This window comes from Pinus tabuliformis, chromosome Q, assembly GCF_031772625.1.
Source record: "Pinus tabuliformis cultivar Carrire ecotype Pingquan chromosome Q, CPIR1, whole genome shotgun sequence".
Lineage (NCBI taxonomy): Eukaryota > Viridiplantae > Streptophyta > Pinopsida > Pinales > Pinaceae > Pinus > Pinus tabuliformis.
Window position 1 is genome coordinate 1,056,800,502 of NC_142296.1, and position 144,179 is coordinate 1,056,944,680.

At 35.4% G+C, this 144,179-nt stretch overlaps 2 protein-coding genes and 1 pseudogene across 2 annotated transcripts; 1 reads left to right on the forward strand and 2 right to left on the reverse strand.

Moving 5' to 3' along the window:
* Nucleotides 1-8,700: 8,700 nt before the first annotated feature.
* Nucleotides 8,701-9,925, reverse strand: LOC149223150 (UDP-glycosyltransferase 72E1-like). The gene is made up of 3 exons (XM_089387798.1): nt 9,832-9,925; nt 9,495-9,663; nt 8,701-9,388 (listed from the first exon to the last, which is right to left on the reverse strand). The coding sequence occupies exons 1-3, from the start codon at nt 9,923-9,925 to the stop codon at nt 8,701-8,703; spliced, it is 951 nt and encodes a 316-aa protein (XP_089243924.1).
* A 22,590-nt stretch (nt 9,926-32,515) lies between these two features.
* LOC149223151 (cationic peroxidase 1-like) lies at nt 32,516-116,948 on the forward strand. The gene is made up of 3 exons (XM_089387799.1): nt 32,516-32,617; nt 33,461-33,530; nt 116,698-116,948. The coding sequence occupies exons 1-3, from the start codon at nt 32,516-32,518 to the stop codon at nt 116,946-116,948; spliced, it is 423 nt and encodes a 140-aa protein (XP_089243925.1).
* Nucleotides 116,949-131,144: 14,196 nt separating this feature from the next.
* On the reverse strand, nt 131,145-131,708 carry LOC149223152 (putative leucine-rich repeat receptor-like serine/threonine-protein kinase At2g24130 pseudogene; annotated as a pseudogene).
* Nucleotides 131,709-144,179: the final 12,471 nt, after the last annotated feature.

Sequence of the window (144,179 nt, forward strand, 5' to 3'; positions counted from 1 at the left end):
GGTGGGCAGGTAGGGTGGGTAGGGTGAGGGCCGGGTAAGGTGGGGGGGCGTAAGGGGATGGGTGGGGGGGTTTGGGGGACGGTGGGGAGCGGTGGGGGAGGGGCGTGAAAGGGAGGGGGCGGGTAGGGTAGAGGAGTGTGGGGAGGGGGCGGATAGGGTGGGGAGTGGGGGGAAGGGGCGGGTGGCCGGCCGATTGCGGGTGGGGGGAGTTACCCTAAAAAAAAAATTGACCCTAAAAAAAATCATCGTTCTAGTATCATCACTTTTTCGTTTTCAAGCTGTATTTTGCACGAAAATTTCGTTTTCACTACCATTTTTAAAACATGTTCAAAATTGTCCCTAAAAAAAAAACCATCGTTCTAGTATACACACTTTTCGTTTTTAGCACTGTTTTTGATGTTTTTTTGGCGTTTTTTGGCCAGAGTTCCCGTTTTGAGTTTATAGTTCTCGTTTCAAAGTTTACATTGTTAAGAGACTAACTAATAATAATAATAATAATTAAGGAAGATAGATATAGGTTATTTATCTTTTGAGGATTATAGGGAAATGTCAGCTCCCACTTGATCTTATCCCTCATCCTCATCATTAGCAGATGTCATTCCTTCCATGCAAAAGCTAAGGATTCTTCTTTCAACAGAAACATGGATCTAGGTCTAACTCTAACGGTTTTATATACAACCCTAGGGATTTATTATCAAGCCTTGTAGATTTCTAGGGTTTACAAACCATAGACTTTCAATATTATCTAAACATTTATCATATGCAAGTTTTCTTTCCAAAATCAAAATGCCCAAAATCCCTTTACATATGTGATGAAGTCCATTATAGCTTTTGTAGGGTCGTATATGTAACGAATCTTTCAAGGTTCATGGCGTCAATAAAACATCCTGCTTCTGAACACATTCTAAAATGTAATGCAACATTTCCAAGGGAAACATAGGTCTATAAAACTTCAATTCAATATATATCCAAATATTCTCAACACAGGTATAATAATTTCATCCCTTATATAAGTGACATACTTGAATGTCTTCTTGTGCAATTACCCAAGATATATTTTTAGAGAGGCTTCCTTCAAGCCTTATCGAGTTATGGATTAGCCACAATTCCAAAGATTTCAAATAATCATCTGTCAACATATCTCATTCAATACAATCACACTCACAACAATGCAGTGAAAGACATATCATTGTAGTATAAGGTATATGGCATTCTAGACTTTGCAACTTTAGGGCAACATTTCATCTATGTCATTGTTTCTTGCAATACCAAGATGGCTTACGTGCTAAATATACATAGATGTATATAAAATTGCACAAGCACTTTGAAGATCATATATCAGTTGAGGATTTCATCACTAAAATTGTTGTGTATAAGTAGGTGAAGAGACTCTTTATACATAATTGTGCGTAATGGTTTCGTCAAGGAATCCTTCACAACTTCATATAATGCATATATTTCCAGAACATCGATACAATCCTTTGATGATACATTTTGCATAAATGAATTTTTACCCCTCAAGGAATACTAAGATCAGCCTTAACAACTTTAAAGAAAATTTGTTACGAGTCTTAATACAAACTAATTCAACTAGGCCTATGGTTGGTCCTCATATACTCTACAAGTGTATTTCCAAAAGAACTTTGATCTGAAACAAAAAAAAAATTGAGAGCAATGTTACATACCATTCAATCTAATGCAAAAAATATTCAATAGATATTTTGAAATGAAGATCCTTTCTTGACTTTGTCACTGATTAAGGCATTTAGGATTACTTTAGATCATCTTTTGATATTATTTGGTCTTTGTATCTTTCATCTGAGGTATTTTGGCCTTACTATAGCGTACCAAATACCCTTGGTTTTTATCCTTCTTTCATAGTTGCTGACTAGAGCTTCTAGAGGCATGAACTGAGACAAGTAACATAGATTTTGTTTAGTAATAAATAGTTAATAATAATGAGAGGCAATATTTCTTTTGCAATGGTCATTAGCAACTTCTGTCTAGATTGATGAGGCGTCTTAAAATTGTTTGAAAACACAATAACAAGAAGAACAATTCAGGATTTCTAGCTTTGAGATCCTCTTCAAAACAATTAAGGTTTTGGTCTTCGATCTCTAAAGTGTAACACAGTGAAAACCTTTCATCCTATAGACTGTTCCATCGATGGCATCACATAATGAGAACACCAATTATCTCAAAACCATAAAATGTATCCAATGGTGATTTTGTTTCAACAGGTGACTTTCATGATCTCCTTCAAACTCAAATTGATATCATGAACATCTACAACCTTCTCTAAAGCTAACTTCCAATTTTTTCTCAAGGTTTTCAAAACCACTGTTAAGGTCTCCTTCAGATTACTAAATTGAATGAATTAGGGTCCAATTTTCTAGGCTTCTCATCTTCTTAATAACTCTCAGACTTTCACTATATGAAGCTCCTTTTTTTGGTCTCATGTGGTTTGCGTTGAGGCCTTTCGGCCCTCTAAGGTTCAGAATGAGGCCTTTCGGCCTTCTAAGGTTCAGACTAAGACTTTACCTCAGATATATTTGAACCTATTTGATAATGACTTGAGATTTGTTGGTTCTCTCTCTAGGACCTTCGGTCCTTCTTCAGGAATCAATGGAGGCTTGAATTTACTTTGTCCAACTGACATGTAGCTTTATTACTTCTGGGGATAACTTCCTTAGATGACTATGGATTCCCATTAAGGATCTTGGGTTTTCTTCAAGACTTGACAAGGTTTCTTTTTTACCCCTTTGATACCATGTTGATTTTTCAAAAGGTCTTATATCTTATAATTACTTCTAATGATATTTACTTAAAATTATTTCATATTCACATTAATCATTAATAAATTACACAAAATATATTCAACAATAGATAGTAGGATCATAAAGAGTCATCGAGACAAGAAACATAAGATATTTTACCATGGGAAAACCCACATGAGGAAAAATTCTAACAACCCTTTCCTTAGAGAAATTGTTTAGATAAACATGAGATACATCTAATATTTCAAGTCAAAATAGAAGTCAAACTAACCATGAATAGGCATAGGTCAAACCATGCCAATAATAAGTAGCCTCATAAACTCGTTCTAATTTACCTCAAAAATTTCAGCGTTCCACAAAGAATTAGGTGCTCAAAATTTCGTTTTGCTCCAAAATTCGACCTCATACTAAAAATATACCTTCTAAATATGATATTATTTTATTCTTCTTAGAAGATGATATGTCCATAAGCTCAGTTTGTTCATCTTCTTAAGTATGTCCAGAACTTGTCTTGTAGAGAAGATCATTCGATGTATTACAAGAGAGATTTGATATGCCTTAGAAAGTCTTTGTTTGCTACTTTAGAGGAGTCCCATGAGTGAATAAAAGAGATCTGAATTTCTTTCCTTTTGGATGAAGATGAGTAGTGTATTTATAGTAGATAAGAGGACCCAAGGTTCACCTCTCTAGGGCCGAGGCGACTTGAAGTCGAACTTACTTTTGGAAGAAAGAATACATAGTTTGAAAATTCAAATTTCCCTCTTTTTGAAGTCGACATGAATAACATGTCTTGAATACATTATTACATTTATTTGGAGGGATAAAATAACAATTATGAATACCGACCATAGCTACAAAAATTCAAGACCAAATACTATAAAAGATGGGAAGAAATGCTTATAGACTCAGTGTATCCCCATGCATGTGCATTTACCAGTGGTGAATGTAGAGAAACTAAAAATATATGAGCCTTCCATTCTAGATTAGGAAGAAGAAGAGAAGTTCTTACCTTTTGTAGAGGATTTGGCACTTGATGCTCAAGCATAGTTGATAGAGGATACAATTTTGGAGAAAATGTCTAGAAATAGTAGATAGGGGCAACATCACCTTTGGCAAATTGTGATCAAGGAGGATATTGGTGGCTACCCGCCTATTCCACTTGGACCCCCAACACCATTTCCTTTCAGTTTCCTTAATTCTAGCACAACTTTCTATTTTTGGCAGTTTTTCCATTACTAAACTTCTGAAGTTGTTTTGAGGTCCTAAACGACGTTTTCTAGGAAAATGACGAGACTGGAGAAATGTCAGAATATGTTTCACACATTTTTTATTACCTCCTCATGGGGATCTTCGAAACAAGGTAGTATGATAGCCAAACGAAGATCGTATGCGAAAGATATGACCCCGGAAGTTAGGGGTCCAATTTACCCCAACGAGGCCCAAAATTGTTGGCATTTCATCTCCTAGGGTTAAGGTTTCACACTTCTTCTTTATGGTAAAAAGGCCTCTGAGACTCATTGTAACACGGTTCAGAAGGCATGTAGCCGTCGCATCTCTTCTCAGAGATAAACTACCATCGTCCAAGCTAGTTTGTTCTATTCTGCATGTAAACAATTTTCAGTACTTGTTATTAATTAATTAAATTTATGTTCTTTCGTTGTATCTCTAAGTTCTGTTTAAATTTGTATTTCATTTTGTTCCTTCATGAATTCAGATCAAATTGATTTGAAAGGACAACTTCCAGGCAAGGCTAAATGGTGCTCTCGAGAGAAGGGGAAGGAAAAATGTCTTGCCCTTATTTAATAAAATCTTTTAGGGACAAAAGGCCTCCCAAAATGGGAGCCATCATCCGAATTGAATCATTATGTATTTTTTCATCCATCTCAAATTCTATTGGAGTGGAAAAATTGAGGAATAAGCTCACAAAACCATTATTATTGGCAACACCGAGTTTGGAAAATTGAGGTCTGAAACCTTTCAGGAGTAATTTGAGGCATCACGATGAAATTTTTTGGGGTAAAACTTTTCAATGTAAGTGCCACACCTTTTTTTGTTATTCTACACATAGATACCTTTCCAACGACAAAAGAATCGCTTGAATCAGAGTTTGTATGCAAAATTTATGCCACTTGAAATTTGACCTTCTTATTTGGACCACCATAATTCAAGAGTATGTCGCATTAGCGCCCATTGCTCATGGAAAGGGAGCTAGCCACTTAATCATGATGATCATGACTCTATAAGAGTCCATTTTGTAACTCTAGCTAAGAGTTGAGGGAGTCGAACTTAACCATTAGTACGCTATCGGGTTGTGTTATAACTGAGCCACTGGGAGGAAAAGGGGTTCCATTATATTCGAGTGCATTTTGTTTCATAGATGAGAAAAGTAGCCAAGAGGGAAAGGGAGTGAGCAAATAGAGAGGATTTGTGCGCTATAGAAACCCATAGGCTGCAAGCCTCACTACTTTGTACTTGCATCCCTTTTCCATTCGAAGAAAAAGACTAGAGCAACCTCATCTTCCAAGATATACCTTTTGTCACCTTATAGTTTGTGAGCTTTTATTTTGTTGTTCCCTATTTTTTGCATAATTATAATTTGCATGCATATACAATAAACAATAAATCCAAAAAGATAAGGAGAAATAAAGCCTCATAAGATAGATTTTGGATTTTATGTATAATTTTATCAAATTTATTATGATGAACTATCTAATAAAATATCTTTACAAATCACTTAACCAATCTTAAAACCTATAATTCATTCTCACTCAATAAAAATGTTGTCCTCTTTTGTATCTCTATGAATTTAATGCTTTGTTCTTTAAATAATAATAATTATTATTCATTATTCCCCTTTTCACTATTAAAAAAAGGAAAAGAAAAATGCTCCCACTTTTTCCCTTTTCCAAAAGTTTATTATTGTTATTTTATATTTGGGTTCAATTATTTTATTGCGCCAGAGGCACTCTACAACCTAGTATGGGGATAGATCTCACCTAAACATTGAATGTAAATGTAAATGTAAACGTAAACATTTAACATTAGGTGAGAACATGTAATGTTTAACATTTAACATTAGTTAGATCTCACGTAAACATGTAAACGTAAACGTAACTCTAAATGTAAACTAAACGTAAACATTTAACATGTAATGTTTAATATTTAACATTCTTAATCTAATGTCGGCCCTATTTAGAAATCAATCTAATTATTATGATCTATAAACACAATATAAATTTAAAATATAAGGAGGTTTATGAACACTTAAAAAATGGGTATGGTAAATAAATAAAAATATAAATAAATTGGAGCTATGGTATGGTAAATAAAACCTCGTTTTATACTTACTCCAAAGGTATAGTAAATAAATAAAAATATAAATAAACTAGACGGATGGTAATAAATAAAACCTCTTTTTATATTTACTCCATAAACCTCTAATTATTTATGAATACTAAAAAAAAAGGGTTTTTCTTAGGTGAAGTTTATGGGCCAATTACCATATTTATAAGAGGTGTATGGTAAATTAATAAAAATATAAATAAACGAGAGGTATGGTAAATAAATAAAACATTTTTTATATTTATTCCATTTTTTCACTTTATATTTAAACACTCAAAAAAGAGGTTTTATTTAGGTGAAACCTATGGGCCAAATTATTATTAATATCATGCAAAAAAAATATTAACCCTAATATTAATATTAATAAAAATAAAGATAGCACATGGTATTGACCTATGGTATTGAGAACCAAAGGTATTGACCCATGGTATTCAAGTGGAATGTAGCCTATTTAAAGGGGCGAATTAAACAGTATAGATCCATCTTTACTTTGGATCTACTAAGGGCCGAGAGGGATCAAATATCTTGATATGCCAACTAGCATAGACTGAAAGAAGATTTGATCCTCAAATATCTTGATATGCCAACTAGCATAGAGTGAAAAAAGATTTGATCTCTCTCCGTGTAGATCTAGAGTAAAGATGGATCTATTTTGGTTTACTTCATCGAGTTGTCTTTAGTGCGACTTTTTGGAAGCTTTTCCGGTCTAATTTCTCTAAAATCCGTAGGAATTCATTGAAATCACAAGCTTGATGGGTAAACCCCGCACAATAGAAATGCCCTCTGGATTCATATATAAAATAAAAAAACTAGTTTAAATAATACAAATCAAGATTTCACCTCATTTTTTTCCACAAGATTCTAGCATCCGGAAACTCCAAAAAATCGCACTAAAGACAACTCCTTACTTAATAGCTAATCATTTATTTTCTTATTATTTTATGATTGTCTTCTCACATTTATTTTCTTATTGTTATTTTATGATTGTTTAAATTTGGACATTTCCTAACTCAAAATTTGTAATTTTATTATTATTTTTATTTTTATCATCATGACAAGTAGAGTGTACCGATTCCTCACCAATAAAATAAAATTAACACTTTTATTCTTATAGTGGAAAGAAAAAGGAAAAAAAAATAATTAGGTTAACTATAGTTTATGGGATAGTGCTTTGATACCAACTTAAATTTTGATAGTGCCAACTATATTCTATATTATAATATTACATATAAATATATCTAATGTTGTCTTAAGATAAATAAACTAATTTTAGATATACAATCACTTGAAAAAACTGATGGAAAAACAAACATTCACGTTTATTGAAAAGACTGATGGACAAATAGGAGTTGTTGATGTTCTCCTCACCTTTATTGAAAAACTAATGGACAAATAAGGAGTTGTTGACGTTCCCCTTACAAGATCCACTCCCATACAGCCTAGAAACTCACTGAACATAGTAGCAATCCAAACCAAGAACCATATCATTTTACCTCCCACCAACTACATTGACTTAACATGAACAAACTTAATTACGGCACTAGTATGCATGCATGAAGGGTGACCCGTCACCTCTATAAATTGTCATGTAAGAGGAAGGTGGTGAGGTGGTGATCCCCTCATTAATTCCAAGGTTCCTCAAGTCCATCATCCCCACAAGGGAATGTTATCTATTTCAAAAATATATGTTATGACTTTTTCTTTTAAATGATTTTGTATTCATATAAGAATATATGAAAACATGAAATTCCAAGAAGAGGGAAAAAAATATATATTAATTTAATAATATATTCTCAATAATATATATTAATTCATATATCTTATATTAATTAATTCAATAATATTAATGAGTTAAAAATATTAACATAATTATAATGTTAATGTTAAGAAATTAATAAATTGTGTTTTTTTTAAATAAAAAGTTATAATAAGAGATTTGGGCTTTTAATTTCGTGATTTACATATTACTTGATAATATAGTAATAGTCAATTAAATTATCCCTTTTTTATAAATATTTAAATGAAATATTCACTATTTTTCTTATTAATTAGAATATATATTCTCTAACTTTGGCTTTATATATTCTCTAATTTTGGCTTTATATAAAATATTTAAATAAAAATCATATTATTTTTATCCATTATTATTATAATAAAAAGTTGAATATTATTATTTTTCTAATAATAAAATTTTAAACAATTAATAGTAATTAAAAAATTCAAGCGAACTAAATAAACGAAATTAACAATGTTAATGCTATCTACCATGTGTAAAAGATGGAAACAACCATATTAGATGGAGGATTATGAAAAGCATAGTAAAATTATAACTACCAATTCTAAAATAACATATTAATAAAATAATTCATTTTCTTAAATTGAAGAACACCATTTACGACTTTTAATTTTTTCTCTCCGTTGGAATACCACTGATAAAAGACACTTAAATCAACCCTTCCAGAAGAAGGCACCTGTTGATAAAAACTTCAAAAATTTTCTTCTCGTGGCGGACCATCGATAAAGCTTCCAAATCTTTCCTTCTCGTGGAGGGCCACTGACAAAGACTTTCTTATAATTTTCGTTATCTTGGAAGACCATCGATAAAAACAAAAGTTTTTTCTACTCGTGACATAAAAGAATCCAGATTTTGCCAAGCTGCCCCTCCTGCTTCCGAAACTGCCGCAACCGCAGCTTCACTCAATGCCTTCACCCTCCGCTTCATTTCTTCCGCCGCCATTAAATATCGCACAGCCCTCTCTACCTCCTCCTTTTCAGCGACACCGTTGCTCGTCTTCATCTCCACCGCCACTTTCGCTTCCCTTGCCAGAAGCAGAGCGTTGCCAGGTTGGTCCGATTGCAGCGGCAACGCAATCATCGGAACGCCCGCGACCACGCTCTCCAGAGCCGAATTCCATCCGCAGTGGGTAATAAAAGCCCCTGTCGCTTCGTGTGCCAAAATCGCTACCTGCGGTGCCCACCATGTTTCTATCAGGTACCGCCCCTCCACCCGTTTCTCGGAGCCTTCTGGCAGTAGCTCCGCTTTCCAGTCCTCCACTGACGCAGCCGTCCTTTCGTCGGCGAGTCTCGAGTCCGGCGGCCGCAGTAACCACAGGAAGAGCTGCCGGCTCACCTCCAGACCCAGAGCTAGTTCTGTTACCGGCGACCGCAGTACCCACAGGAAGAGCTGCCGGCTCGCCTCCAGACCCAGAGCTAGTTCTGTTACCTGCCCTGGAGAAATATATGACTGCGCTTGAGAGCACCATCTCGTCCTTATTCAACAAGCTGTTGCAGAAATTTTCCGTCCAATTCTTAAATTTGAAATCCTTGATCCAAAGCCGAGCCTTGAATGCTTTAAATGCAGGTCTTATCTACCACCTGCATCGCTGGTGAGCCAGAGGGAGGCCGGAGATCTTCTGCAGCCGGTCGCCGGAAAGGTTGGTGGATGGTTGCATTACTGAGAGTCGAATGGTTGGATGGATGCCCATGCGAATGTAGAGATGTACTTTAGGCTGACCACCCTGTACTCTTACCGGTATTAAATACCCTATAGCATAGCAAATATTGCTTGCCGTTCAGGCAAGCAATATTTGCTATGCTATAGGGTATTTAATACCGGTAAGAGTACAGGGTGTTCAGCCTAAAGTACATCTCTACATTCGCATGGGCATCCATCCAACCATTCGACTCTCAGTAATGCAACCATCCATCCAACCTTTCCGGCGACGGGCTGCCGAAGATCTCCGGCCTCCCTTTGGCTCACCAGCGAAATTGTTGTGTATAAGTAGCTGAAGAGACTCTTTATACATAATTGTGCCTAATGGTTTCTTCAAGGAATCCTTCACAACTTCATATAATGCATATATTTCCAGAACATCGACACAATCCTTTGATGATACATTTTGCATAAATGAATTTTTACCCCTCAAGGAATACTAAGATCATCCTTAACAACTTTAAAGAAAATTTGTTACAAGTCTTAATACAAACTAATTCAACTAGGCCTATGGTTGGTCCTCATATACTCTACAAGTGTATTTCCAAAAGAACTTTGATCTGAAACAAAAAAATTTAAGAGCAATGTTACATACCATTCAATTTAATGCAAACAATCTTCAATAAAAATTTTGAAACGAAGATACCTTTCTTGACTTTGTCACTGATTAAGGCATTTAGGATTACTTTAGATCATCTTCTGATATTATTTGGCCTTTGTAACTTTCATCTGAGGTATTTTGGCCTTACTATAGCGTACCAAATACCCTTGGTTTTTATCCTTCTTTCATAGTTGCTGACTAGAGCTTCTAGAGGCATGAACGGAGACAAGTAACATAGAATTTGTTCAGTAATAAATAGTTAATAATAATGAGAGGCAATATTTCTTTTGCAATGGTCATTAGCAACTTCTTTCTAGATTGATGAGGCATCTTAAAATTGTTTGAAAACACAATAACAAGAAGAACAATTCAGGCTTTCTAGCTTTGAGATCCTCTTCAAAACAATTAAGGTTTTGGTCTTCAATATCTAAAGTGTAACACAGTGAAACCCTTTCATCCTATAGATCGTTCCACCGATGGCATAACACAATGAGAAAACCAATTATCTCAAAACCATAAAATGTATCCAATGTCGATTTTGTTTCAACAGGTGACTTTCATGATCTCCTTCAAATTCAAATTGATATCATGAACATCTACAACCTTCTCTAAAGCTAACTTCCAATTTTTTCTCAAGGTTCTCAAAACCACTGTTAAGGTCTCCTTCGGATTACTAAATTGAATGAATTAGGGTCCAATTTTCTAGGCTTCTCAGCTTCTTAATCACTCTCAGACTTTCACTATATGAAGCTCCTTTTTTTGGTCTCATGTGGTTTGCGTTGAGGCCTTTCGGCCCTCTAAGGTTCAGAATGAGGCCTTTCAGCCTTCTAAGGTTCAGACTAAGACTTTACCTCAGATATATTTGAACCTATTTGAGAATGACTTGAGATTTGTTGGTTCTCTCCCTAGGATCTTCAGTCCTTCTTCAGGAATCAATGGAGGATTGGATTTACTTTGTCCAACAGACATGTAGCTTTATAACTTGTGGGGATAACTTCCTTAGATGACTATGGATTCCCATTGAGGATCTTGGTTTTTCTTCAAGACTTGACAAGGTTGCTCTTTTACCCCTCTAATACCATGTTGATTTTTCAAAAGGTCTTCTATCTTATAATTACTTCTAATGATATTTACTTCAAACTATTTCATTTTCACATTACTAATTAATAAATTACACAAAATATATTCAGCAATAGATAGTAGGATCATAAAGAGTCATCGAGACAAGAAACATAAGATATTTTACCATGGGAAAACCCACATGAGGAAAAAATCTAACAACCTTTTCCTTAGAGAAATTGTTCAAATAAACATGAGATACATCTAATATTTCAAGTCAAAATAGAAGTCAAACTGACCATTAATAGGCATAGGTCAAACCATGCCAATAAAAAGTAGCCTCATAAACTCATTCTAATGTACCTCAAAAATTTCAGTGTTCCACAAAGAATTAGGTTTGCTTAAAATTTCCTTTTGCTCCAAAATTTGACCTCATACTAAAAATTTACCTTCCAAATATGATATTCTTTTATTCTTCTTAGAAGGTGATATGTCCATAAGCTCAGTCTGTTCATCTTCTTAAGTATGTCCAGAACTTGTCTTGTAGAGAGGAGCATTTGATGTATTACAAGAGAGATTTGATATGCCTTAGAAAGTCTTTTATTGCTACTTTAGAGGAGTCCCATAAGTGAACAAAAGAGATCTGAATTTCTTTCCTTTTGGATGAAGATGAGTAGTGTATTTATAGTGGATAAGAGAACCCAAGGTTCACCTCTCTAGGGCCGAGGCGACTTGAAGTCGACCTTACTTTTGGAAGAAAGAATACATAGTTTGAAAATTCAAATTTCCCTCTTTTTGAAGTCGACATGAATAACATGTCTTGAATACATTATTACATTTATTTGGAGGGATAAATTAACAATTATGAATATTGACCATAGGTACAAAAATTCAACACCAAATACTATAAAAGATGGGAAGAAATGCTTATAGACTCAGTCTATCCCCATGCATGTGCATTTACCAGTGGTGAATGTAGAGAAACTAAAAATCTACGAGCCTTCCATTCTAGATTAGGAAGAAGAAGAGAAGTTCCTACCTTCTGTAGAGGATTTGGCACTTGATGCTCAAGCATAGTTGATAGAGGATACAATTTTGGAGAAAATGTCTAGAACTAGTAGATAGGGGCAATATCGCCTTTGGAAAATTGTGATCAAGGAGGATATTGGTGGCTACCCGCCTATTCCACTTGGACCCCCAACACCATTTCCTTTCAGTTTCCTTAATTCTAGCACAACTTTCTATTTTTGGCAGTTTTTCCATTACTAAACTTCTGAAGTTGTTTTGAGGTCCTAAACGACGTTTTCTAGGAAAACGACGAGATTGGAAAAATGTCAGAATATGTTTCACACATTTTTTATTACCTCCTCATGGAGATCTTCGAAACAAGGTACTGTGATAGCCAAACGAAGATCGTATGCCAAAGTTATGACCCCGGGAAGTTAGGGGTCCAATTTACCCCAACGAGGCCCAAAGTTGTTGGCATTTCATCTCCTAGGGTTAAGGTTTCACACTTCTTTTTTATGGTAAAAAGGCCTCTGAGACTCATTGTAACACGGTTCAGAAGGCATGTAGCCATCGCATCTCTTCTCAGAGATAAACTACCATCGTCCAAGCTAGTTTGTTCTATTCTGCATGTAAACAATTTTCAGTACTTATTATTAATTAATTAAATTTATGTTCTTTCGTTGTATCTCTAAGTTCTGTTTAAATGTGTATTTCATTTTGTTCCTTCATGAATTCAGATCAAATTGATTTGAAAGGACAGCTTCCAGGCAAGGCTAAATGGTGCTCCCGAGAGAAGGGGAAGGAAAAATGTCTTGCCCTTATTTAATAAAATCTTTTAGGGACAAAAAGCCTCCCAAAATGGGAGCTATCATCTGAATTGAATCATTATGTATTTTTTCATCCATCTCAATTCTATTGGAGTGGAAAAATGGAGGAATAAGCTCACAAAACCATTATTATTGGCAATACTGAGTTTCGAAAATTGAGGTCTGAAACCTTCCAGGGGCAATTTGAGGCATCATGGCGACATTTTTTTGGGGGTAAAACTTTTCAGCGTAAGTGCCACACCTTTTTATGTTATTCTACACATAGATACCTTTCCAACGACAAAAGAATCACTTGAATCAGAGTTTGTATGAAAAATTTATGCCACTTGAAATTTGACCTTCTTATTTGGACCACCATAATTCAAGAGTATGTCGCATTAGCGCCCATTGCTCATGGAAAGGGAGCTAGCCACTTAATCATGATGATCATGACTCTAGAAGAGTCCATATTGTAACTCTAGCTAAGAGTTGAGGGAGTCAAACTTAACCATTAGTACGCTATCGGGTTGTGTTATAACCGAGCCACTGGGAGGAAAAGGGGTTCCATTATATTCGAGTGCATTTTGTTTCATAGATGAGCAAAGTAGCCAAGAGGGAAAGGGAGTGAGCAAACAAAGAGGATTTGTGCGCTATAGAAACACATAGGCCGCAAGCCTCACTACTTTGTACTTGCATCCCTTTTCCATTCAGAGAAAAAGACTAGAGCAACCTCATCTTCCAAGATATACCTTATGTCACCTTATAGTTTGTGAGTTTTTATTTTGTTGTTCCCTATTTTTTACATAATTATAATTTGCATGCATATACAATAAACAATAATTTACAAATCCAAAAAGATAAGGAGAAATAAAGCCTCATAAGATAGATTTTGGATTTTATGTATAATTTTATCAAATTTATTATGATGAACTATCTAATAAAATATCTTTACAAATCACTTAACCAATCTTAAATCCTATAATTCATTGTCTCACTCAATAAAAATGTTGTCCTCTTTTGTATCTCTACTAATTTAATGCTTCTTTCTTTAAATAATAATTATTATTACTCATTATTCCCCTGGTCACTATTAAAAAAACGAAAAGAAAAATGCTTCCACTTTTTCCCTTTTCCCAAAGTTTATTAATATTATTTTATATTTGGGTTCAATTCTTTTATTGTCCCAGAGAGGCATCACGTAAACATGTAAACGTAACTGTAAATCTGTAACGGTAAATGTAAATGTAAATGTAAACATTTAAGATGTAATGTTTAACATTTAACATTAGTTAGATCTCACGTAAACATGTAAATGTAAACGTAAACATTTAAATTGGAGCTATGGTATGGTAAATAAAACCTCTTTTATACTTACTCCAAAGGTATAGTAAATAAATAAAAATACAAATAAACTAAAGGTATGGTAATAAATAAAACCTCTCTTTTATATTTGCTCCATAAACCTCTAATTATTTATGAATACTCAAAAAAGGGGTTTTATTTAGGTGAAGTTTATGGGCCAAATACCATATTTATAAAAGGTGTATGGTAAATTAATAAAAATATAAATAAATGAGAGATATGGTAAATAAATAAAACATTTTTTTATATTTACTCCAGAATTCACTTTATATTTACCAACACTCAAAAAAGAGGTTTTATTTAGGTGAAACCTATGGGCCAAATTATTATTAATATCATGCAAAAAAAATATTAACCTTAGTATTAATATTAATAAGAATAAAGATAGCACATGGTATTGACCTATGGTATTGAGAACCAATGGTATTGACCCATGATATTCAAGTGGAATGTAGCCTATTTAAATGGGAGAATTAATCAGTATAGATCGATCTTTACTCTGGATCTACTAAGCATCGAGAGGGATCAAATATCTTGATATGCCAACTAGCATAGAGTGAAAAAGATTTGATCTTCAAATATCTTGATATGCCAACTAGCATAGAGTGAAAAAAGATTTGATCTCTCTCCGCCCAGAGTTACTTAATCAAGTTGTTTTTAGTGCGACTTTTTGGAAGATTTTCCGATCTAATTTCTCTAAAATCCGTAGGAATTCATTGAAATCACAAGCTTGATGGGTAAACCCGGCACAATAGAAATGCCCAGGTGCTGAATTCATATATACAGTAAAAAAACTAGTTTAAATAACACAAATCAAGATTTCACCTCATTTTTTTTCCACGAGATTCTAGCACCGGAAACTCCAAAAAGTCGCACTAAAGACAACTCCTTACTTAATAGTTAATCATTTATTTTCTTATTATTTTATGATTGTCTTCTCACATTTATTTTCTTATTGTTATTTTATGATTGTCTTATCACAATTATTTTCTTATTGTTATTTTATGATTGTTTAAATTTGGACATTTCCTAACTCAAAATTTCTAATTTTATTATTATTATCATTTTTATCATCATGACAAGTAGAGTGTACCGATTCCTCACCAATAAAATAAAATTAACACTTTTATTCTTATAGTGGAAACAAAAAGGAAAAAAAAATAATTAGGTTAACTATAGTTTATGGGATAGTGCTTTGATACCAACTTAAATTTTGATAGTGCCAACTATATTCTATATTCACATTAAATAATATTACATATAAATACATCTAATGTTGTCTTAAGATAAATAAACTAATTTTAGATATACAATCACTTGAAAAAACTGATGGAAAAACAAACATTCACATTTATTGAAAAGACTGATGGACAAATCAGGAATTGTTGACATTCTCCTTACAATATCCACTCTCATACAGCCTAGAAACTCACTGAACATAGTAACAATCAAACCAAGAACCATATCATTTTACCTCCCACCAACTACATTGACTTAACATGAACAAACTTAATTACAGCACTAGTATGCGTGCATGAAGGGTGACCCGTCACCTCTATAAATTGTCATATAGGAGGTAGGTGGTGATACCATCACTAATTCAAAGGCTCCTCAAGTCCATCATCCCCAAAGGGAATGTTATCTATTTCAAAAATATATGTTATGACTTTTTCTTTTAAATGATTATGTATTATATAAGAATATATGAAAACATGAAATTTCAAGAAGAGGGGAAAAAATATAAATTTAATAATATATTCTCAATAATATATATTAATTCATATATCTTATATTAATTAATTAAAAATATAAATTTAATAATATATTCTCAATAATATATATTAATTCATATATCTTATATTAATTAATTCAATAATATTAATGAGTTAAAAATATTAACATAATTATAATGTTAACGTTAAGAAAATTGATTTAATTATTAGTTTATTAAAAGTAATTAATATAATTAATAAATTGAGTTTTTTTTAATAAATAGTTATAATAAGAGATTTGGGCTTTTAATTTCGTGATTTACATATTACTTGATAATATAGTAATAGTCAATTAAATTATCCCTAAAAATATTAATATAATTATAATGTTAATGTTAGGAAAATTGATTTAATTATTAGTTTATTAAAGTAATTAATATAATTAATAAATTGTGTTTTTTTATTATTTAAAAAAAATGCTTTTGTATTTCACTTTTTTAAAAATTTTATTTTTTATTATTTATAAAAAATATTAATAAATTTACTCATTATCCTATTTTTTATAAATATTTAAATGAAATATTCACTATTTTTGTTCATTAATTAGAATATATATTCTCTTAACTTTATCTTTATATAAGATATTTAAATAAAAATTATATTATTTTTATCTATTTTATTATTATAATAAAAAGTTGAATATTATTATTTTTCTAATAATAAAATTTTAAACAATTAATAGTAATTAAAAAATTCAAGCGAACTAAATAAACGAAATTAACAATGTTAATGCTATCTACCATGTGTAAAACCTATATATATTTTTTAATATAATTTGGAAACAACCATATTAGATGGAGGATTATGAAAAGCATAGTAAAATTATAACTACCAATTCTAAAATAACATATTAATAAAATAATTCAGTTTCTTAAATTGAAGAACACCATTTGCGACTTTTAATTTTTTCTCTTCCTTGGAATACCGCCCCCTGTTGATAAAAACTTTTCTTCTGGTGGCGGACCATCGATTAAGCTTCCAAATCTTTCCTTCTCGTGGAGGGCCACTGACGAAGACTTTCTTATAATTTTCCTTATCTTGGAAGACCATCCATAAAAACAAAAGTTTTTTCTACTCGTGACATAAAAGAATCCAGATTTTGCCAAGCTGCCCCTCCTGCTTCCGAAACTGTCGTGACATAAAAGAATCCAGATTTTGCCAAGCTGCCCCTCCTGCTTTCGAAACTGTCGTGACATAAAAGAATCCAGATTTTGCCAAGCTGCCCCTCCTGCTTCCGAAACTGTCGTGACATAAAAGAATCCAGATTTTGCCAAGCTGCCCGTCCTGCTTCCGAAACTGTCGTGACATAAAAGAATCCAGATTTTGCCAAGCTGCCCATCCTGCTTCCGAAACTGTCGTGACATAAAAGAATCCAGATTTTGCCAAGCTGCCCCTCCTGCTTCCGAAACTGTCTTGACATAAAAGAATCCAGATTTTGCCAAGCTGCCCCTCCTGCTTCCGAAACTGTCGTGACATAAAAGAATCCAGATTTTGCCAAGCTGCCCCTCCTGCTTCCGAAACTGTCGTGACATAAAAGAATCCAGATTTTGCCAAGCTGCCCGTCCTGCTTCCGAAACTGTCGTGACATAAAAGAATCCAGATTTTGCCAAGCTGCCCCTCCTGCTTCCGAAACTGCCGCAACCGCAGCTTCACTCAACGCCTTCACCCTCCGCTTCATTTCTTCCGACTTCATTAAATATCGCACAGCCCTCTCTACCTCCTTTTCAGCAACACCGTTGCTCGTCTTCATCTCCACCGCCACTTTCGCTTCCCTTGCCAGAAGCAGAGCGTTGCCAGGTTGGTCCGATTGCAGCGGCAACGCCATCATCGGAACGCCCGCGACCACGCTCTCCACAGCCGAATTCCATCCGCAGTGGGTAATAAAAGCCCCTGTCACTTCGTGTGCCAAAATCGCCGCCTGCGGTGCCCACCCTGTTTCTATCAGGTACCGCCCCTCCACCCGTTTCTCGGAGCCTTCCGGCAGTAGCTCCGCTTTCCAGTCCTCGGCGAGTCGGCTGCGTCAGTGGAGGACTAGAAAGCGGAGCTACTGCCGGAAGGCTCCGAGAAACGGGTGGAGGGGCGGTACCTGATAGAAACAGGGTGGGCACCGCAGGCGGCGATTTTGGCACACGAAGCGACAGGGGCTTTTATTACCCACTGCGGATGGAATTCAGTTGTGGAGAGCGTGGTCGCGGGCGTTCCGATGATGGCGTTGCCGCTGCAATCGGACCAACCTGGCAACGCTCTGCTTCTGGCAAGGGAAGCGAAAGTGGCGGTGGAGATGAAGACGAGCAACGGTGTTGCTGAAAAGGAGGTAGAGAGGGCTGTGCGATATTTAATGAAGTCGGAAGAAATGAAGCGGAGGGTGAAGGCGTTGAGTGAAGCTGCGGTTGCGGCAGTTTCGGAAGCAGGAGGGGCAGCTTGGCAAAATCTGGATTCTTTTATGTCACGACAGTTTCGGAAGCAGGACGGGCAGCTTGGCAAAATCTGGATTCTTTTATGTCACGACAGTTTCGGAAGTAGGAGGGGCAGCTTGGCAAAATCTGGATTCTTTTATGTCACGACAGTTTCGGAAGCAGGAGGGGCAGCTTGGCAAAATCTGGATTCTTTTATGTCAAGACAGTTTCGGAAGCAGGAGGGGCAGCTTGGCAAAATCTGGATTCTTTTATGTCACGACAGTTTCGGAAGCAGGACGGGCAGCTTGGCAAAATCTGGATTCTTTTATGTCACGACAGTTTCGGAAGCAGGACGGGCAGCTTGGCAAAATCTGGATTCTTTTATGTCACGACAGTTTCGGAAGCAGGAGGGGCAGCTTGGCAAAATCTGGATTCTTTTATGTCACGACAGTTTCGGAAGCAGGAGGGGCAGCTTGGCAAAATCTGGATTCTTTTATGTCACGACAGTTTCGGAAGCAGGAGGGGCAGCTTGGCAAAATCTGGATTCTTTTATGTCACGAGTAGAAAAAACTTTTGTTTTTATGGATGGTCTTCCAAGATATGGAAAATTATAAGAAAGTCTTCGTCAGTGGCCCTCCACGAGAAGGAAAGATTTGGAAGCTTAATCGATGGTCCGCCACCAGAAGAAAAGTTTTTATCAACAGGGGGCGGTATTCCAAGGAAGAGAAAAAATTAAAAGTCGCAAATGGTGTTCTTCAATTTAAGAAACTGAATTATTTTATTAATATGTTATTTTAGAATTGGTAGTTATAATTTTACTATGCTTTTCATAATCCTCCATCTAATATGGTTGTTTCCAAATTATATTAAAAAATATATATAGGTTTTACACATGGTAGATAGCATTAACATTGTTAATTTCGTTTATTTAGTTCGCTTGAATTTTTTAATTACTATTAATTGTTTAAAATTTTATTATTAGAAAAATAATAATATTCAACTTTTTATTATAATAATAAAATAGATAAAAATAATATAATTTTTATTTAAATATCTTATATAAAGATAAAGTTAAGAGAATATATATTCTAATTAATGAACAAAAATAGTGAATATTTCATTTAAATATTTATAAAAAATAGGATAATGAGTAAATTTATTAATATTTTTTATAAATAATAAAAAATAAAAATTTTAAAAAGTGAAATACAAAAGCATTTTTTTTAAATAATAAAAAAACACAATTTATTAATTATATTAATTACTTTTAATAAACTAATAATTAAATCAATTTTCCTAACATTAACATTATAATTATATTAATATTTTTAGGGATAATTTAATTGACTATTACTATATTATCAAGTAATATGTAAATCACGAAATTAAAAGCCCAAATCTCTTATTAGAACTATTTATTAAAAAAAACTCAATTTATTAATTATATTAATTACTTTTAATAAACTAATAATTAAATCAATTTTCTTAACGTTAACATTATAATTATGTTAATATTTTTAACTCATTAATATTATTGAATTAATTAATATAAGATATATGAATTAATATATATTATTGAGAATATATTATTAAATTTATATTTTTTTCCCCTCTTCTTGGAATTTCATGTTTTCATATATTCTTATATGAATACAAAATCATTTAAAAGATAAAGTCATAACATATATTTTTGAAATAGATAACATTCCCTTTGGGGATGATGGACTTGAGGAGCCTTTGAATTAGTGAGGGTATCACCACCTACCTCCTATATGACAATTTATAGAGGTGACTGGTCACCCTTCATGCACGCATACTAGTGCTGTAATTAAGTTTGTTCATGTTAAGTCAATGTAGTTGGTGGGAGGTAAAATGATATGGTTCTTGGTTTGGATTGTTACTATGTTCAGTGAGTTTCTAGGCTGTATGAGAGTGGATATTGTAAGGAGAATGTCAACAATTCCTGATTTGTCCATCAGTCTTTTCAATAAATATGAATGTTTGTTTTTCCATCAGTTTTTTCAAGTGATTGTATATCTAAAATTAGTTTATTTATCTTAAGACAACATTAGATGTATTTATATGTAATATTATTTAATGTGAATATAGAATATAGTTGGCACTATCAAAATTTAAGTTGGTATCAAAGCACTATCCCATAAACTATAGTTAACCTAATTATTTTTTTTTCCTGTTTGTTTCCACTATAAGAATAAAAGTGTTAATTTTATTTTATTGGTGAGGAATCGTTACACTCTACTTGTCATGATGATAAAAATGATAATAATAATAAAATTACAAATTTTGAGTTAGGAAATGTCCAAATTTAAACAATCATAAAATAACAATAAGAAAATAATTGTGATAAGACAATCATAAAATAACAATAAGAAAATAAATGTGAGAAGACAATCATAAAATAATAAGAAAATAAATGATTAGCTATTAAGTAAGGAGTTGTCTTTAGTGCGACTTTTTGGAGTTTCCGGTGCTAGAATCTCGTGGAAAAAAAATGAGGTGAAATCTTGATTTGTGTTATTTAAACTAGTTTTTTTACTGTATATATGAATTCAGCACCTGGGCATTTCTATTGTGCCGGGTTTACCCATCAAGCTAATTTATTTAAACTTTTTAAAAAGCGGATAAGCTATTTTTTAGGTGAGTATATATGTAATTTATTTAATCTTTTTGAATATTCTAATGATTTTATTTTTTTTCAAATAAGTCAAAATTTTTAAAAGCAAAATTTCCATCAATTATAACTACGTTGTAAAATAATTGTTTGCAAATCTCCTCTCAAAGTTGAGAAGATAATTATCAACATTTCTATCAAAGATGACAAAAAAAATTATGTGAATTTTATTTTTTTAATTAATTATTTTTCCTTTATGATAGAAGGAATGCCCACTCAAAATGTTAGCCTTTCACAACCATTTGCCCAAAATTTATATGAATTCTACTTTTTAATTAATTATTTGTCCTTGATAATGGGTAGAGTGCCCATTGCAAAAACCACCTGCCAAATATATTTCTAAAAAGCCTTTCAACAACTTACTAAATATTTATTTAATAATATTAATCTTTTATTTGAAAATAGAGTTAAAAGTGGAAGCTCTTAATTAAAAATCTCAAAAGCTCAATATTTCTTACAAAACTCCTCATAAGGTGAGGGAAGAAATATCAACATCCCGTGAAGAAAAGATTATATATATTTTAATTAATTATAAATGTTAGATCATTGAAAGCTAGCTACTCAAAAGTAAAAATTATATATATTTTAATTAATTATAAATGTTAGACTATTCAAAACCAACTACTCAAATGTCTTATCCAATTTGAGAAGAACAAATTACATAAATTTTACAATTTAATCAATTATTTACCCTTAACAATTGATAGTGTCCACACAAAAACTATCTATGCAATGTATTTCAAGAAGATCTTTTGACAATAAACTCTTTAATTCAATAATAATAAAATTTCACTTCAAAAGTGAATTAAAAGCAAAAATTAAAAGAGAACTATTTTATTTTATTGCACAAAGTAAGTTATATTTAATTTGCTTATTTGTTATAGAATGTTTATTATATTTATTTTATTCCCTACATATACATACATACATACATACATACATACATACATACATACATACATACATACATACATACATACATACATACATACATACATACATACATATATATATATATATATTATTCCCCAAATAAACATACCTATATACCATAAGTCTGACATACTTAGTAAAACCTCAAGTCTAAAAGGAACGATAATATTTATAAATGAAGATCTCATTCCAGAAGATCAAGCAGAATTGAGAAAGGAGGTTCAAAAGGTAAATGAAGCTAGGAAGGAAGGAAAATTGGCAATAATCAGAAATAGAAAAGCCGTTATTCGAGATAGAAACCAAAAAGATAATAATAAATAGCAATTCAACATGCTCCAGATTCTTTCTTGGAACTATCAGGGCTTTCCATGGAACAAAGGCCCCAAGCTAAGTTGGGTCTCGAATGATGTTGATATTATTTTGCTTGTTGAAACTTGGGAGCACGAAGAATCTAAGGTCCCTAACATAGATGGATTTACATTATGGTCTACCTCGCATAATCGATCCTCCCGTAGAGGCATTGGGCGTATAGCTTGTTGCATTAAAAAGAACATCTCTCCCCATGCTAGGATTTATAAAAACAACCCTTACAACCAATATAGTTGGATAGAAACTACTGACATTTATGAGAAAAAGACCTACATAGCAATTTGTTATTCCCCCACATCAATTCTGACTTCTATAAGAAAAAGAATCTAGATAAAAATAGTCCTTACAATGGTTTAGAGAATGATATTTCTAGCCTATGGAATGAAGGCAATATCCTTTTAATGTGTAACCTTAATGCTCGAACTTTAAGCAACCAAGCTATTCTTCTAATAAATCATTCCAACCCTAATCCTCTTTGGTTAGATGAAGACCTTCCTCTAGCTATCAAGTACAAAAGGAGCTTTGAAGACCTCGGTTAGAATTTGTTTGGGCCGGAGCTAGTCAAGCTCTGTAGTGCTCAAGATCTCATAATTTGCAACGATCTAATGAAGTGGCCCAATTCTAGCCAGATGACCTACATCCATGGGCTTGGTACTAGCGTGGTAGACTATGTTATCTCTGATCTCCCTCTATACAATAAAATAACAAATTTTGACATCTTAAACGACCACGAGCCTAACTCTGATCATAGGCCTTTACTTATAACTCTCAATTTTGTCATGCATAGAGATCCCATAGAAGATAATCCTTGTAGCCAAAAGAAGTTAATCATTGATAGAAATAAAAAAATCTCTTTCTAAATGAATTGAAAAAAAAAAATTGCTTCCTTTATCTAGTATAGACAACATAGAAGGTCTCTATCATAATTTTACTACAACCCTCTCATATTCTATGAACAAGTTCTCTATCGAAGTTTCAAGTAATAAAAGATATCTATATTTGTTGGCATTGATACACTCAAAAATCTATTGAAAAATCCTACTTAGCAATCTACTTGCACTTTATGATCATTCTACGAGCAATTAGTCACCCTTTTCATTGATCAACGCTATGAGTACATTAAAAATGACTAAAAATATATAAGAAAAAGTGTGAAAACCATGTGCTCTTAAGAGAGGATTATAGGGAAACCACTTTTGTAACTCACAGAATCCCATGGAAAACAATATTAACCATATTGAAATGGTATAAAAGAGGCCTACATTAAGGAGAATGTTACAATATATATTGCTACATAAATGTTATATTCTGGATAAAAGTAATCATAACCATTATATCATATGGCTTTTTTATCGTAATCTCTTTAGAAATCCTCGGTTTTAGAAATTTTCATCTCCCCTTTCCTGCGATTGATGTCTAATACATCTTGGTATTCCTCTTCCTTGCATGGAACAGAACAGAGGAGATGAAGTATTCCTAAGTGTCATGAGCATGGAGGGATCTAGACGATGGTCATAGATAGCATGGATAGTAAATTTGTGTATACTTTTATTAGTTCATTATTTGTTTTAATAAAAATGGAGATATATCTTCTCTCGCCCCCCTAAATTTGGAGTTATTTGTATCTATCTAATATCTATTTTAGCATTTAGTAGTAGTCCTAACTGTCCTAATAGAAGATAATTAGAGTAGTTATTTTATTGTTTCTTATTATTTGAGGAAGGTTGTTTACTTCATTATGTTCAAATCTACAAATTTGAGTAGGAGCAAACATAATTTCTGAAGATTGTCTCCAACCTACTATCCAGCAAGGTGAGTGCGTCATAACCAACTAGTAGTTATTTTGAAATTCTCATAAGCTACTCTAGAGAATGATTAACATTGTTCTTTGAATTTTTAATATGTTATGTTAAATATTAACCATGGGAAACATAAGTTTTATTTGCAATAATTTCTTTACTTTATAAAATGTTTATGATATTTATTTTATTCCATATATATATATTATTCCCAAAATAATCATACCTATAGACCATAAGTATGAAATACTTAGTAAAACCTCAAGTCTAAAAGGAACGATCATTTATAAATGAAGATCTCATTCCAGAAGAACAAGCATAATTGAGAAAGGGGGTTCAAAAGGTAAAGGAAGCTAGGAAGGAAAATGGGTAATAATCAGAAATAGAAAAGTTGTTATTCAAGATAGAAACCAAAAATATAATAATAAATAACAATTCAACATGCTCCAGATTCTTTCTTAGAACTGTAAGGGCTTTCCATGGAACAAAGGCCCCAAGCTAAGTTGGGTCTCGAATGATGTTGATATTATTTTTCTTGTTGAGACTTGGGAGCATGAAGATTAAACAGTCCCTAACATAGATGGATTTACATTATGGACTACCTGGAATAAGCGATCCTCTCATAGAGGCATTGGGGGTATAACTTGTTACATTAAGAAGAAAATCTCTCCCGATGCTAGGATTTATAAAAACAACCCTTACAACCAATATAGTTGGATAGAAATTACTGAAATTTATGATAAAAAGACCTACATAGAAATTTGTTATTCCCCCCCCCCCCCGCCCCCCCCACCCCGCCCCCCACATCAGTTCTAACTTCTGTAGGAGAAAAGAATCTAGATAAAAATAGTCCTTACAATGGTTTAGAGAATGATATTTCTAGACTAAGGAATGAAGACAATATCTTCTTAATGGGTAACTTTAATGCTAAAACTTCAAGCATCCAAGCTATTCTTCTAAGAAATCATTCCAACCCTAATCCTCTTTGGTCAGATGAAGACCTTCCTCTAGCTATCCAGTACAAAAGGAGCTCTAAAGACCTTGGGGAGAATTTGTTTGGGTCGAAGGTAGTCAAGCTCTGTAGTGCTCAAGATCTCGTAATTTGCAACGGCCTAAAGAAGTGGCCTGCATCCATGGGCTTGGTAGTAGCATGGTAGACTATGTTATCTCTGATCTCCCTCTATACAATGAAATAACAAATTTTGACATCTTAAAAGACCACGAGCCTGATTCTGATCATAGGCCTTTACTTATAACTCTCAATTTTGTCATGCATAGAGATCCCATAGAAGATAATCGTTGTAGCCAAAAGAATTTAATCATTGATAGAAATAAAAAAGATCTCTTTCTAAATGAATTAAAAACTAATTTTCTTCCTTTATCTAGTATAGACAACATAGAAGATCTCTATCATAATTTTACTACAAACTTCTCATATTCTATGAATAAGTTCTCAATTGAAGTTTCAAGTAATAAAAGATATCTATATTTTTTGGCATTGATACACTCAAAACTCTATTGAAAATTTCTACTTAGCAATCTACTTGCACTTTATGATCATTCTACGAGCAATTACTCACCCTTTTCATTGATAACGCTATGAGTACATTAAAAATGACTAAAAATATATAAAAAAAAGTGTGAAAACCATGTGCTCTTAAGAGAGGATTATAGGGAAGCCAATTTGGTAACTCACAGAATCCCATGGAAAACTATATTAACCATAGTGAAATGGTATAAAAGTGGCCTACATTAAGGAGAATGTTACAATATATATTGCTACATAAATGTTATATTCTGGCTAAAAGTAATCATGACCATTATATCCTATGGTTTTTTTTATCGTAATCTCCTTAGAAATCCTCGTTTTTAGCAATTTTCATCTCCCTTTTCTTGTGATTGAGGTCTAATACATCTTGGTATTCCTCTTCCTTGCATGGATTAGAATGGCGGAGATGAAGTAGTCTTAAGTGTCACAAGGATGGAGGGATCTAGACAATGGTCATAGATAGCGTGGATAGTAAATTTGTGTATACATTTGTTAGTTTGTTATTAATTTTAATAAAAATTAAGATATATCTTCTCTCACCCCCCCAAATTTGGAGTTATTTGTATCTATCTAATATCTATTTTAGCATTTATTAGTAGTCCTAACTGTCCTAATAGAAGATAATTAGAGTAGGTATTTTATTGTTGTTTATTATTTGAGGAAGGTTGTTTGCTTCATTATGTTCAAATCTACAAATTTGAGTAGGAGGAAACATAATTTCTGAAGCTTGCGTCCAACCTACTATCCAACTAGGTGAGTGCATCATAACCAACTAGTAGTTATTTTGAAATTCTCATAAGCTACTCTACAGAAAGATTAACATTGTTCTTTGAATTTTTAATATGTTATGTTAAATATTAACCATAGGAAACATAAGTTTTATTTTCAATAATTTCTTTACATTATAAAATGTTTATGATATTTATTTTATTTCATATATATATATATATATATATATATTATTCCCAAAATAAACATACCTATATACCATAAGTATGACATACTTAGTAAAACCTCAACTCTAAAAGGAACGATAATATTTATAAATGAAGATTTCATTCCAGAAGATCAAGCAGAATTGAGAAAGGAGGTTCAAAAGGTAAAGGAAGCTAGGAAGGAAGGAAAATGGGCAATAATCAGAAATAGAAAATCCGTTATTCGAGATAGAAACCAAAAAGATAATAATAAATAGCAATTCAACATGCTCCACATTCTTTCTTGGAACTGTCAGGGCTTTCCATGGAACAAAGGCCCCAAGCTAAGTTGGGCCTCTAATGATGTTGATATTATTTTGCTTGTTGAAACTTGGGAGCATGAAGAAGCTAAGGTCCCTAACATAGATGGATTTACATTATGGTCTACCTGGAATAAGCGATCCTCCCGTAGAGGTATTGGGGGTATAACTTGTTACATTAAGAAGAACATCTCTCCCCATGTTAGGATTTATAAAAACGACCCTTACAACCAATATAGTTGGATAGAAATTACTGACATTTATGATAAAAAGACCTACATAGCAATCTGTTATCCCCCCATCAATTCTAACTTCTATAAGAAAAAAAACCTAGATAAAAATAGTCCTTACAATGGTTTAGAGAATGATATTTCTAGCCTAAGGAATGAAGACAATATCCTTTTAATGGGTAACTTTAATGCTTGAACTTCAAGCAACCAAGCTATTCTTCTAAGCAATCATTCTAGCCCTAATCCTCTTTGGTTAGATGAAGACTTTCCTCTAGTTAGCTAGTACAAAAGGAGCTCTGACGACCTTGGGGAGAATTTATTTGGGTCAGAGCTAGTCAAGCTCCATAGTGCTCAGGATCTCGTAATTTGCAATGGTCTAAAGAAGTGGCCCAATTCTAGCTAGATGGCCTGCATCCATGGGCTTGGTAGTAGCGTGGTAGGCTATGTTATCTCTGATCTCCCTCTATACAATGAAATAATAAATTTTGACATCTTAAATGACCACGAGCCTGACTTTGATCATAGGCCTTTACATATAACTCTCAATTTTGTCATGCATAGAGATCCCATAGAAGATAATCCTTATATCCAAAAGAAGTTAATCATTGATATAAATAAAAAAGATCTCTTTCTAAATGAATTAAAACCTGATTTGCTTCCTTTATCTAGTATAGACAACATAGAAGATCTCTATCATCATTTTACTACAACCCTCTCATATTCTATGAACAAGTTCTCAATTAAAGTTTCAAGTAATAAAAGAAATAAGAAAACCAACCCATGGTATGACAAACATTGTTAAAGTGCGACGAGAGCAATTAAGGAAGTTGTTGATGAATCTCTTAAAATTGGCGAGATAAAAATATACAAAGCCCTGACAAAGCCCTAACTAAAAGGAAAAAAAGGCAGTATATTCGTAAAAGACAAGAGAATCTCTTACACCTCTCTTTTTTATAAAATAAAAATGAAACTACTTTAAATTTTTTTTCCAATTCCAATAATAAAAAGAATAAATTTAAAATTATTAAAGTTTAATGATTAATAATAAATTTTACGATATTTAATGGATAATAAGTTAAAGTTTTCATCACATTTAAGAACCCTTATCATGTAAAGCCAATTATCGACTCGAGTCCTTTAATATGGGAAGTGGTATATCTACATGAGAAGACCAACAAACTTGAAAGGATGTGACATTAAAACTAGATTTTAACATTTAATTTTTTTTATTGACTATATCAATTTAGTTGAATTTTAAATAAAAATAAGTTCAAGAGAATGTAAATAATTTTTTTTGTGAGTTTTTTACTTCATTGATATGAATATTGATTATGGAGATAAATTGAAAAGCTTCATGAGCTTAACAAAACGTTTCTAAAACATTAAATTTAGACATTAATATTAATTAAAAATATATAATAAGTACCAATAAAAACTTGTTTAAACAATTAAAAGTAATACCAACAAATTAATTAAATTTCAATATAGTTCACAAAATCAATTCATTAAGCTAAAATATGTGTTTATAAGTGACAATCTATTTTTTTTAATCATATCTTTTCCTTTTCTATAAAAACATAAAAAGAATAAATATGATTTTAAGGCAATTAAAAACATTAAGATTATGAGTGGATAATAAATTAAACCAACCATTCACATGATATGGTGTTACAAAAAATGTTTATTTTTTATTTTGACACTAATGAAAAATAGATATAAAAAATAAAAGAAGCTTAGTTGAACAACTATAAGTTGAAAAGAAGTTGTCATAATACAAATAATGACAAGTCTACTGAAATCTTCTAGTATTGCAATTTTCACAAACTAAAATGTAGAAGAACCGTGGGCATTTGATGAAAGCATATCATTCCATGTTTCATTTGCATTGCTAAGCAAATTGAACATGCTTTGTCTCATCCTCCTAGAAGTGAATGCATTTCCTCCCAAATCATTTCTGAGACTTTCCAATACCATTACCACATCTCTCATAGTTGGTCGTTCACTAGGTGAAACTTTTGAATAAATAAAACCAACTTGTAGCAAAGAAAGTAGGCATTTGTATGCATTATTTTTCTCAAATTCATCTCGATTCTCCATCCTCCTCATTTAAAAGTTGGTGGTCAATTACCTCCTTCACTCTGTTTGGAAAGGCTAGGTTCACCCACTTGTGAATGTTAAGGTTTCTGGAAAACATGTCACTAGTTGGTCGTTTCCTTGTAAGTATTTCCAATAACAAAATGCCATAGTTTTAAATATCTCCTTTGGTAGACACTAACTCACCTAATCCACACCTTGCATTAAGGATAACCTTCATCAAATTTTACTCAACCAATCCATACAAAAATGTTGATGAGAAAAGACAAGTACAAATCTAGCATTCTAAAATGACATACCTGGTGAAACATAGGCTACAATGCCTTTTAAAGAATGTGTTGAAGTAAGTGGCTCGGTAGCGCCTTCATTGATCAATCTTGCAATACCAAAATAAGCTACATGCCCTGACATGTTTTCATCTAGAAGCACATTGTTGGGGTTTGAGTCACAATGCACTACTTGCACAATAGAATCATGATGAAGATATGCAAATGCATGGGACACATCTATTGAAATATTCAATTGTGTTGTTAGTCCCATCTGACACACATATACACCATTTTTATCATCTTTATAAGGATACAAATGCTCCTCCAAGCTTCCATTAGACATAAATTCGAGCACCAATGCTTTGAAATCAAGGTTGGAACACGAGGTTATGATCCTCACCAGATTTTGATGTTGAACCTTTTGTAAGACACTACAATCTACTGTAAAACCATTTTCAACCATGTCATTTTGCAAATGGAAAACTTTCACAGGAATAACGGTGCCATCTCTAAGAGTCCCTTTATAGACCGAACCTAAATTCCCCGCTCCCAACAAGTTTGCCTCAACAAATCCATTACTTTCTATTTGAAGCTCTTGATACAAGATCCTTTTGTGCTCTAGCTTTTGTAAAATGGAATGTAAGGAATCAAATCCTTGCATAGAGATATTCCCTTTCCAAAGGAATCTCAAAAGTAGATAACATAGCATAAAAGTAATTGCTCCACTCATTGGCAAAAATATTATTTTGACAAGTGCAGAATGACCTATTGGAGTTTTGCATGCAGGTAATTCGAATGCTTGTGGTCCACAAAGGCTATGATTTCCAATTAAAGACACAACAATGTTTCTGTTTGTAAAAATCCCTCCTTTTGGAACTTCCCCTATGAGACTATTGAAAGAAAAATTCAAACTTTGAAGCATTTGAAACTTCTGGAGAGTGAGAAATGGTATTGGACCTGAAGGAGTTGGAAGAGAGATCTAGGTTTGCAAGACTTTGTAAATTTCTGAGTGACTCTGGAATTGGCCCTTGGAACACATTTTGAGACAGGTTCAAATAATTGCAGTTCACTACAACCTCCAATTGCAGGGGGGATTGTCCTGCTTAGTTGATTGATAGAAATGTGTATAGCTTGAGCCACTGTAATTTTACCGACTGATCTCCATGGATAAGGAACCTTCTAATAAACTCAATGAAAAATTCAAATAGAATTGTAGATGATAATTTTTTGTAATTTCATGCGGTGGTATACTTCCTGTGAGCCTATTGTGAGACAAATCGAGCAATTCCAAATTTATACAATCTAATAAGTTGGAGGGTATGCTCCTCGATAAATTGTTATGATGAAGACAGAGTCTTCTCAGTTTTTTAAGGGGTGTAAGGGAATTCAGAATCCTTTCACAACCATTTGCTCAAAATTTATATGAATTAGACTTTTTGATTAATTATTTGTCCTTGATTATAGGAAGTGTAATTAAAAAATAATTACTCAACTATTAAATTTAATCAAAGTGAAGACTAAGAGATATATACTTATCATATCATTAAATTAAAATAATTCTAGAAATACCATTTGTGGAAACTTTAAAGAAAATTACAATTTATAGATAATCTCCAATATTAAAACATTATTAAGTATCACCTATCTTATGTTATTATGAAAAGAGCATATATATATATATATATATATATATATATATATATATATATATATATAATTATATATAGTTGTAGTTACATGTAGTTATACTATGTCATATGTGTGTTAATGTAATATACCCACGAATTAAACTTACCAGATAATTTTTTATTTTTTATTTTTAAGTCATACCCTAATATACCTCATACGTGCATATTTACTAATATGTGTTAATCCTTATTAATTTCGAATACACATACATCATTCTGGAAATATCAAAGGGTATTGTTTTTCTTTGTTTTTTGTGTAATCGGAAAATCTCTCTGGTGGACGGTATATTAGTTGTCGGATTTAATGCTGGCACTGCTGGCTCTTTACACCTGGCTTTGGTATTTACTATCCACTGGCTCTGTCACGTGATGGGTATGGTTCGAGTACCCTCTGCCTTCGTGCCCTCAGGCTTCTCCCCTCATCGATGGTGTGGGTGTATGGATGCCCATCCGAGGGCGGTGCTGGACCGATATGCTCCACCCATGTTTATCTTGTAGCGTGGAGATTACCCAAAACATTTGCATCAGGCCTTGCTTCAGCTCTGTCTTCCTTCCTGGCGACGAATTCGTCCAGAACTCCTTCTCGTCGAATGAATGGAGATGGTTCTTGTACACTGCCGAGCTCCGGACTGAATTTGACCTGGTTATTACAGTATTCGTCTTCTGGTAAGAATTTTATCATGCAATCTTTTAAGTTTATCATTTTCCTTTCCTCCTTACAGGTTTTTCTTTAGCTTTTGTCTGAAACTCTAATAGTTTTCTTCACTTGTCTTTGTTCTGTGGATGAGGGTTATGGTGCCGACCTCCAGCAATCACTCGAGGGTTCTGGTAGATGCTTCTCCGATGTTCCAGGTCCTACCTCTTCAGCGATTGGCTAATGGGTAAGTTCCTACAATACTTCTCCTGATGGTAGTCGATTCTCTGGTTCTATTGATAGTTTGCTCATTCTGTTGATGGAAGAAAAGGGTTCTTCCTTTTTATTTAGGAATGGCCCTCTGGCCCAAATCCTTACGACTCCTATTTTGTTTATTGTAATAGAATTATGGCGAGGTCTATACGCCGGTCAGGGTTGCCCTGCTCTTTTCAGGGTTTGGGAAATCTTTTCTCGGAATTATTTCTTCGAACTGTAGACCTGGTTATCCTGGTGCCTTATAAAATTTGACATGCCCTTGGGCTTACTCTTAAATTTGCTATGTATTATTTTTATTTAAAAGAGGACTGTTCAGGTTGTATCCCTGGTTAAAATCCCGTGGGCTTGCTACAGTTTCGTTTGCTGGCTGAGCACATTTTTCATATAATTATTCTCCAGTTTTGTTTGTTAAGGTCTTTGTGACCTGAGTAGTGTTAAGTTATTAAAAGAAGCATGCCATCTCTGCTGCGCATTGCGACTCTTTTTTTATACTGTAATGTTTTAACCCCCTTCAGGGTTCCTTGAGTTATAGAATTATTCCTATGGTTGAGACAATGTAATTTATATGTACAGTTTTGAATCCCACGGATTGCTATTGGGTTTGTACTGCATGTTTTATGATATTCTGTGTAAGCAATCTCCGCACGGTGAAAATGGTATATGCCTAGCAGGTTTGTTGTGTGTTGGCATTTGCTTTTGGGTCTAGCTCTATGTACTGCTAGTCTCTTGTGTGTATCATTTTACAAGTTCTCTTAAACTTAAATACGCTCCTCAGAGCTCAGGTTATGTTATTATCTAATTTCTCAGGAATACTCGCCTTCGTATGGTTACGTGGTTGCAAGATTTGTTCTTCTGTCAATAATATATATAGTTACATGATTTGCAATGCTGTCATTTAAATACATAACTGCATGCAAATAGGGAAAGAAGGATTCTGGTTTTGAATTTGAAAATCCTTGCGGAAACGGTTTTTCTCCTCAGTGTTTTCTTTAAAATCTATATAAATGTCGCTCCACTGGTAGTGCTTCGGGGTTCTGATTCTATTCTCTAGATTTTCTTGCATTTCTTTGTGTTCAGGCATATGTAAAGAAAGAGCTCCTGAACGGTCTTTCTGTTAATTATTGTATGGATTCTGGTTTACTACAAGGTCAGTCTTTTTGAAATTCTGAGTCTGCTATAAATCTTTGAGTTTTCTGTTTTTTTTTTTTAATTCTTGGATAAATTTTCCTACAGACTTCTCTTGCATTTATCTCCAATTTAAAAACAAAATAAAACTCCTCGTAGACTACTAAGCTCTTACATTAGTAAAGATATTCTTAGGAGGACACCCATATCTCCTCTCATATTTCCTCCACTGTTCACTGTAAGGAAAAAATTCCACACCCTTCTTTTAACAGTAAATATGAAACATTACAAAGTTCACACAGCAGTTCTTCCCCAAGGGTTTCTTTACGTACCTGGTGTTTCTGGCTGGTAAAGATCTTCTTGAAGGTCACCCGAATCTGGGTCTACTGCCTCTCAATTGCCCAACCATGAGATTCGTCTTTCAGGACCAGAATCTCCCCCTTTCTTACTTGCTAGACCACAGTCTTCTGCAAGTTGCTTGCACAACATGTAGGGCTATCTGATCATCACCAAACTTAGCCTTCTTTTTCTCTTTTTTTTCTTTTTTTCTACTTGTCCCTACAACGCAGATTTTCCTCTCCTCGCCCCCTTTTTCTCTGGAAACTCTTCTAGTTATGGAAGGTAGTTAGGATTGCTCTCACAGCAACTGTCTTTTTTTTCTTTTACCTCAAGAGGACAACTTCCTCCTTGAGAAATTACCATCCTTAAAAGAAACACTTGTTACATCTCATAATGAAAACAAATATATTTAAATTTCAAACAGATAATAATATCAGGTTCAGTTTATATTTACCACAGTAAACCAAATATTTACATTTTTTCCTGGGGAATTATAGTTAAATATTATGTTAAATGTATATATACTAGTTATATTATATATAATTTTATGTTTTATTATATATATATATATATATATATATATATATATATATATATATCTATATATATATATATATATATATATATCTATATATATATATATATATATATATATATATATATATATATATATATATATATATATTTTTTTTTTCACATGTGGTTCACGGATACCCATGGTCAATGGGCAGCCGCTACTTCCACGGTAATAACTGGGTAGCTCGACCCCGAAGGGGAGCACACCCCTCGGCCTATGCTGACCTGACCCCAAGAGCTTTCGGGAATTGACCCTGTGACCTCCCGATTGGCACTGATTTGACCGATTGAGCTAACTCTTGGGGCTATATATATATATATATATATATAACAAAAAAATCTTTTTTTTTTGGATTTTTAATTTAATTAATAATTTTTTAAAGTACAATTACTTTTTAAAAACAAATTACTATATTCATTATTAATAAAAATATTTAAAATATAAATTAATTTATATTTGAAATAAAAAATGAAATAAATTTTCTTATTTGATAATTAAAGGTTGACCATGAGCAACAATATTCATCATGTTATTTTTGAGTTCTTAATTTATTTGTATTGGTTATAGTTTGGTTGTTTTCTATTTGGAATTTGTTTGGGCATATTTTTGGTCAGAAATCTAAACTACATTTAAAAAAAAATAAAAAATCAAAATTTTTGAATTTTTTTCACTAAATTCCTAGGAAAAGAACTTTAAAACCTATAATAATTAAAAAATAAAGTTTTTACTATAGAAAAAAAATCATAATAAACAAGCTATCATTGCAATTATTAAAAAATAATACAATGAAATGAAAAAAAATTAAAAGCTAAATTATTGTTTTTTTGGTGGTTTTATAGGTTGTTTTTTTATGGTTTTCAAGGGTTTTCTTGGTGGCCTTTTGTGGTTTTCATGGTTTTTTTTTGTGGTTTTTAGATAGCGGGTTTTTATTTCGAATTAACTTATTTTATTTTGCAATAAAACTAAAATAAAGGAGACAAAAAGATAAGAAACCTACCTTGCCTTGAGCCTCTAGGATGTTGGTGGGGTCATTAGGTAGCTAGATCAAGCTCCTCTATCTAGGTTGAGCTTATAAATCCTCAATTAACCTCCTTCTTCCTCACAGTTTGTGCAAAATGGCTTGCACAAATCAGGACTGCGATTTTGATAAGAAATAAGGGGTCGATTGAGCCATAATGGTCATTCGAGTGATAAAGTTCGATCAAGCCCTAAGGCTTGTCGAGATCTTACCTTGGGTTACACAGCAGCTCAATAAGGGTTTGTTTTAACACTCAGTGTAGTTGTTTCTTAGCCCTCAAGAATCTTGATCGAGCACTTAAAAATGGCTCAATCTAGCTCCCTTTTTTCACCTAAATGTGTCCTTCCTTTTCCGAAAAGTGTAACCCAACTCCTTGCATAAAGCTTATGAAACAACATTTTCTACAAAATTTCTATGGAATAATAATTTGTTTAAATTTTTTCTAGAATTTTTATATAAAAAATATTTTTTAACAATTTTTTTATTGGAGAAGAAAAATAATATTTTCTTTGAAATATTTATAAAATAATAATTTCTATAAATTTTCCATAAAATTTTTAATTATTAAACTTTTTGAAATAATGATGATTTGTTTTTCTTGAATAAGTTAAACATTTTAAATAGAAAAATTTCGATCAATTATATAGTACAATAATTTCTTTCAAAATTAGATAATAAATAAATAAATAAAATAAAATAAAATTTTAATTTCTTTCTAACCCCCTCAAATTTTCTAGAATATCTATCAATAACTACCATTTTAAAAATGATTTTATTTTATAATTAATTTACTTTAACATATAAAATTAGTCCCTTTATCTTTAATATATATATAACTAACTATGTATATATTTAGTAACTTTTTAACTAACTATTAATTTAAATTAATTTATCTTATGATATATTCATTTATAGTCCCTTTAACCTCGATTTTAATAAGAATATAACTAACTAACTATTTTGATATTTATTTGAATTAACTTGATTATTAAAATAAAGGTCCTGCCCTTAATCCGGTCCAACTAACCGTATCCTGGTCAAATTTAGCCGTTAGTCAACATAGCCGTTGCTTGGTCAAGAAATATAGCTATTGGATATTCTGATCTGACTATTTAATATGCACAACTAGATCTGATTCTTCAACTTGTCCTGACGATAAACCACATTGGTTGGTTCGAAACGCGTCGACAAATGACATTTCATGTGATTTACGCTGAAAAATCTCTCATAAATTTACTTATTAGATAATCCAAGAATTCTTATAAATTTACTTATTTGATAATTTATTTATTTGTCTTATTTAATAGTAATAAAAATGTATTTGAAAATAGAATTAAATGTAGGAAGACATAAAATGTCCTTTAATTTACATATTTGAAAATTTCATCATTCAATATTTTTTAAATTAGTTAAAAAAATAAAATCATAATTTCCTTAAAAACAACAATGATTTCCCTGAAATTTCCATGAAACAATAATTTTCAACAAAAAATTTCATAAAACAATATTTTCTATAAAATTTCTATGAAACGATGTTTTCTACAAAATTCTAGATTACAATAACTTAAAAAAATGAATTTGAAAGAAAAAAATGATATTTCTATGAATGTTATAACTAATTCACTATTTGGACTTGATGATGAGGTTCCTTTCATGAAGATTGTTAAAGAATAAGCTACGTTCAAATTTTTCATTTTTGGGTTTCTTTTAGAGTAGAGTTCTGAAGGGAGATTGGTTTGTAGAAATAATGAGTGGGAAAGATGACCTCTTGAGGGGGAGGGGTGAGAACCTCTCCCTAAAGGATGTCTTAGTTGGTAAAAATCATGAATGAAAGAGAGGAAGGGGGGGTAACCTAAAACCCTTGGCGTTGGAAGCTCATCCAAAGAATATCCAATTATATTGGCGCAATGGCAGTTGAATCTTAGAGGAAAATACATTCCCAAAGAAGCTCAAAACCCAAAATTTGTAATCCCACCAGAAATCTTGTAGAAGCATAGAAAGAGGATGAAGGACCATGCCTTCATCTACAAGTTCATCAGGAGCTAACCGACAAAAACTGATATCAAAAAATAGATAGAACAAAAATGGAAATCGAAAGGGGAGGTTGATCTAAGGCTTGGGCCGAAAGGATTTTTTATGGTGATTTTCTCTAATATAGAGGACAAGGCAAGACTATTTGAAGGGGGTATATACTTCATGAGTAATGTTGGATTATACATATGGAATTATTTAACCCAAACAAAGAGGAGTTTATTGTGGGTCCAATCTTGGTGAGGCTCTACTCTCTGCTATTTGATTTTTATGTTCCAGAAATCCTGGAAGAAATTGGTAACTGCTTCGGAAATTTTGTCAAAATTTCTGAGGTCACTAGAACAGGAAAGACCGTGACTTATGCTAGAATTTGTGTCTATATGAATATCTCTCAATCTCTACTTGAATTGATAGATCTGAAGTATAAGGGGGAAATTTGGTCTCAACCATTAGAACATGAACATGTTCTATTAAGATGTTACTATTATCAAAAAATGGCCACCTATTCCTAGATTGTCCTATGAGAAAGGATGAAATTTAAGAAGAAGGCCAGCAAAGGTTGGGTGATGGATTCATGAGGGTGCCTTTCCATTGTAGAAATCTAAGGGGTCAAAGATTGGAGGTGAAAGAGAACCCTTGAAACAATGAGAATATGTTTTCTAGCCTGGATAATATGGATGACTAATTTGTTCTATCGAAGGATATAGCTATGGAGGAGTTTCCACTGGAAGCCACTAGTGACAAAAAATTAGAAAAGTGGAAGTCCCCATAAGACAAAGTCCCACCAGATTACTTCGTCTCCTTACCCGGGACTCGTGAAGTCTTATCGATGCTTGAGGAAAGCCCAGATTCTTTTACAGAGGAAGGATTTTTAATGGGACTTATTAATTTTTGGGTGTAGAAAGACCTCTCATATCTTCCCTAAGGTCAAAAATAAATTTATGTATAGGGGTATTTGTGTTGAAAAAGCAAGGTTTTTGCGAGAGAGATCAGAAACAGAGGGCCAAGAGATATAAAGGGGGAGAAGGATAAAGGAAAATAATCAATGATCAAATAAGTGAAATGAAAAGGTAGAAAGACAATGAAGGATCCACTCTCTATAACCTAGAATAGAGAAGAAAGCAATAGGAGTTGTTGTGGAGAAAAAAATGAAGAGTCTAATGGCTAAAGGAAGGGGAGAAAAATTCTAGTTTCTTCCACAAATCAATGATTAAACATAGGAATAATAACTTGATAGTATCCCTAAAAGGTAATTATGGGGAAAGGAATCTTATTCATGAAGAGATTGAAGATGAACTGGTGTTCCATTTTAAAGATATTCTACACAAGCCTCCTCAAAATATGTTGCAATCTATAAATAAGATCACAACCTACATTCCTAAAATAGATATTAATTATCAGAATGAAGTTTTTATGTGGAGGGTTAATTTTGAAGAAGTAGAGTTTGTGGTGAAGGAAATGCAGAAAAGAAAAGCCCCATGTCCAGATGGTTTCACTTTGGAATTTTTCAAGGCGTGTTGGAACTTCTTGGGTGAGGAGGTTTGTGAAGTGGTGGAGGAATCTAGGAAATCTCAAAAAATATATAAAGGGTTGAATGCTACCTTTTTAGCTTTTATTCCTAAGGCTGGTAAGACTAAAGATCCTAATGGATTCAAATCAATATCATTGTGTAATGTCATTTATAAAATTATTTCACTTGTTATAGTGAATAGACTAAAGCCCTTGTTGAATCAACTAATTAGCCTTGAACAGATTGGTTTTGTGGAAGGGCATAATATCTCTGATGGAATAGTTCCAGCACAAGAGGTGGTTCTCTTTCTAAGATCCAGGTTGTATCCAAGTATGATGATAAAACTCAATTTCTCAAAGGCATATGATAGGTTGAATTGGGATTTCCTCTTGTAGGATTAAATGATTACAATTTCTCATGGCAATCGATTTCCTGGATTAGATCTCTTGATTCATCTCCTTTTTTCTATATATTGATTAATGATTCTCCATCAGTCACTTGTAATCCAACTATGGGTCTCCGGAAGGGAGACCCTTTATTCTCCTTTTCTGTTTATCTTGAAAACCGAAGGTTTAGGGAGACTTTTTAAAGATGTGGTTTCTAGGGGAAAGCTTAAGGGTGTGAGGATATTCGGGGAAGGCCTTCGCATCACCCCTCAACAATTTGTTGATGATGTGTGTCTATTCATGTTGGATAATTTCATGGAAGCAAGATCAATTCGCTCTCTACTAGAAGTCTTCATGTAAGCATTAGATGCTCTAATAAATAAAGAGAAGTATAACATTTTCTTTTTTAATTGCAATGTCTCAGTTCAATGGTACTTGGCTAGGACTCTAGATTCTAGGATGCATCCTTTCTTTCTAAGTATCTTTGAGTGCCTCTTGCACTTAATTCAAAGAAGCCAGTATGATGCCATGAGATGTAAGAAAAATTGGAAAATAAAGTTAAGAATTAGGCCTTCAGAGCTTTAAATTTAGTCGGGAGAGTGGTGTTAACAAAATCAGTGTTACAATATATTCCTCTATACCAAATGGAAGTGATGCATATTCCAGGAGGTACCATCAAGGAAATAATCATTGTTTGGAGAAAATTCCTTTGGAGAGGTGATAACAAGACTAAGAAGTGGGCATTGATGGTGTGGGAGAAGCTTTGTTTGCACAAATATGTTGGTAGTTTGGGCTTAAGAGACCTAGAAACCTTATGTGAAGCACTGGGGGATAAATTATGGTGGCCATGGGGGATGGGTGGTATAAAAATTCAGAGACATGTATGGAAGAGAAAGTATAAGCCCTAATCTACTCAGGAAGCTTGTATTCAAGATCTCAATTACTACCCTGGATCCTAGTTTTGGATATGGGCATAAGTGAGTATGAAACTAATAAGAGACCATGCATTTTGGGAAGTGAGAAAAGGGGATATAACCAGGATTTTGGAGGACTCATGGTGGCATCTCCCATGACTATTGGAAAATTCAAAGTGGGTGGAAATAGAAAAATTTAGTAAATCAAGGGGAGGCAAAAAGATGGTGTGTTTTTGGAAGGACAATTGTGATTCTTGATTTTGTTGAACCTATAAACTTAAGGAAGATTGGGAAGGTCAATAGGGAGAAATACCTTGGGATAGTTTTAATAAATAATTTGTGAAGAGGTAGGTTCAGATAGCTCATGGCCATGAAAAAATTAGGTGGGGTTATAATCTAATTAGTATGTTTACTTTTAATCAGGCATATGTCACCTTGGTAGGATATAAGGAAGTAGTGAAAGATTTGCTTTGGAAGGTGGCATTGTCTCGCACTATTTGGCCAAAGGTAAGCCACTTCCTTTGGTTGTTGGTGAACAACAAAATTTTAACATGGGACCAAATCATAAGGAGAGGTTTTATAGGGCCCTTTATATGTTTTTTGTGCCAATATCAAGAGGAATCAACAGAACATAGGTTTAATTCCTACCTATTTGTGGAGGAAGTTCGAAAATCGATTTTGGAAAATTTTGGTCAAATGAATCGAAGTAAGGAAGATGTGGTCGTGGGGCTTAGTCAATGGAGAAGAGTAAAATTTTAAAATCCCATCATTAGTAGAGAATGGGAATTGGCAGGAGGATATTACGAACATTCTAGAAGGAGAGGAATGTGAGGATATTCAAGGGTAAGTGTAGAAAGCCGAGAGACATAAGTGCTATTGTGAAGAAATATATTCGAGAAACAATTATGGTGGTTCCATGGTCTAGTGGCAATTGGAAAATGTGAAAAGGGGATGCAAAAATTATGAGAAATATGGATCTGAGTGTGGATATGATATTGCTCAAATCAAGGTCACCCATAAAGATGAGAAATAGTGAAGCAGCAAGATTCTTCCCCGTGGAAGTTTTCATCAAACTAAATTTTGATGGTGAATCAAGGGGAAACTTGGGTGTGGCAGGTTTGGGAAGTGTGATTAGAGAAAACAACTCCAATGTAATGGGAGCGTTCACTCAGAGTTATGACTCCATTAGTAATAACATGGTGGAATTACAGGCCCTCGAACATGGTCTCCTGATTGCAATAAGAGAGGGTTTCAAATTATTGCAGGTGGATGGGGATTCACGCTATGTAATTAATGTCCAATGGCACTTGATCACATGTCAACCACCAGAGAAGGTATTTAATAGCTAAAGATTGAAAGCACTGGTTCAGAGCATTAAAAGTTTGATTAGTTTTTTTTATTATATAACTACTCATCATTTAAGAAGATCTGGTAATGAGGTGGCATATTTTCTTACCAATTTGGGTTGTCAGGGAAGAGAGGTGGACATAAATGATTGTTGGCCCTCCACATAGACTATGATTAAAAGGAGGACCTCAATCTTTTGCTAGCAGGTGGTGGGTGGATCCTTGATGGGGGTGTTATGAAGGGTGACAAGAGACTTGGGTCTTTGTGCCCACCACCATTGGTGTATTAACAAATATTTATGGATGGCATACGCACTTGGTACTTGGCATGAAACTCTTCTATTGGTGCGGGGTTTAGGAGGCAATGGAGTCGATAAATGAAAGCATTAGTGAAGTTGAGGATGGTAAAGATGAGGGTTATTCATTGGTTCTGGTTTATGAAGGTAGTGGCATTCATTGATGGAAATTCCTTAGTGAGGGTGTTGAATCCCTAGCTTCTGTGGTTCTGGGATTCCTCAGTCCTTGCAGTGAGTAATTCCACATCCCAGAGTGAATATCTTGAGTGCCAGGTTTTCAATTCTTGGTCACCAGATAGTTTTTGTCAGCTCGAATATATACGGGAGGGGATTCGACAACCCCCAACGACTCTTTTCTACTTGTATATAGAATTGGTAATCGTTTTAGCCTTCTTTTGGTCCCCTTTTCTCTTGAGAAATCAAGTTTGTTTAATTCTTATGTGGCTTTAAGTTATTGGGGTCCTAGATCTTATTTAAGGGATGGCTCGTTTTTTTTAAGGTTTGGGTCTCTATGAAAATTCTACCCTTGTGGGGGTTGTGTTCTTTGAATTTGAGTCTGCTTGGTATAGTTAAATTGAATATTTTGAGTTCGGGTATTGTCAGGGAGTCTTGGTAAACAAGTTCTATTGTGTGTGGGAGTCGATGTTGGGTTATCTCTCCCTGGACTATTGGGTATTATAGTGTCTAGATTCTAGTGTTTTATTTGGGGCGCTCAATGTTTAAGGGGTCTGAGTCTTTGACTGAAAAGGAGCTTCCCATTTCCCTGGGGTGTCATTCTATGTTGTTGTCATTTGGTGGTTCCTGGTTTTTGATAGTGTTGAGTTGTGTCAGTAGATTTGTCCACTTTCATTTAGAATTAATCCATACAAAGAAGTAAAGGAACCCTCATGTAGTCTGAACATGCCAGTGAGGCAGAGAGGAAGAAGCAGGAGGGCTGGATGAGAAAGAGGCTAACAAGGGAAACATGGGGCCAAGTTGTTAACCCATGACTCAATGGTGACATATTATAATGTCGTTCCCCCAAAGATGCACAAAGAGATTCGTGAGTTGGAAATCAAAGATGGGGAGGAGAGGCATTCCTTCTGAGACCCAATGTTATTGGAGAACATGTCCAAGCGGGTGCATGGCCCTACTAATATGATGGGAAGGATAAAGAAGTACCTGAATTAAATATCATTGCAAAAGTAGATGAAGACACTTCTGGGATTGGTGTTAAGGACAATAAAGTTGAAAAATACAACATTTTGGCCTCCATCGAAGATGTGAAAAGGATATTGCAGAACCCAAGGTTCTATGTGGACAACATAGATACTTGCTTTATGCATGTGGAAAGTCGCATTCCCTGTGACTTTGGGGGGGGGATAGATTTATTCCCCAGGCTTTAGAGCTAGGGCCCCAACCGCCATCTCCTCCTCTAACAATGAGTAGCTGGGAAAAACGTTGGAGTGATTCCTATTGGTATTCCTAGATGATGATGTCAAGTTTTATGGTAGTTCCTTGATCCCAAAATAATATTGATGTAGCAAGGTTAGGGCCATGGGGTTTAGGTTTTTGGTCTCAATTGGAATGCAATGGTTGGCTAAAAGATTGGGGCAAGGGAGTTCGACTCCTGGTGCATGCTTTCAATGCTTATTTTATGTGGACCGTAGATACTCTTGGCTTGACGTTCGATTAGTCTTCATTGGGTTTGTGGGTGACGGTGATGTATATCTTGAGGTTAGGGCTCTCAGCCTCACTAGAGGGTTCTTTTGTGTTATGTCATGTAAATTATGTCTTGTTTGTCTATGCAAAAAGTATGAAATCTCAATTTATATGTAGTGGTATAGTTTTATGGTCTTTTTATGGAAAAGATTGAGTTGTTTTCCTCCCTCTATCTATTTTACTATCAATAATACAATCTGAATCTTTAAAGTAATAATTTTTTTTAATTTAAAACAATAAAAAAAAATGTTTTTATGAATTTTCTATAATAAAAAAAATAACTTTTTACAAAATTCCTATTAAATGTTTGAAGAAAAAATATCCATATTATCAATATTCCTATCAAATTTGAACTTCAGAAGAAACAAATATCATTATTTCTATTGGATATGACCAAAAAAAACTATAAAAAAATTACATTTTAATCAATGGTTTGTTCTTCTTAAGAGGTGGAGTAAAGCATTCAAAACCACCTATCGAAAATTCCTATCAAATTTGAGAACAAAACATCATATGAATTCTTTAATTTAATTAATTATTTTTCATTGATAATCATTAGAGTGCCATTAAAAAAAAACTTCTTACCTAATGTATTTCTAGAAATCCTTTCAAAGACTAACTATCTAATTTAATAATAAAAATTTTCTTTTAAAAGTGAAAAAAGTAAAAAATAAATAAAAATTGGATAATTTTATTTTATCTTTTCCACGGGGTCAAGTTATATAATTCACTTATCAAAGAGATGTAGAACAGTCGGTGAAGCAGCGTTCTGTTAAGGTGCTCTGTAAGAAAAAGGTCACTGGTTCTAGTCTCGCCTTTACCAAAAAATCCAACATGGTTACCACTGGTGCGGTTCAGGCCGGGTGCGATCCCTAGGTGACTTTGACGGCTTAGAATCCCCTGAGTCGTGAGTCGAGTGATTTTTAGGATTCACCCACTTATCAACCAAAAAACGAGTTATATAATTCACTTTCTCTTTTTAAAATTTTCATAATTTTTTTTTAAATTATTTAAAAAATTTAAAACCAGAAATAACTATTTTCTTAAAATTCCCATGAAATAATAATTTAAAAAAAAAGAATCATAAAACAATAATTTATAGAAAATCTCTATAAAAGAAATATTTTCCACGGAAAAAATAATTTGATTTCAATTTGAATAAAACAAAATTCTTTTTACAATTTTAATAAATCAGTAACTGTTAACAAAATTTTATTTAAATTTGAAAAAGTAAAATCATATTTTCCATAAAATATCTATAAAAGAATAATTTATATATAAACAATTTTTCTATTAAACTTGAAAAAGTAAAATATTATGAATTCTACATTATAATTTTTCTATTTATTTAATTTTGTTTGGAGTGAATTATATTTACTTTGCAAAGAATTGATTACATAAAAATTATCATAAATCATGCTAATATATCATAGGGGAGGTCATACCATAACAAAAAATGTATCCATCAAAGGTATATAAGAGACATCATGAAACTAACAAAAGTAACACCACACAGGCTTAAACCAAGAACTAAAATTATAGCATAGTTAAGGAAAAGGCTCAGAATTAGAGTCTGCCATAGGGATAATGGCTAATAGATGTATTGGAGATTTAGTAACTACTGGAGGGATGCCAAGATTTTTCTCAATCCTTTCCAACCTATGATCTATCTTCTTCAACCTGCGATCAGAATCATTCAGGTGTCCATGCATGTGATCTAGGGATTGTAATAGGTCCATCAGGGAATCATGGAAACCTAATAGGGTATGTCCCAAGAGAAACTTCATCTGCTAGTACACATATAATTTTTGCACATACTAATTAAATCTTCCTCTCTTATGTCTCATGTCAAGGATCCATCCTATCCACTCTGCTAACACTTTGGAATCTGAGAGGGAATTTCTTTGGGTAGAATCTTTTCATTTATATTGGGCTAACTTCTTCATGCATGTACACCAGAATCTACTCACTATATCTAGTTCAAAAACCTACTACTCTTTGGTGTATAATGGAGTTTCCTTGACAAGCATGCTCCTCATAATAGGTAGCCCTTATTTATGCTCTTTCTCCCTTTTGAGGCATGGTGAAGACAATACCTTGGGTCTATGCCACAAGGATTGAAATGCACTAGAAAATCGACCCTTCTCTGACCTAGATCCACCCCAAATTTGAATGGTCGAAACCTATTTTATGTATGGCCTAAACAGACACCATCAGGGGATATTTATAGCAAGGTGGAAACCTATTGATGGAGCTTCCAAACTTTGTCCTCTTCTTTGCTAAACTCCAAGAAGCCACAAGCTTGCACTTCCACTAGCTAAAATTGTTTGGACTAAGACAAGGGACCTCAGATAGTATACAAATCCACCACCCAACCCACATAGAGACGAGAGAAAAAATATATATCCTCCACCCAACTCACACAGAGGCTAGAGAATAAATACAGAACCTCCAAACAATCCTTACAAGGGATTGATAATCGATACACTAGCCAAGAATAATGGATTCCCACATAAAAAATCACCTTCTACTCAAAATGTTCTCATACCAAACTAGTGACCCCATACCATACCATAAATTGCTTCCATTTTCATCATTGGTGGATGTTCTCACCTCTATTAGTGGTTTTCATTAGTGGTTATTGCTCATAAGGACTCGACTCTATTTCATGTAGATGCAAGAGGCATACTTATTGAAATGTTCTCTATATTTTGTCCAATACATTCAAAACCATCTCCTTGTTTCCACTCATTTTGGATTATGGGATATGCATTAGTTATTTCCTTCTAGTGGGTCTCTTCTCATTAAATTTGGAACATTTTCTCAACAAAGAGATTTAGAGATTTTATAGTACCTTAGTACTTCTAGCTATCATTCGAAGGATCCCCCACTATCAACAGTAGGAATACATCAATGTTCCCTCATCTATAGATTCTATAAGTGTTCGATTCTAGCTCATCTATTCACACTTTTTTGAATTTAGTTGGTACCTTTATGCCTATTACCATTATTGGTGGGTTTTTGCATATATTGATTGTATACATTAATGACCAATAACCAAACAATGTCTCCTATATTTGATTATCTTATTTGTTCAAATATCATATGGTTTTTTATTTAGTAGGTTTGGATTGAAGACATTGGACCAATAATAGCATTCCATCTTTATGCTACTGCCTAAGCTACAAAAAGAAATGCCAGTCACCTATATCATGTTGGTACTTTTTGAGGATTAATTTGTCTATTTTATTGTTCCAAGGCTTCATTCTAATATGTATTTAGACATACATCCATTATTTATTTGTTCATTCTTATGATCATGGTTTTTCCATTGTTGTACATGTCCTAACTTAACAAAATACTTTATATGATTCTCGATATTTTATTTTGGTTCTGTGTCACTTGATTTTGGATTGGCATGTTCAAAATTGGATGTTTTTGATGTTGTGATTCCTCTACCTAGTAATTAGGTGGCAATGATTATCCTATAGAATTATCATGGCTCATCAATAGTAATGTTGCAGGTTCATTGTAGATTTCCTATAACTATGTAATATTTTAGTTGTGAGTTTCATGTAGCCTACTTATGACACAAGATTATGAAATACTTCAAGCAAAGGTAAGTCTGGAATCTAATAAAATTTCCACCCAATAGCTGAAAAAATATGAAAAAACATATTCTAATAATTATGTTTTCCAAAATTTCATTTTACATATCAAAAAGGGTGGAAAACGCTAGAAAAGGTAAGTAAGTTGTATGTACGAAATTGTTAAAACTATGTAAAAGGGGTGGACATGCTAGATACCATCATCTCCCACAACTAATATTAGTGCATGTCCCCATGAAATTCTATTTTCCCCTCTTGATTTGATGACTCTGATTATGGAGTGATCAAGAAAATAGTGCTCTAATGATAGGAGTGGCCTTCTTCTTCCACTTTATAGTAAACCAAATTTTGGTAAGTAATGGTCCAAAATATTCCCCATATTTTCCTTCCTATCTAGGGTTCCATAAAATGGGTAAATCAAGTTTTAGTTTAATCCAATGATTTCCATGTTCTTTTAGACAATTAATGTATTTGTAAAATTAATCTAAAGTTATTTTTCATAGGTACAGTCCATGCACTTGGACTAGTTTTCTTTCCCTGCGACATTGGTGATCCAAATTTATGAAGGAATGAAATGAAATACAAATTTAAAATAGAAAAATAGAGACACAGTGAAACTGAACTTTAATTAATAAACAACAAATGTTGAAAATTGTTTACATGCAAAATGAAAGTAAACTAGCACGGGTTATGGTAGCTTATCTTTGAGAAGAAATGTGATGGCTACATGCCTTTGAACTGTGTTATAATAAGGTTTAGAGGAATTTTTATAATGAAGAAACAATGATAAACCATAAACATCCAAAAACGTAACCCTAAGAGATGAAGCACCAAAAGGTATTGGGCCCAATGGGGTTAGTTGGAATGTCAACTTCATAGGACCGTAACTTTGGCATACGATATTTGTTTGACATGCATAATATCCCATTAGAAAGTTCTATCCAAGTAAAAAATATTTTGACTACAAATTTAAGATAAAGCCTCACAGTTACCCATTTCCATAAAAACATCGTTTAGGGCCTCAAAAAAGCTCCAAAAGTTCAAGCCCTAAAAATTGCAAAACATAGAAAATGAACAAAATAAGAAATCGTGTTGAAAAATAGGAAACTGATAGAAGAAAATGATAAGGGAGCAAGTGGAATAAGAAGGTGGCCACAAATATCCCACTAGTTCAATCCTCCCCCCTTAGGAAGTAATGGTCCCCATTACATCGAATTCTTCCATGAAGTGAGGAAACTTCTACTGAACTTGTTCCTTTGTGAGCCTCTTGCCTTGGTGCAGGAGTTGGTCATCTTTCATAACCTGATATAGTTGAATCCTTTGTTGGAAAGTGTTCTTAATTTTTGTTTCCATGATCTGATCAGTTGTGGCCTATTTAATGCAATTTAGGTTGAGCTCTGTTGGTGTCATTTTATCGACAATATCTGGTGTGTTCAACAATGGTGGAAAGTATGGTTGAAGGTGGTCCACATTGAATACTAGGTGCATGCTAAGGAATGGGGGAATAGTTAGCTCAAAAGTGTTGTCACCCACAACCTTGGTGATTGTGCAAGGCCCACATTGGAGTGGTTGAATCTTGTGACGGGCTCCAGAAAGACATTCCTTCTATAAATGCAACCAAACCTTGTCACCCACTTGAAACTTATGTGGCATACGATGTTGATCATGATGTTTTTTCTAGTTAGTGTTGGATTTATCCAGTATATCGTGAACCTACTGGTGGATGTTTTGAATGTGTTCAATAAACTTGATGGCTTTATTAGATTCAAATTGAACATGTGTAGATTTTTTCTGTGTACTTGCAAGAGGCATTGCAATATCGATGGGACACAAGGGTTCAAATCCCAGGCCCACATGGAAGGGGTTGTGGCTAGTTGAGCTATGGAGAGATCTTTTGTAATTGTGATTCACATAGGGGAAACTCTCATCGCATGTTCATGAATGCTAATAATTGTACATGCATAATATGTGCATTATCGCCTTGTTGACGACCACTACCTAGCCATCATTTTAGGTGGGGAATGCAATCGACTTGGTGAGGTTGGTTTCCAACAATGACCAGAGGCTCAACCAGAATGTGCTTAGGAAATTAATATTTCTCTCTAATATAATTGTCTATGGGATCCAAAAATTTACCCATACTGATTCAAAGAAGATCTTTGCAGTGGCTTCTACTGTGATACTCTTTGCAAGCAACCAATATGGCCATCTTAGAAAATATATCAACAACCAAAAACACACTGTCAATACCATATTTGGTAGAAGTAAGGCTAGACATATAGCCCTTGGATATAGATTCCCAAGACTGACTAGGAGTAGGTAGAGCAATGTATAGGCCTTGCTTCTTAGTTGTTGGCTTAACAATGACACAGGATGTGCAAGACTTGATATATTTTCAAATACATTGTTAGAGCATTGGCCAATAAAAATACTGTTGTAGTATTGCCACTATCTTCTCCACACCAAAGTGCATTGTGAATTGACTATAATATGACTCCCAAATCAGCTTGGCACACTTGCTTGAATTAACAAAAAGACAACCCAAATATCACAACACTCTACCTAAAGCTCGAAGTCTTGAACTGGAATTCCCTCCATCAACATCTTGTAGTTGACAACAAATTTTGAGTCATTTTAATATAGTTGTGGCCATCTAGAAGTATCATGGTGACAAGAGTTGAGAATTATCGCTAGTTCCATAATCAAGGGCCAGCTGAGGTCATATGCAATGTGATTGGTGCTCCATTTCTTGTATTTAATGTTCAAATGGAATTATTGCAGGTATGTGGACCATTTCTAATGGCGATCATTTTATAACTCCCCTTATGTTCATATAGACTGAAGATCTATGTGTGAGATCATCTCCTTCCCCAGGAATATATTATTTCCATTGTCAGTAGACCTTCATGATAGAATACATTTCCTTATCATAGGTGAGGTACCTTCGAACATTATCAACAAGTGTCTCATTATGATAAGGCATTAGATTCCCTTACTGAGTGAGGACTACAATAAAACATACTTAGAGGAATATGTTTCAATCTCATATGGTTGTTACAGGTATGGAAAAGTGAGGTTTGTTGTAGAGAAAAGGTGGTGTTTCATTTCATTGAATTCCTTTTGTTGTGACTCAAACAAAAAAAAAAACTTTGTTTTTTCTCCACCCTTGGTAACTTGACTCAAGAGCAAAGTGATATAAAAGAAACCAAACACAAATCTCCAATAGAAATTAGTAAGGCCCAAGAAATTGCAAAGCTTTGTTAGATTCGTAGGGGTTGGCCAATCCTGAATGAATTGGATCTTAGCTGAATCCAAATGCACACATTTCTCATCAATTATGCAGCCCATATATTGGGCTTGGTCCATTCCAACAGAGTATTTCTCTAAGTTGGCACGTAGCTTGCGCCATCACAGTGTTTGAAGGACATGTTGAATATGTTGCAAGTGCTCTACCCAAATATTGTTGAAAATGAGGATATCATTGAGATGTAAAACCATGAACGAGTTTGTGAAAGGTTGCAAGATTTCATCCATCAACATCATAAAAGTTTCAAGGGCATTTGTCAACTCGAAGGGCATGAACAAGCACTCAAAGAGACCCTCCTTGAACCTGAAAGAAGTCTTACATACATTCATGGGTTCTATTAGAAATTGGTGATAGCCGAACATCAAAATAATATTGATGAAGTACTCAGCCCCCTTAAGCTATTCAAGAAGGTTATCAATCCATGGAATCAGGGATATGTTCTTGATTATCATTTTTTTCAGTGCTCAATAGTCAATGCAGAGTCTCCAGGTCCCATCATTCTTCCACACAAGTATAATTGGGATCCCACAAGATGATGAACTTCATTGAATGTGCCATTTTGGTAGCATCTCCTAGATCTTCCACTCGATTTCTTCATTTTCCAGGAGAAAGAAACAACATATTATCCCATTAGGTAGCGGTGCACTGAGGATCATATCGATGAAATGCTTAGTATGAAAGTGCAAATTTACCCCTGTGGTGAGGAGAAGATATCCCTATACTCTTTGAAAACCTTGTCCACTTACTTCTACTGCATGGAGGAACCATTTTTAGAGGCCATGGATGTGGCCATGATCTTCCCCTTACTTTGAGAGTGAATAGGAAGAAAAAAAATCCCAATCTGGGAGACGATCTTACTACATTTCTTAGTAGAAATAAAAAAAATGGAGGTAAATGGGGCTACCTCTAGTATCCTATATAGTTTTATACCCAAAGTGATAATAATAGTACAAGATATGGAATCATACACAACATGACACATCTACAATTATGGTTGGCCTATTAAAACATCACAAACTTCAAGGGGGAACAACATCCCAAAATACCTCTTCCATGAAAGGCTTGATGTTGTAGGGTGGGAACTGTTGTGGGGAAAAGTATCCGACTCGGAATGACCCTATCCCTACTCTAAGGGTGATAGTTCCTTAGCAACAACTGAAAGTAAAGCTTCGATGTTTCTTCTTTATGAAAGTACAGAGAAGGAAGAAAAGATTGACCAACCGATGTCTTTCGCTTTTGTCAATCCTATCTCCCCTCTTTGCCTCTTGTTCCCAGCTCCTTGCTCCCTTTGCCGGCCCAGCTACACAAAGATCCTGCAAAAACAAGAGAGGGAAACTACAAGAAACATGTACTCATAACTGATGCATGGATTAGAGTGAATCAAATATACAAGTAAATACAATACATCAATGCAATACAAGTATATAGGAGAACATTCAAAGCTTTATTGATAGAAGTAAAAGGTTCTGAGAAGGTTACAACCATCAATGGCTCCAATCCAGCAGAACCTCCCCAGCAGCAAGAAAATCCCCTCTTCTCCTCTATAAAAGCAATCACCCAATAGCTCTAACTGTAAACCAACAGCACTTCCTTGCTTTGCACAAAATTCCAGCCTCCCTAGACCTCATGAGAGAGCTCTATATATAGGAGTTTTGGAGAAAGGATGAGTCAGCTTGAGGCTGGCATAAAGCTGACTAGTGTCCTCTCCCACTTTAGTTAATCTTCAGTTCTTGAGTCCACTTGGAGAATCTTGCTTCCACTTGGAGATCAAGACCCTCTTACTCATCATAGGGCGAATTCCATGAACCAAGTGTCAGTTTGGAAGCTTCCTGGGCAATTGACACCTTGCAGAATGACTGTGCCACTTGGCCAATCTCGCCCAACGCAGGTAGCCTTCATTGGAGTTGACTTTCAGCGCAGGTACAAAGAGGAGCAGTTGACATTCAGCGCAGATGCTCAGTGGAGCAGCTGACATGATCCAAAAATAGCCTGTTTTTGAGTGTTTTCAGGTGGAGAACTGATGGGAAGTGCTGTGGTTTGCTGACCTTGTTCTTCTAGGGGTAAGAACAACATGTTTAGGGACTGAGGATCCCTGTCATTATTGACATTTCATGCTCCATGCTGCGAGGCACAAAAATGTCTATAACAGTTGCCCCCTAAAGTATGAGGCCGTTTATCGGGTGAAATGCTTTATCTAGAGGGTCCGAAGTTCATTCCAGTGCTGAGGAGGCGCCCTGTAATACAATACAATACAATACATTATTTTTCATTTTGTTTTCATGATCTAGCTGAGGCGGGCATTCCCATGCTCAGCTTTATAAATACATTTTGGTACATAGAACAGACGATCGTCTGATGGTAGACTGATAATTCTCTGCTGAAATTATCATCCTTTGAATAGGATGATCATCTGCTGCAATGATGTACATGACAAATGCTTTTATATTTCCTGAATATATATCGCAGCCCGGATGGATGAAACTAGATCCGGGGCCTTCAAACTCGTTCGATCTTCACTCTAAGTACAAGTCGATCCATGTGAGAATTGCGCTGAAGTCGAATATGGAAAGACATCGCTTGATTACCGGTCAATGATGAAAACCGTTAACAAGCGCAAGAGGAATCACCGATAATGATAATGACCCTCAAGGTACTGCAGTACAATTCACGTGGCGTGAATAAAGGACTTGGCGTCGAACACCACGCAAAATCTTCTGGTCGAAGGTCATTGATGTATACCTGTCACCGGAAGTGAGAAACTTGCCATTGAGGCATGCAAGCTTCAAAGTACTGATGGGGTTGTTCCTAGATCAACTTCTTGGATAATGAGCTGAAGTCGACAAGAAGCGATCCATCAAAGGAGGGCCTTAATGAATCCCACATCAATGACACGGAACGGAGCTAATGATTTTAGTGGAGGTGAAAACAAACTGTGACATGTGATTCAGGGTGGCGATCATGAATGGATGAAGGATAATGTATGGCAGTGGATGGGACACGGTTGACACTTTCAGAATGACCTCTCTTGAACATATAACGACACTGATGCGATGGATCGGTAGCATTACCCCAAAATGTGGATGGTTTGGCGAAGACCATGGTGATGAGACCGGTGAATGAAACAACCCAACCCGATGTGGTACGGAAGAAAAGTGTCATGTTTAAGAGCGACTTGCTACCATTAAACTTTGATGTTCTCCCAATTTTTCCCCAGTCATTTCTGACCAGTACCTCTTTATTTTTGTCAAGCTTGAGGAGGATAACATATGCTTGTTCTATAACCTGCCCTTCGGGCAAGCCCATCGCTATGATTTAACGAGCTTAGCGATAGGGAAACTCGTTCTCGTCTAAAGACAAGTTTGTCGCTATTTAATCATTTTAACGAGTCTAACGACAAGGAAAACTCGGTCCTTTTCATTTTTAGAGAGTCTGAAAAGGTACAAAAAGTTAACTCCATAATTCCTTTTTCGTCATCTAATCCCTTAAGTCCGAAAAAGTATAAAACAATACAGAAGGGATGGGTGTTCGGTACTTTTAACGAGCCGAACAAGACAAGCGCTCGATCTTTTTGTGCAATAATCCCTCAGGTCCAAAAAGATTAAAATTTAGAGGAGGGATAGCTCTTCCGGTCGTTTAACGAGCTGGAAGGCCAAAACTCGGCAAACTTTTCATATTTTACGAGTCAGTGAAAAGAGCTCAAAGAAGACTCGTCTTTTGAGGAACGAGTGATAAACAGGGATAGCAGCAGATTCCAGGTACAGGTTGGAATTTTCCAATCATGGCAGTGTCACAAGGATGGCTAGGTGAAATCACTCTTCGCAACTGTTTCTCAAAAGAGGTAAACACACAAATGGAGGTGAATGATCGGCTAAATGAAAAGTGGAGGTGACGGTGCACAAACACGACCAAGGATTTTATGGCTGATCAATTTACGATCTCAAAAGGTTATTTACCGGTTCATTTTTTTTGAATGAGCTTGAACTCTAGGGGAAGATTGCTCACAACTTATGTTTATTTTTTAACGAGCATGAACTATGTGCTAAAACTGCTCGGATCTTGCGTTTATTTTTTAACGAGCATGAACTATGTGCTAAAACTGCTCGATATACCAGTCATAGAATAAGAACGCCTCCTGTGAGATAGCTATTTTTTAAGGAGCTTTATCTCACGAAGCTATGCTCCAATTTTGGCAAGTTTTTACCTTTTCCCCACAGACTTTCTTCATGCAAGGTCAGAATCGGCTAATCCTACGAGTTTAAAGGGTTAGACCTACAGGTTTAAAGGGAGGACCTAAAAATTTAAAAAAATAAATAGCCATCCCTCGCTCACATTCCAAAAGTTTGCATGCCCCCAAACATAGGATAGAATTTCGAGGCTGCCCCTCCTCTCCCCTACCTCTGCTTTTCTTTGGGTGTTCACAGCTACTTGTCATCTTGCCAATCTAATGTTAACGATACTAGTCTTCTCGTTATTTTAAGGGGTCTTACGCGGTACTCAGTCTTCCCGTCGGCCCAACTTTTAACGAACAGCTATTTGTGACAAGAGAAGAACACTACTCAAAGACAAAACATTGGTATTATTGAGGGAGGCTAGTCTCTTTCTTATTATCCGAAGAGGGTTCTATTTGCTGCCGCAAATCAATCTCTTTCTTCGGCGATGTCTATCATTGGGTTACTCAAAGATGGTTACCCTTTGTCACAACAATAGAATCTCTTTCTTTGGAGGCTGCCCCTACTTATCCTTCAAAACATTTGTTTTAATGGGTGAGGCTTGCTTTTCCCCAAAGATGGTTACTACTTGTTGCAATAAGGGAATTCCTACTTGGGCATTGCCCACCTCTTTAGACAAAGGTGAATGACTCTTTTGCCAAACACATAACCTTAACAAAAGAATACTATTCCAGAACAACCCCTCTTCCATCCACGGATGGGGTACGAACTAGTCATATTCTTCTGCGGAAATTCTACCTTATACCTAGGGTTTCTTCTGCCCGAAGCAGACCAGGGTGCATGCCCCCTGGGTTCTAGTCTTTCTTTCCGAATCACTCGCACTCATCGGGAAGGAGGACTGGGGGTGGAGGCGTATCTTGAGTGAACAGACCATTTAGGATTGGTATTTGACTATTTGCGATGCGAGATCCCGGAAATGAAAGTTGGTCTACGAGCTTGACCATCCTTCCTTCGTGTGGAAAACACATTACTCTAAAGAGTGAGGAGACTATCGCTCCCATGCAATAAATATAGTCACGTCCAAGGAGTAGGTTATAATCCAAGGGTCCCTGGACGACCATCACGTTCAAATTGACGGTCTTCCCTTTCAATGTAACATGCACATTGGGGAGGATTCCTAATGGTCGACTGGTTCCTTTATCAAAACCTGAGAGATTTCTTAACTCAGGTAAAAGCGCCGGGGAACCCAGTGCTTTCCAAGCAACAGAGGAAAGGATACTCACAGACGCCCCCTCATCAATGATAGTACCAGCCATAATCATTCTATAGATCTGGACAATGATTCTGAATGGTATACTGGCTGGTAACCGGGGTCTGCCTAGTTGATTCCAATCAAAGGATACAACCAGGTTGCTTGGTGGTGGGACCGAATATACGGCCGGGTATGACCCTGATGATGTTCCTTCCTGCGATAAAGGAATGGGCGCATTGCCCTGACGCTCATCAGAGTCGGTGCTAATGAAAAGAACCTGGATGGTGTCATCCTTATTCTCTTCAGTGAGGGTGTCGCATGAAGATGACTCTTCGGCGACGGTGTCATTTGAAGATGGGTCTTCAATGACAGAGTCATTGGACGATGAAACCTCTGAAGGAAGAATCGGGTCAACTGCCGTTTCAACCTTTAGACTTTCGTCTGGTCTGGATTCAGTAGGTTCATTCTCAATGACCGACACTTCAGCTGACCACTTGGGCGGGTCAGCTGGATTTTCAACTATCAAGGGATTAGGCGCGAGTTTTTGGTATCCAGGAGGAAGTCGTAACGGTGAAACCAGACGATCTTCCAAAACTCTCTTTGCCTCATCTAAGAATGGACATTTGTGGATGGCATGCTTGCCTTCACACAATACACAGGGTGATCTTGGTCTCCCTCTTCGTCCTTCACTCTCGCTAGTTGACGGACTGCAATCAACATGACTATCAGAGGTTGATGCTACCAGATTGTGCAACCTTGGGGACCAGTCCCTTAGTATCCGGGGAATACAAGGACAATCACGATGGAAGTGGGTCCCTTTGCAAATGACACATGGCGATTTAGGCCCGGTCGGTGCAGTGTGTGGGTTTTTGTCAGGTGTCTCCTGCTTACCCCCAGTCGCCTTCGCCATAGGCTCCTTCTGCTTCTTTTCTTTCTTCTTCTTTTCCTTCTTCTCCTTGGGAGGCTGACTTTTGCCAGCTCTACCTCGCAAAGATGAAGGATCAGAGGAAGTATTGTAAGAAGTGGAAGGCTGGTGGGTAGTTCTAGACTGTTCTGACTGTTGATTCGACTGCTCAGGATTAGTGGCGATCTGGACTACATTAGTTGAAAAGAGCCATACAGGGAGGCCGATTGTCAATCCTGGAAGTGACAATGTTGCCATATGAGGCGCACCAACATCTCCCCAAGAGGAGAAGGGATTTGGACTTCCGCCAAGGTTGCCTCCTTGGTTGGTGGGCTCCATACTTTTCAACTGAAAGATCAACGTGGGAATAACAGGTGATTTTGTTCCGCTTAAAATAAATTTTATTAACGACGCTTTCAGACACAAACTTGCTTTTTCATGTTTTAAGAGTCGAGAAAAAGCTAAAGATGACTCTAGTCGCCTTCGATGTATTAACGAGCCCGAAGTGACAAATGCTCGGTTGGACCTTTTCAGTTATAGAGTTTGAAAAGGGCCAAAAGAAACTGCTCTGGAGATCTAGGCAGAGGGTGTGCCAAACCTTTCGCGAAACCACAGAATACGTTTTACGGTACGGGTGGTCGATCTTCGTGAATGCTGTGTTCACTGCATCGCGATCAGTAGGGCGGTCGACACGGCTTCCTATGGATAAAGGATAATTGCCTATAGGGGTCTCCCAATATATACTCGACGGTACGTGGGAGCACAAGTCCGTATTAATGCCACCGACTCTCAGGAGGAATCACCCACCTTCGTAGAGATCGACAGTCACTATGTTTAACGACGCCGGAACACGTCTCTACCTAGACCTCTAGATGTTTGCGTTATGTTACAAAGCGTTGTTATGTAAATTGGATTTATTTTAATGTTGATCTTGCTTAGCAGTTTGCCTTTAAGGATCACCACGAGATGTATATATACAACTTCCTAAATGCAATCTAAGATGAGAAGCAAAACTTTTCAATCTTTCAACTTTGAAAACCTTAATCTACTGAGGGAAAAGAAAGACATCAACTTTTCACACAGATCATAGAACACACACTAAATGCACTTTTTCCTAAATCAACATGCAAACTGTCAATAATGCACATGCACAATGCAGATATTTCTTTTCTTTATCCTTAATGTTGATGTAAGACAAAAAGGAAACTGTTGTATAATTTTGAATCTAATTTCAAGTGAAAGTAAACAAGCTTGTCCAAAATCAAAAGACACCTTAAGATCGACTTGTTTAGACACTGGAAATGTATAGATTCAAACCACAAAATGAAAAACAAACAAACTCAAACAGCCATGAACAGTAATAAAACTAGCTCTTAAGATCACAAAGACACTTTTACAGTTCAGGATCTAAGAGGCCACAACTATACTGGTTTGCTTTTCACAATGGGAAACTGTAACTGAAACAAGAAATACTGAAAGAACAATCACAGTTTCATCACACAACTGAGGCGGAATAATGTCAAGGAAAGTTGGTTTACAGCAAGTACAAATGACCAGCAATCAGCAGCAAAATAACAGTGAAAACAGGGCCAAGACTCAGTAGGAAACCTCAGCAAGACACTGGCTAACTGGTCCAGCGCAGGCTCTGGTCTGTCAAACTGACTTTCAGCGCAGTTCCCGAAGGGAGTACCTGCGCTGAAATGCAGACTGCCTTTGGACAGCCTGCACTGAGACACGAGAGTTGCGTTTACAAGGATTTCCGGGTCATAAAAAGCTCAAAAATTCACTGTTTTTGCTGAAATAAAAAGCTATAGGTCAAGTACAAGCTAAGGGATGATCAAGAGGATGAAAAGCTATCACAAAGAGCACAAGAGTCTTTTGTAGATCAGCTCTTCAAATCATGAATCTGCTCAGAAAATGAGCAAGAGTAGCAGCCCCTCTACTTCGCTTTTGATATAGTCAAAAGCTTTTCGATTTGGTACTCTTTTCTTCAGGAAATGAATAGCAAAGATACTACAAACACAAATCAAACGGATACGCTCCCCAGCGGAGTCGCCAGTTTGTTGTGGGGAAAAGTATCCGACTCGGAATGACCCTATCCCTACTCTAAGGGTGATAGTTCCTTAGCAACAACTGAAAGTAAAGCTTCGATGTTTCTTCTTTATGAAAGTACAGAGAAGGAAGAAAAGATTGACCAACCGATGTCTTTCGCTTTTGTCGATCCTATCTCCCCTCTTTGCCTCTTGTTCCCAGCTCCTTGCTCCCTTTGCCGACCCAGCTACACAAAGATCCTGCAAAAACAAGAGAGGGAAACTACAAGAAACATGTACTCATAACTGATGCATGGATTAGAGTGAATCAGATATACAAGTAAATACAATACATCAATGCAATACAAGTATATAGGAGAACATTCAAAGCTTTATTGATAGAAGTAAAAGGTTCTGAGAAGGTTACAACCATCAATGGCTCCAATCCAGCAGCACCTCCCCAGCAGCAAGAAAATCCCCTCTTCTCCTCTATAAAAGCAATCACCCAATAGCTCTAACTGTAAACCAACAACACTTCCTTGCTTTGCACAAAATTCCAGCCTCCCTAGACCTCATGAGAGAGCTCTATATATAGGAGTTTTGGAGAAAGGATGAGTCAGCTTGAGGCTGGCATAAAGCTGACTAGTGTCCTCTCCCACTTTAGTTAATCTTCAGTTCTTGAGTCCACTTGGAGAATCTTGCTTCCACTTGGAGATCAAGACCCTCTTACTCATCATAGGGCGAATTCCATGAACCAAGTGTCAGTTTGGAAGCTTCCTGGGCAATTGACACCTTGCAGAATGACTGTGCCACTTGGCGAATCTCGCCCAGCGCAGGTAGCCTTCATTGGAGTTGACTTTCAGCGCAGGTACAAAGAGGAGCAGTTGACATTCAGCGCAAATGCTCAGTGGAGCAGCTGACATGATCCAAAAATAGCCTGTTTTTGAGTGTTTTCAGGTGGAGAACTGATGGGAAGTGCTGTGGTTTGCTGACCTTGTTCTTCTAGGGGTAAGAACAACATGTTTAGGGACTGAGGATCCCTGTCATTATTGACATTTCATGCTCCATGCTGCGAGGCACAAAAATGTCTATAACAGGAACCATTTTTGGTTGATGTAGAGATCTTTCCCTTGGTGGAGCCACCCAATGGTGTATGGATATAGGTGTGTTGTTGTCGAAAAGTCAAACCTCTTAACAACTTTTACCGAGATGAGGTTCTTCTGACTCCCACTATTGATAATGAACTATAGAAGAGCACCCTTCACCTACATCTATGAGTGGATGAGATGATCACTCTCCTATGAATATTTGCACTCACTTTTCTTAACCATGGTGGTGGCAACGACAAGTTGGTTTTTGCATCAATTATTTGTTTCCTTTTGTTATGTTTTGGCTTAGATTCAAAGCATGCATATAACTCTAAAGATTTCATTTCGACCACCGATGAATTCTTTGTGTGGCATTCACTTGTGTTGTGAGTTGGGCTCTTATGGATCTCACAACACTTTCATGTGTCTGTCTTCATCTTCCCATTTTTATTCTTTCCTTGTAGCTTAAATGAGTTGTATTGAGTCATTACACCTTGGCTCTATCCTTTGATCTGTTGTTTGGGGGTGCCCTTTCCCTACTTTGGGTTCACATATCCAAAGTCCCACTTATTCTATTTAAATATCTACTCGATATTGATAGCATATCAGTATGTTGCACCAAGCAAGGAGATGTCTAGGAACTCCATTTTTGCTTGGATGTATTTATGCAGACAACCAAATGTACTTGAGCACCATATGTTGCTCAAAGTCCTTGATACCTAGCTTAGTGCATAGGGTATGAAATAAATTCGTGAACTATGGCACTTCTTTACCCCTTTCCTGTGGTAGTGTGGTCCATTTTATGTACTTGTCTTCATATCTCATAATAGGTTAATATTTTTCCTTAATAACATCTCGTAAAAGCTCTCAAGAAGGTTCAACTGAAAATAATGAGGATTCCTACTCTGCCCTTTTCTCTCAGTATGTTTCCCACTAGTCCTTGACATGGGGGGTGGCCTTAAGGAGTGAAAAAGTAACTTTTTTTCTCTATCGGAAAAATTATGGAACAAAAAAATCCTTCCAGTAGATTTAACCATTTATCTATACCATCTACGTCTATTTAACCTTCAGACATGGGAATGTCAAAATTAACTTGTACCTTAAAGGGGGTAGTGCCTCCAAAGTGACTACTAGATGAAGATGCTTCATGCATTAGTATTTACCAAAGTATCTGAGAAAAATTATCTATCATTGCATTCCTCCGTCGCTCAATGGATTCAATGAGCAACAATTTGAAAGGATATCCTAATCCCTCGTGTTTCTTTTATTCTTCCATGGGAGGCCATTAGGGTCAACAGAGAGAGTCTTGAAAGGGTTCAAGCAGTTTGAGTCCCAATTCCTTATATCTTGACCTCATTGGGGACATATACAAAAAAACAAAAGAGTAGACTTCTTTGATAACATTGATCTAGAATTATGAAAGAATAAAATGAAATACAAAATTAAAACAGAAACAAAGAGATACAATGAAACTGAAATTCAATTAATAAATAAATAAATGTTAAAATTTGTTTACACATAGAATGAAAGTAAACCAGCTTGGGCGATGGTATCTTATCTCTAAGAAGAAATGTGATGGATACATGTCTTATAAACCATGTTACAATGAGGCTCAGAGGCATTTTTATCATGAAGAAACAATGAGAAACCTTAAATATCCAAAAAACTAACCCTAAGAGATGAAGTGCCAAAAGGTATGGGCCCCAATGAGGTTAGTTGGAATGCTAACTTCACTAGATCATAACTTTGCATAAAATATTCATTTGGTGTGCAATATAGCTCATTAGAAAGTTCTATCTAAGGAAAAAAGCTTTCAATTGTAAACATGATTATTTCCCAGTCCCCCAGAAAAAATGTTTAGGGCCTCAAAACAGCTCTGGAATTTCAGGACCCAAAGATTGCCAAAAATCGAAAACTGTTGAAATAGGAAACTATGCTAAAAAATATGAAACTAATAGAAAATAGTGCTAGGGGTCCAAGTGGAATAGGTGGGTGGCCACTGTATCTACTTGGATCAATTGATTTCATCCAATGTACTCTAACATTATTTTATTCATTTTCAATATTTAGAAACCTAAAAAATGAAAAATATTCAAACATGATAACAATGAGAGAGGGAAAAAATAATAAACATCTTTATTTAGTCAACAGTTGTTTCGATTTGTCTGACCTTGAACAAAGAACCAAATTTTGAGTAGTGTACTCAAAATTTTAGGTTTTAGTATATAATCTTGCGAAGATGAAGCTTGATTTTTGAGTTGATAACTCCTTCAACTAGTTAGTCTTCCAGTCATTATGGAGAGTTTCTTAGTGCCTCATGTGTCACAAATTCATATTTTTGTTCCACTTTGCATCAAATTCCACCCAAGTCACCATTTTGTTGTGTTTATGATCAAGGTAAGTTTTATCATGTGTCATCCATTCCTCATATTTTCTTCACTTTCCATGCCATCCTTCCTAGTTTTCAAGTACCATCATTATCAATGTTATTTACTCATGTCAGTGTGGAAGGTCTCTACTGACCTCTTATTAGTGGGTAATATCTCATTGACTCTAACATATTACTCTAAGAGTTTAACCTAGATCCAATGGAACCCTAGGACTATTTTTGACATTGATATGTTAGATTATGCATAGATGATAATGCATCAACGGTAACTAATTGAGTCATTTCCCAAGTGTTTAAAAACAAGAGTTTTTTTCAAACACTCAAATTCATGTTATAACTCATATTCCATTTTCATGATTGGTGGAAGTCCTCACATTTATTAGTGATTTTCATTAGTGACCATTTCTCATAGGGTCTCAACTCTCTTTCATGCACTATTCCATCTATTTCTTCCAAGAGGCATACTTGAAATGTTCTTCTATATTTTTTCCAATACCTTCAAAATAATCTCCGCATGTCCACTCATGATAAATGATGGGAGATGCATCAAATTTGTCACATTTTCTCTAGGAATGAGATTTAGATAGTTTATATCACCGTGAGGACTTATAGTCATTAGTGGAAAGATCCCTCACTATCCTCATGGGAATAAATCAATGTCCCCTGATCTATAGGTTCTACAATTGTTTAATGATGGATATTTTATTCATGCTTAGTTGAATTCAATTGCTACCTTGATGCCCATTACGATTATTGGTGGGTTTTTAAATCTGTTGATGGTATACATTAAGGACCAATAACCAAAAAATGTTAGATCTAAGACTTTGTGATCCATAATGTAGATATCAGTCTTTTGGATTAATCACATCGTTAGGATTTGATTAATCCTAACAATCTGATTAATCCGAAAGACTGATATATAAACCAAAAAATGTTTCCCATGTTTGATTAACTTATATATTCAAATGGCATATAATTTTACATTTAGCGGGTTTGTATTGAAGAATTCTATCCCAGAGTATCATCCCATCTTTATGTTGCTACCTAAGCTGCAAAAAACAATACCAATCACTCATATGACACGGTACTTTTTGAGGATCAAATTTTCCATTGCATTGTTCTAGTTACCCTCCTAAGACATATTGAGACATATATCCATTGCACATTTGTTCATGCTTATGATCTATTTTGACATGGATCCACTATATTTCTTTTCATGGACATGATCATTGTTTTTATATATATTGCATGGATATGCAAAGAACTTTATTTGGTAGGCATTCTTTTCCACACTTGAGCATGGGTTTACATTCCTTATGAAAGAGATTCATCTAATACCTTGTTTTTTATTGTAGGTGGTTTCCTACCAAAATCTAGTGAACTCCATCTATTCCCACTTGGTAGCTTCTTCCACCATACAGTAATGCATTTTGACCATCAACTCCCCTTCCAATCTTGCACATTAATTAAAATCTATTATAACATATATTATAGTTAAGATGCATTTGTTTGGCCTTCATCTCCTTCCTATCTATATTTGTTAGCATTAATACACTCAAAACTCTATTGAAAAAACCTTCTTAGCAATCTACTTTCACTTTATTATCATTCTATGAACAAGTACTCACCCTTTTCATTGATCAAAACTATGAGTACAAAAAAAATTACTAAAAATATATAAAAAGGTGCGAAAACCATGTGCTCTTAAGAGATGATTATAGGGAAACTGCTTTTGTAACTCATTGAATCCCATGGAAAACAATATTAACCATATTGAACTGGTATAAAAGAGACCTACTTTAAGAGAATGTTAAAATACATATTATTACAACAAAATTATATTCTAGCTAAAAGTAATCATAACCATTATATCCTATGGTTTTTTATCCTAATCTCCTAGAAATCCTTATTTCTAGCATTTTTCGTCTCCCTTTTCTTGCGATTTAGGCCTAATACATCTTGGTATTCCTCTTCCTTACATGGAGCAAAACAGAGTAGATGAAGTAGTTCTAAGTGTCATGAAGATGGAGGGATCTAGACAATGGTCATAGATAGTATGGATAGTAAATTTGTGTATACTTTTGTTATTGATTTTAATAAAAATAGAAATATATCTCCCCCTCCGTAAATTTCTAGTTATTTGTATCTATCTAATATCTATTTTATCATTTAGTAGTAGTCCTAATTGTCCTAATAGAAGTTAGTTAGAGTAGTTGTTTTATTGTTGCTTATTATTTGAGGAAAGTTCTTTTCTTCATTATTTTCAAGTCTACAAATTTGAGTAGGAGCAAACATAATTTGTGAAGCTTGTCTCCTACCTACTATCCAACTAGGTGAGTGCCTCATAACCAACTAATAGTTATTTTGAAATTCTCATAATCTACTCTAGAGAAATATTAACATTGTTCTTTGAATTTTTATTATATTATGGTAAATAATAACCACATGATACATAAGTTTTATTTGCAATAATTTCTTTACTTTATAAAATGTTTATGATATTTATTTTATTCCCTAAAATTTTGTATATATATATATATATATATATATATATATATATATATATATATATATATATATATATATATATATATATATATATATATAGATATATATATATATATATATATATATATATATATATATATATATATATACTTATATATATATACTTTCTCATTAATGCAGATTTTGTGCCTACTTCAACCTTTTTTTTCCAATTCTAATAATAAAAGGAATAAATTTTAAATAAATTAAAATATAATTTAAAATTATTAAAGTTTAGTGATTAGTAATAAATTTTAAAATATGTAATGGATAATAAGTTAATTTTTTAATCGCATTTAAGAACCCTTACCATGGGAAGCCAATTATCGACGAGAGTCCTCTACTATGGGAAGTCAAATATCTACATGGGAAGACCATCAGACATGAAAGGACGTGGCATTTCTCAAAAACTTGTGCAATAATGTATGGGAAAAAGTATATATATATATATATATATATATAAGGCGTTTCTCAAAAACATGTGCAATAATGTATGTGAACAAGTATTTAAATTTTACAATAATTAATGGATAATAACTTAAGCTTCCTGCCCCTGAAGATGAGTGAAGCGTTCACTCAAAATATTGGTCTCTTCAAACAAAACACACAAGATTCCAGAAGTTCTAAACAACATTAAGTTAAAGTTTTCATCACATTTAAGAACCATTACCATGTGAAGCCAATTATCAACAATAGTCCTTCACTATGGGAAGTTAAATATCTACATGGGAGGACGAGCAGACTTGAAAAGATATGGCATTTCTCCAAATCTTATCCAATAATGTATGTGAACAAGTATATATATATATATATATATATATATATATATATATATATATATATATATATATATATATATATATATGGCATTTCTCAAAAACTTGTGCAATAATGTATGGGAATAAGTGTTAATATATATATATATATATATATATATATATATGAAAATGTCAAATTTATCAAAAATTATAATATATCATAGTTTCATGATATTCATTTGCATATTTTTCATCATAATTTATAAATAAGAAATAAGAAATGTATAATAGGGTAGAATTTTAATTCCAATAGTGATGCAATAATTTGGTTTATATAAAAACAAAAAACATATTTAAAATAAGGGTTTTATGTTTAATTTTTTTATTGATTAGAGTTAAAAAAATTAAATAGATTAAATTATATGTTGAAAGAGAATATTGTCATTAGGCCTAAATCTCAAGAAAAGGGATATGAATCTCAAGAAAAGGGATATGAAAACCGCTAGAAACAAGGATTTCTAGGAGGTTAAGAAAAAAAACAATAGGATATAATGGTTATGATTACTTTTAGCTAGAATATAATTTTGTTGTAACAATATATATTTTAAGACTCTCTTAGAGTAGGTCTCTTTTATAGCAGTTCAATATGGTTAATATTGTTTTCCATGGGATTCAACGAGTTATCCATGGATAATATTTTGAGAAATGCCATATCTTTTCAAGTCTCATCTTCTCATGTAGATATTTGACTTCCCATAGTAAAGGACTATTGTCAATAATTGGCTTCCCATGGTAATATATTTAAGCATTGGTTTTCAATTTCAATTACATAATAAACAAACAAATAAATAAGAAATGTATTTAAATGAGATTTCAAAATTTAATTTTTTGGTGACTATATCATCAAATCATTTAATTGAATTTTAAATAAAAATTTATTCATTAATGTTGTAAAGAGAATGTATTTATTTTTTTGTGAATTTCTTACTTCCTTGAAATGAATATTGATTATGACGATAAATTGCATCATAATGCAAATATTCATGAGGTTAATAAAATGTTTCTAAAAAAAATAATTTAGACATTAATATTTATTAAAAATATATAATAAGTACTAATAAAAAATTGTTTGAACAATTAAAAGTAATATCAACAAGTTAATTAAACTTCAACATAGTTCACAAAATCAATTCATTAAGCTAGAATATGTGTTTATAAGTGACAAGTTATTTTTTTTTATAATCATATCCTTTCCTTTTCTATAAAAACATAAAAATAATGAATATGATTTTAAGGCAATTAAAAACATTAAGATTATGATGGATAATAAATTAAACCAACCATTCACATAATATGGTGTTACAAAAAATAACTATTTTTTTATTTTGACACTAATTACAAATAGATATAAATACTAATAGAAGCTTAGTTCAACAACTATGGGTTGAAAAGAAGTCATGATACAAATAATGGGAACACTGAAATCTTCTAGTATTTCATTTTTCACAAACTAAAATGTAGAAAAACCATGGGCATTTAATGCAAGCATATCATTCCTTGTTTCATTTGCATTGCTAAAAAAATTGAACATTCTTTGTCTCATCTTCCTAGAAGTGAATGAATTTCCCCCCAAATCATTTCTAAGTCTTTCCAATACCGTTAACACATCTCTCATAGTTGGTCATTCGTTAGGTGAATCTTTTGAACAAATCAAACCAACTTGTAGAAAATAAATTAGGCATTTGTATGCTCTATTTTTCTCCAATTCATCTGCATCCACCTCATTTAAAAGTTGGTGGTCAATTACTTCCTTCAATTTGTTTGGAAAAGCTAGGTTCAGCCACTTGTGAATGTTTAGGTCTCTAGAAAACATGTCACTAGTTGGTCATTTCCTTGTAGGTATTTCCAATAACAAAATGACATAGTTGTAAATATCTCCTTTGGTAGACATTGACTCACCTAATCCATACTCTGCATTAAAGATAATCTTCATCAAATTTTACTCAACCAATCCATACAAAATTATTGATGATAAAAAACAGGTACAAATATAACATTCTAAAATGACATACCTGATGCAACATAGCCCACAATGCCTTTTAAAGGAAGTGTTGAAGTAAGTGACTCGGTAGCGGCTTTAATGATCAATCTTGAAATACCAAAATTAGTTACATTCCCTGACATGTCTACATCTAGAAGCACATTGTTGGGGTTTAAATCACAATGAACTACTTGCACAATAGAATCATGATGTAGATATTCGAATGCATGGGCCACATCTATTGCAATGTTCAATTGAGTTGTTAGTCCCATCTAACACACATATTCACCATCTTTATCATATTTATTGGGATATAAATTCTCCTCCAAGCTTCCATTAGACATAAATTCGGAAACCAATGCTTTGAAATCAGGGTTGGAAGACAAGGTTATGATCATTATCAGATTTCTATGTCGAACCTTTTGGAAGACACCACATACTTTTGCAAAACCATTTTCCACCATGTCTTTTTGAAAATGGAAAACTTTCACATCAACAATGGTGCCATATCTCAGAATCCCTTTATAGACTGAACCAAAATTCACTACTGCCAACATGTTTTCTTCGACAAATCCATTAGTTTCTATTTGAAGGTCTTGATATGAGATTCGTTTGTACTCTAGTTTTTGTAAAATGGAATGTGAGGAATCAAAGTCTTTCATAGAAATATTCCATTTCCAAAGGAATCTCAAAAGTAGAAAACATAGCATAAAAGAAATTTTTCCACTCACTAGCAACAAAATTATTTTCACAAGTGTGGAATGACCTCTTGGAGTTATAAATGCAGGTAATTGGAATGTTTGTGGTCCACAAAGGCTAGGATTTCCAACTAAAGACAAAACAATGTTTTTTTTTGCAAAAATCCATCCTTTTGGAACTTCCCCTGTGAGATTGTTGAAAGACAGATTCAAACTTTGAAGCATTTGCAACTTCTAGAGAGTGAAAATTGGTATTGGACCTGATAAGGAGTTGGAAGACAGATCTAAGTTTGCAAGACTCTATAAATTTTAGAGTGAGTTTGGAATAAGACCTTGGAAGGCATTTTGAGACAAGTTCAATAATTGCAGTTCACTGCAACCTCCAATTACACGGGGAATTGTCTCGCTTAGTTCATTGACATAAATGCCTATAGCTTGAGCCATTATAACATTACCAATATCCATGGGTAAGGAACCTTCTAATAAATTCCATGACAAATTCAAATAGAATTGTATATAAGAATTTTTTGCAATTTCATGCGCTATACTTCCTGTGAGCATATTGTGAGACAAATCGAGCAATTCCGAATTTATACAATCTAGTAAGTTGGAAGGTATGATTCCCGATAAATTATTATGATGAAGATGGAGTCTTCTTAGTTGTTTAAGGGATGCAAGGGAATTTAGAATCTTTCCAAAGACAATATTTCCACTAATGTCCAAGAGACCAAGGTTTTGTAATCTTTCAAAGTCACCAAGTATGTTTCCTTCTAATATGTTGTTACTTAAATACAATATTTCTATTTTTTCAAGATTTCCAATCTGTGGAATGGTACCATTTAAAATATTTTCACTTAAATTTAAAGGTAGGCTACTAATATTGTCGATATGGGAAGGGATGTTTCGTTGTTTTCTATTGTTTGACAATGACATGTGAGAAAATTGGTAGAAAGTCATCCTATGTCAAGGGGAAAAACCCCACTTAGCTTATTGTTGTGCAATTTTAGTGATTGTAGGTGAGAAAAATTGGTAAGAGATACAAGAAATATTATGTTTGTAGTGTTTCCACTATCAAGCCGATTAGCTTGCAAGAATAATTTTTCAAGGAGAGATAACTTACTTAGCTCTATAGGGACACTCCCACTCAAATTGTTAATCCGAGAAAAAAGTTTAAATTTTGAGTTTAAATTGTTTAATCTATATAATTCAAGTGCCCTAGGGATTTTTCAGGGTGTTAAATCCATTTATACATTCAAAAATGTATTTTAAAAACGAAAAATCTTAAAATTGCATTCAGGGAAAATTTTAGGGGCTAATGTTCACAAGTGGGTTAATTTTCCATGCTTTTTCCAAAAAAATATTCGTTAATTTTCATTTTTTCTAAAAATTATTCACCCAATTTTTATAGTATAAATTTGTTTCACCTTAAAAATCGCCAAACTTTTAGATAGAGACGATATAAAATTATTATAAATTTTAGTACTTTTAAAAAAACATTGCCAAACATTTTACAAATTGCATATTATGTACTAGTGAGATTCATCAAGGTTTCTAAAATTTAAAATAAATCTTCATCCTTAAAATTTTCCCTCATTGTGTTGCCGAAATTTATTGAATTCTGATGAAAATGTTATTTCTTCTATAAGTTAAACTACACCAATTTATAATATTATTAATATTAATATTAATATTATTATTATTATTATTATATAGTATTATTAATATTACATATTAATAATATTATATAATAATAAATTAATGAATTACAATTTGAAATAATTTTAGAAATAAATAATAACACACATAAGCAAATATTATAAAAATTAATTAAACACAATTTAGTAAACTCAAGGGATTACTACTAAAAACCCAAGGAATTATAAACCTAAGGGAGTAATATTAAACCCAATGGATTAATATTATAAACCCAAGGTATATAAATCTTAAGATAAATATTATAAATGAGACAATGTTTGTCACAATGTGACATTGAACCATGCTTGACCATGGTTGATTTTCATATTGAGACAAGCTTTTTCAGAATGTGACATTTGACCACGGTTGGCTATGATTGACCATGGTTGATCATGGTTGGCGATGATTGACCCTGATTGATATTATAAACCCAAGGGATTGATATTATAAACTCAAGGGATTAATAGTAAAACCCCAAGGGATTATGAACTGAAGGGAATAATATTAAACCCAAGGAACTAATATTGTAAACCCAAGGTATATAAATCCCAAGATAAATATTTTAAACACTAAAATAAACATGGTTGACCATGGTTGATTTTCATATAGAGACAATCATTATCACAATGTGATGTTAGACCACGGTTGACCATGATTGATATTAAAAACCCAAGGGATTGATATGATAAACAAAAGGGAATAATAAACCCAAGGGATTAATACTAAAACCCCAAGGGATTATGAACCCAAGGGAATAATATTAAACCCAGAGGACTAATATTATAAACTTAAGGTATATAACCCTAAGATAAATATTATAAACACTAAAATAAACATGGTTTACCATGGTTGATTTTCATATTGAGGAAATCCTTATCACAAGCTGACATTGGACCATGTTTAACCATGGATGTTTTTCATATCAAGAAAAACTTTGTCTCAATTCAACGTTGGACGATGGTTGACCATGGATGTTTTTCATATCGAGACAATCTGTGTCACAATGCAATGTTCGACCATGATTGACCATGATTGATCATAGTTGACCATGCTTGATTCTATAAAACATGGTTAACCATGGTTGATCACGTTTGATTCTATAAAACATGGTTGACCATGATCAACCATGGATGACCATGATTGTCCATGATTTTCCATGATTTTCACATGGAGACAATTTTTTTTCACAATGTGACATTTGACCATGGTTGACCATGATTAACCATGGTTGAATATGATTGACCATGATTTACCATGATTGATATTATAAACCCGAGGGATTGATATTATCAACCCAAGGGAATAGTAAACCCAAGCGATTACTACTAAAACCCCAAGGGATTATGTAACCAACGAAATAATATTAAACCCAAGGGACTGATATTATAAATCCAAGGTATATAAACCCTCAGATAAATATTAGAAACACTAAAATAAACATGGTTTACCATGGTTGATTTTCTTATTAAGACAATCCTTGTCACAATGCAACATTCGGCCATCGTTGACCATGGTTGGCTATGATTGATGATAGTACACCATGATTGACATTGAACATAAGACAATAATAAACCCAAGTGATTGATATTATAAACCAAAGAGAATAACAAACCTAATGAATTAATACAAAAACCCCAAGGGATTATGATCCCAAGGGAGTAATATTAGATCCAAGGGACTAATATTATAAACCCAAGGTATATAAACCTTGAGAAAAATATTATAAACACTAAAATAAACATGGTTGACCATGGTTGATTTTTATATTGAGACAATCATTTTCACAGTGTGAAAATCAACCATGGTTGACCATGGTTGGCTATGATTAATGATGGTTGACCATGATTGATATTATAAACCTAAGAGAATAATAAACCCAAGGGATTATTGATATTATAAACCTAAGGGAATAATAAACCTAAGGAATTAATACTAAAACCCCAAGATACAATGAACCCAAGGGAATAATATTAAACCTAAGAGACTAATACTATAAACCTCAAGTATATAAACCCTAAGATAAATATTATAAACACTAAAACGAACATGGTTGACCATGGTTGATTTTCATATTGAGACAATCTATGTCACAATGCGACATTCAACCATAGTTTAACATGGTTGGCTATGATTGTCAAACCATGGTTAGCCATGGATGTTTTCCATGATAATATTTGTCACTATAGAATTGTTGAGGATTTAGTCGAGGCTCCTTGTGTCATGTCTTCCTTAAAGCTTTTGTATAACTACACTCAATAATGAAAAGGCTCATTGACTGCAAAGGGGGGGTGGACCCCTCAGATTCTAGTTTTATTACATTTAATTTTGACACTCCTCACTATATATTTTCCCACCAAATTTCCTTTCATATAAATATGTGTATCTTCCATATGAATATTCATCACACTCTGGTGGACGAAGGATCTTCTACCCATGTTATGTCATCATCATGATAGAAATATCTTGGCTCTCCAGTGCTCACCAAGTCTACTACCAATCTACAAGCATTTGATGGACACCATGTTGTACCTCAGGGGGTTCTTCCTAAGTTTTCCATCGAACTAAGGGGAAAAACTTCCCACGTTGATGTGGAGGTCGTTGACACTGCTTTCGATTATAACCTGCTCCTTGGTTGTAGCTATTTTTATGCTATGTGTGATATTGTATTTTTGGGATTTCACATCCTTTTCTTTCCTAATGAAGGAAATATAGTCACGATCAATTAATTGGACTATTATGTGTCATTTACCCAACTCACTGCTACGGGGAATTTTTTCCCACTTGTTGGAGATAACCCTGGGAGTTATGAAAGTTTTGGTGTAGGCTTATTCAAAATATCATACCTTATTGGTTTTTTTTCCTTTACCCCCACTTGACATTCCATCTTTTTCTACCACTACTCTTATGCACATGATCTCTTCTATCACTTATGGACCCCATAGATCTTCTGACCCTTGGGAGATGCCTTCTTCTATAGATGTAGATCAGCATGGTGAGCACATGTCACCTTTTGTGGATGATATTGCCTCTCCAAAAATCCTATTATTGCATCCTGACGTTGGTCAAAATCTCCATCCTAATATGGAATATGACCAATATCCTTTTCCCACATGGGTTGTGCCTCCACCTCTTACACGTGACTACCTTGATGGTGAATCTTTGTTAGGATCCTATACTACTAGTGAAAGCCCTTATTGTTCTTAGTGCAACCCCCTTATTATATAGGTGTGCCCATGTAGTCCCCATATTGTTACTATTGTGCCCCATAGAAGCTCTGATTATATTATGACCCCTTAGACTCCTATATATAGAAAGGAGGTATTGTCATCTGTATCATCCAAGAATTATTAATTTGTGTAATTTAAAGGAGGTTTCCCCCTCTAAGAGGCTTATTTTGAAGGTATTAATCTCACTTTTCTATCTTTCTGTGAGATGGTTTCATAATATTTGTATCAGAGCTTTGGATTTTAGGGTTTTGCTGCTCTAGACAGGTCATCATGGAATTGTCACTCTAACTTTTTCTCTATGAAGTTGTAGAAGCTAAAACAAAAACCCATTTGAGACGAAATCATTCTGAACATCGGGTCCGAATTTCAGATCTTGTCTTGCTACATTTTCGGATATATGATCTTAGGAAGTTAGGGTTTTTTCAAGCTTCAAAATTCCATCTCAAACAAGTCATCATGGAATTTTCGCTTTAATTTGTCTTCTACGAAGTTTTAGATTCTAAAATTAAAACCCATTTGAGCCAAACTTGTTGGGAAGCTCAGACCTAAATTTTAGATTTTCCCTTGCTATATTTTTGGAGATACGGTCCAAGACATTTAGGGTTTTTGTAGGCCCTCGAATTACATCCCAAACAAGTGACCTTAGGAAAAGTGTCATAACTATATCTCCAAGAATATGATTCAAATTTCATAAAAAGTGACAGAAAGAAGACGGATGGTAGTTTGGTGGCTATCATTTTTAGAACCTAAGGTTGAAACAGTGACATGTGGAATGTCGTACAAGTTTGCTCTACTAAACTAGTCTATAATTAGGTCATTGCGGGAGATTGGACATAACTCTTTCTTCGGGAATCCAATTGTGATCAGACTTGTGGAGTTAGAAAGAGGACTCAGAGGGATATCATGATCAAATATTTCGAAACCTAGAGATCAAAAATTACAGAGTTATAATTGTTTCAATATCGATCTCCTAAAATCAAGAAAAAGCGATATGAGGAAGTTTGATGGAAAAGATCTAGTAAGTTGGATACTACACATGGAGCAATATTTTGATCTACAAGAGGTGAAACTGTTACAAAAGGTAGGTATTGCATCTTTATATTTAGAACCGAATCAATTTTTATGGTATAAAGGGATTTTTTCTTGTAAACCACTTGTCACGTGGTCAATTTTCATGGAGGAAATGATAGCACATTATGAGGATACAAAGGGAAACACCTTCTTTAGCCAATTGATAAATCTCAAACAAAAGGGTTCAATGGAAGAGCACATTGAGGACTTTCAAAAATTGAATATAAGGGTAAATGATATTCCAGAGAAGCAGAGGATTGATGTATTCATAGGTACTTTAAAGGATAACATACAACATGAGGTTCGCCTTTGGGAACCTAATTCATTGGAGAAGGCATACAGGTTGGAAAGAAAAGTGGAAACCAAAATTATGACAACAAGGAAGTCTACCACTCACAACTATAAAGATGGAAGTGTTGTTTCTCCTAGCCTTCCACAACCTACAAGTTTGACACCACAACAATTGGAAGAAAAAGGAATAAAAGGGCTTTGTTACAATTGTGATAACAAATACATTAAAGGTCATAAGTATGCTGAGAAGAAATTATTTTACATAGATTGTGAAAAGGAGGAAGAAAAGGATCAAGGAACATAAAAAAGAGAGGATATGTACCAGGAACCAACCCTAGAAAAAGAACAAATGAATCTAACCATATCTTGTACTACATTGGCAAGAATTACCACTCCTCAAACTCGCAAGATAGAAGCACATATCAGCAAGAACAAGGTTGAGGAAGTGAAATATCAGGAAGAAAAGGATCAAGAAACATCAAAAGAAAAGGATACTCACCAGGAACCAACCCAGAGAAAGAAGAAATGGATCTGACCATATGATGTAATGCATTGGTCAAAATTACCACTCCTCAAACTATAAATATAGAAGGACATATCAAGAAGAAAAACGTAATAGTGTTGATTGAGTCGAGTAGTACCCATAATTTTATTCATTGTAAGATAGCCAAGGAATTTAATTGCTTCCTATATCTAGCACCAACATGTCAAGTGATGGTTGCAAGTGAAGGAACCATAAATTTCTCTAGAAAGTGCCATAATATCAAACTATCTATGGGACAATATCTATTGAATAGCCCCCTGCTTTCCATTCCAATGGGTGGTGCTGATGTTGTACTAGGAGTACAATGGCTACAATCCTTGGGTACAATAGCTTTTGATTCTCAAGAAATTTTCATGATTTTTTTTCAAAAGGAAAGGAATTTGAATTAAGAGGTATTCCATGGAAATCAGGAAAGATAATCAGCTCTAACAGAATGACAAAGCTTCTAAAGAAAGAACAACAAGGCGTAATTGCACAATTATGTTCGCTAAAGGTTCCCACATCGAAATCATCTATTTCTCCAAATCTCAAAAAAGTCTTGGACAATCATTCCAAGCTATTTGAGACTCCCAAAGGCCTTCCACCTATTCGTGATCATAATTATACTCTTCATTTGATTCCAGGAAGTGTTCCTCCAAACATCAGACCTTACCTAATAGGAAGGAACTTAAAGGTAAAAATGGATCATGATAGTCTTAAATACTTTTTAGAACAAATATTATCTTCAGAAGAACAACAAAAATGGGTCATAAAGATGTTGGGTTATGACTTTGAAATCATCTAGAAAAAAGGGGAGAAAATTTTTGTTGCAAATACACTCTCAAGAAAGGATGAGGATGTGGAAGCATTTTTTTGTGTCATTTCTATTATCCAACTAGATTGGATAAATGAAGCAAAGGATGAATGGAACAATGATGAAGAAGTGTGGGCACTCATTCAAAAGTTGCAGAAGATCCCGATTCAAACAATATAGCCAAAACTTGAAGAAAAAATAATATTCGAACCCGAATCAATCACAGAAAGAAGAAATCGACAGCTATGTAATCGATCAATTTCAGAGTATCTCATCAAGTGGAATAACTTACCCATTGAATATTCCACATGGGGGGAAGATAATTTTATACAAAAGCATCCAGAATGACTCAAGCGTTGAGGACAACACGTTTTGAAGGAGAGGGGCATGGTAGGTCCCTAGACTACTGGTGTTACCCCTTATTATTATTAGTGCAACCCCCTTATTATATTGTTGTGCCCATGTAGTCCCCATATTGTTACTATTGTGCCCCATGGAAGCCCGCTATTTTTATTTTTGTGCCCTTACATTATTATTGTTATGTCGACTCTGATTATATTATGACCCCTTAGACTCCTATATATAGAAAGGAGGTATTTTCATTTGTATCATCCAAGAATTGTTCATTTTGGTAATGTAGAGGAGGTTTCCCCCTCGAAGAGGCTTATTTTGAAGGTGTTGATCTCACTTTTCTATCATTTTGTGAGCTGGTTTCGTAACAATCTTCTTCTGAACAAGTCATCTCAGAGGTCATGGATTCACCTATTGATCATCCTAGGGACATTATGCCACTTCATGCCTCTAGTATTCTTGACTTGGAAAAGGTATAGACTGGCAAACAAAATCTTGAATTGACCCAAGGGGCATCTCCCTGGCCCTCCTCGAAAGTGCCACCCATGGACTGAGTCAAGTCTTGCGTTTTTAATGTTGAACTTTCTATTGAATTTTCCAAATCACATCCCCCTATTGATGAGTTTCTTGTACCCCCTTTATGTCTTGATCTTTCATGTCAAGGAGCTCCACTAGCTCACAAGACCACTCACCTTATATTTCCTGGGTCATTCTAGATAATGCTATGGTTCTAGGTGTTCCTTGACATCATCAACCTTGAGGAATCAAGAAATTCAACTTTCTATGTCATGGCCCCTTCATGGTGTTCCATATGGTACCTCCACTCCCCCATGAGTTCATGTATGGGAATACTTGGCATGTGCCTGACAGTGGACACACTTTGAGACGATCTTTTAGGCTAATTTACACTTGTACATATTGTACATAAGAGAGTGTGTGATCCTTTTATCTCTTTTTTGGTGTGTGCGATCTCTTTTCTACTCCATCATATATGCCAAAAATCCAAAAATTTATAATATTCAAACAATAAAAAAATATATGGTCCTATTTTTACCAAATCCATGTTCATTTCTATTATTTATGTGATCTAACCATGGATCTAGCCTTCCTAGATGGTTTTTACAAGATCTAGTGGAATTTTTTATTGCAACACCCATTGGACCTTAGGTGTGTTTTTATAAACTTGGAATATAGGAGTAGCTCATATATGATCGTCACTAATGCGTTATTGACTGTCAATTCCATCATTATGCCTTAGGTGTGACCCCATAAAGTTGCAACATTAACCTTTCTTCTTTATGTGTATCGTAGCTTGATGGTAGAGCTCACTTATACATGGCTACCCTATACTATCACCCGTTTTCCGTTAGGGTGTGCATGTAATATGTTATCCATTCTCTTTGTTAGAATCCCTCCTCCTGACCACCCATGACTTGGAATCTGAATCTAATGTCATCTTATTTTTCATATTTATGGCCTTACCCTAGGAGGTTTCCACACTTTATCCCTTGTGATCGCCACCTTTTATCAGCCTATTTACACACTATGAGCCTTGGTTTCCTCATTCCATCATCATCATTGACTACTCAGCCTATCAATCACTTTCACGTGGTTTTTTACCCTTTCTTGGAGGGACTGTTGTGACAAGTGGTCTTATAAGCTTTCCTCTTTACCTTTACATGTTTTGACTCGTTCCACCATGACCAGAACTAGTTGCTACCATTTATACCACTCGTTCCTCTAGGTGTTTCCTTTAAGCTTATTTCATACTCCTTAACTTAGAATAAAATTCCGAGTGAATTGTCCCCTTTATGCTTGTTAGCTTACTTGAAAGGACATTTATTCAATATAAGCTTAACCCTTTATAGATTAAGTAGACTAGTTATGAAAGATGAATACTCTAGTACTTTGTGGCTAGAAGGTTCTCCCTTGTATTGTTTTATCTCCTTTTCAGGATTGGGGAACTAAATTTATGAAAAAGGAACCTATTGAGCATACTTTTATTCTCTCTCATGTTCATTAAACCATGAAGGAGACCAAAAATAGAAATGGGAAGGGAACACTTATTTTTGTTGGTCATCAAAATGGCTGCGTAGGTCACATTTCCCTTAAACGTGGAACCTGTCTGCATTGTTATCTTATAATTGGATTTTAGCTTGCCTAGGATCCATACCATACATGTGAGTTTATATACTCCTCTGGCCTATTAATCTTCCAATCATATGGAGCATGCTTCAATTCCTCCTGCCTTGTTGAACGTTATCATGTGGTGCTCATTAGTCGTTCTTCCTAGTCACTCTTGTGTCATGTTATTACATGTTCAAGGGAATTCTTAGCTTGTGTTGGCCATTTGCAGTTGCTTGTTTACCTTTTTGAGTTAGCCATCATTGTATCAGTTGTACTTCATTATCTCATGCCTTAATTTATTTACTACATCATCTCGATCTATTCTTTCAATGTCAATTGATGGGGGATACATCATGGCCCTCCTTTGATAGATCTTCTTTTGTCAACTTTAGCTCATTATTTAGGAGCTTCATCTAGGAACCAATAGTAACTTAGAGCTACATACCTTAGTGGAAAATTTCCTTATGATCAAAAGTGAATTTACATCATTATCTCCCAATCATTTGATTTCACGAGTGTTCAACACCAACTAATATATTCACACTTAGTGGAATGTACTATGTACCTTTGGGTCCATTTTTATTATTGGTGGGCCCCTCATGTCTATTAATGGTATATCTCATTGACCAGTAATCAGACAATTTCTACCATGCTCAGCATCAATTCATCTATTCGCATGTTGTAGATTCCTACCATCGGGGTTATTTCTAAGAGTCTGAGTTAGAGACATTTCACTCTTATATGGCACCCTTCCTAGTCTATGTTGGAGTTATGTATTCATTATGTACATTGAGGACTACTCTAAGACACCTCCCATAGGCTATGTGTCCATAGTCCTACTGAAATATACTATGACATAGATCCACACTCTATTTTCTAGTGACTATGATATTTTTGATTTGTCACATGGATCCACTATGTATTTTTTATGGCCATGTCCTAGCATTTCATGTCATGGATCTGTAGTTTATGTTTGGCGGCCATGTTTAGTTTTCTCTTTATGACCGAGCATGGGTATGCCCACCTTAGAGATGTTATCAGAAGAGTTGAGACTTCAACACTTGATTTCCTATGATCCATCTTCAGAGTCTTGGCTCCTTCCTCCCATTTTGAGCTTTGGGTTTTGTTGTAGTGCATTTCAGCCATCGGTTTCTCTTTTGACCTCATGCATTAGGGGGAATCAGTTATAACCCTATTTTCCACTCCATTATAATGAGAGAAACCCAAATTCAACTTACCTCAATTTATAGCTAAAATGTATCCCCTTTAACCTTTTCTTTTACTTATGTGAGATTTATTCCATGATTCCATGATTACATGATTGAATAATTTCTCATAATTATTTTGTCACAATTTTCTAATTTTGAGATAATAATTATTTCATAATTGAGATAATTGAGAAAAAGCCCATAATTGTGAAAAACATTTCTAGAGTTTGTCATTCCTAACGAGATCAACTTGACCCACTTGTTTATGAGTTGGTTAGGGGTCCATTATTGTAGAAGTTTCCTAACTTCTCAAGCCCCTAGGTGTCTAGATACATTCTCCCAAAGGATAGAATGAACCTATAATATCTCACTAAGAGGAAAGGGGTTTAGATAGAATATCCATATTATAGCGCGAGAGCTTTCTTGTACTGGGAGGAGGAGACCATGCTACAAGTTTGAGAAGAGGATCTCATTTGTGTGAAGGCATACTTATTGTATTATTTAATTTTATGATCAATGAAAGTGAATGTTCCCTTCCTGTAAATTTGAATTTATGATAAGTTATTCATGCCTATGTTTATTTGTTTATGCTTACAATCCTTTACAAAAGGCCATTTGCGCTCCTTTTTGGGAGGTGGTTGTGTGCAAGTTCTAGATATATTATGGAGGATGGGATATCCTAGTTTGAACGAGGATTCTATGCATCAAACACAACATTTGTCACTAATCTGTGAGGATTACAGGTTTCATCTCAAACCTGATTTAAGAAAATGTATGCATGAATGCTTGGATTGGATCATATGGTTTGGGATATATTTTCTTAATTTATTATGGTAACAAAATCCTTTATATGGTAGTTTTGTTAGGTCCATAAGATTATGGATCAATAGATCCTAGTGGTTATGTGTAATTTTCCATAAAAACATGCAAGAGGCATACTTATTGATATGTTCTTCTATATTTTTTTCAATACCTTCAAAACCATCTCCTTGTTTCCACTCATGTTGGATGATAGGAGATGCATTAGTTATTTCCTTCCATTAGATCTCTTCTCATTGAGTTTGGCATATTTTCTCTATGAATGAGATTTAGAGACTTTATAGTACCTTAATGCTTGTAGTCATTAGTGGTAGGATCCTTCACTATCAATAATAGGAATACATCGATGTCCCCTAATCTATAGATTCTATAATTCTTTGATGATAGCTCATATATTCACACATTTTTTTATTTAGTTGGTATCTTGGTGCCCATCACTATTACTGGTGGGTTTTCACATCTTTTGATTATATACAATAATGAACAATAACGAAATGATGTCTCCCATGTTCAATAATGTTATTTATTCAAATAACATATAGTTTTTTCTTTAGTAGCTTTGGATTCAAGACCTTGGGCCAATAGTAGCATTCCCTCTTTATGCTATTACCTAAGCTACAAAAAGGAATACTAGTCACCCATATGACATTGGTACCTTTTGAGGATCAATTTGTCTAATTCATTGTTCCAGAGATTCATTCTAATATTTATTGAGACATACATCCATTGTGTATTTTTTATGCTTATGATCATGGTTTTTGTGTTTTTGTAATTGTCCTATCTCAATAACATCCTTAATATGATACTCGATAATATATTTTAGTTCCCTGTCAATTGATTTTCGTTCCACATGTTCAAAATTGGATGTAGTTGAAGTCATGATTCCTCTACCTTGTAATTAGGTGGCAATCACTATCCTGTACAATTCTTGTGGTTCATCAATATCAAGGTTGCAAGTTCATTATAGATTCCCTATAACTATGTAATAGTTGTGTTGTGGGATTCATGTAGCTTGCTTCTGACATAAGATTATGACACACTTCTAGGAAAGATAAGTATGTCATAAAATCAAATTAACACCAAATATATGAAAAAACATATTCTAATAAATACATTTTCTAAAATTTCATTTTACATACCAAAAAAGGTGGAAAAAACTAGAAAAGGTAGGTATTGTCTATGTGGGAAATTGTTAAAACTGTGTAAAAAGGATGGAAATTCTAGGTGTCATCATCTCCCCCCAAATGATATTAGTGCATGTCCCCATGCAATTCTATTTTTTCCTCCTAGTTTGAGGACTTTGATTATGGAGTATTCAAGAAAACAACACTCTAGTCATAGGAGCAGCCCTCTTCTTCCACTTTACAGTAAACCAAATTTTGGTGAGTAATGGTCCAAAATATTCTCCATATTTTCCTTCCTCTCTAGTGTTCCATAAAATGGGTAAATTAAGTTTCAATTCAGTCCAATGATTTCCATGTTCTTTTAGACAATTAATGTATTTGTAAAATCAATTTAAAGTTATTTTCATAGGTATGTTCCATGCACTTGGAATAGTTTGTTTTCCCTACAACATTGGTGATTTGTATTTATAAAGGAATGATTGAAATACAAACTAAAAATAGAAGCACAAAGATACAATGAAAATGGAATTCAATTAATAAATAACAAATGTTCGAAAATTGTTTACATGCATAATGAAAGAAAATTAGTCTAAGCTATGATAGCTTATATTTAAGAAGAGATATGATGAATACATGCCTTCTAAATTGTGTAGGTTTCAAGGCCTTTTATCCATTAGAAATTTTTATACGAGGAAAACAAATTTTGTCTACAAAAATAATTCTTTATTTGGTTTGCTAAAAAATGTCGTTAAGGGCCTCAAAATGGCTCCAGAAGTTTAGGACCCAAAAACTGCCAAGATTAGAAAACTGTTGAAATAGAATTGTGCTGAAAATTAGGAAATTAATAGAAAAAAATGTCGGAGGTCCAACTGGAATAGGTGGGTGTCAACCAATATCGACCTAGATCAATCCTCCCCCCTTAGGAGGTAATGGTCACTATTGTGTTGAGTGTCTCCCTAAGGTGAGGAAACTTATGATAAACTTGGTCCCTAGTGAGCCACTTACCTTGGTGTAGGAGTTGGATGATGTTGAAAACCTCGTATAGTTGAATCCTTTATTGGAAAGTTTTCTTAATTTGTGTTTCCATGATCCGATAATTTTTGGCCTGTTAAATGCAATCTAGGTTGAGCTTTGTTGGTGTCAGCTGCTCAACAATCTTTGATTTGTCCAACAATGGTGGAAAGTATGGTTGAAGGTGGTCCACATTGAATATTGGGTGTATGCCAAGGAATGGGGGAATACTTAGCTCAAAAGCATTGTCTCCCATATCCTTGGTGATGGTGTAAGGCTCATATCAGAGCAATCAAGGATTCCAATGGGCTTAGGAAAGGCTTTCCTTCTACAAATGCAACCAAACCTTGTCGCCCACTTGAAATTATATGCGACCCAATGCTAATCATGACATTGTTTGTATTTAGTATTAGACTTATCTAGGGTATCACGAACTACCTGAAATATGTGTTGAATGCATTCAAAAGACTAGATGGCCTTATCATCTTTAGATTGAGCATGTGCAAACTCTGTCTGCGTAGTTGCAAGAGGAATTGGGACACAATGGTTGAAATTTCATGCCCACCTAAAAAGGGTTTCGACATGTTAAGCTATGGAGAGCTCTATTGTAGTTGTTTTGTGCATGGGGGGTACTCTTGTCCCATGTTCGTGGATGATTAGAGTTTTACATGCATTATATGTGCACTATCATCTTATTGACAACCTCTATCTGACTATTATTTTGTGGGTGGAATCTAGTTGACTCGGTGAGATTGGTGTCCAACAATGACAAGAGGCTTGACCAAAATACACATAGGAAATTTCTATCTTAATATGATATAATGGTCTGCGGGATCTCAAAATGTACCTATACTCATTTGAAGAACATCTTGACAATGGCTTCTGTTATGATACTCTTCTTGTAGGCAGCCAATATGGCCATCTTAGAAAATCTATCAATGACCACAAACACATAGTCATTACCATGCTTAGTAGAGGGAAGGTCAAACATATAGTCCATGGAGATGGGCTCCCAAGGCTGGCTAGGAGTAGGCGGAGGAGTGTGTATGCCTTGCTTCTTAATGGTTGGCTTGACAATGGAATGGGTAGTGTAGGATATGATATATTTTCTAACATCTTGTTAGTGTTTTGGCCAATAAAAATATTTTTGCAGTACCTCCATTGTCTTATCCACAATAAAGTCTCCTGTGAACTAGCTGTAATTTGCTTCCCATATCAACTTGGCACGCTCTCTTGAAGGAACACAAATATTACCTCGATAGCACAATAATCCATCCTAAAGGTGGAAGTATTGAGTTAGCTTTCTTTCCATCAAAATCATGAATCCCAAGTCATTTTCATATAGTCGTGGCCATCCGAAAGTCTTGTGCCCATAAGTGTTGAGAATTATGCTCAGTTCCACAATTAGTGGTTGAATGGGTAGTCTACGATGCAATTGGTTCTACCTTTCTTGTATTTAATGTTAAATGGAATTATTGCAGGTATGTGGATCATTTCTGAAACAAAATCATTCTACAACTTCCATTGTGTCTGAAATAAATTGAACAGGTTGGTGGTCCATGTGGATAATCGTCACCTTCCCCAAAATATAATGTTTACATTGTCGGCAGGCCTACATGATAGAACACATTTCATTTTTATAGGAGAGGTATCCTCAAATAGTATCATAGAGCATATCATTGTGATAGTCCAATGGATGCCCTTGTTAACTGAGGACTACACCAATTACATACTCAAAGTCATCTGTCTCAATCTCAATTGGTTTTTGTGTGTTTGGAAAGGTGAGGACTGGTGTAGAGAAAGGGCAATGTTTTAGTTCAATGAATTCCTTTTGTTGTGACTTGGACAAAAAAAAATATTTTGCTCCACCCTTGGTAACTTGACTCAAGGGACAACTGATATGAGAGAACCCCACCATGAATCTATAATAGAAATTAGCAAGCCCCAAGAAGTTGTGAAGCTCTATTAAAGTCATGGGGGTTGGCCAATCCTAAATAAATTGGATCTTATCTGGATCCACATGCATGCCTTTCTCATCAATTATTTAGCCCATATTTTGGATATGGTCCATTTCAGATGAACATTTCTCTAGGTTCGCACATAACTTGTGTTGTCGCAAGGATTGAAGGGACCCTACCAAATATGTTCCAAGTGCTCTGCCCAAATCTTGACAAAGATGAGGATATCATCTAGATATACAACCATGACCAAGTTGTTGAAAGGTCATAAGATGTGATCCATTAGCATCATAAACATTGTAGGGGAATTTGTCAACCCAAAGGGCATCGCCAACCACTGAAAGAGACACTCAAAGGCAGTCTTCCGTACATATTTGGGTTCTATTGGAACTTGGTGATAACTAGACTTCAAATCGATCTTGTTGAAGTAATTAGCACACTAGAGCTAGTCAAGAAGTTCATCAATCTATGGGATCATTTATTTGTTCATGACTATGATTTTTTTTTAGTGCCCAATAACCAATCGAGAGTCTCTAGGTCCCATATTTCTTCTACACGAGTACAATTGGGATCCCACAAGGTGATGAAATTGGTTAGATGTTCCCTTTTGTATCAACTCCTAAATATTTTTCTTGATTTCTTTATTTTCTAGAAGAGATCAGTGGTAGATTGGCCCATTAAATAGAGGTGGACCTAGGGTCACATCGATCGAATGCTTGACTTGACATTGCAAAGGTAACCCCATGGGTAAGGAGAATATTTATATGTACTCTTCCACAAAATTATCAACTTACTTATGCTATGTGGAAGAGTTGTTTATGGAGGCCATGGATGTGGCCACAATCTTCCCCTTACTTTGAGAGTGAACCATGAAGAAAATAAATTTCCTAGTTTAGGAGATGATATTGCATCATTTCTTAGTAGAGATAAAAGAAGTGTAGGTAGGTGGGGCTACCTCTAAAATCTTGTATGGTTGGCCTAATAAAACATCAAAAACTTCAAGGGGAGAAACATCACACAATACCTTATCCACTAAAATATTGATGTTGTAAGGTAGGTGACACTACTGGGTACTGTAGCGATCTCACTCTTAGTGGAGCCAATTGATGGTGTATGGATATAGGTGTGGTGTTGTCAGCAAGCCCAAGCGATTAATGACATTTCTTAATATGCTTTTCTTTTGACCCCCACTTTTGACAATGAGCCACAATGGAGCACCCTTCACCCACATTTGTGAGTGGAAGAGATGCTCACCCTCCTCCGGATCTTCAGGCTCAATTTTCTTAACCTTGGTGGTGAAAATGGTGGAATTGGGTTCTAGATCAATGATTTTTTCCCATTGTAGGGTTATGGCTTAGAATCAAAACATGCATCTAGCTATGAAGCTTTCATCTCAGCCACTAGTGACTTCTTTGCATGACATTCACTTATGTTGTGAGTGGGGTTCTTGTGGAATTCATACCACTTTCCCATGTCTTTCTTTGTTTACCCATTTCTATTATTTTCTTGTAGATTTGATAGGTTGCACTAGGTCATTCCACCTTGGATTTTTCCTTTGTTCTATGGTTTCGAGGTTCCCTTGCCCTGCTTTGGGTTTGTAGATGAAAAGTCCCACTTCTTCTATTTAAGTTTCAACTCGATCTTAACAGTATATCGGTAGGATACACCAAGCAAGAAGATGTCCAGGAACTCCATTTCTATCTTGATGCATTTGTGAAAATAGCCATTGTACTTGAGCACCAATAGTCACTTAGAGTCCTTGATACCCAACTTTGTCTGTAGGGTATGAAATATATTTATGAAATCTCACACTTCTTGGTCCCTTTCCTATCATAGTGTTTTCCATTTTATGTACTTGTCTTCATAGTTTCCAGCAACGTAATACTATTCCTTAATAACATCTTAGAAATAGTCCCAGGATGGTGCAGCTAAAAATAGTGAGGATTCCTCCTCAACCCTTTTTTCACAGTAAGTTTCCCACTAGTTCTTGACATGTGGTGCAACCTCAAGGAGTGCAAAAGTAATATTTTCTCTATTGGAAAAACTATGAACTAAAATATATCCTTTTAGCAACTTTATCCATTTATGTAGACCATCTGCATCTATCTAGCCTTCAAATATGGGAATGTAAAAATTAAATAGTACCTTAAAGGGGGTGATGCCTCTGAAGTGACTACTAGATGAAGTTGCTTTGTCCATTGGTATTCTTCGAAGGATCTGGGAAAAGCTATCCATCATCTTGTCCCTTTGTTGGTTGAGGACTTCTTTGAGGGACAATTTGAAAGGATCTCCTACTCCCTAATTTTTTTTTCTTCCACCATGGCAGGCCATCAAGGTCGATGAGGATGGTCTTGCATGGGTTAAAGCAGTTTGAGTCCAAATTCCTTATACCCCAACCTTACTGGGGACATGCACAAAAAATAGAGAAAGAGAAAATCGCTCTGATACCACTGATCCAAATTTATGAAGGAACAAAATGAAATACAAATTTAAAATAGAAACATAGAGATACAGTAAAAATAAACTTCAGCTAATAAATAGCAAATGCTAAATATTTTTTACATGAAGAATGAAAACAAACTAGCTACGACAATGGTAACTTATCACTATTAAGATATGTGATTGCTACATGCCTTCTGAACTATGTTATAATGAGGCTCTAAGTTCCTTTTATCACTAATAAACAATGAGAAACCCTAAACATCCAAAAACCTAACCCTAGGAGATGAATTGCCAAAAGGTATGGGCCCTGATGGGGTTAGTTGGACTGTCAACATCCCATGGTCATAACTTTGGCATACGATCTCTATTTGGTGTGAACGATAGACCATTAGAAAGGAATATCCTAGGAAAACAACTTTTGATTGCAAATTGAATGTTTTTCTGTTTCCCCAAAAAATGTCATTTAGGCCCTCAAAATGGCTCTAGAATTTCACAACCTGAAAATTGCCAAAAATAAAAAACAGTTGAAATAGGATATTGTGCTGAAAAATAAGAAACTGATAGTGTTGGGCATCCAAGTGTAATAGGCAAGTGGCCACCAATATACATAGATCAATTAGTTTCCTCCATTATATAATATCATTATTTTATTCATTTTCAAGATTTAGTAACATGAAAAAGACAAAATATTCAAATATGATAAAAATGAGAGAGCAAATAAATGATAAACGTCTTTATTTTGTTAGTAATTGTTTTTATTTTCCTCACCCTTGAACAAACAACCAAATTTTGAGTTGTCTACTCAACATTTTAGATTTTAGTATAACCTTAATAAGATGAACTTGATTTTCGAGTTGATTACTCCAACTAGTTAGTCTTCCAGTCACTATGGAGAGTTTGTTTGGTGCCTCCCATGTCACAAATTTATGTTGTTGGTCCACTTTGATTCAAATTCCACCCAAGCAACCATTTTTTTGTGCTTATGATCAAGGGAAGTTTCACAGTGCGCCATCCATTCCTCATAATTTCTTGACTATCAATGTCATCCTTCCTAGTTGTCAAGTACCATCATTATCTATGTTCTTTACTCATGTGAGTGTGCAAAGTCTCCATTGACCTTTTATTAGTGAGTAATCTCTTATTGACTGACACATTACTTTAAGAGTTTAACCTAGATTGAATGGAACCGTAGGCCTATTTCCAACATTGATGGGTTACTTTGTGCATAGATGATAATTCATCAATTGTTACTAATTGAGTGGTTTCCCACATGTTTAACAACAACAAAAAATTTTAAACACTCAAATTCATGCTATACCTTGGATTTTATTTTTATCATGGGTGGAAGTGCTCACCTATATTAGTGGTTATTCCTCATAGGGTATCAATTCTCTTTAATGCATTATTCCATTTAATACATTTGAGAGGCATATCTGTTAATATCTTCTTTTATCTTTTGTCAAAGGCCTCCGAAACAATATCCTTATGTTATCTCATGTTAAATGATAGGAGATGCATTAGTTCCATCCTTTAAATGGATCTCTTTCCATCGAATTTGCCAAATTTTCTCGAGGAATGAGATTTAGAGACTTTATAGTACCCTGAGGGTTTGTAGTCATTAGTGGAAATATTTGTGACTATCAACCATGAGAATACATCAATGTACCATGATCCATAGATTCTACAAGTGTTTGGTTATATCTCATCTATTCATGCTTGCTTGAATTTAGTTACTACCTTGATGCCCATTACCATTATTAGTGGGATCTCACATTTGTTGATGGTATACATTAATGATTCATAACCAAATAATATCTCCCATGTTTGATAAGGTTATATTTTCAAATGGCATATAATTTTACCCTTAGTGGGTTTGGATTGAACACCTTAGGCCAATAATAGCATCCCCTCTTTATGTTATTGTCTGAATGACAAAAAAAAATACCAATCACTCATATGACATCGATACTTTTTTAGGATCAAATTTTCCAATTCATTGTTCTAGCTATCATTTTAATGCATATTGCGACATACATCCATAGTGTATATGTTTGTTCTTATGATCTATTTTGACATGGATCCACTATATTTATTTCATGGACATGATCACTATTTATATATATATTTCATGGACATGCAATTTACTTGATTTGGTGGCCATGCTTTTCCACACTTGAGCATGGGTATACTTGCTTCGAGAAGAGATTCATCTAATACCTTATTTTCTATTGTAGATGCTTTCCTAATCCAAAGATTGGTCAATTCCATCTATTCCCACTCAATAGCTTCTTCCGTCATATCATATAATGCATTTCAACCATCACCTCCCCTTCCAACCTCACACATAAAGGGAAATATAATATCATATTTTACAATCGATATTCCTTTCTTTCGCCTTCATCAATTTCATATTTATAATTGTTAACATCGATACACTGGAAACTCTATTGAAAAATCCTTCTTAGCAATCTGCTTGCACTTTATGCTCATTCTATGAGCAAGTACTTCCCTTTTCATTCACCAAAGATTTGAGTACAATAAAAAATTACTAAAAGTATATAAAAATAGTGTGAAAACCATGTTCTCTTGAGAGAGGTTTATAGGAAACCACTTTTGTAACTCACATAATCCCATGGAAAACAATATTAACAATATTGAAATGGTATAAAAGTGGCCTACTTGAAGGAGAATGCTACAAGATATATTGTTACATCAAAGTTATTTTCCAGCTAAAAGTAATCATGACCATTATAGTTTTTTTTTTATCTTAATCTCCTAAGTCCTTGTTTTTAGTAGTCTTCTTCTCCCTTTTCTTGTGATTGAGGCCTAACACATCTTGGTATTCCTCTTCCTTGTCTAGATAAGAACAGAGGAGATGAAGTAGTGCTAAGTGTCTCGAGGATGGAGGAATCTAAACAATGGTCGTAGATAGTGTGGATAGTAAATTTGTGTATACTTTTGATATTTTGTCATTGATTTTAATAAAAATAGATATATATCTTCTTTTATTCCGATAGATTTGGATTTATTTGTATCTATCTAATATCTATTTTAGCATTTAATAGTAGTCCTAGCTATCCTAATAGATGTTAGTTAGAGTAGTTATTTTATTGTTGCTTATTATTAGAGGAAGATTGTTTGCTTCATTGCGTTCAAGTCTACAAGTTTGAGTAGGAGAAAATATAATTTGCCAAGCTTGTCTCTAACGGACTATCCATCCAGACAAATTCCTCACAACAAACTAATAGTTATTTTGAAATTCACATAATCTACTATAAAGAAATATCAATACTATTTTTTGAACTTTTAATATATCAATACTATTTTTTGAATACATAAATTTTATTTACAACAATTTTTTTACTATATAAAATATTTAATATTAAATTCCATATATATATATATATATATATATATATATATATATATATATATATATATAGATATATATATATATACTTTAATGACTACTTAAGACTACTTTCAACTCTTTTTTTCCAATTTCAATAATAAAAACAACAAATTTTAATAAATTTAAATGTAATTAAAATCCTTAAAGTTTAAGGATTAGTACAATATTTAATTACGCCGTAAGGCATTTCCCTTTGAAATGAATTGCCCTAGCCGCCGCCGTGTCCTATTGTTCACCGTAGATTTGTGGTGTTAGACGATTGAACGAATTTTGATCGTTGATCTAAAACTGAAATAAGTTATCGTGTAAGGTTGTCTGCGGTCCATTCTCTATGTTAGACGATAGAAATATATTCTACCATCAGATTGATACCTCTTAAAGAATTTGCAAAACCGTCGAGTACCTCAATCAGCCATAAAACTGCAAAATCGCCAAGTGCCTCCATCAAGTGCCAAATCCAGGCAGTTACTAACTCCCCAGTTGCTGTAATGGTAAGGAATGGCACTCAACAGTAGTTGAAGTTGTATTAATAGAAATGACACTCAACAACAGTTGAAGTTGTATTAATAGAAAGTTGAAATGCTATAATCCCCAACCTTTGTGATGCCCAAACCTCTTCTTTCATGAATATGTGTGGGTACAGCAGGCGTTATTGATTTTGTTGGGCCAGCGGACTAGCAGACCCTTCTTCCAGATTCTTTAGAACAAACCATTAATTCTTGTTGAACGTTTCGTGCTGTGGCGAGTGAATGCAGGGGCCTGTGAATGAATAGGGTGCCTTGTTAGCGTAAATTGAAGGGATTGTGCTCTGTTTCTCTATCCTGTGGGCTTGTGAATGAATAGGGTGTCTTGTTAGCGTAAATTGAATGGATCATGCTCTGCTGCTCTATATGTGTCAATACCACGAATTTGTATATCCGGGCTCATGCAGCAAGTCACTGACGGACTTCCCATGACCTCAAAACTGCAGGACCGGATTTGGCGAGTGGATTCTAGTCTTATAGTTAGCTTCTGACATGAATTATTTTTGTTAGCTTTCTTTCGATAATCCAGATGTCTCAGAATTTCAAATATAGTGACCATCATAAGGTGGATCAGCCATGTGTGTTGATGGCATATCCAACAGTTTAATTCTAGATTCCTTGTTTTTTTTTAACGAGGGAATCAACCTATATAGATCATGAACTCCCATTGTTCGACGTGTTAAAAGTGTCATTTAAGCTCGTCAGTGGACCTCCTACTGTCACTGCTGGAAGTCCAAGTTATCATTTTTCTAATTTTCTATATTTGTGCTGCTAAGATTTTCCGGAATGTAAATTGTTTTGAACGATATGTTATTATCCTTTTTCTACATTTTTGATGTGAACGAGATTTCTGTTAAATCCTTGAGGCACTTATTTTCCATATAGAAATTCTAAAATATCAGAACACTAACAAGAACTTGAACAATACAAAGACTAGTAGTCTTAAGAAAAAAGGAAAGGATTATCAATTAATACTCTGTCATTGACTTCAGAGATCTCGATCATACAAACCTTCAGGTGCACTCCACCTTTGGATAAGGAATCTGCCTGGGATTTGGGCTCATAGAAAATATGAGTAAAGAAGATGGAATGTAAAAGGGTCTTCATTTCTAGAATGTGATCCATAACAGACTGAATTCTTTGCAAAGCATATTTTCCATTAAGCATGTTGACAGTAATATTTGAGTTTTCATAAATGTGGAGTCTTCCAACTTCGTTTTCAATTGCTATGCGAAGGAGGTTGATAGTTCTTCCTAAACAGTTAGGACCCGACAAGAGTAATAGAATGCAATGATTTTAAGAAGATGCATTCCCCTATGCCACATCTTCCAGAGTTACCTTCAGAGGCGCCCATACCTTTTTTGTGTACACATGTTCTTGACACGATTACTTTGTTCTAAGTCTTCTGGGAAGTCATGAACGAACTTACTAGATGAGCTCAATCATATATTATATGGAACCAAAACGTTTCTGGCCGTAGCATACATGGAAATACATTTCACCAAACAGAAATGCATTTTCTCCTGTGTGAGTGCCTTCTGATATTACATTGGTTGATTGTACCTAATTATTTTCCCCATCTTTTCCCAACCACATACAAGTCAAGACAATCTTCAAGGTAATTAGCCATACGAAAAGACTAAAAAATCATCACTTTCATTAACATGCACTATACCATGGAGTGAATTTATGATCGTGACCTTCTCATTTGCTCTAATTTGCTTTAAAATAAGTAGCACGGTGGGTGAGTACACTTTACTTTTGACCTTGTTTGGAAAAATCATGTCACGGCTCAAAGTTAACATTTATCCAAGAATATGTGTGCATTTAGGAGAGAGATCTAGATAATTGTGTTCAATAGTCTCCAAACCAAACTTTTAGAAAATTTAATCCTTATGTGATATCATATGAATATTTGAGTATAAAGATTTATTTCAAGTGGAAAAGATTTAATTTTACATTAATTTTATATTTAATTTTTTAAATTATTAACAAATATATTTTTTATTATTTTTATGGAATATTTAAAAAACATATTATATTCTATAAACAATAAATTTATTAATGTATTTTTTAAAATATAATTTTTATTATTTTCATGGAATATAAAAAAACATATTATATTGTATAAACATTAAATTTATTAGTGTATTTTATGTTAATATCACATCTAAAAATATACAATATCACATTTAAAAATATATAAATCAAAATTACTATTATCAAAATCACATCATATTCAACAAAAACTACCATTAAACTTTTACATATATCCACTACTAAGGAACCATCATCAAAACACAAATTAGAATGAAAACTAAATAAAGCCATAATTTTTTTACAAATAGTTATAAGAAAATTCATCAAGATGTCTATGTATCTACATCAAATCAAGGATTACAAACTAGCAAGACATACCATATAGGAAACCCTGGAGTGTGATCAGACTCAGACTAATATTCAAAAGAAATTGCAGATGTTCTTCTAGCAAGCAATAGTCAATGGAATTAGTCATTGTCTCTACAAGGAATAAATTTGCAATGATGTGAGATAATGCTTTCTTCTAGCAAGCAATAGTCAATGGAATCAATCATTGTCTCTACAAGGAAGATTCCATTGTCTCTACAAGGAATAAATTTGCAATGATGTGAGATAGTGCTTCTATGAGAGGTGTGTCTGGAGTACAGTGAGGAGATCAAATTTGGAATGACTCAACTTAACTAGATTGCATTGAAGGTTGCATGGGATTAATCTACAAAACCACAATTGCATGGACATAAATGGCATGAAAAAATGGGATAGACTACGATGTTAAAAATTTGGAAGTGAGTGGTGTCGACCTCCCAAGCTAAGGTGGGAATGAGATACAATTGGACCTCGAAGCTTTGCCAACACAAAACAAAAATCATAATAAGATCTACAAATGAACATTCTCATTCATGAAAAATGAATAGAACCACCCAACTGTAATAAGGTTATGCAGGATCTTCAAGCCGCCAAGATGCCATCTTTAGGATCACAATGATCTCTAGCTACTAGCACAAACCCATCTCACTCAAGGTGTGATATGCATCTCAAGCTTGACAAGATCCATGTTGCCAACTTTGAGATCCAATATTTGATATAGCGACCATTTGTAGTCACCAACATCAGATATAGATTTATATAGATTTGTGTTGCAACAAATGCACCCTCTACATTCAATTTACCTTTACACATATGCACAATAAGTGTTTTGATACATCACGCCCATGCCCGTACCCACCCTAAATGGATGGTGTGCTAGCTTATCTTAATGCAATAAGGAGGCCACTCCTTAAATTGGTAGGAATTTCCACAAAAAATGTGTATGAATATTTGAAGAAGAAGGATTAAACATTCAAACAATACACAAAACCCCAAATCCAGTGTCATCTCAATTCCCCACCATCATCACACAAGAAAACATGAGCATCTAACCTCAGGCATCAACCCAACACATAAAAATCTACCCCTAGTCCCTCCAACAACAAAATTAATCAATAAAACTTGTGTATTACTGAAATTTGCAAATGTAAGAAATAAAACTTGTGTACTACTCAAATTTGCAAATTTAACAAATCTAGGGAACACGATACCCAATAGTTGCAATAAATGAGTCCCAAGAAATGTAGAGTAGTGGTGGGCTCCAGTATTGTAGCAATAATGCTACAACTCATGGAGCTTCCTATCTCTAATTTTATCAACCCAGTAGTTCGTAACAAACTTGGAAGCGACGGTGCTGTATGCACAAGTACTAGCTCTTGTCGCAGCTGTCACTTCGTCAGCTAGCACAAGTCCGCTAGGGCTCAAGCCAACTTCTATATGTTCTCAGAAGAAGATTTCTAAATGATGGACGAAGGCTATCTCAAAGGAAATTAACCTACTTTGCAATAATGAACTGAAAGCCAACAAGACATGGAAACCCTAGTAAACCCTAATCTGACTAGTTTAGTCTCTATGATGTAATGGTGGGAGTGAAAACTTCTAGAAATGATGCCATTACTTCTAGTGATATGAGATGCATGAATTTAAAATACTTCTATTGAAAAGAACATTGTTTTTGTATTTTTTCTTAAGTGGTTGGAGTTATTATGATTTTGTTTCTTATTAGGGTTTGACTGTGCAGGGGTAGTTCGAAGGGAAAGAAAGCTTGGGAAAGGTCAGGAGGGCTAGGAAAGGTTCCAGGGGATCCAAAACATCATTCCATAGAAGTCCACAATGTTCAGGTGCTTGACAACCGAGGTTGCAGGCTTCTACAGGATGTCTGCAGGGGATCCTACAGGAAGCTCGGGATTTCTACAGGAAGTCTGCTAACTTCTACAGGATGTTCTGTGGTTGGTGTTTTGGGTGATGGAGGAGTGGAGGAGTTGTATGGGTAGGTAGGTAGGATGGAAAGGGAGCTTATGATGGCTCAGGGACAGAGATATGAGATGAGGAAAGAGTGGGTACAGTTGGTTGGTGGATAGAAGGGTGGAGACAATGAAAAGCCAAAGAGATGGAGCTACGTGAACAATAGAGGTGTTGGAAGGCAAACAAGCTAAACAGAGGTTGGGTAGGTGACTTGGGCGCGGTTGAGAAGAAGAAGAAGATAACAGAGTGATACTACGCAGTGTAAAGGAAACAAATCTGCACAAAACCGAGAATTCATCAACCTATCCTAACTGTGTTATTAAAACAACGAACAACAATGTAAACTTCAGAGAAAAATCGTGCATGGAGTTTGAATGAAGAAGTACTGCTCAAGATCAGAATGCATGGATGGATCTACAATTGAAATGACTGTGTTGCAGCTTGAATGAAAGTGTAAGACTACGTTTTTTTGGTGGTTGGTACGGTCTACACCCCCAATCTCTAAATAGAGATGGCAGTGAGTGCACTGTCAACCTTTTCTTGGAGCTCTAAATGAATGCTAATCCTCCTACTCTAATCTAAGCTATTGAAAGCACCTTAAACATAAACTAACCCTACTCAATCACATTAAAGAAATTAAATCAGCAGACTGTGTTTTTCAAATGCACGTCAAAGCAAAGAAATGAAGTGCTGAAAGGAAAGACAAATAACAATACAAGGAAAAGGAGTTCTATTTCTCTCAGGTTGGGCCCTAACATGAGAGCTATAGCTCCCTTAAAAACTCAGAATTGAATCCAAAGCTGCCTGCCTTTATTGAATAATCATGAGTCTAACATCATGCCAAAGCTGGCTTACAAAAAGCAAAAACCGAGCTGTAGCTCGTGCTTAGAAATTGCAACAGTAGTTCAAAAGTTCAAAAAGCTCCTATCAAAGGCTACGGCCTTAATATTTATACATGATGAGGATCAAGCTGGCTTCCTCAATAAGTGGATCTTGGCTGTCCAACTGAAAGTTAAACTGCTGTTCCTGTAGAATCCGTTGGTTGCCTTTAATCTCGGTGGGGAGAGATGTTGGAGCTCGGAGTTAGGGTGGAAATCACGAGGAAGGTCATCAAGACTGTGGACAACCTCCCTAAAAACCTGCAATGCCACCTTGGATGTCTCCTTGTCTCCATTTGCGTGGTCTTTTGCTCCCTTTAATGCGAAAAAACCTAAAATCATCATGTATTAGCCACATAGATATAATGCCTGCCCTTCTTCCTACAAATAACACGAATATACCAAGAAATGAATGCATAAGTGATAAAAGATGAAGGGTTGAGCAAGGTAAGTAGGCCAAATGAGCCCAAATTGTTACCAAAAATTGGGGCTCATCATCACCCCCCAGCTAAAATATTTGCTCATCCTTGAGCAACTTAGTCCAACTCTTCATCCTTCATCGCTTTTACTGCTACCCTTACATCCCAAGCCTCTGTAGTAGTGTCCTCCTTGCTAATATGAAACCCAGCTTTCCTGTTCACCTCTTCCCATTGTTCACTGTCATCCTTCTCTGTGCTGCCTTTAGTCAATCCTAGCAGCAGTGGTGGGCTGAGTTGAAGGCCAATCCAGCTGGCCTGGAGGTTTTGCATGGATTTCTTGTAAAGGCCTACCCTTACCAAAGCTTCCCTCATCCGAGTTGGGGTATGGTACTCTCAGATTTTCAAACTGTGTGCCAATGTATTCCACATGCGTGTGCATGCTTGGGCAGCATTTTCTCCTAACAGTCTTTCCATGTCTTAAAAATGAGCTATGGCTTGGGCCTGTTGATCCATATATCTCAAGGAAGCTGTGGGATCAGTAGACAAGTGTTGGTGTGCTGAGATGAGTGCAACTGGATCCTCTGGTTCTGCTCGAATGAACAATGGCTCGTTCAATTCTCGGTTCATGACCGATTTTGCTTCTGCTACTCTTTGATCCTCATGGTTCAACCATGAAGCGAACGCCATCAATTGCATATCACCCAAGGCAGTATTGGGATCCCAAGAAACTACATTAGGTAAGGCCAAATTGTGGAGGTAGAACTCCGCTAATTTAGCCTTATCCTCGGACGAACTAGTACTGCACAATTCAGAAAATTGCTGTGGGTCTTGGATCTGAGAAATACCTCTTTGTGCCAAGGTATTTATTTGGAACTGCAGCCATTGTTCTTTCAAGTACAAACCATAGGATTTTGCATGTTGTCTGCACTGTATTGCCTCCATGGCCCAACTGGCCATGCAGGCCAATTGTGCCTCTTTTTGCTGCAGCTGTTCTTTTAGAGCTTGCACTTCAATTTGTGCTTGCTGTTCTGCTTCCTGTAGAAGTGTCATTGGCTCCTCAAGACCTGTGGTCAGTTCCTTTTTGCCTTGCTGCTCTTCTGTGGTGTCTTTGGAGGATGTACCTGTCCCTGCCTTCAGCTCCTGTAGCTGCAATCTTAGCTTCTGGTTTTCTTCCTGTAGGTACACTTTTTGGCAATTGGCCACATGTTTTGCCATGGCTAATTCACTCCTGGCCTCCTTGAGTTGCTCTTGTAAAGGACCTATGTTCGCCACACCCTTTGACTTGGCGATCTTCATCCACGTGTGTGTACGGACTCTTTCTTCCTCTAATGCAAAAAACAGGGGCACAGTAAATTTCTGCGGTATGATTTTGCCCGCCTCTAAAAAGGTGTAGTATGAACTCAGACTAGGCTAAGGGCTGGGCTCTGGTATATGTTCTTTTTCTACCTCTTTAGGTGGCTCTACCTCACCCTCCCTTGGTGGTGATGAGGGTCCTTCTCCTTCCCTCTTCTCTGTTTCCTATAGCCGGGCCAGAGTTTCCTGTAGAACATTTTCAGCCTCCTGTAGCCGAGCTTTTTCAGTCAACAGGTCTAATCTTTCTTGCCACTTAGTTTTCTTTGGGCTCCCTTTCTCATAGGTGACTGTTATCCTTGAGGGGGACTTTTCCTTGGGAGAAGTAGGGGTATCTTCAATGACAATCGGGCTGCTGGACGAAGGCTGTGGTTTTCCCGTCTTTATTCGGACACTTCTTCGAGCTTTAAAGTATAGAGGGGTCTCCCTCTTTATCTTCTCTTTTGGCTTAGGTGGCGTGCTGAGGGCGGCCAGCACAGCTGCTGCCTCCCTTGCTAGAATTTCTGCCTTCTTCTCCTTGGGTTTCACTTTTTCGGGGCTTCCTGTAGAAGACCCTGTTTTGGTCAATTTCGGGCTTCCTGTAGAAGACCCTTTTTCTGTTTTCGGGCTTCCTGTAGAAGCCTGTTTCTGCTTTCTTGTAGACACAGGTGTCACCACCTTGGCTTGCTTTGCTGCATGGGTTTTGCTTTTTGGTTTGGTTGCGGGTGCTGATGAGGTACTTGTGTTGATGTGGACCTTCTCAGCTTTGTCCGTTCTGCTCTGCAACCTTTTCTCTCTTGCTGACAAGATGGGTGTGTCACCTTTTTCCTCAACATCCTTTTTCTTTTGTTTCTTCTCTTGCTTTTTCTTCTGCACTGTGGTCGGGGTCTTCTGGCCTGTTTCTTTCTTTCCCGCGGCCACTGATTCTTTTTCCTCACTGCTGGCGGAACCACTTTCTTCGGTCAACATCCTTACGTCTCCATCTCTTGTCAAATTTCTGAATGCTTCCCATGAGAGGGGAACCTTATATGAATGAAGCGCATCCTCCACAAGAAGTTTGATCAATCCATGGTGGGCTACCTGATCTGGTATGCCTTCTTTTAACTTTGTGGCACACTCGATTAGAGACTATAGCAGGAAATAAGGGATGCTCAGTTTATTTTCTACAGGAAGATCAATCTGGTGTCTCAATTCAGTGAGCAAATTGAAGTGATACCCGTACACAATGCTAAAACGGCCTTCACAGGTTATATACTTCATGATCTGTAGGCTAACTTCATTCCATGGTGGCAGCAAACTGGTTCTACGCACCCCATTTTTGTCCTGCGAGAATTCCTCCTCAGGTGGGAAGAATTCTTTCTTTGCCTGCTGGCTCAACTTCCTTTCTTCCTTATCCCATGGCAAACCCATTGGAAGTTCAGTAATTCGACTGATATATTGCGCGGTGAGCTTGAGGCTTAGGCCCCTGAAGTTCATGGTGGCCAATGTTTTGGATTTCGGCCTCAAAGCTTGTAAAAATTCTTCTGCCACTTCGTCGTCATAACCATGCAACTTGTCACAAAAGGATATCCATTTCACCCATGTGAAGAGCTCCACCACCTCCTAGTTTTCTCTTAACTTTGATGAATCAGTGGGTTCCCGTCTAATAAACCCACCCGACATGATAAAAACTGTTGCTAGAGGTGGCGAATGCGGAAGAAATTTGGCCTACTGAGACAGAGCGTAGAATTACGCTTCTGTCATGCACATAATCCACAAAACTTATCCCTGAGGATCTTAACACAGTTTAATTACACTGACATCCTGTAGAACGAAAGTTTATGCATGGAAGACAACAATTGCAACCATTTCCTATGACCAGACTGTAGACGACGATTCTGCCACCTTTAAAAACCAATTGCATGGAGAGTTCAGGGTTACCTTTTTATCTGCCACCTTTTTACGTGAGGAACCCGCCTTCCTGTAGAAACAGCTTTCCTGTAGGAGCAGCACGTGATTCCTGGGGAAGACTACAGTTGGTCTGCGCTCTCGGTGTTGCTTCACAGCCGTTTTGATAGCCAAAGGCTCGGAGTTTCGAACTGCAGAGGGATCCGAATGTTCACTCGAGTTTCAAACGGTGAATGATAAATGCATGCGGGCAATCTAGCCGATTAGATTTGAATTGGTGGAATCCGTGGCGCGGGGGTGAGCTGTCCCCGGCAGACCGTTGGATGACGTCATTCCATCATTTGTCTGTGAGTTCACTTACTACCGCATCATCTCTCCAGTAGATCCGCCGCCGTTTCTTCTGCTAAATCCATTTTTCCCGATGGGGATTGCTCTCACGTGTCTGCTGCCCATTCCTTTTGTCACGGCCGCCACCCAAACATCCGAATGGACCATTAACCGGTCGACGTGGCAAGTCAACTGGCCATACAGCTGCTCAACCCATTCAATTCACACTTTGCAAACAATTCAAAGTAAAATTCATGCAATCTGACGGAAGAAAGGGTCGAGACACTTACCTGCGCGGCTGCAACACGATTTTTCGGGTTTTGGACGATGATGAATGGATCTATCTGCTGCTGGTGAATTTGCATAGGCACGGAGGTTCATGTTTACAGGCTGCCGACGATGGATTTGATGCTTGGCTGCATGCGTCCGTGTTTTCATTGCATATGGCCAGCGCTGTGAATAATATACACTCCAGCGGGCTTAACTGTTACAGGACTCCCGCGGGATGTCTTGTAACAGTTCTTCCTCCTCGGGTGCATGCTGCAGGACGAAGGATCTGGCTTCCCGATCATGCTCCCAGGGCTTCTGGATGACTGGGATGGATATGGTATGAGATCTCAGCGTTTTTTTATTTAAAAATTGTTTTTTCTTGATAACTCATCGATCAGCTTTGCTGGTGCAGGTAACTTCGTTGCATGTCGACAAGGATGGCAGGACGAGGTGACAACAATGTGCAAGGGAGATAACAATAGCTTGCATGCGTCCAAACCGATCCTTAATCGTTATATCTCCTCATAAAATGGATACTGGGCCGTCCTGAACTTCTACAGGAAGTTTCCTGTAGAAATACAGAGCTTCCTGTAGAAAGTTTGCGTTTCCTGTAGAGAGTCTGCACCTTCCTGTAGAAAATCTGCATCTTCCTGTAGAAAATCTGCGTCTTCCTGTAGAAGACTCAAGCCGTGATAAAATTGCACATACCTTGGAGAAAATGAGTATTCTTGGAGGAGGTGCTGGTGAGGTCTCCTGACAGCATGATAAGGATCCTTAGCTTTGAGTTGAGAGGCTTCCTCTCCTCCATAGTACACCTGCAACCTGCATGCAACTTTACATTATGAATTTGCTGACCTTTTTTTTTCTTATTGTTTTTTTCTTTTTTCTCTTTTTTTCTTTTTTTTTTGAAAGATAACAGGGGCGCCTCAATGAGGTTTTCACCCTTGCCATCTGCCTTAAGCGCCTCAGAGAGGTTTTCACTCAAGGATCTTTTTTCAAATCTCTTTTTTTTTTTTTTTTTTGAAAGACAATAGGGGCGCCTCAATGAGGTTTTCACCCCTACCACCTGCCTTGGGTGCCTCAGAAAGGTTTTCACCCAAGGATCTTTATTATTATTATTATTATTTTTTATTTTTTTTAGATCTTTCAGGGTATGTCCAAAGGAGAGGCAGAACCCTTCTCTATGACCAACACTGGTTTCTCCATAGTTTTGATGAACTCTTGTCTTGAGAGAGGCTTCCTGTATATCTTCAATCGATGCCCATTGACAAGCATGGGGATGGCTTCCTCATCAATGGTCCGAATAAGAACAGATCCATTGTCATGACATTTTTCCACTGCATATGGTCCTAGCCATCTGGTTCTCAGCTTCCCCTTGAAATCTTTGTATCTGGAGTCATACAACAAGGCCCAATCTCCCGGCTGAAATTGCTTGTCATGGAGATGTTGGTCATGCCACACCTTTCTCTGAAGTTGAACCACTTCTGAGTGAAGGAGGGCCTGCATCCGGTGCTCGTCCAGTCCATTCAGCTGCAATAACCTTTCTTGTTGTGGATGGCTGAGATCTAGATCTAGTTGAGCTGCCATCCTCAAAGTGTTGTACTCGAACTCAATGGACAACAAAGCTTTCTTCCCATAGACCAGCTCATAAGGTGTGAAGCCGGTGGTGGTCTTCCAGGTTGTGTTGTAAGCCCATGTGGCCTCAACCAGGCGATCTGCCCAATCCTTTCTGCTGCTGCTCACCACCTTAGTCAAGATCCCTTCTAATGCTCTATTGGTGACTTCCACCTGCCCATTTTCTTGAGGGTGATAGGGGGTGGAAGTCCTATGCTTGATCTTGTGATGAGCTAGTAGGTCTTCAACTAGGTTGGATGTGAACTGGCTCCCTTGATCGGTGACTAGCTCTCTTGGGTAGCCAAACTTGTAGAAGATGTTTTCTCTTAAGAACTCGGCCACCTTTTCTTCTGTTGCTGCTTTGATTGCTTTGGTCTCTGCCCACTTTGTCAGGTAGTCAGTACACACAATGATGTAAGACCTTTGCCTCGAAGGAGGGTTGATTGGACCCGCAAAGTCCATACCCCACTTCTCAAATGGCTCAAGAGTCACTTGAGGTTAGAGAGGCATCTCATCCCTTTGAGTCGGTTTCCCCATTCTTTGGCATTGGTCACATTGGCTGATATATCTTCTGACATCTTGATGAAGTGTGGGACAATAGTAGCCTGCCTGCAGGATCTTGAAGGCAGTTCTCTTTGCTGCAAAATGTCCTCCACAAGGCCCATCATGACAGGTGAGGAGGATATCAAAGACTTCCTCCTCCCTTACACAACGCCTTAAGATCTGATCAGGGCCAAGCTTGAACAGATTGCCCCCGATCCAAGTAAATGAGGCACTTTTTCTGATGATTCTTCTCTTCTCTCTTGAAGATAAGTGCGGAGGGAACTGTGTTGAAACAAGGTAGTTTGCTATATCAGCAAACCATGGAGAGAGTGCTGAGATAGCCAACAGATCTTCATCGGGCATCTGGTCATCCACTGTTCCATCCTCATCTGCAGACAAATCCAATCTAGATAAAAAATCAGCAATAACATTTTCTTTACCTGGTTTGTCAACAATGGTCAAATCAAACTGCTGCAACAAAAGTAACCATCTAATAATACGAGCATTCACATCTGGTTTATTCATTAAATATCTAATTGCAGCATGGTCAGTATGTACAAATGTTTGATAGCCAGTGATATAATGTCAGAACTTGTTCAGTGCATGGACCACAGCCAAAAACTCTTTCTCAGTTACAGTGTAATTCAGCTCAACTTTGGACAAGTTTTTGCTAACAAAGTAAATGGCATATGGAAGTTTTTGTTCGACTTGTCCTAAAGCTGCACCTATGGCTTTGTTCGAGGCATCAGTGTGGATGTGGAAAGGTAGGGCCCAGTTTGGACCTCTCAAGATTGGGGCTGATACCAACTTGTCCTTTAATTCATTCAAAGCCCTCTGACAATCGTCAGTCCACTTAAACTCCACATCTTTTGCCAACAGGCCAAACAATGGCGAGGCTAGCTTGCTGAAGTCTTTAATGAATCTCCTGTAATACCTTGCTAATCCTAAGAAACTCCGAACATCCCTTACCTTTTGAGGAGGTGGAACCTTCTTGATGAGAGCAATTTTGTTAGGATCCACCTGTAACCCTTGGCAAGAAATGGTATGGCCTAGCACGGTCCCTTCAGTCATCAGGAATTCACATTTTTCAGGACTAAGGGACTGGTTCATCTCAATGCATTTGGTTAGGACTTTTCCCAAATTGGACAATGCTTCCTGGAAGTTGGCCCCATAAGGAGTGAATTCATCCATATAGATTCCCACTGCATCATGGACCAGCTCCGAGAATATGCTCAAGACAACTCTCTGGAAGGTAGCAGGAGCATTGCATAGCCCAAAGGGAAGAACTCGGTAGGCAAAGGTACCCCAAGGACAAGTGAAGGTGGTCTTATCTTGGTCTTCCGGGCTGATTTGAATCTGGTTGTACCCGCTAAACCCATCCAGGAAAGAGAAGAACTTCTTTCCTGCCAGTCCATCCAACACTTGATCTATGAAAGGTAGAGGGAAATGGTCTTTCTTGGTAGCTTTGTTCAGTTCTCAATAGTCCACACAGATTCTCCACTTCCCATTCTTCTTGGGAACCAACACCAGAGGGGACACCCATTCACTATCTGAGATGGGGTAAATGAATCCGGCATCCAACAGTTTTTGCAATTCTTCCTTGACAATGTCCTTAAGGGCTGGATTCATTCTCCTTTGAGGTTGTCTAACCGGTTTAAAATCCTCTTTGATGTATATGTGATGGGTACATACCGAGGGATGGACTCCTTTCATCTCCTTATATCTCCAAGAAAAAGCATCTAGGTGACTGCCCAACAGGCTACACAGCTCCATTTCCTGGGAAGGAGATAGGGAGGAGCTGATATTTAACGTTCTCTCAGGGCCAAACTCCACATTTTTGACTCTGGGAGTGACAGGGTTGGTCATACAAAGATCCACTAAGGTGCTGGCTTGGGCATCCTCCACCAATTTTTCTAAGGATAGTGCACTGGAGGGTGGATTCTGGATCAAGGTCTCAATCAAGTCATCCTTGGTTGGGGGGTCTCTTCTAGTAGTATCTAGGGTGCACAAAGGTGTTGAGTACACTTCATCCTCTTCTCCTTCCTCCAACCAAAGTGGTAAGTCATGCTCTAAGGAAGGTTGGGCAAGAGGGTATCAGACTAGCTGCTTGGACATAGGACCATTTTTGATGGTCATATTTCCTACACGACAACTTATGTAAGCATCTGCAGTGGCTAACCAAGGCCTTCCCAAAATAAGAGGATATCCAGTAAGCTTTGCCTTGGGTTGCAGAACCAAGAAATCTATAGGGTATTCCCAAGAGTCGACAGAGACCAAGACATCCTCCACAATCCCTTCGGGAGTCACAGTGGAGCAATCTGCAAGTTGCAGAACTATCGAGGTCTTCCTCAAGGAACCTTGAAGATTGAGTTTGAGCATGGTATCCCTGGTCATCACATTAATGGCAGCCCCCAAATCAATCAAAGTGTGAGGTATGATGATGCCATTGATGTCGACATCTACTACAGGACTCCCAAAATCTAGATACTTTGGGCAGATGACTTGTCCTAACATAAGGTCAGATAGTTGTCCTAAGACATTGATGGTTGAAGCATCTCTCTTTCGCCTGCCTGGGTGTTTAAAACACTTTTCCTTAACCAGTTTGTTGTATATTGGCACATCCTTGATGGCTTGGAGAAGTGGTATTTTCACACACAACTGCTTGAGCTCACCCAGAAGCTCATCCTCCTCTGGGTTGGGTTGTGTGGTGGCTGTTAGTCTCTCAGGAAAGGGTGGAATAGCCTTTGGTTCACTTTCCTGTTTATCCTCCTCGTCCTCTGGGGGAGCATGTTGGCGATCCGGAAGAGTCTTTCCAGATCGAAGATTGATCTCCTGGATCTCCACAGCATAAGTAGGGCATGATGTTTCCCCAGTGTATACCTGCTGGGCCTGTCTATTGTTGGGGTTCGGGTTCAGTTGAGCAGGCATCTGAGGTTGCCTTGGAGGAGCAGGAGGTAAGGGTTGAGGTTGAACTGGTGGTGGAGGCAAAATGGCAGGAGGAGTGTTGTACTGGGCCTCCACCCCGACTGAGGTGCATTCCACTGAGGCTGTGGCTGGGCATGTGAGTGATAGGAATGAGTAGTGGGTTGAGTAGGGTACTGAGGTGGGTAAGACCATGGAGGAGGCATAGACCAGGAAGGATGAGCAGGGGAACCCCAGGAAGGCATATGAGTCGATTGGTTGGGGCTGTAATAAGCTTGGGGTGCCCCTTGCATCTCCTGCTGGTAAGGTCTAGGTCCTTGTGGCCTTCTTTGGTTGAGGAAATAGAGAGGTTCAGTGGGAGCTTCTGTCCCTTGGTACATGGCTTTAAATCCAGGTAAGGTTGGACATTGGTTTGTGGGATGGTCCTCCTCACAGACGAAACACACTTCAACCGAATATGCAATGGGCATTCGTTCTTAGGGTGTCTCCTTGTACATCTAGGGCAGAAGATAGCCAAGGCTCTCTCAACTTCTTCCTTCTTCTGCTGGATCCTGAATGTGTCCAGTTGCATGGCAATGGTCTGTCTCACCTCACTCTTAAGATCTTCTAATTGATTTGCAAACTCATGCTTGGAGAAAGGGACACCAGCTGAGAGGAGGTTTCCTCTACCTCATTTCCGAGCTGCCCTGGAGTGGTTTCTAAACACAGTCTTGATGTCCTCATAAGGCAGTTGGTAAATATCCCCCCCAGCTAACATGTGAAGGGTGTCTAAGAGGTCTTCAGGGACTCCTCGGAGCAGGACCAACTTGAGGGATTCAGGGTCAAGTGTGCACCTGGCTCGCTTATAGCTAAGTTGGAACCTCTCCTCATAATCCTTTAAGGACTCATAACTTCCCATGGTCATCCGAAAGATTTCTCCCTTGGTTTCCTTGGACCTACAGTAATCTCGGTACTTGGTATTGAAAGCTTGCTGCATCTGAGCCCAAGTGGTGATACTATTCCCAGGTAAGCCCATGAACCAGCGTAATGTTGCACCCTTAAGAGTTGAAGGGAAGAGTTTCAGCTTCTGCTCATCTTCAGTATAATCATAGGTTCTACAAAGGACAACAAACTCAAACAGGAAGGTATCAGGATCTTCAGTAGTCAGTCCATGGAAGTGAGGTAGGGCGGAGGGACTAATGTTTTTCATTTTCATGTCTCCATTGGTCTCTCGGATGGGGAAGGCACCTTCTATTCTCTCATCTTCTCCTCTATTGTCAGCCATAGCTTCAGATGGGATGGTCTCTAATTCTTCTTCTGCTATAGGATCTTCGTATATCTCAGGAGGTTCACCTATAGGTTCTTCTGGATCACTGTCACCGAAGAAGAGAGAAGGGTGACTCAGTGATGTGGTGGGGGTCTTGGGTAAGAATTTGCTTGTTTTATCTCGATTCCTACGAGGCATGAAATGGAAAGACTTTTTTGATTGCTTTTGCTTTTCTTTGGTACCTGCAAAACTGAAACAGATTGATCTACAACTAACTATCTTGCTGAAATAAAAATGCCGAATTGAAATGAAAGCAGGAAAGGACTAATCTACTTTGCTCAAATGAAATTGCAGGAATGGAAATGCTAGTCTACGCTTGCAGAATGGAAATGCTAATCTACGCTTGCAGAAATGAAATTGCAGAATTGAAATGCTATTCTATGAAAGCAGGAAATGCTAATCTATGAAAGCAGGAAATGTCTATGCTACTTTTGCAGAATGGAAATGAAATAAACTACTTGGCAGAAAGCAAGAGTAGGAAAGTAGAAGAAAAGCAACAATTACTAATACTCTGACGCTTCCCCGTCAACGGCGCCAAAAAGATGGTGGGCTCCAGTATTGTAGCAATAATGATACAACTCCTGGAGCTTCCTATCTCTAATTTTATCAACTCGGTAGTTCGTAACAAACTTGGAAGCAACGGTGCTGTATGCACAAGTACTAGCTCTTGTCGCAGCTGTCACTTGGTCAGCTGGCACAAGTCCGTTAGGGCTCAAGCCAACTTCTATATGTTCTCAGAAGAAGCTTTCTAAATGATGGACGAAGGCTATCTCAAAGGAAATTAACCTACTTTGCAATAATGAACTGAAAGCCAACAAGACATGGAAACCCTAGTAAACCCTAATCTGACTAGTTTAGTTTCTATGATGCAATGGTGGGAGTGAAAACTTCTAGAAATGATGCCATTGCTTCTAGTGATATGAGATGCATGAATTTAAACTACTTCTATTGAAAAGAACATTGTTTTTGTATTTTTGCTTAAGTGGTTGGAGTTATTATGATTTTGTTTCTTATTAGGGTTTGACTGTGCAGGGGTAGTTCGAAGGGAAAGAAAGCTTGGGAAAGGTTAGGAGGGCTAAGAAAGGTCCCAGGGGATCCAAAACATCATTCCACAGAAGTCCACAACGTTCAGGTGCTCGACAACCGAGGTTGCAGGCTTCTACAGGATGTCTGCAGGGGATCCTACAGGAAGCTCGGGATTTCTACAGGAAGTCTGCTAACTTCTACAGGATGTTCTGTGGTTGGTGGTTTGGGTGATGGAGGAGTGGAGGAGTTGTATGGGTAGGTAGGTAGGATGGAAAGGGAGCTTATGATGGCTCAGGGACAGAGATATGAGATGAGGAAAGAGTGGGTACAGTTGGTTGGTGGATGGAAAGGTGGAAGCGATGAAAAGCCAAAGAGATGGAGCTACGTGAACAATAGAGGTGTTGGAAGGAAAACGAGCTGAACAGAGGTTGGGTAGGTGACTTGGGTGCGGTTGAGAAGAAGAAGAAGATAACAGAGTGATACTACGCAGTGTAAAGGAAACGAATCTGCACAAAACCGAGAATTCATCAACCTATCCTAACTGTGTTATTAAATCAATGAACAACACTGTAAACTTCAGAGAAAAATCGTGCATGGAGTTGGAATGAAGAAGTACTGCTCAAGATCAGAATGCATGGATGGATCTACAATTGAAATGACTGTGTTGCAGCTTGAATGAAAGTGTAAGACTGTGTTTTTTTGGTGGTTGGTACGGTCTACACCCCGAATCTCTAAACAGAGATGGCAGTGAGTGCACTGTCAACCTTTTCTTGGAGCTCTAAATGAATGCTAATCCTCCTAATCTAATCTAAGTTATTGAAAGCACCTTAACCATAAACTAACCCTACTCAATCACATTAAAGAAATTAAATCAGCAGACTGTGTTTTTCAAATGCACGTCAAAGCAAAGAAATGAAGTGCTGAAAGGAAAGACAAATAACAATACAGGAAAATGAGGTCTATTGCTCTCAGGTTGGGCCCTAACCTAAGAGCTATAGCTCCCTTGAAAACTCAGAATTGAATCCAAAGCTGCCTGCCTTTATTGAATAATCATGAGTCTAACATCATGCCAAAACTGGCTTACAAAAAGCAAAAACCGAGCTGTAGCTCGTGCTTAGAAATTGCAACAGTAGTTCAAAAGTTCAAAAAGCTCCTACCAAAGGCTACGACCTTAATATTTATACATGATGAGGATCAAGCTGGCTTCCTCAAAAAGTGGAGCTTGGCTGTCCAACTGAAAGTTAAATTGCTGTTCCTATAGAATCTGTTGGCTGCCTTTAAGCTCGGTGGGGAGAGCTGTTGGAGCTCGGAGTTAGGGTGGAAATCACGAGGAAGGTCATCAAGACTGTGGAAAACCTCCCTAAAAACCCGCAATGCCACCTTGGCTGTCTCCTTGTCTCCATTTGCGTGGTCTTTTGCTCCCTTTAATGCCAAAAAACCTGAAATCATCATGTATTAGCCACATAGATATAATGCCTGCCCTTCTTCCTACAAATAACACGAATATACCAAGAAATGAATGCATAAGTGATAAAAGATGAAGGGTTCAGCAAGGTAAGTAGGCCAAATGAGCCCAAATTGTTACCAAAAATTGGGGCTCATCAAGTAGTCACCATTGTGAGCATTGAGTTTCATCCCCCAAAAAAAGTGTACACTAGTAGTAACCAGTACATGTAATCAATCACAAAAAAATTGGAAATGTAACATGGATCACTCATTTCAGTCAGTCCAAACAAAGTTGGGAAAATATCAATATCAGTACTTTTGCAAAATCTCGGTGTTCCCTGATATTTGTGGCTATTTCTCAATGATTCCTTGCTTTATAACATAAATATCAACAAGGATAAACGTAAACATTGGCTTCTTCTAGCCTCATTTACTTAGGTGAAAAGAAAACTACCATGATGTTGTCACCTACCGACCCTACCTTATTTTTATTTCTAGAAAACAATTGTAGACTTAATTGGCACATTTTCCACTCTTGAACAGAGAAAAAATTGCAAATTTTAGCTAAAGGATCCTTCTATTAGTATGGTTGTGTGCAAGCTAAAGTATACATTGGTAATCTTTATTATATTTTCAGTAATGTTGGTTTGTGGGCTTCCTACTGAAATGATATTATGCAATCATAAAATGAGTAAATTTGTTGATTATTGAGGTAGAAGAATTGTTGGTTATGCGTTTATTGTAATGGATACTTTATATTAATATGGTATCTTTTGATGAAATGAAACCAAATACTTTGACAATTGTTCTTGAAAGCAAAGGTAGCATTGGGTTTGTTCAAGTCAACGGAAAGAATTTTAGAGTTTCAATTACCAAGAAGGGAGGTTATCTAATTGATTGAAATGGCTTGGCATGTTCCCACTTTCATATCCTCGATTGGAGTCAGGTACCTACATATTTTTAACAGGCACTCGAAGAGTAACCATGATGGAATCAACCCCACATGATGAGCACTAATCTGGTGATTGGATTTCTACACAGTCCTTATTAGCCTACAAGGATATCTACTACAAACAAAAATAAATTGGCTTCTAATCATATGAATAATTCCACTCCCTATGACCTGCCATGACGTACCATGGTAGAAATGTTTCATTTGGCTATTATAAATATCATGAAATGGGTTGAAGTTCCACATGCTCCTTCCTACCTAGAATTTCTTTCAGGCATGGTTTTGGTTGATGTTATAGCTGGTATGATATTGTACTGACATAATAGTAATGCATTTTACGAATCTCTTTTCCAAGAAAGGATAAGACATGTTACTTTTTTATACATATTAACTCACTATAGAAGGAGATCTTATTAGAAAAGTAATATGGATACTAAGTTCAAAATATTTCAGTGAAGCTTCCTTTTGTAACAAAAGGAACCAATATAATAAGGAAAAATGTGACGAGATCCAATTATGCATCTGCAACATTTCTCAATTCATATGTAAAAGGTATCCTCCTTATGCATAGGGTTTTAGGTGCACTCCAGCTTTGGATAAGGAATCTACGTGGGAGTTGGGCTCATGGAAAATATGAGTAAAGGAGATGGAATGTAATCTGGTCTTCATTTCTAGAATGTGATGCATAACAGATTTAATTCTTCGCAAAGTAGATTTTCCATTAAGCATGTTCAGAGTAATATTTGAGTTTTCGTAAACGTGGAGTCTTCCAACTTTGTTTTCAATTGCTATGCAAAGGAGGTTGATAGTTCTTCCTAAAAAGTCAGGACTCGACAAGGGTAATATAATGCAATGATTTTAAGAAGATGCATTCCCCTATGCCGCATCATCCAGAGTTACCTTCAAAGGTGCCCATACCTCTTTTGTGTACACATGTTCTTGACACAATTGCTTTGTTCTAGGTCTTCTAGGCAGTCATGAACAAGCTTACTAGATGAGCTCAATCGTATATTATATGGAACCAAAACATTTCTTGCTGCAGCATACATGGAAATACATTTCACCAAACAGAAATGTATTTTATCCTGTGTGAGTGCCTTCTGATATTGCATTGGTTGATTGTACCTAATTATTTTCCCCATCTTTTCCCAACCACATACAAGTCAAGACAATCTTCAAGGTAATTAGCCATACGAAAAGACTACAAAATCCTCACTTTCATTAACATGGACTATTCCATGGAGTGACTTTATGATCGTGACCTTCTCATTTGCTTTAAACTAAGTAGCACGGTGGGTGAGTACACTTTACTTTTGACCTTGTTTGGAAAAATCATGTCACGGCTCAAAGTTAACATTTATCCAAGAATATGTGTGCAATTAGGAGAGAGATCTAGATAATTGTGTTCAATAGTCTCCAAACCAAACTTTTAGAAAATTTAATCCTTATGTGATATCATATGAATATTTGAGTATAAAGATTTATTTCAAGTGGAAAAGATTTAATTTTACATTAATTTTTTAAATTATTAACAAATATATTTTTTATTATTTTTATGGAATATTAAAAAAACATATTATATTCTATAAACATTAAATTTATTAATGTATTTTTAAAAATATAATTTTTATTATTTTCATGGAATATAAAAAAACATATTATATTATATAAACATTAAATTTATTAGTGTATTTTATGTTAATATCACATCTAAAAATATACAATATCACATTTAAAAATATATAAATCAAAATTAGTATTATTAAAATCACATCATATTCAACAAAAACTACCATTAAACTTTTACATATATCTATTACTAAGGAACCATCATTAAAACACAAATTAGAATGACATCATATTCAACAAAAACTACCATTAAACTTTTACATATATCTATTACTAAGGAACCATCATTAAAACACAAATTAGAATGACACCTAAATAAAGCCATAATTTTCTTACAAATAGTTATAAGAAAAGTCATCAAGATGTCTATGTATCTACATCAAATGAATAACTTGATGCACTTGTCTATCAAGTATCTCTTAACTAATGGAAAATATTTCATGAGGTCTTGGAAATTTTGTGATGGTGCACGGTTGACCACACAACCTTTCATGAACTAGTTGAGTACTTATAATAGAAAGAAAAGTGTACAAGTTACTCAGAGCCATATTGACATGAACAAGAGCTAACTGCATTCATCTAGACTCTAGAGGGATTACAAACTAGCAAGACATACCATATAGGAAACCCTGGAGTGTGATCAGACTCAGACTAATATTCAAAAGCAATTGCAGATGTTCTTCTAGCAAGCAATAGTCAGGGATTACAAACTAGCAAGACATACCATATAGGAAACCCTGGAGTGTGATTAGACTCAGACTAATATTCAAAAGCAATTGCAGATGTTCTTCTAGCAAGCAATAGTCAATGGAATCAGTCATTGTCTCTACAAGGAATAAATTTGCAATGATGTGAGATAATGCTTTCTTCTAGCAAGCAATAGTCAATGGAATCAATCATTGTCTCTACAAGGAATACATTTGCAATGATGTGAGATAATGCTTATATGAGAGGATAAATTTGCAATGATGTGAGATAATGCTTATATGAGAGGTGTGTCTGGGAGTACAGTGAGGAGATAATGGAATTAGTCATTGTCTCTACAAGGAATAAATTTGCAATGATGTGAGATAGTGCTTCTATGAGAGGTGTGTCTGGAGTACAGTGAGGAGATCAAATTTGGAATGACTCAACTTAGCTAAATTGCATTGAAGGTTGCATGGGATTAATCTACAAAACCACAATTGCATGGACGTAAATGGCATGAAAAAATGGGATAGTCTACGACGTTAAAAATTTGGAAGTGAGTGGTGTCGACCTCCCAAGCTAACGTGGAAATGAGATACAATTGGACCTCAAAGCTTTGCCAACACAAAATAAAAATCATAATAAGATCTACAAACGAACATTCTCATTCATGAAAAAAGAATAGAACCACCCAACTGTAATAAGGTTATGCAGGATCTTCAAGCCGCCAAGATGCCATCTTTAGGATCACAATGATCTCTAGCTACTAGCACAAACCCATCTCACTCAAGGTGTGATATGCACCTCGAGCTTGACAAGTTCCATGTTGCCTAATTTGAGATCCAATATTTGATATACTGACCATTTGTAGTCACCAGCATCAGATATAGATTTATATAGATTTGTGTTGCAACAAATGCACCCTCTATATTCAATTTACCTTTACACATATGCACAATAAGTGTTTTGATACATCATGCCCACGCCCATACCCACCCTAAATGGATGGTGTGCTAGCTTATCTTAATGCAATAAGGAGGCCACTCCTTAAATTGGTAGGAATTTCCACAAAAAATGTGTATGAATATTTGAAGAAGAAGGATTAAACATTCAAACAATACACAAAACCCCAAATCCAGTGTCATCTCAATTGCCCACCATCATCACACAAGAAAACATGAGCATCTAACTTCAAGCATCAACCCAACACATAAATATCTACCCTTAGTCCCTCCAACAACAAAATTAATCAATAAAGCTTGTGTGTAACTGAAATTTGAAAATGTAAGAAATAAAACTTGTGTACTACTCAAATTTGCAAATTTAACAAATCTAGGGAACACGATACCCAATAGTTGCAATAAATGAGTCCCAAGAAATGTAGAGTAGTCATCATTGTGAGCATTGAGTTTCATCCCCCAAAAAAAGTGTACACTAGTAGTAACCAGTACAAGCAATCAATCACAAAAAAATAGGAAATGTAACATGGATCACTCATTTCAGTTAGTCCAAACAAAGCTGGGAAAATATCAATATCAATACTTTTGCAAAAGCTCGGTGTTCCCTGATATTTGTGGCTATTTCTCAATGATTCCTTGCTTTATAACATAAATATCAACAAGGATAAATGTAAACATTGGCTTCTTCTAGCCTCATTCACTTAGGTGAAAAGGAAACTACCATGATGTTGTCACCTACCGACCCTACCTTATTTTTATTTCTAGAATCCAATTGTAGACTTAATTGGCACATTTTCCACTCTTGAATAGAGAAAAACTTGCAAATTTTTCCTGAAGGATCCTTCTATTAGTATATTTTTGTGCAAGCTAAAGTATACATCAGTAATCTTTATTGTATTTTCAGTAATGTTGGTTTGTGGGCTTCCTACTGAAATGATATTATGCAATCATAAAATGAGTAAACTTGCTGATGATTGATGTAGAAAAATTGTTGGTTATGCGCTTATTGTAATGGATACTTTAAATTAATATGGTATCTTTTGATGAAATGAAACCAAATACTGTGACAATTGTTCTTGAAAGCAAAGGTAGCATTGGGTTTGTTCAAGTCAACGAAAAGAATTTTAGAGTTTCAGTTACCACGAAGGGAGGTTATCGAATTGATTGAAACGGCTTGGCATGTTCCCACTTTCATATCCTCGATTGGAGTCAAGTACCTACATATTTTTAAGAGGCACTTGAAGAGTAACCATGATGGAATCAACCCCACATGATGAGCAATAATCTGGTGATTGGCTTTCTACACAGTCCTTATTAGCCTACAAGGATATCTACTACAAACAAAAATAAATTGGCTTCTAATCATGTGAATAATCCCACTCCCTATGACCTACCATGACCTACCATGGTAGAAATGTTTCATTTGGCTATTAGAAATATCATGAAATGGGTTGAATTTCCACATGCTCCTTTCTACCTAGAATTTCTTTCAGGCATGGTTTTGGTTGATGTTATAGCTGGTATGATATTGTAATGACATAATAGTAATGCATTATAAGAATCTCTTTTCCAAGAAAGGATAAGACATGTTACTTTTTTATACATATTAACTCACTCTAGAAGGAGATCTTATTAGAAAAGTAATATGGATACTAAGTTCAAAATATTTCAGTGAAGCTTCCTTTTGTAACAAAAGGAACCAATATAATAAGGAAAAATGTGACGAGATCCAATTATGCATCTGCAACATTTCTCAATTCATATGTAAAAGGTATCATCCTTATACATAGGGTTTTAAACCATAATTTTAGGCCATGATGTATATCAAAATTTGGTTCATTTTAAGCAAGATTGAATGTGAAGATCATTGGCCCTAAGCATATGACAAGTTAATAAAATTTTCCCCAGAGGCGATTTTAATTGTTGTTATCTTTTGAAGTGTGGGCAATGCCCTCGACATTTTCAAATTCTTGTTTATCCTTTCAAATATGTAGCTACAAAGATGTAAGATATTTATTTTATCATTTTAAATATGCAACTACAAAGATGTAACATATTTATTTATTTAGCAGGTTTCGAGTTATTTTCCGCGTTTATTTAAAAATGATTTAATGTACGTAACATCATCTACAATATAATCTGAAAGATGACCCATCGATTATAACAAACCATAGTAGCTAGATTATTTTAATGTCTTAAAAAAACCAATGGATGCAACTTTGCGAGAGCAAAATGGCATTGCCACAGTAATATAAATCATAGTAGAGATCTTCATTCATATATATATATATCGAGTATGTACTATAGAGATTTATTTATCTCATTGATAACTTGAGATTCTTCTAGTTATGACAAAACAGTAAAATATTTAAAATAGAGCATGGACTATAGAAATTTATCTGAATGATAACTTGAGATTCTTATCCCACGCTGCATACGATTTCAGAGTATGTAAATAAAAAATTAATAGATCAATTTAATCTTAATTTTGACAGATTTGATTACCTATTCTTTCCCACTCTATGCTATTCTTCCCCATTCTATGCCTTATTTGCAACATAAGATGCAAATGATAGTATATATTTTTGGGGAGTGTTTCTAATATGGGTGTTATTAAATAATTGACCACCTCCTGTTGATTGCTAAATATTTGGCCAATTAGCAATTGAGATAATATTATTTTTTCATACCATAATAGTATAATGCATTAATTATCATAAAATTGTAATTAGAATGCGATTAAAAAATTGACCGCGGCCATGTGTGGTTGACCCACCCATATCATCAGCCATCGAAGTTAAATAATTGACAGCCCTCATGTCTGATTGATTGCTAAATATTCGACAAATCAGCCATCAAGATAAAGATGCCCGTTGAGTTCAAGATTATATACTCCAGTGGATTAGTTTAATTTAATTGATTGAGTTCAGTATTTCCTTCAAATGAAATTCCATGATTGTGGTTCCGAAAATAAACCACCTAGTAAAAAATTTGCCATACTATACTCCGCAGGTACTCATACTATCGGGCAAGCTCGGTGCGTGAGTTTCAGAGGCCATATTTACAACGACACCAATATAGACACTACGTACTCTATTTCATTACGTTCAAAGTGGAGACAGCAACCTGTCGCCACTGGATTACGTGACTCCCACCACCTTTGACAATAACTACTGCAACAATTTGAAAATCAAGAAAGGGCTTCTCCACTCTGATCAGGAAATTTTCAACGGAAAGCCCACTGATTCACAGGAAATTTTTAACAATTTTTTCTCCGGCTTTGCTGCCGCCATAGTAAAGATGGGGAATATCAAACCTCTGACGGACAGCAGCGGACAGATCCGAAAGTATTGCAGAAAGCCTAACTAGCCAACCTATGAACTGGCAGTTGTCCGCCGAATAGTTTACTGTGTTTAGTCAGCCGAACAGCATGGCGTCCTTAATCTGAAAGTGGAAGTCTTCGATTTTTAATCTGCCGAATGTATTTAATTTGTAATCGCAAGTATTGGATGGCGTAGGTTGAAAATAATATGTTTTATTTTTGAGTTTTACAAAGTGGAATCTGCGCCAAATTTTATTTGGAAGAGCTTTCATAATTTTACTTGCTTTAGTGTTATGTGTTAAGCGGTGGTGAGTTTTGATTTAAGTATACATTTTGAGTCAAAGTGTGGCCTCTGAATTATAAATAAAAGAGTTTAAAAGTTAATTTTTGTTGGCTCATAAGCAAAAATTGGATTTCAACATTAACATCCAAATCCAGAACTCCAGAACTTTTGACATCCTTTAACTCAAATTCCATTCATCATTAATTCTCTCATTAGTTTATTTAGTTTTCCTATATTGTTCCTTGCATTATTTCACTCTAATCCCTCGTATAAATATTTTAAGATATTAATTAATTTCAATATACTATGAATACATTAATTACGCCGTTACCCTTTGAAATCGACTCCCTTTTCGTCCACCTGTCATCATTGTGCACCCTAAGATGATATGTTAGACGATTCAAAAAAGCTCAACCATTCGATCAGGGGAAAGTAGTTACTAATTCGATCAGGGGAAAGTAGTTACTAATTAGTTGCAGGCTCGTATTCGATTCCAAGGCATGGGTAAAGACGCTTTCTGCTATCTCCGATTGCAAGCCAAATGGGGCAACGACCGCATCTGGACGCCATCGCACACTCTCAATTTGTATTCTCTTCTTCTGTGTATATGTTCACAGAAATATTGGGCATATACAGAGAATGTTGTAAGATGAGCTTGCAGATTGTGAGAATACATGCTCACAAGTTTGGAACTTAGAAAACAGTTTCCGTCAAGCCCTCTGAGAAAAATGTGGGCGTGGACTTGTCGCAATTCATTGGCATTGATACAGGCCTGCAAAAGATTTAAATAGGTATGATTTTCTTCCTCGCATAGTGGCCTCGAGACTACATTTCTGGCATTACATGTTCAGGTTTAGGTACCTTGCTTTTGCTTCTGTGACCGTATTAGATTAAGGGAGCTTGCAGATTGTGCAGGTCGTGGATCAGGCTGTTGATCACCCAGCTCTAGCACAAATCCCATGCAAAGAGCAGAGGCCCAACATCAAAGAGTCGAGGTTCACTTCGAGTCAGCCATCGTTAAGCATAATGTCAAAGCTGGAGGAGATTGGAAGTCTTTCCCGGTTCAGTTTCAAGAAGTTTAAGGACTGTAAGGTGAAGTTGCAGGGGTTGGAGCAGGGGCGAAAGGCGCATTTCTCCATTGACGATTTTCAAGTCACACCCTCGCTTTTCGTAGTAAGTTCTACAGTGAGGATCTAAAGCCCGGCCTCAAAGACACCGTTTAGACATGGGATGGAAACAAACAATAAATATATATTCGTTGTGTATACTACATGATTTTTTCTGCAATGTTTTTTAGGATTAAGTTAAAGTTGTTATGTTCTGAGTTTTCTTCATCAGTTTGAGGCAATGCTAAAGCATTGTTCACAGAAATCAGGCTGCAAGTTTCCTGCAATGTTTATTCAGATTAAGTTAAAGTTATGTTGTGAACAAGCAATCTTTCTGTTTCCTGACAATTTCCTGAGAATCATTACAATATCATACCATTTCTGGTGACATAATTAACAGTTCATGGCTAAACACTCTCCTACAAGATGCTTTTATGGATTGAAACAATCGAACATGTTTAAAATGGCAAAGCCTTGTTTAAGTAGAAAAACGGTACCCAGTTTAAGGAGCTTTTGATTAATTTGGAAAAAACTGCCTGGATATCCCACCATCTCATGCGAATCAACTGTTAATATATCGATGCTTTTATCTTTAGATTAGAATAGACAATTATTTGTTGAATATAGGCAGGAACCAGTGTTTTCTAGGCCTGCTAATATTGCCAGGTATATACACCTTGATATATCAAAGGCTGATTCCTGGTTATCAATAACAAGTGTCCTTTGGATGGAAGCCCTTCAAAGGAAATGTTGTAGGCTATCTGTTGGACTTTTTGGAGGGTTTTCTTGCACCTTTTCTAGTCAAAATTGACCAGAATCAGACTTATTGGAGAGCTTCCCTGCACCTTTTCTGGTCAAAATTGCCTAGAATCTGGCAGATTACAAATGATAACTTACTTGCAGATTTATTGGATTATGAACCAAGCAAAAACTAAAGGAAGAAATTTAATAACTTAGGTAGCAAATAAGGGAAGTGTTCAAAGCAAAACTCATAGAAAGGTTGTTTTGTTGTGTGGCACAGGTGAATTGGTTATCGAAGAAGATACAAGATACGTTCTTTCTTGGTGAAAAGATTTAAGAATTTCTATGTCAAATTATCTGATGTTAGTAATCTTTATCAGGAAAATGAATTCATAAAGGATCAAATATCGGTTCTTCTAATTTTTCGTCTATTGGATGCTTGTTCACAAGCACTTCTTGGTTGTTGTGATTAATATTCTATGGTAAATGCTTTGGAAATTTTGGCCTTGGAATATCAATTGTATTTTAGACTGGAGATGGGAGATGGGATCAAGGCTTTAAAGGCATGACATGATAAGGTTCGTGTTGGTTGTTACATTTCAGAAACAACAATTGGATCAATGGATCAATTTATCTCTCGAGATATGACCAAAACGAATTTGTGCATGAGTTCAAGCTAGTATCATGGAGGATTAAGAGAAATGATGGAGTTGCATGTTTTGATAAATACATTTCTAAGAAAATATCTTCCGGGAGATGACAAGAAAGAAGATTCTAGGGTCACTAAATTAGGTCACATGCACTCATCATTTCAATTTTTTTCATTCCAGTGATTCTTAATCCTCTTCACTCAATATTACCAGTAGTCTCCACAAGAACACAAGCCTAAAGATAAATGTGGCCTATATGACTACTGATAAATCTGTTTTTGCTGAAACCACACCTACAATCCAACACCACATTAGTGCAATGTGTTGTTTATTGAATTTATATGGTTGATTTGTGAACTACATTGTTGATTCATAGGTTTTAGAGCTGCTGAGTGCATCTTTTTTTCTCAATAAGAAAAAACCCACATATTTTCATTATCAAAAATTAGTTACATATTCAATATTTTTTATGTCATCTCTTTACATCTTTGATCCCTTTATTATGCCCCTCAAAATTATATCTTATTTCATCATTACATATAAATAATATATAAATTCAAAAGATCTACCTTTCCATCTTTATCATCTTTCTAATCTATCTTACCTTGGCTGATCCTATTTAAAATATCTGAAAGTTTTCTTCACAAAAAGAGAAAATAATCTTTTCAAGTATCAACAATATCAAACAGTAATTTATAGAAATTGTCTACGAAGATCCTTTAGATTTTTATACCTCTGATCTTTGAAATGTTTCATTATCAAAAGTAGAGTAGTTAATTATACCCAATAATCCACTATGTCCATCCTTAGATAGGAGATTTTCCACAATTTTTTCTCCTTGTAGATGAGTGTGAAGGATAATCTCTAAAAAGACTTGATTAACGTTCTAATCCATTCCATCCAATGAGTAAGTTATGGAAAAAAATAAATTAGTCAGCAAAATGAACATGTTAGCATTGCTTTGCAAAACAATCATGCGTCTAATTCTCTACAAAGTGTCTCTACAGATTCATGAACACCATTTCCTACAATCAAGTTAGTATAAGAAGAAAATATACAAGTGAAAAAAGAATAGACCAAGGTACAATTGATCTAAAACATGACAAAAGTGTTAGAAATATCTGTGAGATTTTGGAAGAATTATTTGACATAACAAAGATTACCAGCATGAGACATCTTTCCAAAGAGCCTACTGATTCCATCCAAGGGTATCCCAAAACAACATCCCTATCATCCATCTCTGAAGTATAAAAATCACCATGCAACACATACTTATCCATAGAAAGCTTCAAATCCTTATAAATTTGAATAGCCTCATCATCAACGTGTGTGTTTTCAATTTGTTTTGCTCGAACTTGCAATTTTTTTGCCAAATTAACATTGATGAAATTATGCTTGCAACTAGAATTTATAGAAACAATGATCTTCTTTTTCTGAATCAATCCATGAATCTGCAATAAGGAGGCAACTGTAGCAAATAACCCCTTATGTGTCTCATTCTCCTTTTTTCTAGCCCGAGACCATTTGTCCAAAAAGATTTTTTCAAATTCTGCATCTGAAAGTTTGATCAACTGCTTGTGGTCAAGTGATAACCACCATTTTTCAGCCTCATCTCTCATATTAAGCTTCATTAGAATCTTCCAATGTGTCCCATGTATGTACTTGTATCTCTGTATGAATTCTTCAATAGTAGGACCATTATCTTTCCCTGTAAAATATAGCATCTCCATGACGAGGGTTTGAGAAAAATTCACATACTTGGCGAAAACTTGAAATTGTCATAGTTTCGTCAATATTGTTCAGAATCCCTATTATGACCTGTTTTTAGAAATGGAACAATCATTCTGCATCTGTCCACGTGATAAAAATTTTGATCCAGGCAATGAAATTTCAAATCTGCGCTGCAACTCTCCCGCCGTCACCAAAATTTCTGCAAAAAAGAGCTGATTTTAAATCAGCGATATCTCCCTCATTCTGACTCCGGTTCGACTGATTTTTTTTTTGAAATTGGGTAATTTTTCTCAAAAAATTCAGATCTACAATTAGATTTTGTAGATCTTGCACCAGGACATCTAGATCTGTGCCGCAAACTCGCTGCCCCGAAAAATTGTCTACAACACCACTGATTTTTAGATCAGCGATATCTCCTTCATCCGGACTCCGATTCAACTGATTTTTTTTTTGAAATCGGCTATTTTTTCACAAAGAATACAGATATGAAATTAGATTTTTCAGACCGTGCACTATGATGTCCAGATCTGCACCGCAAACTCGCTGCCTTGAAAAATTGTCTGCAACCCCACTGATTTTTAGATCAGCGATATCTCCTTCATCCGGACTCCGATTCAACCGATTTTTTTTTAAATCGGCTATTTTTTCACAAAGAATATAGATCTGCAATTATATTTTGAAGATCTTGCACCAAAACATATTGATCTGATCTGCAAACTCGCCGCCGCCGAAATCCTGCAAAAAAATTAAAAAAATTCTCCACTTTTGTGCCCAAGAAAGTGCTCTGATACCACTAGTTGTAGCTATGATTCCACTTGTTATAGCTCTGATACCACTTTTTATAGCTCCAATACCACTTGTTATAGCTCTGATACCACTTGTTATAGCTCTGATCCAAAAATATATGATAATAGAATTAACCCAAGAAATAACAAGATAGAAACAGATAGAAATGATTCACTTTATTATCAAACCCTTAAGGTAGGGCAACACCATACATTCACTCCTTAAGGAAGGAGAACACTCCACAAGCCATATGCCTGTTCATACAATAATCTTTCACTCTTTTCCTTTACATGGAGTCTCTAGCCTCTATATAGGCCTCATACATACAATACCATGGGTCATTACCATGGTTCCCTCATACCATCAACTAATACCATGGGCCCATTACATTGTTATTAACTACTTGTGGTCCCTTACATGATATGGGTTAACCACCTTATTTATTACTATGGCCCATCCCATTATTACCTTGGGTACCTCCTTTGGTACCCCATATTATCCCCCTAGGTATATAACATTGAAAATAGGGAAAACACAAAACGTCAAGATTTTGCATATACTAGTAGTATAGGTTTATAGGACATTATCAGTATCCATTCTCAAAATCACCTTATAAGGATAACTTAGAAATGTCACCATTTTTCCAGGACAACTATCATGGAAAATATCCAAAAGGAAATAGTGATTCATCTCACAGTATATACAGTTAAATTGAAATATTTGAACAAGATTTCAAAGCTTGATAATGAACACATTTTGGAAAAGATGGCTTTGCTCTCTTAGACTGTCGGCTCAGAGCAGAGATCACATGTTACAGAATAATTTTTTATTGGTGGATCTTTGGCTTCAAGGTTTATAACTACATTACAGTTTTTGGATGTCACTCATGTTCTATGCTTTTGTGCTAATCAATTTAGTTAATCAAAAGCACAATATCGAGACCTTTTTGAGTATAAAAAATTGAGATATATAATGTTGATGATGCAAATATTAGCTATATTTTTCAAGACGCATCTAATTTGATAGAGAAGGTTGACAAAATGGGGGATTTGATTGTTGATTCCATATGGCAGTGGGTGAAAAATAGATTGATTTTCCTAGAGTTGATCAACATTTTCCAATTGGGAAATTTATTCCACGAAGAAACAACAATTTTGACATTGCCTTGTTTTGCCTTATCATCCGACATATAGGAAGAGGCCCTTGTACACTGAAGATGGTGAGCATGCTTGATGATTTGAATTCAAGGAACTATAGATCTCACATGTGTGATAGGTTTTAATATGATAACAGATTCTTAGTTTATAATTATAGCATAATGAAGCAGCAAAAACATAGTGGATCGTTTTGTAGCATATCAGAGTGTAATAGTGATGTTGGGATTCGTTTTGTGTGGATGGTATAACAGGTATATAGGAAAATTTTACATGCATATATTTGATAATGGTATTGATATGCAAGTTATGGATTGTTTGAGGGCAAGCAATCTAGGGAAGGGAGGATTATAATGTCCCTTTTCAAACGATCATTTCTGGAGACTGATTCAATAGCATATTTAATTCTCCTAAAATATAGGGAAAAGGGGATCAACTATCTTTTTGAATGTCACTTGGGTGAAAAGAAAAACATATATAAGTGACAAGAAATATTTAAATTAAAAGTGACTATGGACAAAAATAAAGAAACTTTATAAACTCACTTGATATTATTGAGCGGGAAAAAAGGGAAAAAGAAGATCCATGGTATTTTGATCACTGATGCTTGAGCCATGATATTTTAATGGCCCATGGTATATACTCGTGGTATTCTAAAGACAAAAGTTATAAAAGGAGAGTTGAAGCTCACTTTTGGGCATGCATTGGTTATTTGTCTAAATTGATTTGGTGAGCTCTTAGAGCTTATAAATAAAGAGTGAAAACTCTAGTGAGTATTAGTTTGGGTGGTGAAACATATCCACCCTAGATAATCAATATTGGTTTCGGTGGTGACACATATCCACCCTAGCTAGTAAATAATTCTCATAAACAAGGATTATGATGCCAATATCATCATGGTCAAACAACAATTAGAATGGGGAATTTCATAAGTGGTGATAAAGATTCAATATTTAGATGCATCATCACATGGTAAGAGAAATGTACACTTCTTTCTACAAAGTGAAATATATTGGTTTTCCACCAACATTTATAAAACCAAATTTATGAAATGCATTTGAAGACATTGAGTGACTATGGAAAGAGAATGATGAGCACCTAGTTGAGGCTATGGAAATGACTGAGTTAGATAAAATATAATGATCCAAAAAGACAACAAATAATACCACTCTTTTATAGTTTGGACATTTTACACTAGTGAAATAAGAATAACAAGCAACAAGTAACTAAAATAACAACATCATATAACAAACGGTGAGGGAAATTATTAATGTTCCCCTTACTACTAAAGTCTTTTTATTAAGCTTTCCTCATAAAATTATACCAATTTCTAATGAACAAAAACTATTATCCATGGCATTGTGAATTAAGGTGATATGAGATTACTTTGTTATGAAATGTTTGATTTAAATCATTTACTTCTAAAGGTTCCAGAGTCTTAATGAAGAGCATTTTCATAAATACTTCACTTTGAACACACCGTGGTTGGAATCTCCTTGAAAGATAACATATGATAAAAAAGAAGCACCAGTAAAGAAACAAAATTGCATAAATTTTTGACTTCTTTCTTCTATGCTATTATTTCTTATGCCATTGCCTTACGGCGTTTCCTTTGCAACATGTGGTGCAAATGCTAGTAAATAATAAGTTTAAGTGTTCATAGCATATAAGAACCAAGACGCCAATTATCGATGAGAACCCTTTACTATGAGAAGTTGAATACCTACACGAGAAGACAAGAAGACTTGAAAGGGGTGACATTTCTTAAAAGCTTGTGCAATAATGTATGGAAATAAAAAAATTGCAAATAACATATCTATAATATAATCGAAAAGGGCAAAATTATTAAAATATATAATAAATCATAGTTTCATAATATTATTTTGCATACTTTTCACCATAATTTATAGATAAGAATTGTATAATATAGTATAACTTTAATTCTAGTGGTGATTAGTAATTTGATTTATTTAAAAACAAAAATATAATATTTAAAATGGGAGTTAAATGTTTAACTTTTTATGTACTATAGTTAAATATTTTTAATCTAATAAATTACGTATTTAAAGAGTAATATTGTCATTTAGCATTCATCACCTCCAATTATATATCAAAATAAGATAAAAATTACATTCAAATATGAACATTTAAATTTTCGTTAAAAATATAAATAAATTATTTATAATTAAGTTTTAAATAAAAAAAGTATTTGCTAATGTTGTAAAGGGAGAAGGTAATTAATTTTTTTTGGTTAGTTTTTTATTTTATTGATATGAAAATCGACATCATGGATGATGATGAAGATAAATTACATTAAAATACAAATCTTTATGAGTGTAATAAAATGTTTCTAAAACATTTAATTTAGATATTAATATTAATTGTAAATATATAATAAATACAAATAAAAGTTTGTTCAAACAATTAAAAGTAATATTAACAAATTAATTAAACTTCAAAATAGTTCACAAATCAATTCATTAATCTAAAATATATGTTTAGAAGCTATAGGTGATTTTTTTTTAGAATCATGTACTTTCTTTTTCTATAAAAACGTAAAAAAGAATGAATATGATTTTTAGACAATTAAAAATGTTGACATTATGAATGGATAATAAAATATACAGAACTTAGATTTGTCATTCACATAATATGATGTTACAAAAAGTGTCTATTTTTTAATTTGACACTAATTACAAATAGATATAAATGCTAATAGAAGCTTATCTCAACTACTATAAGTTGAAAAGAAGTTGTCATTATACAAACAATGGAAAATCTACTGAAATCTTCTAGTATTGTAATTTTCACAAACTAAAATGTAGAAGAACCGTGCGCATTTGATGCAAGCATATCATTTCATGTTTCATTTGCATTGCTAAGCAAATTGAACATGCTTTGTCTCATCTTCCTAGAGGTGAATGTATTTGCCCCAAATCATTTTTGAGGCTTTCCAATACTATTACCACATTTCTCATAGTTGGTCGTTCATTAGGTGAATCTTTTAAACAAATCAAACCAACTTGTAGCAAATAAAGTAGGCATTTGTATGAGCTATTTTTCTCAAATTCATCTCCATCGACCTCCTTTAAAAGATGGTGGTCAATTACCTCCTTCACTCTGTTTGGAAAGGCTAGGTTCACCCACTTGTGAATGTCAAGGTCTCCAGAAAACATGTCACTGGTTGGTCGTTTCCTTGCACTTTCCTTGTAAGTATTTCCAATAACAAAATGCCATAGTTGTCGTTGGTAGACATTAACTCAACTAATCCACACTTTGCATTAAAGATAACCTTCATCAAATTTTGCTCAACCAATCCATACAGAATTGTTGATGAGAAAATACAAGTACAAATCTAGCATTCTAAAATGACATACTGGGTGCAACATAGCCCACAATGCCTTTTGAAGCAAGTGTTGAAGTAAGTGGCTCGGTAGCGACTTCATTGATCAATCTTGCAATACCAAAATCAACTACATGCCCTGACATGTTTTGATCTAGAAGTACATTGTTGGGGTTTAAATCACAATGCAGTACTTGCACAATAGAATCATGATGAAAATATTCGAATGCATGGGTCACATCTATTGCAATGTTCAATCTTGTTGTTAGTCCCATCTAACACACATATTCACCATTTTTATCATCTTTATTAGGATACAAATGCTCCTCCAAGCTTCCATTAGACATAAATTCGAACAACAATGCTTTGAAATTAGGGTTGGAAAACGAGGTTATGATCTTCACCAGATTTGATGTTGAACCTTTTGCAAGACATTACATTCTACTCTAAAACCATTTTCAACCATGTTATTTACAAATGGAAAACTTTCACAGCAACAATGGTACCATCTCTCAGAGTCCCTTTATACACTGAACCAAAATTCCATGCTCCCAACAAATTTACCTCAACAAATCCATTAGTTGTTATTTAAAGCTCTTGATACAAGATCCTTTTGTGCTCTAGCTTTTGTAAAATAAAATTTTAGAAATCAAAATTTTGCATAGACATATTCCCTTTCAAAAGTAATCTTAAAAATAAAAAACACATAAAAACAATTGCTCCACTCACTACCAATAATATTATTTTGACACGTGCAAAATAATCTCTTAGAGTTTTATGTACAGGACAAATTCAAACTTTGAAGCATTTTCCAATAATATTATTTTGACAAGTGCAGAATAATCTCTTAGAGTTTTATGTACAAGACAAATTCAAACTTTGAAACATTTTTAAGTTTTGGACATCACCAATCATCCGTCATTGAAAATTATTATTATTTCATGAGATGGGATGAATCCAACAAGTTTCAACGAAGTGTTTTTTTTAATGATAAAAGTTACGTCACCATCTCAGAAGTTCTTTTTACTACTGAATCCGTTATGAACCATTAATTATTTGAAATTAGTTTAAGTAAATGAGCTTAAGGTTTTTAAAATTTACGTATTCGATGATTTTCGATAATTTAATCATTTCCGATCATTCCATGGCTTGTTAGCAAATTCAAAACCTCAATATTTCTTATAAAACTATCTCAAAATCTCAATATTTCTTACAAAAATATCAATATCCCACCTAATTATTTCTTACGAAAATCCTCATAAGCTGAGGAAAAAAAAATCAATATTTCACATAAATATTTTTTACAAAAATCCTCATAAACTGAGAAAAAAATTACCAATATCTCTCGAAGAAAAAATTATATATATTTTAATTAATTATAAATGTTAGACCATTCAAAAGCAACTATTCAAAAGTAAAAATTATATAATTAATTATAAATGTTAGAGTATTCAAAACCAACTACTCAAATGTCCTATCAAATTTGAAAATAAAAAATTACATAAATTTTACAATTTAATCAATTATTTACCCTTAACAATTGATGGAGTATCCACACAAAACCCACCTATCCAATGTATTTTTAGAAGGTCTTTTGACAATACACTCTTTAATTCAATAATAATAAATTTTCATTTCAAAACTGAATTAAAAGCAAAAATTAAAAATGAACTATTTTATTTTTTTTTATTGCACAAAGTAAGTTATATTTGATTTGCCTATTTGCTTTAAAATTTTGAATATTTATTATTTTTTTCAAATAAGTCAAAAAAATTAAACTCAAAATTAACCATTTTCTTGAAACAATCAAATTTTCAGAAAACAATAATTAAAATGGATAACCTATTTTTTAGGTGAAGGTATATCTAATTTATTTAACCTTTTTAAAAAGTGGATAACTTATTTTTTAGGTGAAGATATATGTAATTTATTTAACCTTTTTGAAATTCTAATGATTAGATTTTTTTCAAATGAGCCAAAAATTTTAAAAGAAATATTTCCATCAATTATCAACTACATTGTAAAATAATTATTTACAAATATCCTCTCAAAGTTGAGAGGAAAATTATGGAAATTTCTATCAAAGTTGAGAGGAAAAATTATATGAATTTTATATTTTAATTAACTATTTTTATCTTATGATAAAAGGAATGCCAACTAAAAATGTTAGACTTTTCAAAACCATTTGCCCAAAATTTATATGAATTTTATTTTTCACTTAATTATTTGTCCTTGATAATAGGAAGTGTAAGTTACAAAATCATTACTCAACTATTAAATTGAGTAAGGGTGAAAATTAAGAAATATATACTTGTCATATCATTAAATTAAATAATTCTACAAATATGAATGGTGGAAATTTAAAAAAAAATTACAATTTATAAATAAACTCAAATCTTAAAACATTATGAAGTATCACTCATTTTTTATTAGTACGAAGAACCCATTATATTAAATAATTATAGAAATATAAAATATTTACAATTTTTATATATTCTTTAATGAATACTCGAGATTACTTTCAAGTCTTTTTTCCCAATCTCAATAATAAAAACAACAAATTTTAAATAAATTTAAATATAATTAAAATTCTTAAAGTTTATGATTAGTACAATATTTAATAAATAATAAATTTAAGTGACCATACCATATAAGAACCATTACAATGGGAAGCCAATTATCGATGAGAATCCTTTACTATGAGAAGTTGAATATCTACATGGAAGACAAGAAGCCTTGAAAGGGCGTGACATTTCTTAAAAACTTGTGCAATACTTGTGTAATAATGTATAGGAATAAAAAAATTGCAAATAACTAATATAATTGAAAAGGGTGAAATATTCAAATATATAATAAATCATAGTTTTATAATATTATTTTGCACATTTTTCGCCATAATTTATAAATAAGAATTGTATAATAAAGTTTAACCTTAGTTTTAATGGTGATTAGTAATTTAATTAATTTAAAAACAAAAATATCATATTTAAAACGAGAATTCAATGCTTACATTTTTATTTATTATAGTTAAATATTTTAAATCGATTAAATTACATATTTAAAGAGTAATATTGTCATTTATCATTCATTACTTTCAATTATATATAGAATTAAAATAAAAATTACATTCCAATGGGATTTCAACATTTAAATTTTGATTAAAAATATAAATAAATTATTTATAATTGAATATTAAATAAAAAATCATTAGCTAATATTGTAAAGAGAGAATGTAATTTTTTTTTTTTTTGTGATCTATTTTATTTTATTGATATGAATATTGACATCATGGATGATGATGAGGATGAATTGCATCAATTTACAAATTTTCATAAAGGTAATTGAATATTTCTAGGACGTTTAAATTAGACACTAATATTAATTACAAATATATAATAAATACAAATAAAAATTTGTTGGAACAATTAAAAGTAATATAAAAAAATTAATCAAACTTCAACATAGTTCACAAAATCAATTCATTAAGCTAAAATAAATGTTTATAAGCAATAGGTAAATTTTTGTAGAATCATGTCTTTTCTTTTTGTATAAAAACTTAAAAAAGCATGAATATGATTTTTAGACAATTAAAAATATTGACATTATGAACGGATAATAAAATATACATAACTTACATTTGTCATTCACATAATATGGTGTTACAAAAAGTGTCTATTTTTAAATTTGACACTAATTAAAAATAGATATAAATGCTAATAGAAGCTTATCTCAACTGCTAGAAGTTCAAAAGAAGTTGTAATTATACAAACAATGGAAGGTCTACTGAAATCTTCTAGTATTGCAATTTTCACAAACTAAAATGTAGAAGAACCATGGGCATTTGGTGCAAGAATATCATTCCATGTGTCATTTGCATTGCTAAGCAAGTTGACCATGCTTTGTCTCATCCTACTAGAAGTGAATGCATTTCCCTCCAAATCATTTTTCAGGCTTTCCAATACCATTACCACATCTCTCATAGTTGGTGGTTCATTAGGTGAATCTTTTGAGCAAATCAAACCAACATGTAGCAAAAAAAGTAGGCATTTGTATGCGCTATTTTTCTCAAATTCATTTCCATCCACCTTGTTTAAAAGTTGGTGGTCAATTACCTCCTTCACTCTATTTTGAAAGGCTAGGTTCACCCACTTGTGAATGTTAAGGTCTCCAGAAAACATGTCACTGGTTGGTCGTTTCCTTGTAAGTATTTCCAATAACAAAATTCCATAGCTGTAAATATCTCCTTTGGTAGACATTGACTCACCTAATCCAGACTCTGCATTAAAGATAACCTTCATCAAATTTTACTCAACCAATCCACACAAAATTGTTGATGAGAAAAGACAAGCACAAATCTAGCATTCTAAAATGACATACCTGGTGCAACATACCCCACGGTGCCTTTCAGAGCAAGTGTTGAAGTAAGTGGCTCGGTAGCAGCTTCATCGATCATCTTACAATACCAAAATCGGCTACATGCCCTGACATGTTTTGATCTAGAAGCACATTGTTGGGGTTTAAATCACAATGCACTACTTGCACAATAGAATCATGATGAAGATATTCGAATGCATGGGCCACATCTATTGCAATGTTCAATCGTGTTGTTAGTCCCATCTGACACTCATAATCACCATTTTTATCATCTTTATTAAGATACAAATGCTCCTCCAAGCTTCCATTAGGCATAAATTCGAACACCAAAGCTTTGAAATCAGGGTTGGAACACGAGGTTATGATCCTCACCAGATTTCGATGTCGAACCTTTTGCAAGACACTGCATTCTACTATAAAACCATTTTCAACCATGTCATTTTTCAAATAGAACGCTTTCACAGCAACAACGATGCCATGTCTCAGAGTCCCTTTATAGATTGAACTAGAATTCCCTACTCCCAACAAGTTTGCCTCGGCAAATCCATTAGTTGCTATTTGAAGCTCTTGATACGAGATCCTTTTGTGCTCTAGCTTTTGCAAAATGGAATTTGAGGAATCAAAGTTTTGCATAGACATATTCCCTTTCCGAAGGAATCTCAGAAGTAGACAACATAGCATAAAAGCAATTGCTCCACTCACTGGCAATAATATTTTTTTGACAAGTGCAACATGACCTCTTGGAGTTTTACATGCAAGTAAGTGGAATTCTTTTGGTCTGCAAAGGCTAGGATTTCCGATTAAAGACACAACAATCTTTCTGTTTGCAAAAATCCCTCCTTCTGGAACTTCCCCTGTGAGATAGTTGAAAGACAAATTCAACCTTTGAAGCATTTTTAAGTTTTGGAGAGGAACAACTGGTATTGGACCTGATAAGGAGTTGGAAGAGAGATCTAGGTTTGCAAGACTCTGTAAATTTCCGAGTGAGTCTGGAATAGGCCCTTGGATGGCATTTTGAGATAAGTTCAATAATTGTAGTTCACTACAACCTCCAATTGCAAGGGGAATTGTCCCGGTTAGTTGATTGACAGAAATGTCTATAGCTTGAGCCATTGTAATTTTACCAATCTCCATGGGTAAGGAACCTTCTAATAAATTCCATGACAAATTCAAATAGAATTGGAGATGAGAAAGTTTTGCAATTTCATGTGGTATACTTCCTCTGAGCCTATTGTGAGACAAATCGAGCAATTCCAAATTTGTACAATCTAGTAAGTTGGAAGGTATGGTTCCCGATAAATTGTTATGATGAAGATGTAGTCTTCTTAGTTGTTTAAGGGATGCAAGGGAATTTGGAATATTTCGAGAGAGAATATTTCCACTAATGTCCAAGAGACCAAGGTTTTGTAAACTTTCAAAGTCATTAGGAATGTTTCCTTCTAATTTGTTGTTACTTAAAGACAATCTTTCTATTTTTTCAAGCTTTCCTATATGTGGAATGGTACCATTTAAAAGATTTTCACTTAAATTTAGAAAGGATAGGCTACTAAGATTGCCTATATGTGGAGGGATGTTTCCTTGTATGCCATTGTTTGATAATGACAAGTGAGACAAATTGGTAGAAAGTCTTCCTATGTGAGGGGGCAAAACACCACCTAGTTTATTGTTATGGAATTTTAGTGAGTGTAGGTGAGAACAATTGGTAAAATATACAAAAAAGCGCATGTTTGTAGTGTTTCCACTATCAAATTGATTAAAATGCAACTATAATTTTTCCAAGAAAGATAACTTACCAAACTCTATAGGGACACTCCCACTCAAATTGTTATAACTTAAATCTAGTAAAGTTGTTGCACATGTGAGAGCGAACCCAACTCCTCGGGGATACTTCCAGTCAGAGCATTGTAAGATAGCGCCAAGTGAACCAAATTTCTGCAGCCGCTGAGTTGACTTGGAATGGCACCGGTGAAACTATTCTGATCAAAACGCAAAAGAATCAAGGAGGAAAGGTTTCCCAAGAAAGAGGGAATGGTACCTGTGAACCAAATTTCTGCAGCCGCTGAGTTGACTTGGAATGGCACCAGTGAAACTATTCTGATCAAAACGCAAAAGAATCAAGGAGGAAAGGTTTCCCAAGAAAGAGGGAATGGTACCTGTGAGCTCGTTGTCTTCCACGTCGAGTTGTTGCAGATTTGTGAGGGAACGCAACTCTTGGGGGATACTGCCCGCGAGATTGTTGTTGGAGAGCATCAGGATACTCAAATTTCTGCAACTGCCAAGTTGACTTGGGATATTTCCTTCCAAGTCATTATCTGCCAACTGGAGCTCCGTCAAACGAATGAGCCGTCCCAATTGAGGCGGTATATGACCGTGGAACGCATTGTGTGGCAGGAGGAGTGAGCGGAGAAAGGAGAGATTGCCGATCGAAGGAGAAATCGAACCGCGCAGATCCTTGTCAGCGAGGTCGAGGGACGCCACTCTGTTTGGATGATGGCGGCTGCATGTAACACCAGTCCAGTTGCACAAGGGGTTGGCGGGACTCCAATCTGCCATGGAATGATGTGGATCGCTGGTAATCAGATTCTTGAATGCTACCAGGGATTGGGGGTGAAGCAAAAAATGAGGAGCAGCATCTCAGAAGTTCTTTTTACTACTGAATCCGTTATCAACCATTCCTTATTTGAAATTAGTTTAAGTATTCTATGATTTTCAATAATTTAATCATTGCCGATCATTTCAATTGTTTGTCTTTTTTCACAAGTGAAATTGTTCAGCAATTTCAAAACCTCAATATTTCTTATACAAAATATCAATATCCCACCTAAAGGTTTCTTACAAGAATCCTCATAATCTGAGGAAAAAAATATCAACATCCCACCTAAATATTTCTTACAAAAATCTTCATAAACTAAGAAAAAAATTATCAACATCATCGAGAAGAAAAAATTATATATATTTTAGTTAATAATAAATGTTAAGTTATTCCATCTAACTACTCAAAAATCTGGGCAAATTCAAAAAGAAAAAATTACATAAATTTTATTATTTAATTAATTATTTACCCTATTATTTAATTAATTATCTACCCTTAACGATTAAAGTATTCACACAAAAACTACTTATCCAATTATTATTATTTTATTTGATGGGATGAATCCAACGAGTTTCCGAGAAGTGTTTTTTTTTCTAAATGATAAAAGTTAAGCCACCATCTCATAAGTTATTTTTCTGAATCAGTTATGAACCATGAACCATTACTTAGTGGAAATTTACGTATTCGATAATTTCGATAATTTAATTATTTCCGATCATTTCGATCATTCCATCAATGGTCTGTCCTTTCTCATAAGTGAAAATGTTCAGCAAATTCTCAATATTTTTAATAAAAATATCCTAAATATTTCTTATAAAATTCTTCATAAGTTAGGAAAAGAAAATCAACATGGCTCAATTTTATATATCTATGCTAGATCATTCAAAGTTACTACTCAAAAGTCCAGTCATGTTTAAGCAGAAAAAATTATATAAATTTTACAATTTAATCAATTATTTGTCCTTAATAAGTGATGAAGCTGCTACACAAAAACCACCCACCTAACATATTTCTAGAGGATTTTTTAACAATACACTTTTCAATTCAATAATAATAAATTTTCACTTCAAAAGTAAATTAAAAGGAAAAACTAAAAATGAACTATTTTATTTTATTTTATTTTACAAAATAAGTTATATTTAATTTGCTTATTCGTTTTAAAATTTTGAATATTGATTATTTTTTTCAAACTAACCAAAAATTAAAATTTAAAAATTAACCATTTTCTTGGAATAATCAAATCTTCATAAAACAATAATTAAAATGGATAACCTAATTTTTAGGTGAAGGTACATCTAATTTATTTGACCTTTTTAAAATGTAGATAACTTGTATTTTAGGTGAAGATATATGTAATTTATTTAACCTTTTTTAAATTCTAATGATTTGATTTTTTTCAAATGAGTCAAAAATTTTTAAAGCAATGTTTCCATCAATTGTCAACTACATTGTAAAATAATTATTTACAAATCTCCTCTTAAAGTTGAGAAGAAAATTATCAACATTTCTATCAAAGCTAAATTATATGAATTTTATATTTTAATTAATTATTTTTTCTTTGTGGTAAAAGGAATGCCAACCAAAAATGTTAGACTTTTCAAAACCATTTGCCCAAAATTTATATGAATTCTATTTTTTACTTAATTATTTGTCCATATATTTCTAAATATTTATTTAATAATATTAGTCTTTTATTTGAAAAGTGAATTAAAAGTGGAAGCTCTTAATATATAAGAAGCTCTTAATATATAAGAAGCTCTTAGTTAAAAATCACAAAACCTCAATATTTCTTACAAAATTCCTCATAAGTTGAGGAAAAAAATATCAACATCCCAAGAAGAAAGAATTATATATATTTTAATTACTTATAAATGTTACACTATTCAAAACCAACTACTCAAAAGTAAAAATTATATCTATTTTAATTAGTTATAAATGTTAGACTATTCAAAACCAATTAGTCAAAAGTCCTCAAATTGGAGAAGACCAAATTACATAAATTTTACAATTTAATCAATTATTTACCCTTAATAATCTCGGATTATACATATGGAATTAGGAGGAATTACTTAACCCATACAAAGAGGAGTTTATTGTGGGTCTAGTCTTGGTGAGGCTTTACTCTCTGTTAAAAATGCAACAAGATGATGGAGCTTAGTGGAAAGGAGTCGCCTTCACTAAGTGGGCCCGCGGGCTATTTTTGGCGCAAAGTCTATTTTTAGACATATATATCATGGTCTATGAGTTGCAGGATGCTATTTGTGGATGATTGGTTATGCTGGTAAAACTAGATGGACTTCTATTTTTAGACATATGGGCGGAGTCTATTTTTAGACTGCTAGTCTAAAAATAGAACAGTCGAATATTATTAGCTCTTAATAATATTTGGACTATAAACATTATCTTATCCTCTTGGAGCACTTCAGTTCGAGCTATGGATGTGGCACATGCAACTGCCAGAAGGAAATACGCTTTTCTTATGGATCAGTTGAGCTATTGCATGATGGACTTCAGTTGGAACTCAAGTGATTGAGTTTGGTGGAGTTGATTGAGGAGTTTATAGAGTTGTGTTCAGTTTGACTTAGTTGAACTAGTTGTATTTAGTCTAATTGCCAAATACACTAGTGATGGGTGATGTGAATTAATTATTAATTAATTCACTAATTATTAACTCATAAAGCAACTAAAGAATACATCAGTTAACTCAGTGCATGGACAGTTCAGTGGAGATAGGTGTTAGAGGTGGAGACTACTATCAGTTGTGACTATAGTTGTGCATGAGATTTGCACAATCAAAGATTGAGATTGCCAATGAGGATTGTGCAGTACAAACCAAGGGAATTCGAACTTGGATCAGATCCATCCTCACTTTGGATTGCACAGTAGAGACAGGCAAACAATGGAGGAGATTTGAACCTGTGACTTGATTCAGATCCGAGCTAGTTTGTCTGTAGCAGGTGGAGATAGTACTGAGTACTTGTGAGGAGTATTGTACTGTGTATTGTTACATGTTCTCTATCATTATAATATACAGATATTGGGGGTTTTCAGCTGTATGCTTTTCCCAGTACATACTGTGTTGATATGTGTGATTAATGTTTTAATGTGCGCATGTGATTGTTTTTGATTCCGCAAATTGATGATCAACATAGAGGAGGTTATGTATTATGCATGCATTCCGCAAATAGTGTATAATCAGGTTAATCTCTATGAATAAGTGTTATATTATTCAAAATTTCTACATGGTATCAGAGCTAAGTTGATCATCAGATCTATTATTCAGAAAGTGATTACATTTTATTTCTTCAGGCAGGGTCTGTAATTGGGCCAGGTAGCCTCTGGATTCATCATTCTTTTGGAAGGTGAGATATCTAGTGAATGCCCATACAGTCAATCTCTGTACGAGAAATACTTTGTTTTCACGAATTTTAGATGAGAAGCGGTTGAGTTTTGAGCTGGTGGAATTCGAATTTGCAGCAGTGTTTTCTTGGTGTCTAAGTTGAAATGTCTTTTAACGGATTGCGATTGGAGTATGCCCTTGAAGGCAGCTCGAATTATATTGCATGGAAAGACAGGATGGAGGCGGTGTTAGATGACAATGGGTTGAAGGAGTTCATAGATGCTGAGGTCCCATAGCCTATTGATGTTGCTCACGTTGAGGCTTGGCAAAAGAAGACGACAAAGTGTCGAAGGATTCTGTTGGAGGGCGTGAAGGATCACATTGTATCTAGCCTGCATGGAAAGGCTTCTCCATACTTGACGTGGAAAGCGTTGACAGAATTATTCCAAAGCAAGAGCAACCAGACGAAGTTGGCGCTCGAGGATAAACTCAGAAACATTAAGTGTGAGAAAGGAGACAGTATGCCCAAGTATCTCACGAAGTTCACTCAATGCAGGGATGAGCTGGGAAGTGTGGGGGTGACTGTCAATGATGAGGACGTGGTGAGCTTGGCTCTCCTTGGTCTTCTGAAGAGTTGGCATTCCCATCAGGACTCTATCAATGGTCGGGATAAACTGCCAGGATGGGAGAGACTTTGGTCTGATCTTGTGCAAGAGGAGATCAGGTGGAATACCAGGAATGGATCTTCATCAAAGGCATCTGATGAAGAAAATTGCGCTTTGGCTGCCAAAGCAAAGAAGGGGAAGAACAAGAAAGCTTCTCATTCCGGTGCGAAAGGCAAGAAGCAGGACATGTCCAAGGTGAAGTGATTTCACTGTCACTAGCACGGACATTATGTCACAAATTATCCGCAGAAGAAGAAAAATAAGCAAGATGCTGGATCTGCAGTGGGAGAGGCCTTAGCCACACAGTTTGAGCTGCATTTTTCGCTGATTGCATGCTTGGTATCAAGTGTGATGGGATCGGTATGGTTCTTGGATAGTGGTGCGCCTTTTCACATGACAGAAGATCGAGATTTGTTTTCTGATCTGGATGAGAAAGATCTTGGAGTGCACATCGAGATGGGTAATGATGGTAGATACAGTGTGACCGGTATCGGTACCATTTCCTTTGAGAGGGATTCTGGTAAACCCTTCGTATTGAAGGAAGTGATGCATTTTCCAGGATTGAAGAAGAATCTTATCTCTCTGGCGATGTTAGAAGACAAAGGATATGATGTTGTCTTTAGCAAGGGAAAGGCTTTCCTGCACAGTAAGACAACTGGAGAAGCCTGGAAGATAGGGGTTCGAGTCAGGAACCTTTATCAATTGCATGTAGATGGTTGTGCAGAAATGGCATGCAAGGCAGAAGGATTGGTGAGCCGGGATGATGGCGAGCTGTGGCACAGGAGATTGGGCCACCTTCACCATGGAGCCTTGAAGATACTGCAATAGATTTCTACTGGACTTCCTAAAGGCACTCTTGCGCAGTTAGATCAGTGCAAGGGGTGTACTTTGGGAAAATTTGTGAAATCTACCTTTCACGAGAAAGATAGTCGCACCACGATAATCCTTGAGAGAATTCACACAGACTTGTGTGGACCTTTCTCAGTAGCTTCAACAGCAAAGCACAAGTACTATGTCATCTTTGTTGATGATTTCTCTCGAAAGCGCTGGATCTTCTTCATGCAGAATAAGAGCGAGACATACTCAAAGTTCTGTGAGTTCAAAGCACTGGTCGAGAAGGAATCAGGGATGAAGGTGAAGGCTCTTAGGAGCAACAATGGTGGTGAATTCATCTCTGGTGAGTTCAAGGACTTTTGTAGTGTAGAAGGGATTCGAAGAGAGCTCATAGCTCCCCATAACCCACAGCAGAATGGGTTGCTGAGCGGAATAACAGAGTGATCGTGGGTGTTGCACGGGCGATGTTGCATGATCAGGGCCTACCCCTTCACTTATGGGTGGAGGCATGCAATACTACAATATATGTGTAGAACCATTGTCCTCACAAGATACTTGGCATGAGTACACCCGAGGAGGCTTATTCTGGTAAGAGGCCTGATATTTCCCATTTGAGGATTTTTGGTTCTCCTGTTTACAAGCATGTGATGAAGGATGCCAGGAAGAAGCTAGAGCCGACCGTAGAGGTTGGGATATTTGTGGGGTACACTGATACGCCGCACAACTATCGTGTGTATTTTCCAGGCAGTCGCAAGACTATTGTGTGACGGGATATCAAATTTCAGGAGGAGAAAGCCATGAAGTGTTCGCTTGAGAGGGAGCCACACTTGCATGCAGATGAAGAGCTATTAGTTCCTAAGGATGAGCTTCAGGATGTGGATCAGCCATAAGATGAAGTTCACGGAGTGGAAGAGACCACTCATGCAACGCCAACCATCAGAGGGCGAAAGCGCACTACAGAAGCTGAGCGACTGGCTCAAGATGCAGAGAAGGTTGTAGGACCACCTACAGGACAGCGTAGACAGAGACAGTCACCTGATCGGTACACTGGATACATGGCTCTTGTGAGTAAATGTGTCGTAACTGAGCCATCCTCTTTTGAGGAAGCTGTGGAGGATCCCGCATTGGTAGATGCCATGGTGGAAGAGTATGATTCGATTATCAGAAACAGTGCATGGGAGGTTGTCCCAAGACCGAAGGGGAAATCAGTGGTGGGTTCTAGATGGATCTATAAAGTGAAGCAGGCAGCTGACGGGAGTGTGGAGAAGTACAAGGCAAGATTTGTTGCCTGAGGCTTCTCACAGATAGAGGGGATCGATTATGAGGAGACCTTTGCACCTGTCGCAAGGTATTCTTCCATACGGACGATTCTTGCTCTCTCAGCGCAGATGGGGTGGCACATTCATCAGATGGATGTGAAGACTGCGTTCCTCAATGGAGTCATTGAGGAGGAGGTGTACATAGAGCAGACCAAAGGTTTCGAGATCTCCAGCAGTGAGTCGCATGTGTGCAGGCTCAAGAGCACTGTATGGGTTGAAACAAGCACCTCGTGCTTGGTACACACGGATAGACAGTTATTTCGCTGGACTTGGATTCTCCAAGAGTCAGGCAGATCCTAACCTATACCAGATTGTGGTGGAGGGTAAGTTGCTTATCATTGTACTTTATGTAGATGATTTGATTTTGACAGGAGATGAGCTGTTGATACTTTCATGCAAAGAGGATCTTGCTAGAGAGTTTGAGATGAAGGACTTGGGCCTCCCTCATTATTTCCTGGGATTGGAAATTTGGAAGCGCAGTGATAGACTATTTGTTTCTCAGGGTAAGTATGCCCGGGAGATACTGGAGAAGTTCAACATGCATGGCTGCAACCCTGTTGATACTCCTCTTCCTGGAGGTTGGAGGAAGGAGGATACTACCTCAATGGAGGTAGTGGATGCCACTATTTATCGATAGTTGGTGGGGTCGCTTATGTATCTGGTCAATACACGACCCGATATATGCTATGATTTTAACCATCTTTCACAAGCTATGGTTAAGCCAACCAAGCTCTTTTGAAAGGCAGGCAAGCATGCATTGCGTTATCTCAGAGGCACATCGGGATATGGATTGTGGTACAGACAAGAGGATGACAGGTACCATCATATCAGAGATTGTGTGCAGTGGAGAATCATGTTACTTTCATACATTCCCACGGAGGATCAGGATGTTGATATCTTGACGAAGGCGCTCACCAGGAGCAAATTCAAATACCAGCGAGGTAGGATAGGGGTTGCAGATAATCCATATCTTGTTGAGAGGGAGTGTTGAAAATGTAACAAGATGATGGAGCTCAGTGGAAAGGAGTCGCCTTCACTAAGTGGGCCTGCAGGCTATTTTTGGCGCAAAGTCTATTTTTAGACATATGGATCATGGCCTACGAGTTGCAGGATGCTATTTGTGGATGACTGGTCATGTTGGTAAAAATAGATGGACTTCTATTTTTAGACATATAGGCAGAGTCTATTTTTAGACTGCCAGTCTAAAAATAGAACAGTCGAATATTATTAGCTCTTAATAATATTTGGACTATAAACATTATCTTATCCTCTTGGAGCACTTCAGTTCGAGCTATGGATGTGGCACATGCAACTGCCAGAAGGAAATACGCTTTTCTTATGGGTCAGTTGAGGTATTGATTGATGGACTTCAGTTAGAACTCAAGTGATTGAGTTTGGTGGAGTTGATTGAGGAGTTGATGGAGTTGTGTTCAGTTTGACTTAGTTGAACTAGTTGTATTTAGTCTAACTGCCAAATACACTAGTGATGAGTGATGTGAATTAATTATTAATTAATTCACTAATTATTAACTCATAAATAAACTAAAGAATACATCAGTTAACTCAGTGCATGGACAATTCAGTGGAGACAGGTGTTAGAGGTGGAGACTACTATCAGTTGTGACTATAGCTGTGCATGAGATTTGCACAATCAATGATTGAGATTGCCAATGAGGATTGCGCAGTACAAACCAAGGGAATCCAAACATGGATCAGATCCATTCTCACTTTGGATTGCGCAGTAGAGGTAGGCAAACAATGGAGGAGATTTGAACCTGTGACTTGATTCAGATCTGAGCTAGTTTGTGTGTAGCAGGTGGAGATAGTATTGAGTATTTGTGAGGAGTATTGTACTATGTATTGTTACATGTTCTTTATCATTATAATATACAGATAGTTGGGGGTTTTCAGCTATATGCTTTCCCAAGTACATACTGTGTTGATATGTGTGATTAATGTTTCAATGTGCGCATGCGATTGTTTTTTATTCCACAAATTGATGATCAACGTAGAGGAGGTTATGTATTATGCATGCATTCTCAAAATAGTGTATAATCAGGTTAATATCTATGAATAAGTATTATATTATTCAAAATTTCTACACTCTCTGCTAGTTGATTTATAGATTCCAAAAATCTTGGAAGAAATTGGTAACTCCTTGGGAAATTTCGTCAGAATTTATGAGGTCACTAGAATAGGAAAGAGCATGACTTATGCTAGAATTTATGTCTATATGAATATCTCTCATTTTCTACCAGAATTGATAGATCTGAAGTATAAGGTGGAAATTTGGTCTCAACCACTGGAACATGAACATGTTCTATTCAGATGTTTCTATTATCACAAGAATGGCCACCTATTCTTAGATTGTCTTATGAGAAAGGAGGAAATTCAAGAAGAAGACCAACAAAGGGTGGGTGATGGATTCATGAGCATCCCTTCCATCATAGAAATATAAAGGGTCAGAGATCAGAGGTGAAAGAGAACCCTTTAAACAATGAGAATGTGTTTTCTAGCCTAGAGAATATGGAGGAAGAATTTTTTCTATCGAAGGATATACCTATGGAGGAGTTGCCACTGGAAGCCACAAGTGACAAAAAAGTAGCAAAGTGGAAGTCCCCATAAGAAAAAGCCCCAGTAGAATGCATTGTCTCCTTACCTGGGACTGGTGAAGTCTTATCGATGCTTGAGGAAAGCCCATATTATTTTACAGAGGAAGGATTTCTAATGGGACTTATCAATTGTTGGGTGTAGAAAGAGCTCTCATATCTTCCCTAGGATAAAATATAAATTTATGTGTAGGGGTATTTGTGTTTAAAAAGCAAGGATTCTGTGAGAGAGATCAGAGAGAGGGCCAAGAGATATAAAGGGGGAGAAGGATAAAGGAAAACAATCAATGATCAAATAAGCAAAATGCAAAGGTAGAAAGACAATGAAGGATCCACTCTCTGTAACCTAGAATATATAAGAAAGCAAGAGGAGTTGTTGTGGAGAAAAAAATGAAGAGTCTAATGGCTGAAGGAAAGGGAGAAAAATTATAGTTTCTTCCAAAAATCAATGATTAAACATAGGAATAATAACTTGATATTCCCCCTAAAAGGTGAGTATGGGAAAAGGAAGCTTATTCATGAAGATATTGAAGATGAATTGGTGTTCCATTTTAAAGATATTCCACAGGAGCCTCCTCAGAATAGCTTGCAAGCTATAAATCATATCACAACATGCATTCCTAAAATAGTTGTTAATGATTAGAATGAAGTTTTGATGTGGAGGGTTAATTTTGAAGAAGTAGAGTTTGTGGTGAAGGAAATGTAGAAAAACAAAGCCCCATGTCCAGTTCGTTTCACTTTGCAAATTTTCAAGGGGTGACGGAACTTCTTGGGTGAGGAGGTTTATGAAGTGGTGGAGGAATCCAGGAAATCTCAAAAAATGTAGAAAGGGTTGAATGCTACCTTTTTAGATTTTATTCCTAAGGCTGGTAAGAATAAATAACCTAATGGACTCAGATCAATATCATTGTATAATTTCATTTATAAAATCATTTCACTTGGTATAGTGAATAGAATGAAGCCCTTGTTGAATCAACTAACTAGCCCTGAAAATATTGGTTTTGTGGAAGGGTAGAATATATTCGATGGAGTAGTTCTAGTGCAGGAGGTGGTTCACTTTCTAAGATCCAAGATGTATCCATGTATGATGATAAAACTAAATTTGTCAAAGGCATATTATAGGTTGAATTGGTATTTCCTCTTGTGGTTTAGATGCTTGCGATTTCAGGTTAGATAATCTCATGGAAGAAAGATCAATTCACTCTCAACTAGAAGACTTTATGTAAGCATTAGACGCTCTAATAAATAAGGAGAAGTATAACATTTTCTTTTCTAATTGCAGTGTCATAGTTCAATGGTACTTGGCTAGGACTCTAGATTCCATGATACATCCTTTCCTTCTAAGTATGTTGGTAAGCCTCTTGTACTTAATCCAAAGAAGCCAATATGTTTCTAGGAGATGTTAGAAAATTAGCAAATAAAGTTAAGAATTAGGCCTTCAGAGCTTTAAATTTAGTCAGGAGAGCAATGTTAACAAAATCAATGTTACAATCTATTCCTTTATACCAAATGGAAGTGATCCAAGAGATATCATCAACGAAATAATCATTAGCTGGAGGAATTTCCTTTAGAGAGGTGCTAACAAGACTAATAAGTGGGAATTGATGGTGTTGGAGAAGCTTTGTTTGTCAAAAGATGTTGGCGAGTTGGGCTTAAGAGACCTAGAAGCTTTATGTGAAGCATTGGGGCCTAAATTATGGTGGCCATGGGGGATGGGTGGCAAGAAAATTTAGAGACAAATATGGAAGAG

Coding starts and splice junctions, on each gene's coding strand:
- LOC149223150 (XM_089387798.1), bottom strand. CDS start 9,925: ATGTATAAAGAGTCTCTTCAGCTACTTATACACAACAATTTCGCTGGT. Junction 9,664..9,831: donor GGCAGCCCGTCGCCGGAAAG/GTTGGATGGATG, acceptor GCTATGCTATAG/GGTATTTAATACCGGTAAGA. Junction 9,389..9,494: donor CTGGCTCACCAGCGATGCAG/GTGGTAGATAAG, acceptor TTGTTGAATAAG/GACGAGATGGTGCTCTCAAG.
- LOC149223151 (XM_089387799.1), top strand. CDS start 32,516: ATGGCGAGGTCTATACGCCGGTCAGGGTTGCCCTGCTCTTTTCAGGGT. Junction 32,618..33,460: donor CTGTAGACCTGGTTATCCTG/GTGCCTTATAAA, acceptor CTTTGTGTTCAG/GCATATGTAAAGAAAGAGCT. Junction 33,531..116,697: donor GGATTCTGGTTTACTACAAG/GTCAGTCTTTTT, acceptor TTCAAAGTGGAG/ACAGCAACCTGTCGCCACTG.